Genomic DNA, 144,179 nt, shown 5'->3' with positions numbered 1-144,179 from the left:
TGATTCTTGCTTCAGTGAACCCTCTCCTTGTCATGCATTTACAGAGAAGAGTACAATGGTCTTCAAACAATCTTCAGAGACAAAATATTCTGCAGTCAACAGTAATATCCAAGATTTCATTGTTGACCTATCAATTGGTAATGTTGTTGGATCTCTTGAGGCAGTGGGGCAAGGTTTACCTGATGATAATGCTCAAAATGACTCCAATGCTGTGAATAAACATTACCTAGGTAACTTAGAGGTATCTTCCCTGCAACGAGATGTAAACCTTAATGAAGAATTAGTTTCTTCAAAAGAAGAGTTTCCTCCTTCACCTAATAATCATCAGAGCATTTTGGTTTCATTATCATCCCGGTGTGTGTGGAAGGGATCAGTCTGTGAAAGATCACATCTCTTTCGTATCAAATACTACGGTAACTTTGATAAGCCTTTAGGCCGCTTCTTACGGGACCATCTGTTTGATCAGGTATCTCTCTCTTACCTATACACAAATCCATACTATGATGTTTTCATATTCTTTTTCAGAAACATCAGGCATATATTTATATATTAAAAGTTTGACATCATGTCAGAGTTACCGATGCCCGACTTGTGATATGCCATCAGAAGCTCACGTTCATTGTTACACTCATCGACAAGGTACCCTTACAATTTCTGTGAAGAAGTTGCCAGAATTGCTCTTACCAGGTGAAAAGGAAGGAAAGATCTGGATGTGGCACAGGTGCCTGAGGTGTCCGAGGATTAAAGGTTTCCCACCAGCAACACGAAGAGTTGTGATGTCTGATGCTGCTTGGGGCTTGTCTTTTGGGAAGTTTCTGGAACTCAGTTTTTCAAACCATGTAGCTGCTAGCAGGGTGGCAACCTGTGGCCATTCACTACACAGAGATTGTCTTCGGTTTTATGGGTAATCTCCCTTGGTCACATACTTTTATGTTGTAAATATATTCTTGTTAGCATTATAACAACATTAATCCTATGAGGCTGGCAATATGGATTCTAACCGCTAATCATTTTTATCCATGACTATATTTTCTATTAGGCCATTGTGTCCCATGTTGTACTTAGACTTCGCCATCAAGTTTTATTTGTTTTCCCCTACCTCTTTTTCTATAAACTTCTAGTCTTTCTTCTACTTTCCTCACAAGTATGTCAATTGGTCTTCTTCTCACATGTTCCAACCATTTTTAAAGTGCTTGGGCAGATCTTGTCTTCAATAGAGACCACTCCAACTTTTTTTTGGGGGGGCAAGGATGCGCATCAAATTTAACATCTTCAATTCAGTTATGCTCATATATTGCACTTGTGGTGCTTAACTACCTAACATTTCATGTTGTACCACGTAGCTAACATTATAGCTGTTTGTTGATATTCTTTTATCTTTAAAGGGATTTTTCAATCATGTAAACTGTTGGAAGCACTTATCAACTTTAACTATTCTACCTTGATTTTATGAGTAATTCCCTAATCTCCCCAACTTTTGAATGATTGATTTGAATTATCTGAACTAATCCTTTCTTGGAATAACTTGATCTTCATGTCTTACCATAACATCATCCACACTTCTATTTTACTAAACTTACATTCTATATTTGGTTTTCAAGTTGCTCAGCCTTTTGATTATAAGGTGTCCCATCATTACTCAAGCTTGCACAGTTTTTTGTTTCATCCACAAAGAGAATGTCGTTTGTAATGAGCATTATGAACATTTTATTTAATGAACCCAACAACATTAAGTGGGCTCAATCTGGTCTACTGCCAAATAAAAAATATTTTTGCTTGAGTGGGGAAAAAAGACATTTTGCTTGAATTGAAGTGAATCTGTTGCTTTTATGGCACATGGCCATCCAATGGGTAAGAATTTTATAGCTGATGCCTTGAGTGGGCTTATGAGCAATAAGAATGAATGTGCCATTGCTTTTTGTATATTCTTTATTTTTACTCCAAATTCGTGTGCCTAGGAAGCTTGTGAAGGTCTTCATTCGGATCTCTCTCTCTCCCTCCCCCCTCTCTCTCTCTCACACACACACACTTTTAACATTGACTTGTGCAGATTTGGAAAAATGGTTGCTTGCTTTCGCTATGCGTCAATTGACGTTCACTCTGTTTACCTTCCGCCCCCCAAACTGGATTTCAACTATGAGAATCAAGATTGGATAGAAAAAGAAATGAAACAGGTGTGACAATAAGAGTTTTGTTACCCATGTAAAGCTCTTCAACAACTCATGTATATTTGTAAATTTACCATCTAAACTAAACAGGTAGTTGACGGGGCTGAGCTATTGTTTGCTGAAGTACTCAATGCTCTCAGTAAGATGGCAGAGCAAAGACCTGGCACAGGACTGCTTAATGGTAGCATGAAAGTGCCTGAATCAAGACGCCAAATAGCAGAACTGGAAGTCATGCTCCAAAAAGAGAAAGCAGAATTTGAGGTGAGGTTTGTTTTAATAAGGAGAATATGAGGTGAAGCCTTTGTGTTTAACATTTTCTCCCCCGTCCTAGTTTCTCTAAAGCTGTGTCCAGGAAGCTATAATTTTCTAAACTCTTGGTTTGTTATATATGTAGTTTTTGGACAGAAATAACTTCTTTCACTTTATTATCTAGATTGGACAAATTTATACACAAAATTGTAACTGCTCATATGGTGGCAGGTACATAGAAAAAAAAAAACTGCCTATTGAATCTTGGACCGATTATCACACAAGAAACCCCACTCTCTCACAATCGGCTCTCACCCGATAGGGACAGAAATAGGATAACACAAGTTAGAGAAAAAACAAAGCAATAACAGAAAGGTAAATGAGACAGGAAACTTATCCTGGCTCAGGCATGAAAATGCCCTACATCCAGACTGCCAAAGCCTTTGACAAATCCACTAGAAAGCAATCAAGATTACAACACTTCCTCTCACACACTTCTGGCTATGAATCAGTAGCCTTACCTCTTGAAAATACAAGGACCGAGCCTTTGCTCACTCTCAATTCTCTAGAACCCATGCAAGATAAAAAACAAAAGAATGAATGCTGAATCAAGACCTCTTGAGAGCTATCCGCCTCTATTTATAAGAGATAGAGGCGGTTACAAACCAAGGACTTAAATGCAAATAGAAGAAATAAAGGACTATCGAAAATAGCTTACAACAATTATTTCCATTATATTCTAAACACATAAAATATAAACATACACAATTATTTCCCAGCTATATACAAAGCCCTCTACTGAGACTTAACAACTTAACTAATGTAAATCCTAACACCACCACTTAGAAAATAAATAATTGTGCACCTAAATACAAAATTATAATAATTTTCTACACACCCCCTCAAGTGGGGCTGTAAATATTAGGAAAGCCCAGCTTGGATCTTCGCATCTTCAAACTAGGTCTTCGGTAGATTCTTGTCCACCTTCAATTTTTCTTTATAAAGTACTTGTCTATTTAGGTCACTTTGAACATGTTGAGTTGCTGCCAGTATCTAGTTAGACAACTAAAATATTGGGTAATTGAGAGGTCTCTTTGATAATGCCTCTACTATGTCCTCAATGTCAGAATACATCTCCTTTGAGACATCCTAGACTTCAATGTAGTTTTTGGACAGAAATAACTTCTTTCACTTTATTATTTAGATTGGACAAATTTATGCACTAAATGGTAATTGTTTATATGGTGGCAGTTACACAGAAAAAAAAAAAAACTCGCTTAGAAAATAAATAGTTGTATACCTACATACAAGATTGTGATGATTTTCTACAATATATTATGGTGATATTATTTTTTTAATTTACTTTATTTGTGGATGAAATGGAGAGTAGATGGAGTAATATATCCTGGTATTTGAGTTATTCTTGATGGAACTTGATCAACCGATATGTGTTTTTTGTTGAGTTGGATAAATAATGCAATCCTGATATTTTTATAGTTTACCAGATCACCCACAAGTGTGTTGTCAGAATTCACACACAAGTTCTTGCAATTATCTTGTCTTTTTTTTTTTTTTAAAAAAAAGCAACTGTCTTTGTGAATTTGGATCTGTACTTCCAACTATTGGTCATTAAAATCCTTGTCAAACAAACAGGATGATAAAATTTCAGAGACTGGGATTCTAAAATTTTCAAGAAAAAAGACAGTAATTGTTATGTGCTCACTGCTGGTGCCATCTGAGTTCTGATGGTTTCTTGATCTCATTCCAGGAATCACTTCAGAAAATTCTGAGCAGGGAAGTGAAGAAAGGTCAACCTGTTACTGATATTTTTGAGATTAATCGATTACGAAGACAATTACTCTTCCAGTCTTATATGTGGGACCACCGTTTGATCTATGCTGTCAGTTTAAATAACAGGACCCTCCAGAATGAGATATGTAACTCCAATTCAGAAATTTTGGAGAAGCCACTTAATGATACTGAGCTGCTCGTAGATACAAATGTTCCTGTTAAGCCAGGAAATGAACCATGTAGTTCTGACTCAGTTCTTGCGGATATAAGGCTTAAGGTAGGTCATGATCATGGAGGAGAAGTTGGTAGTCATCCTAAACAGGCAGATGTAATTCATCAAGGAAATGCTCTCAAAATGGATTCAAACCATGAAAAAGAAAATCCAAGTGATCTTTCTGTTTGTATGAACAGCTGTGCTGAATCTGAGCCTCCAGAATCCAAATTAGTTGTTCATAGGACTCTATCTGATGGGCAGTTCCCAATTGTGCCAAGTCTGACAGACACCCTTGATGCTGCATGGACTGGTGAAAATCATCCAGCAATTAGAATAGCAAAGGCTGATTCTTGTCCACTTCTTGAATCAAATGGAGGTGACTCTTTAACTGTAGCATCGGTTGTTGAAAAGTTGGAGTTTGAAGACCATGGAGGTAACCAGAGTGGGCCCACAGTATCCAATTCACTCCCTGTATTGTCCATTAAAGGCTCTGATAATATGGAGGATTATGTAAGCTGGCTGGGAATGCCCTTCATAAATTTCTATAAGTCTTTGAACAAGAACCTTTTAGGGACCAGTCAGAAGCTTGATATGCTTGGAGAGTATAATCCTGTTTATGTTTCATCATTTCGAGATTTTGAACTTCAATGCGGTGCTAGGTTGCTTTTGCCTGTGGGCGCTAATGACACTGTTGTTCCAGTGTATGATGATGAACCAACAAGCATTATATCTTATGCACTGGTATCACCAGATTATCTTGTTCAGTTGTCTGATGAATATGAAAAGCCAAAAGACAGTGGGGAAACTACTGTTTCTTTCCAGTCTCATGATTCAGGGAATATTCAATCACTTAATGCCTTTGATGAAATGGCCTTGGAATCTTATAGAAGTATTGGATCTACTGATGATAGCATCCTAACCATGTCTGGACATCGCAGCTCCTTGGCTTTGGACCCACTCTCATGCACAAAGACTTTGCATGCAAGAATTTCTTTTATTGATGATGGGCCTTTAGGTAAGGTGAAATATAATGTGACTTGTTACTTTGCAAAGCGGTTTGAAGCCTTAAGGAGGATATGTTGCCCTTCTGAGATGGATTTCGTTAGGTCTCTCAGTCGTTGCAAGAAATGGGGTGCTCAGGGTGGCAAAAGCAATGTCTTTTTTGCAAAAACCTTGGATGACCGCTTTATTATCAAACAGGTTACAAAGACAGAGCTGGAATCCTTCATAAAATTTGCTCCAGGATACTTCAAGTATCTATCTGAATCAATTGTCACAGGGGGCCCAACTTGCCTGGCAAAGATTCTTGGGATATATCAGGTAATTTCTGAGGTCTTGATATGCTTATTGCACCAAATTAACATAGTGATAGATGTTACTGGATCCTAAATATGGTAAGTTGAATAGTTTTAATATTATTATTGTAAAAATATGGATAAAACTCTCTTTTTATGCATTTAACTCTATGCTATTACGTGAGCACTGTATTAGGTTGGACAAATAAAATATACAAAATTTAGCCATATCCTCCTGCCACTGGACATGAAAATTAGATGACTCCTGTAAGGCATATATTTGCACCTGGCACCATGCCTTAGTCTGTTGCACCATGCAACATAGGCTAAAAGAGAATATGGAGAAGGCTTATTTATATCCATCTAACATAGTAGATGGATGGCATGAGCATGATCCATGTGAGAGGAAATTCTTGAAGGAGTAAACATTACCAATAGAAAAAAAAGAATCCTCTCTCTTTGGCTGGATTATTTGTAAACACATTTCAACTGAAATTGTTTAGGCTGACATTAATATGTGGTGGCCAAAATTAGATATGAACTGAAAAACTTTTCTAATGTTGACACAATATAATTTGAAGAAAGATAATGTCTACTCTCTGCTTCGTTGTTGTATTTATGATGAGGAAATTGTTTGTTTGTTTCTTTGTATTATGCATTATGGTTTTTATTGCAAGGAGATTAGAATGGTTAAAAACATGGGATTTGGGACTTGGTGAGAAAGAGGAGCTCTGACTGGAAAAAACAATAGTAGCAGCATTTGTATAGACATTATTGGCTACCATAAGTAGGAAATTTAGTTATGTTATGCATGGAATTGGTGTACCCAGGTCGTTTGGTTGTATTTGCATTGTCACATTTCATATTTTAGAAATAGTTCAGTTTTGTTATTTTGTTACACTTGCAACTAAATTCAGCATTACCCTATCTATTAAATAGTTGTGCTGTGCAAATATTAAATAGTTGTGAGTCTTGAGAACTAAATGAGTGGAATTCATTAGTATTTTACTAGAAAGGATAAGGATGTGTGACACAAATATGGTTGGCACTGTAATTTTCAACAAATTAGGACAGGAAATGTTGGGGAAGTGACCACAAATGGATGTCTTTTCATATTTACACATGAAACATGAACTATATCTTCATTTTTGCATTACTAATAAATTTTTATTATGTAAAATTTGAAGTCAATGCGATTTCCTTAAACTTTTCCATATGAAGATGTTGGAATCTTATCTCATCATTCCCTCCCTAGTTTCCTCAGAAGGGCATCCTACTTAAAATTTTTCTACATTGTTCTTTTACATAGATTTGTATTATCAATGTGATTTTTAGAAGTCAATTGACCCTAATTTGGTTAGAGATAAGGTGCAGTTGATGATAAAATTTTGAAGTCATTTTTTTGCAGTCAACTCAAAAAAGAGCTTTGAAGAATCATTGCCCCCTTATTAGTGATTTCCATATGCGTACTTATTTATCAAAACATAAAGTGTAAAAAAAAAGTCTTGTTACTACTTCAGAGGTTTTTTTTTTTTTCGAAAATCTAAACTTTTGCTTTTAGAAGTCTCAAAATAAAAAATAAAAAAAAAACAGAAACAGAAACTCTGAAAGAATTATACTTCTGACTCTTTGCGTCTGTTAATATTTGAGATGATATACTATTTTATCTTGTTGAAATCACAAACCATATACTTAGAGCTGTATACACACCACAAACTTGAGCAGCTTTTTTTTTTTTTTTTTTATGCTTTAGAATTAGATAAGAATTTTGGTGGACATTTTGCTTTTTCTACTTTCCAAAGTGCATAGGTCCTTGTCTAGCTTAGCATAGGCTCTGAAACTTTGTTATTTTGTTGGCTTAAGGTTTCTTCAAAGCATCTGAAAGGTGGAAAGGAAACAAAAATGGATGTTCTGGTAATGGAGAATCTTCTATTTCAAAGGAATCTAACACGGCTTTATGATCTCAAAGGATCTTCCCGATCACGATATAATCCAGATTCCAGTGGAAGTAATAAGGTTCTGCTAGATCAGAATTTGATTGAAGCAATGCCAACTTCTCCAATATTTGTTGGAAACAAGGCAAAGCGGTTGTTGGAAAGAGCTGTTTGGAATGATACTTCTTTTCTTGCTGTAAGTTTTCATACTGATATTTTCATGAATCTAGTTATTTCACAGGATCTTATAATTGTTTATAGTGCTTGATCTGGAAGTAGTTTCTATGGGCACAGAATAAGCATTTTCTAAACTAATGGTCCTAGCAGAGACGCCTATATAAATCATCTTTCATTGGCTGATAACCTAGAACAGACATGTAGGCTATGTTTGGAATAAAGATTTTTAGACTGAAAGGAAAATAAATAGTGTTGTTGGTATTGTATGATACACAAAACGTATCGGTTCAATATTCAGTCCAACTGGTAGAAACAGAAGAGTGAACTGGATTTTTCTTTGAATGGCTACCTGAATCGCATGTATCATACGATACGAGACATTCTGGGTGAATGGCATGATCCAAGCTATTCAAAATATTACTGGAGCAGTGGAATTCTGCAATCAGGTTGCAACAGGCCCAGTTGGAACTGCACAACCCGAATGTGAAACAGCTTAGTTTTCTTCTTCTTTTTTTTCCTTAACCTGATGCAAAGAGTCCTATTGGGATCTTAGGGTTAAAAAACTCAGGTCAAATAAGGCCCTTTTGGTCAAAAAACTAAAAAAATATGCGGCATACCAACAGTCTTTCCCTCTTTGAAATCCTTGGTAGCCTGTTTTAGTGCCATACATGGTATCAGTATCGTTAAACTTGGGTTAGAATTACTATTTTGAGTATTTTCTTCATGTTATAGGTATGAACATTTTGTAGATTATAATCTTTAAGCTATTTAGCAAATTATTATTGTATCTTACAATATAATTCACGGTTCAGAAATTAGACCTTCCAATTCACTATTCTAATCTTATGAATAAAATAACTTTTAGTGTTAGACTTCTCCACTACCTTCATTGAAATCAACTATTAATGGAATTAAAATTAAAAACAAAAAAACAGGAAAAAGGAAAATAAAAACTTTAAACTTGATAAGGTCTATTCTTGCAAGTGCTTTCCACTATGTGAAATCTCAGTGTCTGTCACTTTCCTTTGGGCCTCACCACGGAATGAGTATTAGGTTTCCAGCATTCCATTGTTGATCCTTTAGGCTCTTCCATGATCTGGAAGTTTACATGCTTTCCATTTATCTTAATTCCTTAAATTTCATGCTGATGCAGTCAATTGACGTCATGGATTATTCCTTGCTGGTTGGGGTGGATGAAGAGAAACAGGAGTTGGTTATTGGTATCATTGATTTTATGAGACAATACACTTGGGACAAGCACCTTGAGAGTTGGGTGAAGGCTTCTGGCTTCCTTGGTGGGCTGAGGAATTCATCTCCTACAGTCATTTCCCCTAAGCAGTACAAGAAAAGGTTCAGGAAGGCCATGACAACATATTTTCTGATGGTCCCCGATCAGTGGTCTCCTGCTACCATCATACCGAGCAAGTCCCAGACTGACCTTTGTGACGAGTACTCCCAAGGTGGCGGGACACAAGTCGAGTAAAGCCATACATCAGTGATCATCACTGGTCTCCCCGGGAACTCTTCACTCCAAGCAAGTCCCAGGACTGATCTTTGTGAAAAGAAGTCTCTCAAGATGGTTATGGGACACAACACAAGTCGAGTAAAGCTGTAAATCAGTGTGCCTCTGTACATTTGCAAGTGTAAGTTTTGGAAATCATTCCTGGCATAATCCACGTTAGTTTTGCTTCATTAGTCATTATATTTAATGATTCGTTTTTTTTTTTTCTTTTGCCTTCTTCCGGCCGTCTTCTGATAACTCTTTCAGATTGTAGTTCCCTCTTGTCGTCGTCTTGTTAAAATGAGAAGTGCAGGACAAAGGTTATGGCAACCATTAAACCTTCTCTGGGGGGACTAATATTGGATGGCCTCCCAGTGAAACTTTTGTATATCATCACCCTTGTATTTACCATTCAATATGTATACGAATATCAATGTTGTTGATTCTGCTGTTGCGAAAGCTGGTCAGGGGTTACATTGTTAGTGGTTCTACAGGAAGGGATTGAATAATGAAAGGTTTAGCCAGCCATAAGAGGCAGTAGCTCAACTATCTTCAACAATTTAAACCAAACTCCTCCCTCTTTTTTGGTACTTTAAAGCAAATGAAAGGAATAAATTATTATATCAAGTGCTACTGCCATATGTATGGTTAGGGTGCAGTTGACGGATTTTTCAAGTTTTTGTTTTTTTAGTTTTTAATTTTATATTTTTTATTAAAAAGCTTTTATTTTTTGTTTAAAAAATATTCAACTAGAAGTTTTATTATTTTATGATAAATATAAAATTATGGTTCCTAACATAGATGATACTTGCTGAATTTCTAAAAGATCAAAATACAAAGTTACAGATGTTACAATTTTGTGTTATTATTAGGGATGGCAATTGCAATCGAAATTGTGAAGAATCGAACCGAAATTGAACAAATTAATGCGGTTAAAAATTATTTGTCTAGATAATGGTTTGGTTTGAAAAAAAAAACAAACACTATTTCAATAAGTTTGGTTTGATTATAATTTTTATTAAATTTAAATTAAAATTTGAATCAAAATCGAATCGAATATGTGAATAATCGAAATCGAATCTAATGTATTTTTTTACAAGTATTTTAATTAATGCATTACAAATATATAAAATATTTAATATTTATAAAGTAATTAATAAATAAAAATAAAATCTAATCTTAAATTATTTTATTTTTATCAATCAAATAATTATTAATAAAAATAACTAATTAAATATTAAAAAAATAAAACTTGGTGGAAAATTATGGATCAAACTGAAAAAATTATTATTACAAGTGAAATTGAACCAAAACTAAATGATTTAGTTATGATTTTTAATTTTTTAAAACAATAGGTAAAAATTTAATTTTAGTTTTAATAATTTAAATTTGATTTGATTATAATTTTGACAAAAACCAAAACAAAACTAGTTTGGTTATGATTTTTAATTTTTTAAGATAATAGGTAATAATTTAATTTTAGTTTTAGTAATTTAAATTTAATTTGATTATAATTTTGACAAAAACCAAAACGAAACTAGACCTGCCAACACTAGTTATTATCAAGTTAAATTATATCATGTTAAAAAAATATAATTTCTAAGAGTTCAATAATTTGTTCTTATGAGATTAAATTCATATTACTCATTTAATCAATTTATACTTCTACACTTAAAAATGCTATTATAAGCACAATTTTTCATTATTAATTTATTTAATTTGATGCCTATGCTTAATTGTATACGTAAAATTAACAACACTAGTTTAACTGTTTCCATTTTAATGATATTTTAAACTTTAATATGTTATTATAAATATAATTTTCTTGTGTTAATTTATTTAGTTCGATAGTTATAATTAATTGTATTTGTAAAATGAATTCTAGTTTAACACTAAATATTTTGCACCTTACCGTATGGACTGCATTGGCCTCGAATAGCTTCACTATATTGATATTGAGATAGTAGATAGAGAAGGTATGTATAATTTATTTTTATTAAGAAAATATTCGACATATATAGTTATAATAATAACACGTCATTATTCTGAAATGGTGACAAAAGAACCAGCAATTGCCCAATATAAATCGAACAGCTCAGCTCATAGCTGGATGGTTTGTTTTGAATTAGCAAAAGAAAATCCAAAAGAGATTACTCTCCAAAGCCTGTAAACTCTACCAACTTAAGAGGTCGCAATTATCCAACTACCAGCAAAACTGTAAGGTGAAAAGGAAAAAGGAGAAACACGCATCCACACACAAAAAAATGAACGAGATGTGAAGGCGTTTACCGACCCACCCACCCCTCTAGAGTGGAGGTTGAAGGCAGTAGTGGTAGAGCATGTATGATAGATCAGTCTCGGAATTCATCCATAAATCCTTCATGGAACTCTGTCAGGTGGGAGACTATCGCTGGAATCTTATCCTCTTGCGGGAGTATAGTGCACCTAAGATGCCAGGTTCCAGGGACCTTTCCACCAACATACATAGATAGCATCACAAACAAATCAGCTTCAGTTGAGAGCATTGTAAACTAATGGAACATGAAGTGCAGCAGCTGCAGTTACATTCAATTATATCCTATTTTTTCATGAGTTACAATGCATCCTGCTAAATAATTATTTTATGAACACATAGTTCAGCCAGATTATTAGAATTGGTTATTAACAGTAAAGCCAAAAGTGGAAATCAAATATTATCAACGCTCACCTGACCAAAGCCAGATCCTGGGACAACAACAATTCCGGTGGCATTGAGGAGGCGGCGACAATAAAATGCATCTGGAGCTGCTTTTGCTGCTTCTGCTGCCTCTATTGCTTTCTGAGGCAGGTGAAGACGAGGAAAAAGATACATAGCTCCTTCTGCTTTGTTGCATGATATACCCTCTAAACTATTCAGTGCATCTTCTAATGTCTGTCCATAAAGCAATGGTAAAGGAAATATAGCCACAACTAAAAGAATGCAAACAAACACACATTTCTGGTAAGAAGAACAATTTGAATTATACACGGGCAAATTATTTGGGAATTATAATCCTATCACTCACATAAGAGAGATAATTTACTTAAGTTGTTTTAAAAGCTGTTACTTATGCCAATATTACTAAATTCCAAAATTCAGTAAATTATTTATGGTTTTGTTAAAAAAGTTTCTTCAATTTGTTTCTTACGAAAAAAGAAGGGAACATATTTCTGTTGTTATTAACTGATTTCTTTTTTAACATTAAGAATGAACTTTATTTAGTTAGTTGCTTATTTTGGAAAGTATAAGAATGAGATTATTGAATTTAACATACCTTTGCACGCCTTGCTAGGGATGAAAGGATGTCATTTTTTTCTGCAGAATAGGATTCATAGGACTCATCTCCAATCTACATCATTCATAGAAAGTGCATTTCAATAATGGAAGACATAAGAGGCACGGCATCTAAGAAGCATTGATATGGCTATGGATACATAATTTGGGCACAGAATATGAACATGAGATACAATAATTTTGCAGAAGGTAAGGATACTGATACAGCCAAAAAAAAAGGAACTTCTATTAGTAATATATGCTCTATTTACTATTCTTTTGTACTTTCTTCTTTATGAGCCTTACAAGAGATAAGGTCATACATAAAAGTTACTAGCAAGCTAGAATTCATGTAGTTGACCCTACATAAGTTAAGACTTGATATGTTGTCTTCAATTTTTAGTAATGTTATGAGCTGACTCCGCCAAGTGGGATTAAGGCTTGATATATTATTATATTAGTAATGGTATGAACATAATAATTAAAAACAGTAAAATATCAAAAAAGTATCATTAATCCATACCATTCAATATATAACAACTAATATATGAAAATATTGAAAAAAAATACCATTAAATCAATAATAATAACAACATAAACAAAATTCAAAATGTAAATGAAAATTTAACTATTCTTGATAGAGTTATAATTAGGCTTAACTAGTGTTTTCTATTCTTTATCCAAAAACTTATTGTATTTCTAGATTTTAACATGGAACAAGTTTTAAAAACTCTATAAAAAAACTCCACCTCCTTAGACATGTCCTTTGTGTGTCAACCAGTGGGCCCGCGTGTTCATCACGTGTCTTGAGATTGCCCAAAAATAAAAGTACTAATAGAAAATTAGGACGCACCATTTGGTGTGTTTTAAGAGTATCCAAGTCTGATACTTGTTGGAACTTGGAAGCGGGTACGGCACCCAAAATAAAGTATGCATGCATCCTAAGTGAGCAGGAATAACTATTTGTACATATGCTGTTGGAGAGTCCTAGGATTCTAAGGAGTCTTTCCGTGGGAAAGAGTATGAAACAAAAGAGGAGACTAATGAAGACATGGGCCTTGGTTATGGGCTGCTCCATCAAGATAGAGAAGAAGAACTGATGGGATAGACTTCCTAAAAATCAGGAGAAATTGTAGGAATAGGATTTTGTACATTATCTTGTAAATAACTTCAAATAATGGTGTATTCTATCTGCTAGGTGTTAGGAAGAGATAACATTATCAGCTAGAATTTAGGAGAAGATAGTATAGAAATTCTGCATATATTATTCCTTTCTCAGAAATTCAAGACAGGAGTTTGATTTCCACAAACTCAGTTGTTAGTTTCAGGTTCCATTCCATAGGAATCAATTCTGTTCGTATGCATTTAGTAAAATATATTCACACTGTCGCTCAATATAACCACACCATCAATGAAACATTATGGCTTAAATATGCTCAATTAAATCTTGTTTCTGTAACCCCCAAGGTCACAAATCTAGAATTCACAATTTATTAATGTACCTACAAGTTATCAATTATACTTGATAACAAAAGAGTTGTGGATCATCCAACAAAACAGATGATCATGGGGATCGCTTAGCAGCACTTGACAGTTGACAGAATGTTGAGACAGAATGTTGAGATTGGACTGGTCTTAAATCAGAAATCTTACTTTTGTCTTCTGGTTTTTTTTCCTTTTTTCCTCTTTGTTCCTTGTATTAAAATGTAACTGAATTTAACCAAATTTGATCTAGTTTAGGCCAGCTACCACACTCTTATCTAACCAAATCAAAGAGGAAAAGACAAACCTTGGGAGGGCTCATTACTAGGCTGGCAAGAATTTGACCGGAGATATTTGAACAAAGATTCACAGATGCCACTTTGTAGATTTGTTCCCTTATCTCAGGAGAAAAGCCAGTGACCTCCATGTAACCTCCTCTTTTCCCACATTCCCCATAATAACCTGAAGCCAACAAGAAAAATAAGCCCTTGAACTTCAAACTCAATATACTTCACCAATCATATAACTATTTGGATAATGAATTCAGCATACCCTTAGAGACCGACTGAAAAGATACCAATGATATGTCCTTCTCACCATACCCCATAGACCTGGAAATTTTCTTGAAGGAGTGAAACTTTTTGTCAGGAACATAAATGTTTTCCTGGTATACCTGTAAAAGTTCATTGGACATAGTTGGAGACATCAAGCTATATTTCACTCAGTTGAATGCATTTAAGGCAAGGAACCAAAGGCAACTTTTCATTTTTCCCAATCAATGACCAAGCCAAGAGAATCATAAGCCCAATTTGAATGATAAGGAATTACTCAAATCTCCAATCATGTGTCCCTACTCACTTCATCTGCCAGAAGAACAAGTCCTTCCTTCTTGCAAAATTCAACGAGTGCTCGCTGGTTATCCTCAGCCAGAACCTGTATGGACAGATAACTAAGACTATAAGATAACAAGGTCATGACCAGAAATGAAACAATGACTTCCACCCAAGAAGTCTAGATGACCAAACGATCATTTTCCAGAACCTGATTACTACTCACCTGCCCTGTTGGGTTGCCAGGATTTATTACAACCAAGGCTCTGACAGTAATGCCTTTGGACTTGGCAGCTTCTAATTGCTTCTTCACGTCGGAAATATTCAAGCCCCACCCTGTTGCTTCGTCAAGATAATAGGGAACCTGCAAGAAGTTCCAGTTTATTTGACATTAAAATCTATCATTCAATGGTGAAAACCGATATGACAAAATCAAGCCCTTCGCTTCCGGAGATAAACAAGATCAAATCAAGTTTTCATGATAAAGTAATGTTTTCGTGTGAACTTTTGTAACTACTCTATATTGAAAGCCTTTCATATTAGGTTATCTAGGCATGCTGTATATGATCATATGGCATCCTTGGGTTGGAGAGGATTATCAGGTGATTTATTCAGGAATTCTCAATAACATGTTTGATCAGCTAGAATATTTGCTCCCAGAACTTGGTTTGCAACAAGATCAACAAGGTCAGGTCAAGGTACTTACTATCTAGAGAATTTCTAATAAGTTGATCTTCTGTTTAGTTTAACTCATTACCATGACACTAACTTACTATCTAGAAAATTTCTAATAAGTTGATCTTTTGTTTTTTTAACTCGTTAACATGATATCATAACATCTGACCAACCAGTCTTAGTTCTAAAATGCTAAAATTCATATTATGGTTGCATAAACATACAAGTGTGCCACCATGAAGTGCAATTGAAGCTGAGTACAGAGGATACTGAGGAATGGGACATAGAATTCCATCCTTCTCTGATCTTATCAATAACTGCATCATCATATGGACCTGACATAAGGAAAGCAAAAATCTGTTACCAATTCTTAGGGTTTCAGCGCTGCTAGTTTCCGCAGATTTCTTTTATATAGTCAGACAGGACAGATATTAATGTTTTACCGCTGGACTGGCACCATCCGTCAAGAAAATATCATTTGGATCAGCAGGAAAACCATCTCTTTCTTCGATGCTAGCAGCAATAGTGTCACGCAACCCTTTGATTCCCTGATAAAAAATATATATAGGACATGCAACATATTTACATGAACAATGTAATTACAGACTTCCATATTATAGTCCCAGGAAAGGATACGGTTTACCTGGCTGTGACTATATGCACCAGTTGCTCTCCCTGGAATTTGATCCAGGATGTTCCAAGCTCGTTCTATGGCATCCGTACTAGCAAAAGCAAGAAATACGGCATTGAGTAATTATTGACAGACACTACATGCAGTTAATTAACCAAATTATAGGTTTCTAAAGGAGTAGGTGGAATACTTATGACTTAACATGGTTTTCTCTAAAATTCCCCACCCCCCACAACCACTGCATTTTAGTTTCCCTCTGACCATGATTGCGGCTCCATACAAGTGAAAGTTTTATGTAAATTTGATTGGAGAGAACCAGAAAGAGAGGACTGCTCTAATCTATCTGCTCAAAAGAGAAACTGTGAGCTTTTATTTTTTGTTTATAGTAGGGAGGAACCGCAAAGTGAACAACTACAATTGAAACACTATCTCCAACTTTCCATAAGAAAGTTAAATTAACAGTTCTAATTTCTGTTTATTTCAGAGTTTGAACTTAAATAACAAGAAGTTACCACCTAAAAAAGTAAGGGCAAAATAAAAGTTCATCAATCCCATTCGGTATTTCATGGTTCACTGTGAATGAACACAGTTTAAGGAAAGGCAAGAGCAAGCCAAATCAGCTAAATAATAAGAGATTTATGAAAAAAATCATATAGAAGTCAATAGGAACAGAAATATGCTTGACTAATTTCTCATAAATTGACATATAAAATTGGTGTAATTTCATTGTACAGAATAATTCATATGATTGCTAACCCTCCCACCACTCCACTGACCAAACTCTGAATCAATTCATTATTTTGTATTACAGATTGATGAGCTGCTCAATGCATACAACAAAATAGTCAGTGGGTGTCATTCAAAATGGGGTTTCATTTGTAAAGCAAAGTAAAAACTCCATCATGCTTTAGAAATTAATTTTAATCATATCTTTTTCTTCTTCTTGACAAGTGTCAAGTCTCGGGAGTGAGACTTGAGCTCGTAGGCATTTAAGAAGATAGAGAGAGAGAGAGAGAGAGAGAGAATTTGGAGGGAAAGAGAGAAAGAATTTGAGAGGGAAAGAATTCAATTCTCATTCATCAATGAACTCCAATCCTCCTGACTGAGCCTTTTATAGGCTTATTATCCCTGTGGTTACAACTTACTGAGGGAAACAGTAATGCTAACATTCGGTTGGCTCCAGCCTTACATTTGAAATTTTAAAAGAAATTACAAGTAGACCCTTGGGTCGTGACAACAGGTCAAGGAGGATAATATAGACACTTACATAGGAAGTAATGTATAAAAATAAGAGAAGCAGCTTATTGATCAAAGCCAAGGAAGGTAAGAAGAATGCACAAAAGGACAGTTGCTGCATTAAACTGTGGTGGTTGGTTTTTTTTTCAAGTGAAATGCACCAGAGGACATTAAATGTTCAGTTTTTTTTTTTTTTTTTTTTTTGGGGGGGGGGGGGAGGAATTGGGGATACTGAATCAGAAAGCACCTTAAGCAAGAAAAAATAGCCAAAGTAAAGGAGATGGATCTGGTTGAATGGCCAAAGGGCAAAGGTTAAGGGAACTGCCAGGATAAAGGGCAAGATGCTTCAGTTAGCACTTAACATAAAAAATACATAGATGGATCAATAATTATAAAAGAAAATAAAGAAGCCCCAGTTCATAATCAGATTGCACAGGTGTTTAACTAAGCAACCTTTTAAGCTGCCAATGCGGCAAACAGTTCAGGCAGTGTGATATAATATCAAGTATCAACAATTTAGAAAGCACCCAACCTAGTATATCTTTTCCATACCTAAATAAGCCTTGTGTTTCACTACTGTCCAAAATGGCTGGATGGTCACATAGTGCAAGAACCTAACACAAGGACAGTAATAATTTAGGTACCGATTAGGCTGAAACATAGATATCTCATTTTCAGGAAAAACTTAAAAATGCATACCTCTCGGAAGAAAGTAATTGGCTGCTGACCTAGAGATTGAGGATTTCCAATGTTGCAGTAAATTATCTGATCCAACAGGGAAAAGATTAGTAAAGAAGCAGAAAACCCGTAGGCAAATAATGCTCTGAAGGTATATGGTTTTTTCCATGCAAAAGGATTACTAAATGAATGGAGAAAAACTATTCGTGAATATGAATAAGCTTTTCTATGAAACAAATTCATTATTTGAATTTTCACAAAAAAAATAGTCAAAGAATTGAGTAGTAAAAACCAGGAAGCAGAACTTTCCATATTAGTCAAAATGTGGCTGATTGAATCTTCAGGTCATTCATGGTAAATACGTGACACAAACAGATTTAAGTTCAACTAACATGATAAAAAGGGTCACAGAAAAAAAATCATTCATAAATGATAACTAAATAGTTAGTGAACCAAGTCAAGAAGCCAAAAGCACCAAGGTTAAACCAAAATGCACTCTGCCATGCTAATCGCATTTTTCCAGTGCAAAACATATGTACACAGAATAATGCATCAAGAAAATAAACAACAAAAGTACCTCATCAAAAGGATGAGAACTTGGGTTTTCTTGTATCTCCTGCTGCAATTTCTGTGACCAAAGCATTGGCAGACTGCTCTCAGAGAGACAAGTAAATTGTGCAAATTTCAAGGACCATATCCATAACAAAATTCATAAACATATTTTGCCAACCAAATGACCATCAATCATCAATTATATTTAGCCTTGGTATAAGAATGCATCTATCCTCAAGTGGGAATTGCTGCAGAATAACTGCGATCAGGCATTATTCCAATGGAATTGACTAAGAATTTCATGATGTTCTACAAATCCACAACTAGAATTAGAACCTTCTGTTTTTCATCATATTACTCCATTCTTCTTGATAAACAACATTTTTCCTCAAGTTATCAAGAACAATCTGAGGGCAAGCATTTGCAACAATAAGGTTTGCTCATTTCGGACTTGAAGGTCAAGAGTTTGAGCTGTGGAAACAGTCTCCTCACAGAGAAGGATGAATTTCTGTGAGGAAGAAGGCCGCATAGAAACGCGGCCATCCCCAATCGTCACAGAAACAGCGAGCCTTGCGCACTGGGGACACCCTTAAGGGACGACTTAGGCCTTTCTCGTGCAGCTGTTCTACAAATGTGAGGATGTGTATTCTCCATCAAAAATTCAAAAGATGCCGTACTTAATTATCTTATCATAGAGGGTAGCAAGTAATCTGATATTACCTGGGCAAGGGTGACAATTTCACCACGGACGGCATACTCACATTTCAAAACCTGTAAAAAACAAAAAATTCAAGATGAAAGTGCACGCCCATTGAAAAGAAAATCAACAAGGTAAGGTGCAAAATTGCAAGAAGTTGATTAATTTACATATCAAGCTTCACAAGATACTGTGGGATACTGTATTGACTTGATTGATTCATTGATTGATTCAGAACATCACTATGGTAAAAAAAAGTTCAAAGGGGAAAAAGGAAGGAATCCGATGGCGTGGTTGGGGATTCTTTTTTAAAAAAAATGAAAAATAAAAAGAGCAATGACAATATAAGCCCCAGTAGAGAGATAAAGTAAACAAGAGCAGCAACAAAGAATCAGATGAAAGAAACACGAAGAAACGCACAAGAAGGGTAACCGGGAACAGAGAGTCAAACTATGATTTAATCAGAATAAAAGGTCAAACCTTGGGATTGATGGTGTCAAGAGTGAGAGGGATGGGCGAATCCGAAGCCGCCATTGAATCCGCAGAAGAAGAAAAAGGAGATCGCAGGGACGCCAAGTAACTAATATCATATTGAGACGGCAACAAAGAAGAAGAAGAAGAAGAGAATCCAATTGCAGGAAGAAGAGGATAAGGAGGAGGAGTAGAAGAAGCAGCTGTTCTGAGGAGGAGGCTTCTGGCCTTGTGGGTCAAGAATCTCCGCATTGTAGGAATCTGTACTCGGTGGCTGAAATCGTGGCTTTGGAGCTTTCAGCTTTAACAGATCATCAATCTCAAAGCCCTAGCGAGCTTCTCGCAAAGCTCCAAAGGGCGTGACGATTGACGAGCAACCACTTTGCTTACGCAGAAGGCAATGCCACACCGATAATTAGTACTCGCAGTCGCAGGTCCGAATCGCCGTTGTGATGTACCAAAGAATCATCAACTGAGAAACTTCATGTATATTGAGGAAATAAGGTTACGTCTGGAACCAATTCAAATAGAAAGTAGAATTCTACTTTTTATAATTTTAATTATGTTAATAAAATTAAAACATTTTTATTATTTCATCTGAAATAAAATATTGAAATTTATAATTGAATTTTAATTCTTGTATTTAGAATATGATGGGGTGAAGTTAAATAGGATAAATTTCACAAAATAACTCTTGAGATTTGTTTAAATTACACTAATAATTCTTCCATTTTTAAAAAATGACACAAATCTCCCTAACTATAATAAATTCTTATAAATTGACCATTTTATTCTTATATTTAATCTGTTTTTTATCATTCCATTCCTTTTTCCAAATATTTCTCTCGACTCTCGTCAACAATGACAATTAACAATCATAATCATCATCAAACTATTGTTATTGTCTATTTTTCTCTTATTACTTTCATCTTTCGTTCTTATTTCTTCTTCACTATTTTTCTTCTCTTTTTGTCTAATCAAAAATTGGTTTTCCAATTGAAAACCATTTGGAATTCATTTCAAACAATTTGGATTCAAACGAAATCAAACTCAAATTGCTCGATCCAACTAAATGATTTGGGTTTGATTTCATGTAAACTCGTTTTATTTTCATCCAAGATGAATAGTTCAACAACATAAAAATAAACAATTCAATAATGATTTGAATTCTAATTCATGTTATAATTAATCAAAATATATAAAAAAAAAAAAAATGAGCTTCTCAGCCAACAAGGATCCAATTGCCAACCTTGGCCAATGGGTGCTAAATCTAGAAGTCAACGAGAAAGAGGAAATGAAAGAGGAAGGAAAAAAAAAAAGGAAAAAGAAAGATTGAGGTTAATTGTGACATAAGAAAATTCATTAATAATTGTGCACGATGCATCGATGGACTACAATACTGAACAACTTTACTATATCCATTGAAATCTTACCATATTTTCCTTCGTTAACCTCACATTTTCTATTTCTCGATTGAACTCTAACTTTAACTCACTATATTCTCCAAGTGAAGCTAAAAAGACCGAGGTGAACTAATTGATTTTGACCTTGACTAAGGTAAACTCATCGGAGGATCTCAATTGTGACCTTGATATAATTGAACTCAACTAGTCATCACAAATATCAATAGAGGTCAGAGGATGAAAAGACGATAAATAAATGATTGGTGTGTTAGTGATTTTTCCTATCTTCAATTCAATTGAAACGCGATCAAAGCATTTTTCACAGTGGTCAAAACATTTTCTCTCTCTCTTTTATTCTATCTATCCCTTGCAGTGTTGTTAACAATGGCCTTTCTCACTACTCACAATATTACATTTTCTTTCTTTTATTTTTTTATTTTAATTAGATATGAATTAACAAAAAAATATAATAAAATATAACTAATTAATGTCATTATCTCTACTTTAAAACTAATAGAAGAGGTTTAATCAACAAACCCAAATCCCACGTGACGTGGCATAACCTCTTGGGGGAAAGTTCTTCTAGAAAAGTCCTTTTGCTCGAAAAAAAAATTCTTATGCAAAAGTAAGTTCTTTCGAGAGATTATCTTATGCAGTAAAATACACTTCGTCGAGCAATTCTCTCAAGAAAATCACAAGGAGACCTGTCTCTCACACAATCCAAACCCACGCCATACAACGTGGCTCATTTTCTTTAGGCTATCCTTTATTCGAAGAACCATTCTTCTAGGGGTTTCTTAACAAAGTCCTTCAAAGTTTAATCTCGGGACAACCATGTGCAACTAGGATAATCGGGTGTCTTGCTGTTAGATGAGCCACATGTCCCAATCACAGACTAATGCTTATAAATACCCTTTGATAGTTCATATTTAGAGGATCATTTCCCCCCTCCCCCAAAATTTTCAACTCCTAGCATTTTACACTAACTTTTTCTCCAAAGAATCCCTCAATTCTTTGGGACTTTACTGCATACTTCTTCCAAACATTTAAATATTCACTTGGCTACGAAAGCATCTGACTTAAGAATTGAGGCTTGTGCGAAACCCCCATGTGTCTTCTGCCTTGCAAACACTTCTTAGGAGTATCCCATGACTCTTCGAGGCAATTTTTGTTGCGCAATTCTTCAAGGCACCTAGTTATTCTACCCCACGCAACAAATGTTGGTTATTTCCAATCAAGCATTTTACTCTTTGCTGGCCTTACTGATTATTTACTAAGTTTCATAAAAATAAATGCTAATTATTGTATTCACGCAACAACAACAACAATAACAAGAAAGACTTTTAGAATTATTTTGAATCCACGGAGAATTTTCGTGCAAATAACTAAAATTATAAAAGGTTTAGGTGCAATTTACCTCAATGCATATATATGTGTGCGTTTGTAACTATATGTGTATATATGTAATATATATGCGTATATATATATAATGTGTACATATGTGTGTATGTATTTTAGAAAATATTTTAATTTTTTGTAAAAATAAAAAGTGGAAATGGCAAAAAGTAACCACTATTCAAATATAAAATTCCTTTTTATCCCCTTTTTAAAAAAAAAACGTTTATGTACTTTCAAACAAACTAATTACATAATATAGCCACTTTGTTAGATTCAACCATTAGTTTATTTAAAAAGTTAGAAAGAAATAAAAATTAAACACAATAATAGTCAAATACTAAAATACCCCTCACCCCCTCATTACCCATTTCACCCACCCACTTCATCTCTCTCACTAAGCAACTGCCCGCCGCCGTCGTGACAGCCACTCGCTGCCGCCGCCGTGACAGCCACTTGACCGCCGACATCAATCTCATCTTGGCTAAACAAGGTTAGAGTTTCTTTGTTGATTTTAATGAAGAAGATGCTGGAAATGGTCGCCGACGACAAAGCTTCATCGGCGACCATGGAGATCGACCGGGCTTCGTCGCGAACGAAGACCCACGGTCGGGCTTCGTTCGCGACGAAGCCCGCTGTGCCCGACGGGCTTCGTCTTCGGGGCTTCGTTGCAGACGAAGCCCGATCGGGCTTCGTCTGCAACGAGCCCCTTGCATCTCGACAAAGCTCGATCGAGCTTCGTCTGCAGACGAAGCCCGGGGCTTCGTCTCACTGCAACGAAGCCGAAGCTCGATCGGGCTTCGTTGCAGGAAGCCCGATCGGGCTTCGTCTGAAACGAAGCTCAAGCGAGCTTCGGCTTCGTTGCAGTGAGACGAAGCCCGATCGGGCTTCGTTTGCAGGCCAAGCCCGATGGGCCGCGACCAAGCCCACAACCCAATCAGGCTTTCTCGACCGTTGGGCCCCAGCTCGATTATCTCTGCCCAACGAAGCTCGATTAGGTTTGGGTTGCGATGATCTGGCTGCGACAATTGGGCTTCTTCTTCTTTTACTTGTGTTTTTACATGGTCACTATCTAAGACAATTGTTGTTTTTTTTTTTTTTCCTTACAGATGGCTGAACAACAAACTATAAAATTTACTTATGTTCATACTCATCGAATATTACCGCCCGGAATGCGAGTTACTACTCATTGTGGGATCAAACACCTTGAGGAGATGCGTCGTGCTCTAGACCGATACAAGTTATTAGATAGATTCCTACAGGGCCCATTAGGACATTTCTTAAAGATACCTTTGTCTCTCCATTTGACTGCACCACAATTGATATATCATATTCTACTTAGGGAGGTGACATTTCCAGGTGCCCACCACGATGAGATGTGGTTCGAGATTGGTGGCACACCATATAGGTACGAGAGGCAAGAGTTCATACTTATTAGTGGACTCCGATTTGGGGCTATTGATAGGGAAAGCCTTGAACCGAAACCTATTGAGCCGGAGAGTTTACGTGCTCGACTATTTCCACAACATAAGAAGGGGGTGACTGGAGACGACCTTGAATTACTTATTAGTACCAGAGAGGACATGGTTTCAGAGGATGCCCTGAAACTGATTTACATTGCTGTGGTCGATATGTTTTTGTTGGGCCAGGATGAGCGCGGGCATGTGGATGATTTCTTGTGGACTATGGCTGAGGATTTACAAGCATTTGAGATGTTCCCTTGGGGTACGTATGTCTACAATAAGAGTCAACATTACATCCAATTGGCCACGAAAGAAAGAAAATTGACTGGTGAAGGTGGGAAGAAAATCAACCTTTATGGTTTTGTATGGGCGTTTCAGGTACTCTTTCCTTATTGTATATGATTTGTCTATAATAACTAAATGTTTGTTTTGTTTTTTAATTTTTATTTTGCTATCTACAGTGGTGGTTGATCGAAACGTTCCCATGGATTCAGAATAAATGGGCCGTTAGACTGTCTGATGCAGACATTCCAAGATGCAGAAAATGGCTATAAAAAAAAAGGCCGCAGATAAAAAATTACGACGATTGTCTTAGGAAGGAAGTAAGTGTGCAACTTACCTCTAAATTTTGTTTATTTTTAAATCATATCTATCTAAATAATACAATTTTGCAGGCACGAGGATCGAGTCAGACTCTTGAGCCCACTGATGATGAGCGGGAAACGAATTTTTGGAGATCTTTTAACCCTCAACACTCGGTTGGGGTCGATGTCTATAAATTTGGGGGCGGAGGGGGTGAAGATGAGGAAAAGAATGGCGGGGATGAGGACGAGGACGGGGATGAGGATAAGGCGAGTAGGATACATTTAGATGAGAAGGGAAAGGAAGAGAATGGGAGGAGAAGGATAAGGAGAAGGCAAGATTCCCTGATAGTTCGCACCACGGACAATACGAGGTAGGGGTATGATTTTTATTTAATAATGGTTTTAATTTATATTTTTTGTAATTGTTTATATATTTTTTATAGGAGGGAAAGGAGGAGAAGGATAAGGAGAAGGCAAGATTCTTTGATAGTTCGCACCACGGACAATACAAGGTAGGGGTATGATTTTTATTTAATAATGGTTTTAATTTATATTTTTTGTAATTATTTATATATTTTTTATAGGAGGGAAAGGGGGAGAAGAATAAGGAGGAGGTAAGATTCGTTGATAGTTCGCACCACGGACAATACGAGGTAGGGGTATGATTTTTATTATCATAATGGTTTTATATTTTTTTTAATTATTTATATTTTTTTTGTTTGCCTTTTGTAGATCACCGAGATGTTGAAACAAACTCTAGATATGTTGCGGAGAATAGATGGGGAAATGAGTCAGGTGAGGACACAATTGTTGAGACTAGAGAGGGCGCAGGAATCACTAGAGAGGGGGCAAGCAGCACTAGAAAGGGGGCAGGCAGCACTATGTGCTCATCTACGCATCCCGCATATTTCCCCAGATCACAGCGATAATGTTCATGAGCAGTCCCAGGGTGGTGATCAGGTAGATCTTGATCATCACGATGAGGAGCAGGCATCTACATCTAGAGTAAATTCCAAATTTACTTTTATACGTTTTACTTCATTCTAAAATACTATTTTGTAACGGTTAGGTTTTGTTCAGTTACAGGAGGAGGAAGTGGTTAGGGTCGACAGGCGACCTATGCGAGATAGATTGCCATCGTAGTTTCGTCGTCCACCCTTCACCGATCCAACAAAATATAAAAGGAGAAAGAAGGATGCTATTTTGGAGGGGTCGGACGTGGACCCGATGCCGCCGGACATAGAGACAGAGCCCCCTGAGGGTTATATTGAGTTCATAGGTTCTAATGAAAATATTAGGTAAGTAACAATATTTACATTTTTTCTATTTGCATAAAAAATATATTCTTACTCTTATTTTTCTTGGTTGTTGTAGTCTTCACACCGGTTTCATTCTTAACCTAACACCGGATGACCTCCGAAACATAGAGAATGAGGCCAACTGGTTGGAGGGTTACCATATCGATATTTACATGTGTTGCCTGAGACGTATACAGTCTCGGCGTCAATATGACACAAACTACGCTATCATGTCAACTTTGTTTTTTGTGAGTTTGCACTACTTTTTTTTTTTTTGCATATTAATTTAATCTATGACCAATATTTTTATTTTATTTTATTTTATTTTATTTTTCAGGCATCCATGGTAAGATTTTGGGAACAGGAGTACGGGGGCAATAGGAGGGTTTTTGTGCCTTCTATCGCATCTGTTCCAGAAGAGTGGACCGGTTTCGTTGACGGGCGCACTGACGGAAGTCTCCCTTGGTGGACAGTCAATTATGTAAGTCTTAATTCATTCTATTTAATTATTTACTTATTTATTTCCGTACGATTGACATATTAAAATAAAATACAGGTGTTGCTCCCTTGTAATGTAGCAAATTCTCATTGGTTTCTCTTAAAGATTTGCTTAAAAGATAGGAGAATTATCATATATGACTCCAATTCCATAAATGAAGATAGTCGTAGGAGCAGGGTCGAAGCTATACAACCACTTGTGAGTTTGTTACCCATTCTACTAAAGAAAGCTGCATATTATGAACATGTAACTGCAACTGCGACGCTAGACAGAGATTGGGAAGTGGAGAATACTGATCCTCAGAAGTTGCCTCAACAACCGGATGGGTAAATTAATTTAAATTATATTACAGGGTCAATTTTCATGAAAATATGGTTATGCTACCAATGTGTGTTATGTCTAATACAGGGCCAGCTGCGGGTGCTACGTTATCAAATATGTCGAGGATATACTGAGGCATAATGAGGATCACTGGCAGATGCACCCAACTGTGGATGTCCGTACCCTCCGAAGACAGATTGGAATATTTTTGTATAGACATAGCACGATAGTATACTTGTAGATCAATAGATTAGAAGATTCTTTGTTTTATGTTTTTATTTTCATCTAGTTCAAATGTTGTATATTTTTGTATAAGTATAGCAAATAGCAAATTGTATATTGCTCACTTGATGAAATGTGGTTTGCGGTGTTGTTGATGGTAAGGGATAAGTGGTTGTGGTGGCAGTATGTTGTTGGGAAGAGAGACTGAGTCTCTAATGTTGTGATGGTAAATATTGTCATGTTATTATGTTGTTGAACATAGAGACTGAGTCTCTAATGCAGGTTCAATGTCCAAGAAACAAGGGAGACTCTGTCGAAATTTTTAAATTACACTTATGGGGTAATTTGAAGATCATTACATCATGTTGATCCAATGTTAGTAGTTAAAACAATTCATCATGTATTTGTTGTGCATTCTACCTTTAACTAACTTGAACAACGTAACAAGAGATCATTTTAGTGTTAGTGGAACCCATATATTGAGAGGAAAAATGAAAAACTTGGAAATGACTAATGAATTTTTTGTAGTTGTTCCTCACAAAAAGTGAAAAATAATGACTTTGTTGTGATATATACATTTGGGTTTACCCAAATAACATTAAAAGACATTATTTTAGTGGTAATGGAATATATTAATTTGAAGAAAAATCAAGAAAAATAAAAAAAAATCATTTTCGGGCTTCGTGGGCCACAAAACCCGATGGCCGGGTTTTGGTGGCCCACAAAGCACGATTTTTTTTTTTTTTTTTGCAATTGAATTTTTTTTGAAGTTTCCCACTAGTATAGTCTCAAATAACAGTGATTGTTAAGAAATTACACTCTAATTTTTGAGCAAGTTTATTATCATAGCGTTATTATCTTGCTTTGTCCAATATTATTAGAAGTAATTGATCATGTGTTGGTTGTGTTGATGGTGGATAGACATCCTCACACAAAGTGAAAAATAATGACTTTGTTGTGATATATACATTTGGGTTTACCCAAATAACATTAAAAGACATCATTTTAGTGGTAATGGAATATATTAATTTGAAGAAAAATCAAGAAAAATAAAAAAAAATCATTTTCGGGCTTCGTGGGCCACAAAGCCCGATGGCTGGGTTTCGTGGGCCACAAAACCCGATGGCCGGGTTTTGGTGGCCCACAAAGCCCGATTTTTTTTTTTTTTTTTTTTTTTTTGCAATTGAATTTTTTTTGAAGTTTCCCACTAGTATAGTCTCAAATAACAGTGATTGTTAAGAAATTACACTCTAATTTTTGAACAAGTTTATTATCATAGCGTTATTATCTTGCTTTGTCCAATATTATTAGAAGCAATTGATCATGTGTTGGTTGTGTTGATGGTGGATGGACATCCTCACACAAAGTGAAAAATAATGACTTTGTTGTGATATATACATTTGGGTTTACCCAAATAACATTAAAAGACATCATTTTAGTGGTAATGGAATATATTAATTTGAAGAAAAATCAAGAAAAATAAAAAAAAATCATTTTCGGGCTTCGTGGGCCACAAAACCCGATGGCCGGGTTTCGTGGGCCACAAAACCTGATGGCCGGGTTTCGTGGGCCACAAAACCCGATGGCCGGGTTTTGGTGGCCCACAAAGCCCGATTTTTTTTTTTTTTTTTACAATTGAATTTTTTTTGAAGTTTCCCACTAATATAGTCTCAAATAACAGTGATTGTTAAGAAATTACACTCTAATTTTTGAGCAAGTTTATTATCATAGCGTTATTATCTTGTTTTGTCCAATATTATTAGAAGCAATTGATCATGTGTTGGTTGTGTTGATGGTGGATGGACATCCTCACACAAAGTGAAAAATAATGACTTTGTTGTGATATATACATTTGGGTTTACCCAAATAACATTAAAAGACATTATTTTAGTGGTAATGGAATATATTAATTTGAAGAAAAATCAAGAAAAATAAAAAAAAATCATTTTCGGGCTTCGTGGGCCACAAAGCCTGATGGCCGGGTTTTGTGGGCCATAAAGCCCGATGGCCGGGTTTTGGTGGCCCACAAAGCCCGATTTTTTTTTTTTTTGCAATTAAATCTTTTTTGAAGTTTCCCACTAGTATAGTCTCAAATAATAGTGATTGTTAAGAAATTACACTCTAATTTTTTAGCAAGTTTATCATTGCATCATTTTGGTGCTATTGAAACTGCATTATATACTCAGTTCTTTGCTCAACAACATACTACAACACAAGCTGTCAATTAAATTAATTATTATGAGTTTAGATGAAGGAAATTGAAAGATTACAAATATGAATAAATCTCAATTTCAAATATTAATGTAAAAAATAATATTCATTTCTGAACCCCCGACAAAAAGATATTTGATTGATGTTGTCATCCTTTTTGTATCGTGCCAGTGATTTTTGAGCATTGCTGAAACACAAAGGATATATATGGTCAGTAAAAATTCCATTAATACTTTGCGAGTAAAAAATATTTTTTTTTTCACAAACGATCTAACAACTATTGATAACATATGTGATAACATTATATCATACCTGAATGAGTTAATGTCTATTGATTGTTTTCATCATTGATAATATTATCATCACCTGGAATTGACAACTGTATAGGGCACCGACGACGAGTGTGTCCAGTCTCTTTGTAAATGCTGCATTTTCGGCTTGCCTTTGCAGAGGCCCTAGCAGCGTCCCTGGATTCTGAAGTAGTGGCTGTGCTCGACTCTCCAATGGAGGAAGTCCATTCATTAGGGCAACCAAGACTGTTGTGTCCTAGTTCACCGCATTTTCCACATTTTTTTCTTCGACGAGCTTCCCCCATGGAAGGAATCCGACCATTTCTCGGTCTACCCGGTTGTCGTCTTTGCACAGTTGGGAGTATAACTATCTGTCTGACGTACGCTGGAAGAACCCAAGCGGCCTTGTTAGGGAGAGGATTGATGGGAAGTGCATATGCGCGTCTGACCCAATCTGCAGTGTAATATGAATGGCAAAGCATATGGTAGTGCACCCTCATGAAACTGTCGCATAAGGCAAAGAAACACATAGTGTTAACATATCACACTAAATTACGAACATAATACGCAAATAAAAGTCAAACCATGATACCTGCTAGCAGCAATTGCATGAAGACATGGCATTTGATCAATGTCCCACTTGCGACAACTGCATGTACTCGCAACAATGTCAACTATCCCATCGCCTTCCTTTGCATGTTGCACGAGGTATTTGTTCCCTTGTATTATAGGAACTACACGACATCCTCGGTCTAATGTTTTGGCATGCGCCAAGTTAACATGTGCCACTGCAGCAGAGGTCACAATGGTTTCGAGTCTGGCAGCTGCCGCACGTCTATCACTAAACCATTTCTGAAGCATATGTCTCAAAAATTCATGTGCACTTGTTATAGGCAACCGACGTGCTTTCATCATGCATTTATTGAGAGACTCGGCAATGTTGGTGGTCATCATGGAATATCTTCTTCTTAGACAATATGTACGTGACCACTTTTCCGGTCTTGCTTCCATCAATGTCAGATGAGTCTGAGGATGCATCGATTGTATTTCTGCCAAGTATGTATCACACTCTATTGTGGTGTAACTGTATGCTGCAAGGTAGAATGCAGTCATCACATCTTTTCGCTGTCTATAACGTTTCTTCAAGTTTTGCTTAAGGTGGAAGAAACAAAAGACATGTGGGACAGAAGGGAAGACATGACTCATCGCATTCGCAATGCTTTGGTGACGATCAGAAATAATGACTAAATCTTCTCGCACTCCGATAGCCTCTCTCAATTTCGTCAAAAACCATATCCATGATCTGTCAGACTCACCATCTCCAAATCCAAAAGCGATGGGATAAATCATTTCCTCCCCATCTTTGCAAGTTGCAACGAATATCACCCCTTTGTGTTCACCTTTCAAATGTGTGGCATCAACGGCAACAACCGGTCTTATGTAAGACCGAAAACCATGAAGGCAAGCTCCAAGTGCAAAAAATGAATATAAAAAATAATTATTTTCATCTGTCTCTATTGCCGTGATACTGCCAGGATTTGTTTCTTTTAACATGTGAAAATATGAGGGTAGTTGCTGATATGATTCATCTGGATTACCATAAGTAAGTCTCTTTGCATGTTGTAAAGACCTCCAAGCTTTAGTGTACATAATCTGCACACCATGTTGTTCCAGCAACTCCCCCATTAGCATTCTAGGTGTATATTCACTACTCGCCACTCTTTCAGAAAACAAACTTCCGATGACAATAGCCTTCACACTTCGAAAATGTGAATCGTATACGTCCGGAGTACACGTGTGACTCGGCATAAATTTCACCACATGCCAAAACGAACAACCAGGTCTACATCTTGCACGAAGCATAAATTTGCAGTTCACATCCTTGCAACCAGCCTCAAATCGAATTGTGCACGAACGTCTGACTCGATAGTCCATCTTCACATCAACACAATATTGTCCAAATGCCAAAATTAGTTCCTGTTTACTTTTAAAGAGTGCACCCATGTGTAAAAGATCACCTTGGTATGGAATAGACACTTCAGGTCTTGTTTCCTCAATTGCATAATTTTCTACACCAGGAACGATCCAGTTTCTTTGTAAATGGTTGTCCTCAAATTGTGAACCTGAAAATCTTACTTCTGGGTACTCCGGACTCACTTCTCTTTCATCACCACCATCATCACTACTATCACCATCGCTATCGTCACTATTATTATCAGTTTCATTATCACAATCATCATCCGTATGTGGAGCGTCATCTGACAAACCACCCATACCATATGTACCAAAATCATCATTTTGCAGTGGACTACGTGCGGATGTAAATGGAACGACACCTGAATCTTGATTACCACCACTACGTAGGTTACAAACTCCAATATCTTTACAAATCATATCTTTACAAATCATATCAACATACATCACTTTATATTTTCTGTCATCGCACATAATAAACCTGACACCGTAGTCGTTCTTGATAGGGAACTTGGTAGCTGGAAGTTCGCTTGAGTGTTCCGTTACAAAATGAATGGTGATGTCGTACCTTGTTTTATCAATTCCCGTTACTGTGTACACAATCTCAACCAATTGAGTAAAAGTCGTATTTTTGTAGATTCCCGCACACATCCTATTACCCCCAATATACTTATTATCATTCCATTCCCCGTTCCACACGATGACCAACTGCACTAAATCCATTGCTGCAAGATTGAAATGAGTAAAAAATTAGTCTCACCATTACCATGGATGCAACGGACCCACACACACCCAAATCAGGTTCATTTCCTTATTAAACCAAGTCATAACTATAAGTAAGTTTATTTGCTTTTTGAGATTTGTATTTTATTTTCTTTTTCTAAAGAGATGATTTGTACAATTAAACATGATTTTTGACTTATAAACTAACAACCAAGTTATGATAATTTTTCATATGTAATTTAAGAAAAATATTTAAAAAATTTATGAAAAACATTGGAGGATTTTAACATAACACATTTAGGCACAAATGCTTAAAAAGTTAAATTTTGTTAAATAATATGATAAAATTAAATATATTATATTAAATTATATTATTTTACTCATATATAATATTAAATTATTTAACAAAATACTCATATTATTTTAAAAAATAATATATATAAAAACCATATCAGGTTTGTAGGCAACAAAAATCATAATCGGGCTTAGTGGGGGAACAAAGCCCGATCGGGCTTCGTTCCCCCACAAAGCCCTATCGGGCTTCGTTCCAAAACTAAGCCCGATCAACTGTTATCGCCCACAAAACCCATAAACGATGTGCAGTTTTGAAATTTTTTTTTTTCACCCGAATTAGAGCAGATTTGGAATGATATCTATCAAAATATGTTCTGCTCACAACTACAATCATTCTACACAACCTTAATAAGCAATGTGAACACAAAAATTATTTTAAAAAAATAAAACAAATACAAATCGAATAGATACCTTGAGATTGGGTGAAATTATTTGTTAGAGAGAAAGAAACTTATTGAATGGGACTTCAGTGAGGTCGCTGCAATTGATAAAGCAGATTGAATGACCCAACAAGCAAAAAGATTGAATGTATGAAGAATGACTGAGTTTGGATAGTTTGACAATGGAGAGAAAGAGAGTAACGTGAATGTGGGAAGAGGAGAGAGAAGGAAGGTTATATGAAAGAGATAAGGATATTTTGGTAAATGAGGCTAAGGACAGTAGGGTTTTTTATTTTAAAATCTCATTAAGGGTATTTTTGGTATTTTACATAAAAGTGGCTATAGAGTGTAATTAATTTGTTTGAATAGTTAAAAACGTTTTTTTTCTGTGAAAAGTACAAAATTTTTTTTATACATTTGACTTTGGTCAAATATGAATTCATCCCAAATAAAAATATCAAAATCTGCCATTGACAACGTTTATCCGTAGAGGGAGTTAATGAATCAAACGGGTCCTGAAAGTCGTGACAACTTTGACCAGTGGCAAAAGCAAGGGCCAGGCAGGCAGGCAGCGCCATGGTCCCTTTTTTTCAAGTTCTAAGAAACCATCTTTATTATTAGAATATTAATGTTAATATGTGCCAAACGAAACCTAGGAAGGAGATTTTTTGAAGGTGCAAAAATGATTTACTTTTACTTATTAAAGGTTTGAATAAATTAGTGGTAAACTCACACGTTTAATTTAAAAATAAAAGATTACATTTATTATTTTAAATAGTTCTAATATAATTGATAATTATAATTTTTTTCTTTTAATATTTAGTCTTTTATCAAAATTTAAGTTTAATTAATTATTCGCTATTTAATATGTTAATGGAGAGCGCTCTTAATTCAATGTCTTGTCATTTAATGTGCTAAAGAATAATTAACACATTAAATTGGTCACTTAACAAAATACTTATAAATTTATTTATTTATTTATTATATTATATTTATTTATAAATAAATATTATAAAATTTATAATATATCCACTCAACGATGTTCGTTATTTTTTATTTATTATATTATAAATATAAATTAAAACTCTTAAATGTGAGTAAAAATAAGTTTTTCAATAATAACAAAACTTTAAAAATATGAATTTTGATTTCTTTCATAGTCTTAAAAATGTGATACCTTAAATATTAATTAGTATTGAAAAATCCAAGCATTTGACAACCTTAAATATTTTTTTATGAATTTGTTAAGATATCACATTTTCAAGAGTATAATATAATTATTAAAGTAAAATTAATAATTAATTAATCACTACATTTGATTTAATGCAAGTTTTTTAGGAAAAAAATTCACCCTTGATTGACACTTGACAAAATATTTTGCGTGACTATCTTATTTTAATATTATATATATATGTATAGAGAATAAAGATATAAAGATAAGATTTTAAATAAATAGACAATTTCTATGACTTAATTAATAGTTCAAGTTGTCTATTAATATTTCTTAGAAAATTCATATAAATTTAATATAAATTTTAGAGATAAAAAACAGCTTGACAAATTTTTGGAGGGAAAAAAATTTGCAAACTATTTTACTTTAATATAATATATTATATATTATTATATTATATAAAGATAATATTTTATTTAATGAACAATTTTCTGTGATTTAATTAATACTTTAAGTGTCTATTCATATTCCTCATAAATAGTATTTATTTTTTATTGATTGACGGATTAATTAAATATTTAATATTTACATAATAATATATTAGAAAACCATGATTAGTATTGAAAAACTAATGTATTTAAAATTCATTATTAATTTTACAGTAATTAGTACTTATTATTTCAAAGCAATTGAAAAATTTAAATTATTAATGCAAATTACTAATAAAATAAGTACTAAATGCAAATTATTATGCAAGTTTTGAGGGAAATTTTTTTTTTCAGACTATCTTACTTTTATATATATAAAGATTATATTATATAAAAATAAGATTTTATTTAATGAACAATTTTATTAGACTTAATTAATACTTTAAGTGTCTATCCATATTCTTCATAAATAATATTTATTTTTGATTGATTGATGGATTAATTAAATATTTAATATTTACATAATAATGTATTGGAAAATCCATTATTAGCATTGAAAAACTCATGTATTTAAATTTTATTATTAATTTTACAGCAATTAGTACTTATTATTTGAAAGCAATTGGAAAATGCAAATTACTAAATATAAATTATTAATACAATAAGTACTAAATGCAAATTATTAATGCAAGTTTTGAGGGAAAATTTTGTTCTCCTTCAGACTATCCTACTTTTATAAATATAAAGATTCTTTCGAGTTTTACATATTTTTACTTCAATATCAAAGAATTTTATTAACTTAGTAACAATCTATGAAATTTTATTTACAAGGATTGACTAAATTATCCAATTCACTATGGAGTGATTAACTAAGTATTCTAAAGTTATTGTTTTGATATATATATATATAATATATATATATTAATCTTGTAAATTAAGGAGACCATGTTTAGCGGCGCCTTTGACACGAGTGTTACTCTCTCCCTATAAATCAATGATCCCCACCCAAATAGGAAAATCAAGCAAGCTAAGATAAGTTTGGGTTGAAGATATGTGTCCGTGGCCTCTCGTGTAACATAATGATATAGTGTTGCATTGGCTGGGAATCGAACAAGCAACCTGACAATACCCAACACCTAGATCTCATGTGAACGATCGCTTGAGCTGCCCTAGAGGTTTGATATTTGCTTAAGTGCCCTTTACCTATGAACTCTTAATTAGTTTTTTGTCATTTTGCTAATTAAGTAAAAAAAACTCTTAAACTAATCTTCACAAGAAGTGAAGCAATGTAATTTACTCTAAATTTCAAATCTAAAAAAGAAAAGCAAAGAACAACCACATTTATGAAAATTCAATGGTTGGTCTATTTTAAAGTTTAGTAACAAATTTAACCGGTCAAAGTATAGTGGCAAATTTGATTTTTTTACCTTTTCTAAAAATGATTTTACCTTTTGAAAAGATAAAAAAAAAAGTTTCTAAAAGAGCAAGTGCCAAATTAATCATAATATTTTAGTTTGGGAGACAAATTAGTTATTAAGCTTTAAAATGGTCAAATAAACTACAAATTTTTTTTTATAAATGAAACCACATTAGCCAACTATCAATTTAACCATTTTAAATTTTAATAATCAATTTTACCTGACACCTCTATAGTGGTTAATTTAATACTTTAATCTTTTATTATTTGTTAACTATTAATCTAGTAAAAAATGCCAAATGAAACCTTAGATAAGTGATAAGGCAAATATCTATTTATTTAGTATGAAAAATACTATATCCATAAACAAATTTGATAAATAATTTTTATAAACTAACATGATACATATAAATTTATAATAGTGTTCTTCAAAATTAATAATAACGAGTAAATTTATTGTTAATTTTAAATAAAATCATTATAAATTTCAGTAAATATATTATAAATTTATATGGGTGATGTTAATTTATAAATATTATTTATCAAATATATATCCCATTTAGTGTATCATAAAACAAGTCCACCTTGCAAACTAGGCTAGCCAAGTGTCCCTACCGGTGCAACCATTTCCCGCTCAAATGCAACTGGTTGTTAAATTGCCACGTGGCAAAGCTTCCAGCTGTTGAAATATTATGTGAAAACAATTTTAAAATTCTTGTTTAATAATAATAGAAATATAGAGTAAATAATAATATTATTTATTTAGATTGAAGCAATTTTTTTTATGACGTTTCGTATCTGACCTCATCTCTTAATTTTGGATGAAACTCGCTCTACTCTAATTTTTTTTTTTTTGGATTACGCTCTATTATTGGCGTCCTCAGTCATCCCGCCTCTAGAACTATATTGAGGAAGTAAATCGAGGGATGTGCCTGAGTGACCAGGGTAGTAGGTCTTGGCACGGCTCTATTCTATGTTTTTTTTTTTTAGGTTTCTTTATCTTTTTAATTTTCTTTCAATTTGATAGAGAAAGAGGTTGACCGCGACGCTGGTGCCCTTCTCTACTTCGTCGGCAATTCAAGAACAAGGAAGGGTTTGAAGCAATGTTAGTGCTGATGCTGCTGCCATTGTCGTTCTCTGCTGCTGCTTCGTTTGGCTGTTGGCCGGACATTGCAGTTCTCTGTTACTTCGTCTGGCTGTTGGACTTCACTGGCCATTTTTGCTTCTCAAGCGCTGAAGGCACGGGCTTACATTGTAAATGCTTAAAAAGTGTTTAGGGATATATATATTTAAAATCTACAAGAATTTAAAGTTTCACAACAAAAAAGAAATGTAAGAGTTTATGGGCATAAATATGCAGTTGCCCATAGAATATATGTTAAATGTTACTGGAAGAAGAAGAGATTGTTTGAATTTTTAATGGTTGTAATTGATTGCTTTATTAATTACAAGTGAAGTAATGGTTGCTCATATTATTTCGGTTTAATAAAAATTTGCAGCTTTTGACATTCAACACGTTAATTAAATGGCCAAACAAAATATATTAGTCGATCGTCCGTCTTCCATCTCCATTCCTTCTTCCATCTCAATTTGATAACTTTGTAAATTAAAGAGTCACGGAAGGAGCTGCTAGAAATTATATATAAAGAAGCAAAAGGAAGAAGATAATTCTGGTGCCAGCAAGCAAGAAGGCTTTGGAGAAGAATTGCCAACTTTGACAATTTGACAAAGTGGAAGAAGGAAAGGGAAGACTTTGGAGAAAGAGTTGCAACTATATTATATATATAAAATAATAATATAAATATATTTAAAAAATTTATTATTTTTGTAACAAATTTATGTTACTTTCTTGCCTCTTTGGTTCTTATTTGTTGGCTGTTCTTCTATTTCTTTTGCCTTTTGTTTTCTGTAGTATATTTTATTTGGATTTTTCCGTTTCCTTAGGTTATAGTCTCTATTTTTTTTTCATTATTATATTGTGTGCCCATATTGCTTGTGAGTTGTTCGTTGAAATAGCTATGATTGACATAAGAATGATGCCTACACTGTGATTACTATACCCATGTTCGTCTTTGTTGTGGTGTACTCCTCACTTCATTAGATATAAGACATTATATACAGTTGATTGCGTTCCTGTTAGATATAAGCCTTAAAAGATCAATTTTAATGACACAATAGGCCTTGATCTTATAATTTTTTAAACTTTATTTAATGACAAATTTTATGTTTAATTTAAATTATAATATGATTTGAATTGAACATACAAATATCCTTTAGTATAATAAGGAGTGGATACCATTCTTAATTGTTAAGAATAATCGAGACGGATAATCCACAATACGTTATACTATAAATATGTTCCTAACCATAGAGTTCATAACCTGGATAATTAGTAACTCGCAAAGGCCGGCATATCGTATTCCTCCTTATTCGATATAAGATACCAAAAGACAAGATTGGTGGGTCTCGTACCACTCTGTATAAGATATAGAAAGAAGACGAGTAGGTGCTCGTTATAGGAACGGGTTCATTGAACGAGACTGTTAATATTGAATTACATGGGTTTTATCTCACGGGTCAATGATTCAATATTAACTACGGATTTGCATTAGTCCTTAAACCTGAGATGACATGGATATCTGTGTGTTAGTGGATTAGGATATCAGCAATATTATATGGTTGTCTTAATCAGGGATAGTCGTACGTATCTATGTGCCTAATTTAGTGACACATGAGGTATGTGTGCATCAGACATGGAATCTATCACCTCAAGATATACGAGGAGGATATCTTATGCGATCCAGTAGTCACTTGACGATAAATTCTTGGCTGAGGTAATATGACGACGGAATTTGGATTCCGTAGAGGTTGTGTCATATTAGTCAAATGTGATTGTTGGATTTGGTCATATGACGAGATTGAGAAATTTGACTTGCTAAGTGTGATCTCATATCTCGTCGGGATATAGCATGATAGAGGGACTGTATTGCAGGGCACCGTAGTGTAAGGTTCACATTCTCGCTTCACATTAAATTGGGTAATCATGACATATTGGTAGATGTCACTCATGATTTACGAGAATTAATAATTGATTAATTCTCGTTGCCAATTTAATTGTGAACCTAGAAAGTCCCACCTAATAGAAATCGTTTTAAAAGAAAAATAGATCAAATTTAGTAATTATGGAATTACTAAATTATAAGTGTAATTATTTATTAAAGAAATAAGAATAATTAAATAAGTAATATGATTATTTATTTAATTATTAAATTGGATTGGGCTTTTTGCTAGCACCTAAAGCCCGATCCAATAGCACTTAGGGTTTTAGGGTTTTTTGTCTATAAATATAACATTAAACCTAGAATCCAAAGATCAATCCGTTGAATCAAAAACGGAGATTTTAGAGAAAATTTATGTGTCCATTTTTCTCTCAAGTCTATTGAAGTCTTGACAATTTCGGGTGGACCGACTCGGTATCTCATGCGTGGGAGATATCAGGCAGGTTATCGGCTCCGAAATTAGATTTCATTTCGAGGTAACTTTTCGTTTTGTGTCTTTGATTTAATCGTAAGATTTGAAAAATGTGATACCAATAAAATCAGATTTTATTTTCCGCTGCGTATGATCAGATCATGTTTTCTAACAGTTCCTACCTCCTAAGTACCTAAAGATTTAGTTGAATTAATCGAGGGTTTTAGAGTGATTGGATATTAAAATATTTGGGATTATCGTTCTCGTGCGGTCTTTTGCCGCTCGTACTCTAGAGTTCGGTAGAAAAGAAAAATTGTAAGTGGAGATTTTGTCTTACTACGCAATTAAGGAATCAAACCCATGACTTACTGATGTAAATCCTAATTTATTGTGAGCCAACTATTTGACCTGTGCTCTGGCTGCTCGGATACTAAAATCCTTGGTTAGTAATGATGCACTCCAACCAAATTTAAACATATACACAAGATGGTCTTTTTTTGACAATTTATAAATGTGACCATCACATAAAGAGTATAGGCAACTTCATAGGCATGTAACCGTTACTTCTTTGATTTACATGGTATAAAAACCAATTATGGTCTTCCAAAAGAAGGTTTGTTCTAAATGTTATTTTGAAAGGGTATCAATGAGAGGGAAGAAATAGTTATTTCAATCCAAATATTTTGGAGAACTAGTTTAGGCTCAACAAGCTGTAACAATTTAGAGAAAATCTGTAATTTGCTTGAGAACATATATCTGTTCTGATCTGCCCAAATTTTTAGTTTTTCCAAATAAGATCATTCCTTGTTTCAAAAGATTTTTCATTCATAAGCTTGGCAGTGGAGAGCAAATGAGGAAATTTCAAGAGGAGTGAAGCATTAGAAGAAGTGGAAACACATAAAGGTATGGTAACAGTATAGGCTTTCTACTTGAATTTAACTTGAAGTTTATAAAGAACTAATATATAGATCAAATGAACCTCAACTTGAACTCAGTTTATAAGGAACTAATATATAGATCAAATGAACCTGAACTTGAACTCAGCTATTTAATTTTTTTTTATCCAGTCTTTTTTCATCGATATTAGCTAAAATTTTATCTTCTTGTTTATTTCTCATTATTATTTTGCTTTACCCTTGATCTAAGAATGAAAGTCTGTTTCATACCACAGGTATCATTATTCATTAGTTTGCTTTCATTTTGCTTGGTGTCCATCTGTACCTTATCATTGTTTTAGGATTTCCTGACATCACTTTGATCAATTGGATTGCCTCAATAAAATGTGAGTTTTTATATTCAACCTTGAAGTATTGTAGTCCATTAACAAAAAAAAAAAAAAACTTAAAGTCCTGTCATCGGGGATTGGATAGTTGGATGATCACTTTTCTGATTAGGATACAAGTTTCTGTTGAATTCTACTTGGATGGTTGAAATAATGGAGCTTATCTGTTGTCACAATCTTCCTTGTCGAGTATGGTTGATTGAAGGCTCCCAGGCTCTTGAAACTTGGAAGTTGAAATTATAATACTTTGTTTTCTAAAAGTAAACAGTCTTTCATAGTTAAACATCTAAAAAACAGAGGTTGCTAAAAGTAATTGTTTTAGCAACTCCTCCTTTGAAGTCCCTAATGACATTTTGTTAGCTTAGTTATTGGTCATTTGAGTTCCATTGTACCATAGCTCAAAAGCTCACACTTGGCCATTGTTTTAGCGTTAGGCTTTATCATTTTAGTGAAATAAACAACTTAAATGGGCTCGGATATAGCTAGCAAGACAGCCTTTGGTATTACACCTCTTGTTTTGTTTCTTTTTTGAAGATAATCCGTTAGCAAAATTGAGATGAAAATCTAGTGAGCCTTTGTAACTTCAATTCTGTATGCTGCGAAGGCTAACCTATACTTGAATATCAACCAAAATATGTGTTTAACTTTTTTCATTTCTTTATGCGCATCGTTGGATTAATATTGAATAGCAATCAAGTACCTTCATTATGTGTTGTTAGTCAGCTTTTGCCAATTTATGGAGGGTCAATGTAGTGAACTAGAAATATTTATGTAGTTGTATCTAATGAAGTCATTTTAAACCATATTTCTGATCATATTATAAGTCCATGTAGTTGTGAATAAAAAGCAGGCATATTTGTTTTTGTCATCTACAGAAGAATTTTCCCTTCATAGAAGGATCAGGCTTGGCCAAAACTAATTGAACTAGATTGGCAATTTTTTTTCCCCTAGTAAAGTGGATGACAGTATTTTGATTGTGTATTTTGAATATGGTGATGCTGGAATCAATCACTACAGGGTAGCCTCAGGCTGAGTACTTGCAATAGGAGGTGGGACTGGATCATTTGATTTAGCTTTAGAGGCTTAAGCCAATCAACCAAGAAGGTGAGTATGTAAAATACTTAGATGAGCTGAATGCCCTTTGTTTTAGAGGGACTAAGTCCTTTATATAGGCTGGGTTAAGGCTTTGTTAAGCAGTATATATATCTAGAGTTAGTCAATGAGATTTTCTTCTCTGAGATTCTCGGAGTTCAGCCTGTTATACGGATAGAGGCAAATCTTCTTAGGTTGATCCCGAATATTCTGTAATCTGGATTCATCAGTTTTCTCCAATATGGACTAGGCAGGGGACATGTGTTGGGCAATGAATGGGCTATCCCTATTGGGAAGTTGGTAATCGTCCTTCCCTTGAGTGTTCCTTCCTTAGAATATGATTGGATTGGAAAATGAGAAAGGGAAATCAAATATTATATTCCCAAATTTTGTGTGTTACTTCTGACTCTGTGGGTTAGTTTTAGGTAAAGTATTTTTGTAATTTATTTTTAAACAAATTAATTCTTATACTTTCTTTAAATTTGCAAGATACTTGCAATATTAATGACACCATTAATTAATGGCCTATTAGCAGAAAAAAAATCAAATCTTATCGTCTATTTACAATTTTATCCAAAGCTTTTAATTTTGACAAAACGAACCTGATTAGACAAATTTGGTGCAATTTTAGCCCATGATCGAAATCGAATAGAGGGGTGTGTGGCCTTGCCCAGGTGACAAGCTACATGGCAATTTTAGTGGGCCCCATGTTGATTAGCATTTAAAAAAAATAAAAATAAATTAAAAATAAATGGGATAATCGCAATTAACCCATTTGAGTTATAAAAGATTGGTTTAGCTTAATTGGGCCATAAGTGAATCAGACCAAATTGAAATCCTAATTAGAGTTATGGAAGAGGCGATGTGAAGAGGAAGACGCCTAGGGGGAAAACATGAAGAGGAAGACATGAAGAAGAATAGCAGGCCGAGAATGATGTCGAAGAGGAAGCAATCGAACGATGAATCGAGCAATTGATGGACAAAGAGGACGTGGTGGAGGAAAAAATCAAGGGTTTTGAGGTTCTCATCATACCAGAGCTCCCAAACAACACAATGACGAAAGGGAGTTGGAAAAGAAGCAAAGTTCGATTTCCTAGCAAGACAAAAAGGTAAGTGGTCCATCTACCTTGGTATGACATGGATTTCTTTATTTCCTTTATAGTCATGACTTTGATATAATTGATCAATGTTCGATTGAAAGCATCTTTCAATCTCTATAGAAATAGTATTGCTCATGTTTGTTTACTTCCTGTCGAAACAATACTTCCGAATAGCTTTTGTTTACTTCCTGTCGAAACAATACTTCCGAATAGCTCTTGTATGTTTTCACTGATATGTATTAGGGTTTTAAAGTTGTGGAAATAGTTATTAGGGTTTAACTGATTGAGGAATATGGCCACAATAATTAGGGTTTCATTGAAATGTATTAGGTGGTTATTTAAACTAAATTGAATTTAATTAGGTTTTTTGATTAAGTTACGTTGAATTTAATTATAATGCTCTTGTATGTTTTCATCATTATGCATAAGGGTTTCATTGATTAAGGATTATGGCTAAAATATTTGGAGAAACAATAATTAGGGTTTAAATGATATGCATTAGGGGGTTATTAAAATTAGGAGGCTCATTTAATTAGAATATTTTCTTTAAGTAAAATTGAATTAAATTAGAGTTTCATTTGATCTGTTAACAGTTGCCCTGTGGAAATATGGATTGGTAGGCTAAAGGTCTACAACGTATGTATGTATGTTGGTGGTACTTATTTATTGGGTGGGTGGAAGAATTGTACTCAAATGTCTTATAAGAATATTGTAGCGAAGTCTGAGGAGAAAGGTTATGGTGAATTGTATAAGTTAGGGTACTATAAATCAAGGAAAGAGTAGCATTATCAAACCTTAGTCTATGCTGATGATGAAGTCTTTAGGATATGGGAAGAGGGAATATAGTTTGGTTTCCTAAAGATTTACATTGAATGTAAAGAATGTGAGTCAATCAAGTGGAAAAGAGGTGGGTGAGGTTAGTGTGAATGAGAGAATAAATGAGGTGCGTGATGATGGGGCATGGGAGGTAGGTGTGGACCACGTACGAAGGATACGATATTCATGTTGACAAGGTAGATTTGGATTATGAGGTTGGTGTTAATTACAAATCACTAATTGAGGTAGTAACAAAAGGATGCACTTAATGCTCAAGACACAAGTGATGAGGACATCAAAGAGGATGAGGATTTCAATATTGATATAGTTAGTGGGGATGAGCCTGAAAGTGACGACAACTGAGTTGAGGAGTGTGAGATACATGATGAGGAGTTTGTGATAACAAGACAAAATAAGTATGCCTTTAAATTAATCATTGTTGACAATGGTCAAGGGTTAGCCCTAGATTCTGAATTGAGAAATAGTGATGGACACCTTAGTGAATATATGGAGTTTGATGACAATGGTTTTGACACTCCATGTAGCAGTGATGAAAGTGATTTGTACGGTATGAAGAAAAATAATAAAAGGTATTTGGTTTATATCTCACGATGTGACCACACTATTATTAAATTTGAAATTGGTATGCCTTTTGAGAATGCCCAAGAATTTAAGGAATGTGTCCAATAATATGGGATTTGTAATAGGTTTAATATTGGATGGAAGAGGTTATGTCAACAACATGTGGAAGTAGTGTACGAGTGGTTGTCCATAGAACATATATGCTGTCACGGAGTAAGGAGAGATGACAATTGTTATGAGAAGGTACAATGGGGAACATCGTTGTTTTAGGAGTCTAACCAACATGTAGGCCAATTCAAACTGGTTAGCAAAAGAATTCTTCCAAACATTTAGAAGAAATCCGTCCTATGGTGTACAAGACATAGCCCTAGATATGAATGACTATGCAATAATTATGTTAAAGTGGGATGCTATAGAGCTAGGAATAAGGCATTATGCATACTAAGGGGTAGTTTGGAAGCTTATTATTCAAAACTCCATGCATACAAGGCTGAATTACAAAGAATTGACCTTGAAGGCAAGTTTGAATTTGAGACATAGTGTATTGGACCTACTGGGCAACCTGTGTTCATAACAGTATAAGTAGGATTTTTAGGCTTGAGGAAGGGATATATGACAACTTGCAGGCCTTGTATTTGTGTTGATGGGTGTTTTCTAAAGACCTTAATAAGGGGTGCATTACTAAGTGCAATTGGAAGATATGAGAATAATCAGATGTTTCTTATATCTTGGGCCATGGTTAAGGGGAAAAATGAGAACAATTGGAGATGGTTTTTGGAGCATTTGTTTAGGGACATTAACATTGTTGGTGGACATGGTCTAACACTTATTAGTGATCAACAAAAGGGTCTTTCCAAAGCAATCAAGAATCTTGTACCTCATGTAGAGCACAAAAATTGTGCAAGACATATTTATGCTAATTGAGAGAGGTTACACAAAGGGCAAGAATTCCAGTCATTGTTTTGGAAAGCAGTTAATACAACTCATGAGGCAAGTTTTTTTAGTTTCATGCAAGACTTGCAAGTGTTGAATGTCACTGCACATGATGATTTTATGAAGCAGAATCCAAATAGTTTTTGCAGGGTATTCATCAGTACTTGGCCTAAATGTGATGTTATCACTTTTAACTTGGCTGAAAACTTCAACGGTCATATATGCAAGGCCAGATGCTTGTCGATTATAGACATGTTAGAAGGGATCCAAACATTTTTAATGGAAAGAATGTATGAAAAAAAAGGAGATGATGAATAAGTGTTCGAATTAAATTTTTCCACGAATTAGGGATATGTTGGAAAAGGCAAAGTTGGGAACAAGGTATTGCATTGTGAAACCTGCTGTGGGAAATAAGTTCCAAGTTGACATAAGGGACGAAGGCTATGTGGTATCAATAGATTTGCTCTTGTAGACAGTGCGATTTGAGTGACCTTGCATATATAACCGTTAAAGGTTTTAGCTAAGTTGGAAGTGATAACATCACATTTGAGCCAAGTACTGATGAATCCCTTACAAAAACTATTTGGATTATGATTCATGAAATCATTATGTGCAGTGACATCCAACACTTGTAAGTCTTGCATGTAGCTAAAAAACCCGCCTTATGGGTTGCATTAACTGCTTTCCAAAATAATGACTTAAATTCTTACCCCATGTGTAACCTTTTCCAGTTGGCATAAATATGCCTTGCACAATTTTTGTTATCTACATGAGGTACAAGATCCTTGATTGCTTTGCCAAGACCCTTCTATTGATCACTAATAAATGTTAGGCCAAGTCCATCAACAATGTTAATGTCCCCAAACAAATGCTCCAAAAACCATCTCCAACTGTTCTCATTTCCCCCCTTAACCACAGCCCAAGATATAAGAAACATCTGATTATTCCCATCTTTTCCAATTGCACTTAGTAATGCACCCCCTATTAAGGTCTTTAGAAAGCACCCATCAACATAAATACAAGGCTTGCAAGTTGTCATATATCCCTTCCACAAGCCTAAAAATTCTACATACATTCTTCTGAACACAGGTTTCCCAGTAGATCCAGTACACCATGTCTCAAATTCAAACTTATTTTCAGGGTCAACTCTTTGTAATTTAGCATTGTATGCATGGAGTTTTGAATAGTGAGCTTCCAAACTACCCCTCAATATGCATAGTGCCTTTGTCCTAGCTCTATAGCATGCCTATTTTGACACAGTTATTTCATATTTGTCATTCATATCTAGGGCTATGTCTTGTACACCATAGGAAGGATTTCTTCTAAATGTTTAGAGGAATTTTTTTGCTAACTAGTTCATATTGGCTTGCCTATTTATTAGACTCCTAAAACAATGTTCCCCATTGTACCTTCTCACAACAATTGTCATCTCTCCTTGCTTCGTGGCAGCATATATGTTCCTTGGACAACCACTCGTACACACTGCTTCCACATGTTGTTAACATGACCTCTTCCATCCAATATTAAACCCATTACAAATTCCATATTGTTGGACACATTCCTTAAATTTTTGAGCATTCTCAAAAAGCATACCAATTTCAAATTTAATAATAGTGTGGTCACATCGTGGGTTATAAACCAAACACCTTTTATTATATTTCTTTGTGTCGAACAAATCACTTTCGTCATTGCTACATGAAATGTCAAAACCATCGTCATTAGACTCCATATATTCACTAAAGTGTCCATCATCATTTCTCAATTCAGAATATAGGGCTAACCCTTGACCATTGTCAACAATGGTTGATTTAAAGGCACACTTGTTTTGCCTTGCAATCACAAACCCCTCATCATCTGTCTCACACTTCTCAACCCAACTGTCATCATTTTCAGGCTCATCCCCATTAACTGTATCAATATTGAAATCCTCATCCTCTTCGATGTCCTCATCACTTGTGTCTTGAGGATTAGGTGTATCCTTTGTTACTACCTCAATTGGTGATTCGTAATTAACACCAACCTCAGAATTTGAATCTATCTTATCAACATGAATATCGTATCCTTGGTGGTCCACACCTACCTCCCCTACCCCATCGTCGCGTATCTCATTTATTCCCTCATTCACACTGACCTCACCCACATTCTTTTCACTTGACTCATATTCTTCACATTCATTGTAAATCTTCAGGAAACCAAACTTTATTCCCTCTTCCCACATCATAAATACTTCATCATTAGTGTAGATTAAAATTTGATAATCCCACTCTCTCCTCAGTTTGTAGTACCCTAACTTATACAATTCATCATAACCTTCCTAGCTCCTTACACTTTGCCACAATATCCTTATAAGACATTTGAGTACAATTCTTTCACCCATCCAATAAATAGGTACCACCAATAAACATACGCCATTGGCCTTCAGTGAATTTCCCACCAACCCATATTTCAATAGGGCAACTGTTAACAAATCAAATAAAGCCCTAATTTAATTCAATTTTACTTAAAGAAAATACCCTAATTAAATGAGCCTCCTAATTTCAATACCCCTTAATGCATATCATTTAAACCCTAATTACTGTTTCCCCAAATATTATGGCTAGAATCCTCGATCAATGAAATCTTTTTGCATAATGATGAAAACATACAAGAGCATTATAATTAAATTCAATGTAACTTAATAAAAAAACCCTAATTAAATTCAATTTTATTAAAATAACTGCATTTCAATGAAACCCTAATTACTGTTTTCCCAATTGGTGTGGCCATATTCCTCAATCAGTTAAACCCTAATAATTGTTTTTCCAACTTTAAAACCCTAATGCACATAAGTAAAAACATACAAGAGCTATAAGGAAATATTGGCTTAACATGAAGTAAATAAACAAGAGCAATACTATTTCTACAGAGATTGAAAGATGCTTTCAATCGAACATTAATCAATTATATCGAAGTCATGATTATAAAAGAAATAAAGAAATTCATGCCATACCAAGGTAGAATGACCACTTACCTTTTTGTCTTGCTGGGAAATTGAACGCTGCTTCCTTTTCAACGCCCTTTCGTCATTATGTTGTCTGGGAGCTTTGGTATGATGAGGACCTCAAAACCCTCAATTTTTTCCTCCGCCATGTCTTTTTTGTCCTTTGATTGCTTCTTTTGTCATTTGATTGCTTCTTCTTTGATGTCGTCCTCAGCCTCTTATTTCTTTCCGCGTCTTCCTCTTTTCGTTTTCCCCCTAAGTGTCTTCCTTTTCGCATCACTTCTTCCACAACTCCAATTAGGGTTTCAATTTGGTTTGGTTCACTTAGGGTCCGATTGAGCTAAACCAATTTTTTATAATTCAAATGGGTTAACCTTAACCCATTTATTTTTAATTCATTTTTGTTTTTTTAAATGCTAGTAAATATGGGGCCCACTAAAATTGCCACGTGGCTTGCCACTTGGGCAAGGCCACACGCTTTTCCATTGGGTTTTGGTCGAGGGCTAAAATTGCACCTAATTTGTCCAATCGCGCTCTTCTTGTCAAAATTGAAAGCTTCGGATAAAGTCGCAAATGCACGATAAAGTTTGGTTTTTTCCTGCTAATAGGCCTTAATTAATTATTGTACTTGTTTATGCCGTCATATCATAAAAAACCTATAGTCAATTAAATGTTACTAGAAGGGCCAGGGATGTCTATGGGGAGGAACACTTAACACTTTGATTCAGACTATTGACAATGTTGGATTTTTATTTCCATAAGAAAATTAAGATTATTCTACCGTTTGGACTCTTTCTTGGTAGCTTGTTTGTTTATGATCTTTCTTGGAAGGGTAGAGTAGTGGAGAAGATATCTTTTAAGATTGGTGGGTAGTACGTTTAGAAACACTAAGTCATGTGTGAAGAAAAGCATTAAGTGAAATGCATGTGTTGTTTATCAACCCTGGACGGAAAAGGCTACTTAATGTCTAATGTAAAGTGTAGAGATGTGAAGATGCTTTTTAGGAATCCACTATTATTTATTGGTCAGTCTCCATCTTCTCGAAAGCAAGCTTGTAGAGCTGGCTAGATCTCAAAGCTTTGGAGTTCATGGAGATAGGGGTGTCGGTTCAATAAATTAAATCGAAATTTAATAATGAAAAATAGAACCACGGTATAAAACCTAAAAACTGAACTAACTGAAAATTGAACTAACCAAACAAAATTTGTAAAAATTAAACTGAACCAAAAACTGAACAAATCCATAAAATAATCGAACAGACCGAACTAATGTTCGACCTTACTGTTGTCGATCACCTAGCCGGTCGGCAAGCGACCATTCCAATGATCTAAGCGATAATCGAATTCCCCTAATTAGGGTGGTTCATATATTCAAAAATGAATTTCATCCAACGGATGAGTTTTTGAAGATCTTAAAATTAATTTTATGGTTAAAAAACTCAAAACACGTTTTTGGAAAAATGTTTTTGGCCACCATCCACGGTGGATTCCGACGATCTAAATCAACCATCAAGTTCGCCTTGGCTATGTGACCCACATACCCAAAAATTAAAAAGATCCAATGGTTAGATTTTAGTACATCTAGATTTTAATGTAGAATACCTACTCTCAAGAAGTTGTCGAAAAACTTACCGAATGAGCCATTGGCGTTGACGGACGAGCATGGTGGTGTGCAAATTAGAGGGAGAGAGAGATATTGGGTCAACGTTGGCATCTAAGGGAGACAAAGGACTAGAGTGAAGGGCAAAGCGAATCAGAGACAAAGATGAAGACGAAGGGTTAGCCCTTTGACTTTAGCCCTTCGCTCGGCCAATCGGCCCTTCGTCTTTGACTTTCCAGCCCTTTATCTCCTCGTTTTCATCTCCAGTTGTCGCAAAAGTAATTGGAAATTGAAAATGCAATTGAAATCTTTTCTTGGAGAAGTGAAATTGAAAAAGGAGATTGAAGGGACAATTGAGAGGAGCAAGGTTTCAGGCTTCTTGGAGAAGCCAAATTGAAAAAGGAGATGAAAGGGACAATTGAGGGCAGCAAAGTTGCAGACATAATCATGGGACTGTAAGGAGAGAAATTAAATTGGGAGAATGGTTCTCCCATGTAAGGGTGGGTAAAAGGAAAGATTGAACAGGCAAGCATTGATTCGTTCATTCCACATTTGTTTGCTGATTTTCTTTTATACTACACTCAAAACGATGTTGTTTTGAAATTTCAGTCAGTTCGGTTAGTTGGATTAAACTGACAACGAAAATCAAACCAATACCCGATAACTGAACTTTCTCCAAAAAATAACTGAATAGCTAACTAACTATTAAATAACCGAATTGATGGTTCTATTAGTTCCATCTAATTGAACTTTTGCTCAGTCCTAGATAGAGGTAAATAATTAATTTGTTGGTACTCTCAAAGTGTCATATGGTTTAACTAGAAGAAGACACTTAATTAGTGAGGAATAAACGTAGAGTGCGATCTGAATGAATTGACTTGAACGTCACTTGAAAGGTAGTTAGATTCAATACGTAGCAAGATTTGGTGTCTCACCTAGGACTGAGCAAAAGTTTGGTTAGACCGATATTGGTTAGTTTTTGTAAAAAGTTCGGTTATCGGGTATTGGTTCGATTTTCATTGTCCGTTTAATTGAACTAACCGAATCTACAAAAATTTCAAAATGACATCGTTTTGAGTGCAGTATAAAAGGAAATCAACAAACAAATGTGGAAGGACCGAACTGGTGCTCGCATGTTCAATCCTTCTTTTTGCTCTCCCTTACATGGGAGAACCATTCTCCCAATTTAATTTCTCTCTTTGCAGATACAATCATGTGCCCGTATCTCTCCTCCTCGCAATTGTCCCTTCCATCTCTTTTTTCAATTTGGCTTCTCTAAGAAGCTTGCATCCCTACTCCCTTTAATTGTCATTTTAATTTTTTTTTTTCAATTTGGCTTCTTTAAGAAGCCTACAGCCCTACTTCCCTCAATTGTCCCTTCAATCTCATTTTTCAATTTAGCTTCTCCAAGAAACTATTTCAATTGCATTTTCAATTTCCAATTGCTTCTGTGGCGATTGGAGACGAAGACTTAGGGACAAAGGGCTAGAGAGTCGGAGACTAAGGGCTAATTGGTCGAGCAAAGGGCTGGCCCTTTCTCTCCGATTCACTCGACCCTTCATCTCCCTCTGATGTCGACTCAACATCTCTCTCTCCCTTTGATTTGCACACCACCATGCTAGCCTGTCGACGTTGATGGCCTATTTGATAAGTTTTCCAACAATTTCTTATGGGTGTGTATTCTACATTAAAACTTATATCTACTAAAATTCAACCATTAGATCCTTTTGATTTTTGGGTATGTGGGTCATTGAGCCAATGCGAATTTGATGGTCAATTTCAATCGTTGAAATCCGTCATAGATGGTGGCTGACAACGTTTTTTCAAAAAGGAGTTTTGGGTTTTTTAACCAGAAAATTAATTTTTAGATTTACAAAAAATCAACCGTTGGATCAAACTCATTTTTTTGAATATATGAACCACCACGATTGGGGGAATCTAATGATCGGTTTCAATATTTGGAATCGCCAACTGGCTAGGTGGTTGGCGGTAACAGTAAGGATGAACATTACTTCAGTTTGTTAGGTTATTTTGTGGGTTTGTTTGGTCTTTGGTTTGGTTCGATTCTTATGAATTTTGTTCAATTAGTTCGATTTTCGGTTAGTTTGATTTTTGGGTTTCTTCGGTCAGTTCAATTTCATTTTGTACAATAATTTGATTTTTTTGATTATTGAATTTCGATTAGTTCGGTAACACCAACCATTTGCACACCCTAGTCTCACCTATTAATGAGTATGGCTCATCAGACATGGCTCAAACCCCTAACACCATATCCTGATGGAGTCGTCCCAAATGAAGTTACTAGCGAAAATCGTCCCTATGTTGGCTATAAAAATCATCAATTCTTAGACGGAGGGGTTCCATCAGTGTGAGAATACAATGTGTTCACCACCTCCTGCCATCATTTTTTTAGCTCGCCACCACCTCCTTCCATCCCTTCACCCTCTCTCCTGTTGTTGATTAGGGTTTCAGGGAGAAACTCCAATCACAATTGTAACAGTGGGTACCAATAGAGATGTTACATAGATGCAAATAAAGAACGAAGGGAAGAGAGTATTGGCAGCGATGTAGGAAAATGGGAAACAACGAATCTACATCATCATCTCTCTCTGCTGGTTCTTTATCAGTCCTTCATCGTCGTTGATTGGGGATCGGAGTTCCTGTCCGGAACCCTAATAAACAAAAAACCTTTGCCATTGGAGGGAAGGAAAGAGTAGGGAAAGGAGGAAGCAGGTGGTTGCAAGGTGAATAAAAGAAATTAAAGGGAAGAATCGTCAGACATGGTGGACGCCAATGAGTGATGGTGAGTGCAACAATATCCCTCCTCTCTCTTGATGATGCTTTAGAGGCAACCACATGTGGTTATGTCACAATTATATTAACAATCAAACTTATTTCATTTATTAACAATTAATTAAAAGTTGGGCATTTGTTAGTCATTTATCCTTGAATTAAATATAAAAAATTTAAATTTAAAATTATATTTTTTTATAAATCAAAATTCAAGTGAGTCCCTGAGCCCCAGGCTGGGGCAAGTTGAGTTATGGGCTTAAAAATATTTTTTTTAAAATAATTATTTATATTCTAATAAATTTTGTGCATCATATCAGCGGAAAGAATTATTTATTAAATTTATTTATAGACATTGTATTTTATGATATAAGGGCAGCTATTAGTGAGAGTAATCTCTAACCTTTTACAAGTGGATTTATAGGTAATTTAAAAAGATTATTTTACCACTTTTTATCTTATTTTAATGATCATTTTATCTTTTTTTTTATTCTCATAAATTTATTACAATAAGTCGTCAATTTATCTCATCATAACTATAAGAGTGTTTGATTACACATATTTATTATAAAAAATATATAATTATTATATATTTTTTATAGAAAATAATTAAATATTCTTAATTTTTTTATAAAAAATATATATGATATAAATATTTAAAGTTTATTTTTATAAAATTTATTTTTTAAGAAAATAGAGTGATTTTTATTTTTTTAAATAATATTATTTAAAATTAAATTCTAAATAATACAAGGAAACAGGCTTTTAACCGTAAAAGAACTCATCACCATAAAAGAACTCCTGGACAAATAGCATTATCCAATCTCTCTCTAATCGCCATCCACTAGTCAATTTCTCATTCTGGAATAATCCACTTATTTGTCTCACACTTAATCCACTGACTACCCTACAATTTTATTTCAGCAGCTGCTGCCTGCTGGTCCTGCTGCAACTGCGCCCACCATACATTTAATAAGTAGAAGCCGACAATGACCCGACACTACGAACTCGCGATATCTCACAACCCAAGTTGGTACGGAAACCCGGTGGAACCCAGCCAGCTTCCGCCGGCAATGAACTCCCCGGCGGTGTACGGCTTCGCCTCCGCCGCACTCGTAATCACCTTGTAACCCTTCCACGTCACCCTCCGGGAGGTGTCGGCCCCTTGCCCACTGTTCTGATACTCTCTGTACTCCAACGTGTCCAGCGCAAAGCTGCCGTCCCACTCGTGCCACCCCGCCGGGTCAACCAAGGCCCCTATCGCCGTCTGCATGACCATCGTCCTCGAATACAACTTCCACGGCCTCCCCAGAAACGTCGGGAAGCTGCTAATCACCGGTTTAAGATCGGAGGTGGCGTCGATCCTGCATTTCTGTATGACGATGCCCGTGTTCTGGTTGGGGTCGGTCCGGCCTTGGGCAGTGACCATGTTCTTCTGCCCGGAGTTGGGGCGGCGGGCGTGGATGTCGCAGTCCTGGAGCACCGCTGCGGCGTTGCCGAAGATGAAGTCGACGGTGCCGGCGACGTAGCAGCCGACGAAGAACTGGCGGTTGGAGTGGACGTACAGCGTGTCTTGATAGGCGATCATGTCGCAGCGATAGAACGCCGACAAGTCAGCGCCGACGCGGAGAGCAACGGCTTGGTGCTTGGAGGGGCCGGCCGTGTTTTGAAACGTTATATCCCGCGCCAAGAAGCGTTCGCCCACCACGGCTGCCAAACACAAACACAACCACAAGAAGGATTTAATGTGAGTTAGACGACGACGTCACTGCCTGCTGGCTAACGTTAGATTGCTAATTACTACGTACGCATGGTTTTGAATTGGACGTAATTTGATGTTAAAGTGTGATGAACCGACAATTTGGAAAGTTACGCCGCTGTCGGCAAATCCAATCGAACAATTCAAAGGGTGGGAGAAGAGAAGATAAGAGAGGAGAGGAGAAAATCAAAGGCGACACAAATCACTTTGAATGAGACCGCGCAACGCTCGTCTTTTACTAAAATTATCAAACTGGGCCGTCCAGCAGGTGACCTTTAATTTCAAGAATCAAAGTGAGTGATTATCAACAACAGTACGTGTAGAGAGAGAGAGAGAGAGAGAGAGAGAGTACTCTACCCTTAATCCATTTTCAAACTCTGGGCATAACTTCTCGCACCACCATATATAGATATTGTGATTTAGAGATTTGTATAATAATAATTACTTAATGAGTCAATATTAATATGAACTCTAATTCTATCTATCAACATCAGGTGGGTGGTATTTTTTATGAGTTTCGTAAATTTTTTTACGCCAATTATTATTATTATTATATACATTACAATAAAAGCAGCATTCAATCCGTGACCCAACTAGTACATGGGGTAGGTTTGATCTGTGTGGTACGTAGCCATAACAATTCTGTTGGGTTTTGATTACGATTTCAAAAATTTATATTATCTTCTGTTTGAAAACAACACAAAGCCTTAGCTTATACGTGAGGAATTGGTTCTAGCTAGTAAAGCACGTGGACAATTGAGCTTTGGGGATCAAAGGAGGCAATCCAACAAATCAATGAGATTCCCCACCACCCCCTTTGTCTATTACGCCAGCATTTTATTCTTATTGCACGTTTAGTAGGACAATTCTTCTAATTAAATGGATTGTGATTGGTCAATAACTTTTATACAAAAATCAACTTTACAATTACAGGAAATAGGACAAAATAAAATCAAATACTTACTCTTGAGAGAGAGATTTGATTTGATGTCAATACAAAAATTATCTTACATGTTTTAAAAATTACACTAATATATATATATATAACATCTATTATTATTATTCCAAAATTATATCAAGATACGTACAAAAACAATTCAGTGAGATCTTCTTAGGAAAACCCAAATCTAATTTAATTATTCTGAGAATAATAATAATAATAATGTAATATTAACATTTTCATATTTATGTTATATATATATATATTAATTAGTGTTATCTATAATTGAAGGTACGTATTATTGTAAACATTATTTGTTTGTTTGTACAAAAACATTCATAGATGCGTCGTTTTCACAAAATTAAATGTAATTAATAATTGAAGGAACGAAGGTACGGAGAGAGAGAGAGAGAGAGAGAGGGAACAACTGACCGACAGTGGCGGAGTTGAAGGTTGTACTGCCGTCGACGACGTTTCTACTTCCAGTGATGATCGTTGTGGTTCTGCCGTCGCCCATGAACATCAGGTTCGTCTTCGTCTTCGGCACATCCACATTCTCCTTATAAACTCCCGCCTTAATCCTTATTATGTATCTCGTGCTACTCTTCTCCGGCGCCGCCGCCACCGCCTCCGACACCGTCTTGTAATCTCCGCTGCCGTCCGCCGCCACCACCACGTTCGGAGTCACCGTGCTCGACTGCAGCAGCCGCCTGTCTCCGGCAGACAGCCAGTCCGGCCACCCTCCCCCCTCCTCTTTCAGCTTCCTTCCCGCCGGCTTCATCTTCAGCTCGTTCACCATGTCCGTGTCCGTCATGTTCTTGATCATCGCCAACGCGTTGCTGCACATCTTCTCCACGTTCGTTTCCCCACCGATCAAGCCTTTCCGCACTCGCCGGTCGGCCTTACCGTGCGAGAAGCCGTCGAGGCAGGACTCCTGGTTCGTGATCGCCGCGCTCACTAGGGTCTTCAGGTCGTCGGCGTAGTTCCGGAGAGATTTCTTGCTCGGATATTCGTTGAGCTTCTCCTCTGCCTTGCGGAGCTCGTCGAGCGTCTCGTCAACCATCTCGAGACAGTCGTTGATAGCCGCCTTCTCTCGCTTCGTCAGGTTCGCCGCCTTCGCGAGCTTCTTCACGATGACGTAATTGTGCTCCACGGTGGCGATGGTGAGGTTCAGAACCAGCATGATCACGTCCTTCTGGCTGGACACTTTGCCGCTCATTCCTGGGACGCTGGCGACGGCGGAGAAGCACAAATCCGGATAGAGCGTGTTGCTGCAAGAGGATTTGAGAATGGCGTGGCTTGTTGCAATCGAAGCTCCACCAATGTCGTGAGACCTTCGGTTGCTAGAGTTGACTCCGGCGACGATGCCGATTACAGCAGCTATAAGTAGGAAAGAAGCAAGGAGAGACAAGAAGAGCTTCTTGTTTCTCTTATAGGTATAGGTGGAATCAGACATTCCGGCGAGGAATTGTCGGAAATTGGCCATCTGCAGAGAGGAAGGGGGGAGAGTAAAGGGCTCTGCTCAGCATCCGACTCACCGGCTTTTATCTTCCTCTTATTATTTTTTCTTTCTTTTTTTTTTTTAATCCCTTAAATATGACGGAGCATCACAGCGAGAAAATATCTATCAGAATTCGAAAACATTAATAAAATATAAAATATAAAATTAAACAATTAATATTATATTTGTATTATTATTATTATGGCGACTGAAGAGATTTAGGGCTGGGTGGAGTAGCTGACTTCAGCTGTCCCATCAATCCATCCATCCCTCGTTTGATGAATGATTTTAGTGTCAAATTATTTCGTTCGTTTCAAATGATTTTAGTGTTCCTCTCCGATTTTAGTTTAGTTGATATATTTTTTATTAAAAAATAAAGAAAATAATTAAACTAAAAATTTATCACAAATCTAAATAAATAGCATTATTTCACTATATTAGAAATTAATTTATAATTTATTTAATATTTTTTATTAAAAAATAAAAAAATACGTCTGTCTAAATATAGTTAATATTTTGTGTTCTTTTTCTAAATTTAGGCTCTACTTGCTAAAAAGATTTCCACCCATAGCTTTAAATTTCCCATGGCTTCATCCAAAAATACAATCCTTTAGAATTTGAAACATTTTCTTTAATTAAAGGAGTGTCAATTTATATTGGGGACCATTTGTCACTTCTCATGAGATTTGACAAAAAAAAGGCAACCGTTACTTAAATTTTTTTTTGATTGTAACGGATTTTAAAATTTAACTATTTTATATCTTTATATTTAAATTACTTTCTTCCATCATGCTTTCTCATCTCATTCCTCCGTCCCTTAACCTTCCTTTTTCCCTTTTGTCTCCCATATAGAAATGTCAATGATCCCACAACAAACCGACAATTCTCTTCGTTTCCTTTCTTTATTTGTGTCATGCATCAATCAAACCCATTTGGGTTTCACTCAAGACTAAGATGGTTCGATTTATCATTGGATTTGTGAGTTTTGATCCGTGATGACGTAATTTTGTCAAGAGACAATAAAGGCGTTGGTGAGAGAGAATTACAAAATAAAGTCTCTCTCTCTCTCTCCCTTTCTATCTCTCAATTGGAGGTTTTTTTTGTGTTTGTTTTGAGCCATAAATGGGATTTTACCAAAAATCATTGAAAACCCAAATGATGAGGTGAGGTTTTCTAGTGACCATTGGGAACGAATCCAAAAATTTGAGTCGCTGGAATCCTCATATTTTTGGGATCATATATACCTAGATTCTAACTATAACAAAAGTATTCTTTTGAGTAAAGTATTTTAAAATAATTACATCAAATGCTAAATCATTTTTTAAGTGATTATAGCGAAAGCCCTTTTTTCACACATCAAATTAGTCACTATTATTATTGTTATTTTCCTTGTTTGAAAGAAAAAGAAAAGGAGAAACCTCACAAGTATATATGGTTAACTTAGTGATTTTTTGGTCAATTGGAACATTAATTACTTGGCCGGGGGGGGGGGGGGGGGGGAATTCTCTCGGAATAGAATTCATGGGGTCATATGTACAATGCAATGACTATAGATCAATAATAATAAAATGAAAATGTAGGAATTATGGTTTTCATTTTGGTTTACGTATCATGGTGATGCCTTTTGATTCAATTTTCAAGTGATGATGCAACTCAATATGGTATGGGGCACTGCTAGTACTCGATTGCAGTGACATAACGAAGACATGGAGTTGTTGACTTGCACCATCGGGGGGCAGACTCACACTCTCATCTTTTTATTTATTTATTTTTTAATAAATTACGTACCCTCATAAGATTAATTTAAGAAATTATAGATATTTTTTTTATTATTAAAAATCAAGATAAAGAGAAGGATAGAAGGAGAACTGGGGAAAGAGACAGGCAACCAACTATTCTCGTTGCTGGTTACATCAAGAGAGATATGAGAGATTCAGTGTGATAGAGATATAGGGGAGGAAGAATGAAAGAGCATGCAGGATGAAGTATGATATTTTCTGTTTTTGTATTTAAAGAAGTTGAATAGTAATTTATTAACTATAGGGGTTACGCTATGATAATTGGTTCATACATAGACTCGTGATTGTGTATATAGAAATGATGATTCTGTTTTTGATCAACATTTTGGATGGTCTTATCATTACAATATTTTTTTAAATTAAGAATTTTACGTTTAGCATATAATTAATTTTTAACGTATGACTTTTTTCATAAAAATAAATGTAATACTTTCTAAATTCCAAGATTTTATAATTTTTCAAAATTCATAAAAGAGTTCCAAGTTTGTCTAACTTCGCAGATGTCAATGTAATTTTATCCTTTACAAAATATATACTAAACAGAACATATCTTTTCCAGACCTACGGACTCAATTACCAAGTGACATTGAGTTTGAATAGTTAGAGGAGTAATATGTTTGTATCAATTTAGTAGGTTGTAAGTTCAAATCTCGCCTTATGTAATAGTTAAAGGCCTAATCTGTGATTTATCTCCTTTGACGTAATCAAGAGCACAAGCACTGAAAATTGTGCAAGAGCCAAAGACTCAATCTATAAATTACTTCTCTTGACGTAATTAAGAACACAAACACTGAAAACTGCGTAAGAGCAGTCATCTTAAGTGACATTGATCCACAACCAATATTTGTAATAAAATTTTTATTATAAAATTATAGAGTTTATTATTCATCATATATTTAGGATTTCTTGTGTAAAAGCTGATGTAAAAATGTAACCAAAAAAAAAAAAAAAAACTCATAAAAGGTTTTCATATAGAACCCTTTGATAGTTAGGAAAGGACTCTGTCAATTTTTGGTTGATTTATTTGATATGCGGGATTTGTAAGTTAATATGTGGATTTAGAGTTTATTCACTTTGCAACTAAAAAGTAGTGGTTGAGGGTTTTTCATCATAAAAAAAAAAAAAAAGTTTTTTTAGTTAGATGTTAGTCCTTTTATGGTAAATTAATCTGAAAATCAGTTATATAGAAATGGAATATATTTCATAAAAAATATTTAGATAAAAACATGAAAATGTAAAACATAGTATAGTTTACTATATATATTCCACAAAGAGAGAGAGAAAATTATTGCAGTGCCATACTCATCATCCTAATGGTATTTGACTATTTGATATATATAAAAAAAAAAAAAGTTTACAAAGATACAATTTATTGCTAATTTGGATGCTACCCTTCATCTCCTTTCAAATTTTTTTGAGCCCTGTATTAGAAGCATGGGTTAAATGGAAGGAAAGTACTGTTCTTTAGTTTTCTCGAAGCTTCAACAGACCGTGGGACACGAGGAAAGCAAAGCTTGCTTTATGCACATGCTAAAGGGAAAGAAAAATGCTGATCAGTACTCATCTTGGACTCCCTTTTGGTTTTTCAAATGCTTTTGCCCGGGCTTGTTCCATAGGAACCTTCACTGTTCTACGGATCAAGAAATTAACACGAAGGCAAACATCAAGAAAATTCACAGTTGAAAGCACAACTGCAATTAAAATCAAAGGCGCGTAATTTATAAGCTTATGCTGTTCAATTTCGAGCTGGATTAGAAACAAAAGTCGTGTTCATGTATTTACACGATCAGAAAAGCTACAAAACAATCAACATCCAGAAGTTCTCCTGCTCCTAAGCAACGCAAACAGACAAACTATAGGTGATCAAATAAATTTAGATAGAAATAACTGTAATCGCTATCGGTATCGTCCCCTGCAAGGCTTCTTAGTTGCCCTGGAATTAATTGCTCGATGGGAAGATTAATATAAAGAGAGATAGAACTAGAAGAAGAAGAGTTACTTGTTCTGAATCGGATTCCATCTGCTCGGAGGAATCTGCCGGAAGCTCGGGTCCACCTTCTTGAACGGATGTTTCCCGGCGGCCTGCAAATCCTTGAGAGCTCGCGAAGCCGCCACGGTCGAGGCCTTGGCGCAGCAATGCAGGATCAGGACAAGCGCGAGAACCAGAGCCGCTAGTGATCTGGACATGATGACGGTGATGAATCTGATGATGAGATGAGATTTGGTAGGGCTTGATTAAGCGCTGATTTATACGGGAGTGATTCTTCTGGATCTGGTGGTGCAAGTGGGATCATGTGATTTTGGTTTGACTGTTCCTGGATTTGGGTCGTCATTGCAGCAGATTAATTAGTAGTAGTTAACAGTTGCAGCGTGGCCAACTGGCCATGTGACCGGTCACGTGATAATATTGTATGCAAATGTAATCCCTTGAATGGAACTGATGATAGTTATAGCTAATGTTTAGTTATTAATTTAGGATTTAGTAAAAATCTGGTCTTATAATTTAGTGATTAATCAAAGTCTTAGTAAATTTGGAATAAACTTTTCATCCTAAATCTTAAGAGTATAGTATGCGAGGATAATCTTGACCTCCTCGATTGGTTTAAGATAACGATTCCTAGATGTGGTTGGACTAGAAGAGCTCATCTTGAGCTAAGGATGGTCTCCATATGATTAATTATAAAAGAAAGACCCCTTCTTTATGGTAAGCACTCAATTAACTCCTAGTTTTAGTTCTTAGTTATCTCTTGCTCTCAAGCCCTCTTTTCATCATTCCATATCTTATTTAAGTATCGAAGTAGTTTATTTGACTAGTCTTGAGGTATTCTCATTGCTTTTTTTTGGCAGCCCTAAAGCATCCTTGAAGGTGGATTGAATTTTTGTCTTCTAGTATGTTCTTATTTTGAACATCTTAACGGACTTCTTTGTAATCAGTTAGTGTTTTTGACTTCTTTTTTCCTTGGACAATGGTTCTTGAATCATGTGCGTGCATCCTTTTACTTTTTGAGGTCGAGTTTGCCTTAGATTGTTTTTGCAATTTTGCATTCAACTTTCTATGTTGCTCTCACCCTTTATGCGCTTCTGATTCTAGGTTTGTGTTTGTTTGTCTATTTAACATGTTAGTAGCTCACACAGTATATAAGATTTTGCAGTTCAACTTTTGAATCATTAATCGCTCAAAGCTTTTAGCAGTTACACTTTGCCTTTGCTAGGAGAGGAGTGTCGCGCCTACTCCCCAGTCCTTTATGAATGAGGGACAGGTGTTATGCTTGCTCCCTAGTTCTTTAGTTCTTTGTTAACAATGCACTCATACTTTTGCATTTTTGGTTTTGATCTAGTCTAATGCATTTTGCACTTTTTGGCTTTAGGTTATGCTTGATCTTTTTGCACATCTATTACCTTTGATTTTGGGTTATCCCGGATCATTTTTGTGCTTTAGCATTTTCGATTCGTAATCCGATGTCACGTGTTCTACTTCCTTGATGCTAGGTTTCTCCTTATGATTTTGGCAATTCTTGCATTTTCTTTGATTTCTTGAATCATACTCGTGCTTTTGCGCTTCGATTCTTGGATCGTTTTGCACCTTCGCACTTTGGTTTTTGGATTGTTCTAGTGCCTTGGTGCTTTGGTTTTTGGATTATTCTTGCTCCTTCGCACTTTAGTTTTTAGAGCATTCTCGTGCCTTCACATTTTAGTCTTTGGATCGTTCGGTGCCTTCGTGCTTCAATTTTTAGACTGTTCTCACGTCTTCACACTTTGGTTTTTGGATTATTTTTATGCATTCATGCTTTGATTTTTGGATTGTTCTCGTGCTTTTGCATTTCGATTTTTGGATCATTCTTATGCCTTCGCTCTTCGATTTTTAGATCATTTCGCACTTTCACACTTTGGTTCTTGGATCGTTTTAGTGCCTACGTGCTTCACTTTTTAGATAATGAGCCTGTTACGGGTATTTCCCACTTTATTCCTTATGAGTTGGGCTCAACCTAGCAGGCCGACCCAATCGCATAAAGCCCAGTAGACCCCACATTAAGTTCGTCGAAGCAACCGTGCACATCACTGGAGCCCGAGCTTAGACCGCAGGACCAAGCGGGCTTTATACGAGCGAGCTCCCAACGACTCTTGCAGTTTGCCGACCTAACTGATTAGCTCGCATAACAAGAATGTCACATGCCAGAGAATATTAATGGGTTAGGGGTCGTCCTAGCTGGGTCATTCAGGCCCAACCTAGCCTCGTCCTCTCGGCCCATTTGATCTGCCTAGGTCGGTCCCATCCTGGCCCCTTGCAACAATATCATTACAACCACTTCTGAATTTTCGCGCACCCACCTTAGATCTCATCCTCATTAATGACGGATCCTATCTACATTAATGAGAGTCCCGTCGGCACCTGGCCACTACATGGGTGCCTTCGCCGACGCCGGATATTCTGTCCCATCACATGTAGAAGTACAACACATGCAAGAGGACATCTCCTCCTCCTATATATTAGCCAGCTCTTCCAAGAGCCATGGTAGGTTTTTTTACTGCCAACTTGTTGATACTCTGCATTTCCTTACTCGCTTACTTACTTGAACATCAGAGTATTTTGCAGGGCCTGACCGGCCGACGGATCAACAAACCAAACTAGATAACCTCTTTCTCCCTTCCTGATTCATTACATCAGTGCGAGCTAACGAATCACGGTCAACCAATTCCGAACGTCAATAGAGCCCTAGATCATTTCCACATATTCCACACTTTGATACTAGGCTTTGATTGACAAGCCTTAAATCGTTCTCACATATTCTACGTTTCGATACTAGGCTTCATTTGTCTATTGGAGTTTCGATGCCTGTTTAATGCATTCATTATCCTGAAAAACAAAATACACAAAAAGGAACTGCCACAAAATGGATTCTGAATTCTTTTGCTAGCTTTTGGCCTTCGAGAGATGAAGCATGTTTCTTGAATCTGCCAAAAGAACATTATGTTCCTTAATTACTCTCCTCGCCTTGAATTATGCGGCCTCCATGGTGATTAGTATGTTCTTCTTCCTAGGCTCCCACATCCACAAATTTTGTCAATTCCTCATTCCTAATTTGTGTCTTTATCTGATTCTTCAAGTCTTGGCATTTGTCAATATAGTGAAATTGGCAGAAGACGACCCTTTTCCTCCCTATAGACTTATCAACCTTCTTAGGGAATTTTATGAGACCCATTCCTTTGATGGCTATTAGGATATTGAAGCATGATTGTGTGAGCGGAGTATACTTTGTAAATTAGAGTCAAAGAGTATAATCGTGTCTTTTAGTCTTCTCTTCCTTCTAACATATCTCTCTATCAGTCTTTTTTTTTTCCTATCTTTATCTTCGTTTCTTTCGACTATTTACATTACTTTGACTTGTAAAATGTACTTGTTTTCTAGCCCAAGCAAACAAGTCTACCAAGGTAGTTGGTTGGTTTAAGGCCAAAAATTCTAGTAGAGAGGTGGGTCTAGTTCCTTGAAGCATGACTGTCATTTCTATTTTGACTTGCAAGTCTTGTATTTCTAAAGTAGCATTGCAAAACTTGTCCATGTACTGTCAAAGGGTCTTTTTGTTGCTTTGTTTGATGTTGAGAAGATAAGTTGCATCTTTTTTTCTTTGACAGTTGATGATGAAAGCTTTAATGAATGTAGACCTTAGTTGTTTGAAAGTGGATATAGAGCCCTGAGACAAACCATTATACCATGCTTGAGCGTTATCAATCAATGTCAAAGGGAAAACCCAACGCATAATTTAATTTTCCCGTCTATGTAATACCACGAGGGATTTGTAGTTCTGAATGTAATCGTGAGGGTCACCCTTACCTGAATATGTTGATATTTGGGGCATTTAGAACTTCCTTGGCAGAGATTTCTCCATTATTGTTGGGGCAAAAGGGATTCTCTTTCGCAGTTGGTCTTCTGACGTAAGCAACAACTTTTTCTGCTTGAAGACTTCCTCGATTATCCTTTTCATATCCACTATGCTAAAGGTCAATAGGTCTTCAACTTCATTGATCTTTTTCACAAAAACCCTTAGTGGAACCCATTCTTCATCAGTAGACGTGCTTCCCACAGTCTCGAGATACTTCTCTTTTCAAGGATCCCTTTGGGTGTCTTTACGCTTTTTCGGTGCCTCTTCCTTTTCTTTATCTCGAATTTCGAGAGAAAAAGGGTCTCGAGCACGATTTTTTCAAGGAGAAGTGGGCTACAACCAAGTTCTTTGTGGTTTCAGTGTAATCTTAGAACTTTCCTCTTGTACTCCTTAAAAAAAGATTAAGTTGGACACAAAATTCCTCGAGTCTAACAACAATTCTTCATGTGGGGTAATATTTTGCAATAACCCAGTAATTTATCGAAGTGCCCGCATTCATTTTTCTTGTTGGCATCTTGAGCATAAGTTCTTCAAGGAGGAAGAGGCTGCGGCCGAGTTCTTTGTGGTTCTAGTGTAGTCTTAGAACTTACTTCTTGTACTTTTTGGAGAGAGATCAAGCTAAACACAAACTTTATTAGGGTTGACGGCAATGCCACATGTGGGGTAATATTTTGCAATAACTCAGTAACTTCTCGAGGTACCCCACATTCCTTTTTCATGTTGGTGTTACAAGGCTTCGTGCTTTACCCGTGGCACCATTGGAAGAGCTTGCTCGATTGGGTCTGTGAGTCCAGTGGGATGAGTTTTCTCCTGGCCCAGAGGATGAATTCCTAGCTGCTCTTAAGAGTGAACTCCCAGCTAGTTTGGTGGTAAATTCACATTTTCCCTTATGGATGAATTCCCAATTGGTCTTGAGAGTGAACTCCTAACTTGTTTTGGGGGTGAATTCCTAATTAGTCTTGAGAGTGAACTCCCAATTGGGCCTAGGAGTAAATTCCTAGTTGACCTGGGGATTAATTCCCAAATGGTCTTGAAAGTGAACTCCCAGTTGGCCCCAAGGGTGAATTCTCAGCTAGCTCTGGGGATGAATTTCTAGCTGGTCTTGAGAATGAACTCCTAGTTGGCCTTGGGGGTGAATTTCCAACTGATCTTAAGTGTAAACTCCCAATTGGACCTAAGGGTGAATTCCCAATTGGTCTTGAGAATGAACTTTTGAGATGGCCTTAGGGGTGAATCCCCAGCTGGTCTTAAGAGTAAACTCCTAGCTGGCCCTAAAAATGAATTCCCAATTGGTCTTAAGAATGAACTCCTAGGTAGCATTGGGGGTGAATTCCTAGTTTGCCATATGGATGAATTCTCAACTAGTCTTGAAAGTGAGTTCTCAACTGGCCTTGGGGGTGAATTCCTAGCTAACTTTGGGGATGAATTTCCAAATGTTCTTAAGAGTGAACTCTTAGTTGGCCTTGGGAATGAATTCCTAACTGGTATTGAGAGTGAACTCCAGCCTTGGGCATGAATTCCTAGTTGGTTTTGGGGGTGAGACTCAGATTGGGCCTAAGGTTAAGAATCTCAAGGGGTATAAAATAAGCTATATTGTGGTAGTCCCATGGGGTATTAGGAACGCCTTGCACCTTGAGTGGACACCACAAAGATTGAGCCTCCACTCTTTCTTTGACTTTGTTGGTTGGTGGAGTTCCTTATTCGAGTCATTGCAGATTGATTTGTAGAATTTTTATATGTTTTCCATAGATGACATCAATTGTTGTTGTCAAGATACAACAATAAATTTATTTGATTAGGAATGTCGTCGTTTGGCTACCTGAGTTTGCAAGGAAGAAAACAATCAGAGGGCACGGGGAGGTCATCATGCAATCACTTTGATGTTTAAGTCAGACACTGAGAATGCTGAAAATTGTAGAAAAAAAATTTACATAAGTATCAAAAACATACTTTTTTGAAATGAGTGTCTACTTATTTATAGATGAGTATGGAGTAATTCTAAGTAATCCAGGATTTGAGTTCTTATAAATAATGTTAATCTTTTATAGATATATTTATATGGTCAACCTACTACTGCGGCTCTGGTGGGGCAGGGGGCTGCGCCCTTGGTAGGCCCGTGGGGGTTGCCCTCCGCGGGAGCTTCCCGTGACCACCATGTGTTAGCTTGGGAGAGGGGTGCTTTCCCACCGCACGGCCCATGTAGTTTTCATGGTTGGCTCACAGGGACAGCCCACGATTGTCTTTGTCGGCCTGCGACTGTCTGCGTCATTGGTTAACTCGATTAATCTAAGTTTACCCACTTATTATTTTTTATTTTTTAACCTTTTTTCTCATCACACACCCGCCAGTATGGATGGGCAAATGGGCTTGAGTGAGTTGTAAAGAAATCTTCTAGAACCCATTTTGAGAACTGGTTGCAGCAACCGGTTCCAGCCGGCGCTGTTTTCTATATTTGTATTTAATTAAAACATTTTAAGTATTAATATTTAATTGAAAATAATTTAAGGAAGTTTGGAGGGGGCAGAGACGGTAGGGGTGCCCGTGCATTTAACCAAAACACTAAAAACAGAAACGTATTAAGCAGAAATCCGACGCCGTTTGGGATCTTCACGCGATAAAAAACGAGGAGAAGTGGGCGTCAATAGGACGAGGAAGTTGGGAGTTCAGTCCGACGAGACCAGTTGCTGAAATTTAGGGTCCAAGACGAGAGAACAAACTCCGAAACCTTGATCGCGTTAATTATCTCTCGATCGGCTTTCCGGTAACTCCTTCCTCTCTTTCTCTCTCTCTCTCTCTCTCTCTCTACTTTCTCCGTACTGCCTCTATTTCTTCTCATTCATGGATCTTCTGTTTTCGTTTTCGTTGTTGACGAACTTCGCGGTGTCAATTTACATGTTGGACAATGTTCTTACAACCATTTGCCTGATTCAGTTAAGATTTTGTGTGGAAATTCGGGTATGGACACGAGGTAGGGGAAAATCAAGGAAGGGGCGGTGATGAAATTTAAATGCAGCTGGAGAAATCACGTTCCACTTTTTCTTTCTTTTACGGTTGTTCAAGGTTGTAGTTCTGTCACGGAAATTTTGACTGCAAACCGCTAATTAGATTTGTCAATCGACCGGGTTAGGGCCGGTGTATCGGTATGTGTTTTCATTACATTCTGGTGTTCGGCTTATATGGTTTCTGGCAGATTCAATTATGAATTTCGCGTTTAGAGAGTATGTGAATCTATTGTTTTTGGGATAGCAATATTCAATAGGCTTGGTATGTTGTTGTTGTTGTATCCACTCCTTCCCTTTCAATTTCACAAATTCCTTGTCGGCAGTACATAAGGTTTTCAATTTGTTCAAGGATGGGTTCTATTTTTAATCTGGTAATCATGTGGCAGCAATCTCACATGATCCCCATGTCGAAGTGACCTCCTATCTTGGGCTAATTTGGTTGCTCTCAATTGGATTTGGCCATAATTACCTGCATATATGCCACTGAGAAAGAAATGGAGCTTTGTGCAAGAAAATATGTGGTGAATATTTCTTGCATATAGTCTCTATGTATGATGATTCTTTGTATTGAATTCATTAGTAGGTCATACTTTTGATGTGGCTTCCATAAGATTATCCGTTCTTACCTTACCCGCTAATTAATTTACACTGTATTCTTATATAAATTATATAAATTTTCTTTATTTTTACCCCAAAAGTACCCCCATATGATTCCCATCACTGCAAGTTGCTGAGTATTGTTAGTGCTGTTTTTATTTCTCTTAAAATTTGGCCTGTGTCTTGCTTGTGCTGCTGTAAAAGTTGTCTTCCACAAATTCCATCAGGTCATATTTTATCGTGTTTCTTGTTGAATGACTCTTATGTTTTTCAGTTAGATAAATTTCAACTTAAAGGGAAAGCTACCAAATTCAAGCCAGGAAAGTTACTTGCTTCTTTTATCATTGAAGCTACTTGATGGCAGAGAAAGCATGTGTGAAACGCCTCCAGAAGGAATATAGAGCACTTTGTAAAGTATGTTCTACTCTTATGTTTTTTGGATTATAATGATAGTGGCATATGATTGAAGCACGTGCTCTATCTGTCAACTGAATTTCCTTTATCTTATCCTGTCTGTCCTAAGTTTTATCAGATCCATTATTTAACCTCCCACATCTATTTTGCTAGGTACCCATCATTCTTAGTTAGCAAAAAAGTATAGCTTTCTCTCATTGCTTCACTTGCACAAACGCTTGTTTATACATTAATTTTGTTTCAAGTTTAAAATATGCAGAAATTTGTGACTTTTTACATCAAGTTCCAAACATTTAGTATATGGAAGATATAATTTGTGTGCAACTTCTTCAAATTCTTTCTCCCACGTGTTGCAACTCAATAGTATACACTATCATGTGTTCTCTCAATTTCTTTTCTTGTAACTTGCAATTCATCAATAACAACAACATATCCAGCCTTTATCCTACTATGTGGGGTCGGCTATATGAATTCTAGATTTCCATATATTTCTGTCTTTTGTCATATCTTCATTGAGGTCCATACACTTCATATCAAACTTTAATATCTCTCCCAAAGGTGTGCATAACAACTCACGTGATTACTTTTCATTCTAATAACATCAAGCTTCTAAAATTTTTTTCCATTACAATATTCACCAGGGTTTCATTAAGAGGTAGTATTATCCATAATAATAGTGGATATGTTTCTATTAATGTTTCAGTCCAACAAGACATGTATATGTGCATGAGAAAAGACCTTTTAGTATGAGGGATAGGAACATTGGCGAATCTTAAAATGCTATTTTGCGAAAGTCACATGTCATCAATGGAATTGTTGTAAATAGCCATAAAACCTCTCTTGATTGGCTTAGTGGTCCACATCTGTAGTGATAATAATCATACTCCCAATTTTCTCTTAACTTGTATGTTTTTTGCTTCTCTACATCATAAATTTTTAATGAATCTGTTGATCATGTCTCTTGAAACCATTTTAAACATGGGTTGAGAGCCGTTAACGAATTTTTTGAACTGAACACAATCAACCATAGGAAAAGGATACTCACGTAAAAAAGATCATGGAAGCTAAATCATATGAGGAATCTTTATCAAATACCTGAGTACCACCGTTACTCTTCCATTTCTCCCATCATTGTATTCTTATTATTTTTCAAACACCTATTCAAACGTTCATGCAAATGTTTTGCTCAACTTATAATCTTTCCAGTTGTTTGTCTATTACAGACTTATAGTGGTTACAGGCCCAATCTACTTCTATTGTCACCTTTTAAAAATCCTTCCAAACAATATATGTTAAGCTCCTTTTCCTAGATGAAGCAAGGCTTGAATTTGACTCAAGTGATGGGGATAGAGGACAGATTTGGGTTGCAATCTGTTGACTGCTACAGAGATGTTCACTACTTACCTGGCTTTCCTCTTGTTTAGTCTCAAAACATTTTTGTGAAATTTGAAAAATATGACCTAAAAAGAAGGATAATAATGCATCATCAGAAGAACATGTATCAAAATAGCTTGGATGCAACACATATCAAAGTTACCCAACAATATACCAAGCCTTTATCTTACTATGTGGGTTGGCTATATGAATCCCAGATCTGCAGTCACTCCTATATATGGCCTTATCTTCTGTAATTATAAATGCTTTATTTATATGTTTCATTAAGCTTGTTTAGGTTTTCTTGGCTTGCTTGAAAACTTTGTTTTCTTTCTTTAGATATCTTTTGATTGATTTGAACTTGAGCCTAAATCATTCTCTCTTACTGTAATATAAGATCGTGCATAAGTATTTTGTTTGGTAAGTAAGATTTTAAATTCCCAAAAATTAGGTGTGTGCAAAGATACTCAAAGACCATACAGCTGTACCTGTGCAACGGCCTGATCAATTGGATTGAATGGCATGGGTCTGGTTAAACCATCCCTCATTTTCCGTTATTAGCTGTTGGCTATCCATAGTTTAGGTGGCTGTAGTATTTAGCATGGAAATGTGTTCAGCAGTCTAATGCTAAATTTGTTTAATGATATTTTTAAAAAGAGTGTTGATTCTAAGAATTATAAATCAGACAAGGGTGCACTTCTTTTTTTAATTAGAACATAGAACTTAGTTTTCTTCCTCACACTTTTTCTTGTAGCTATAATTACTTGACACTTTTTGGTGGCATCCTGACTGGGTAGCTTCATTTTCTGGATGACCACAAGAACTATCTGGAATTTGAAACAAATACCACAATTCATGATTAGTTACTAGAATTTTCTAGGAACTCCTGTATTGGCACTCCATTTTATGAGGTTGGTACCACCTGTGTCCTTTATTGCATGACTAATGAAATGGGTTTAAACAAGAATCAGCATTGAATTTTTTGGTATAAGAATTCTGGGGAGAGAGAGAGAGAGAGAGAGAGAGGATTACGTTGTTGGATAAACCAGCAAGATCTCTAAGTACAGATTGAAAAAGTTTATGGGTCAAATGCAAATGACACCACCCCACAAAAAGAGGGGGAAAAAAAAGAGAGACACAAAATATGTTGCTGTTTCGTCCTCATATCTTTAAAATGAATTTTGTGGAAGAGGAAAGATCAGGGTGCAAGTCAGTGGTGCATTTGCATGAAAAACTTTTTTCGTGGTGATGAAATAGAAAAATGGTGCTAGGAAGTTACCTGGAATCAAAATAGAACTTGGTACAGGTGTGTGCAGCAGAATTGGAAGAGGGAAGCACTCATGCTGCCTAGTTATGGCTGTATCAGGGATGAGGTCAGGAAGACAGATACTTTGCTTGTCCTATCATTTAATTTTATATGTACTCTAAGCACCATCTTTTCCATAAACTTACATTTATTTGGGTTTTATAATGAATGAGACTTGGATACTGAGGTTGAACTGGTAGGTTGGACTCACTCTGCAGAGAACAGCTTATGACTTTGCTTGGTTCTCTTTTACATTTGTGAGTTGTAATGCTTAGCATTACACCTGCAACTAGATACTCTGGAAATTCCTCTTGGCTACCCTGTGCATTTTAATCAAAGTTGATTTCCATTTCTACATAGCATAGCAAACATAATTCTGAAGTACAAAGTTAGAAAGTTGGATTTCTTACTTTTGTTAATTCTTTTGCCATTGTATTCTGATTGAGAAATAGGGTAGCCCATCTATTTGTTCTTCTGATAGCATGATGTATCATTCTTAAATTATAAGATCTGCTCTCTTTTTGTTTGTTCAGTTGAACTTTATATTTGTGTTTAGTATATATGGATTTTGCTTTTGCCTTGATATTACAACTAATATTGTATGTTCAACTGATATGCAGCTCAGTTGTTTGCATACTCCACATTGAGATAAAATTTCAATTTGTGATCCAAACGTGATATTTGTGCTCTGTGAATTTGCAGGAACCTGTTTCCAATGTCACAGCTAGGCCTTCCCCAAATGATATTCTTGAATGGCGTAAGTTTCCTTCTCATATTTGTGTTCTACTGGACAAAATTTTCTACAAGAATTATCAGTTTGAGCATCTCTTTCCTTCTATCATCACGTGGGCGATTTTTTATTTTTTATTGCTTTTATGTTATCTTATGTTTAGCTTGATGTCAAATAAGGTATGGTTGTTCAAAATTAGCTTGCAGAGTTATTGCTCAGGAGTATTTGATAATTGTTACTAGAAGTAGTTTATAGGAGAATTGCCCAGGACATTAAGATGCATTAATTTGCCGATTCCCTAATGTTATCCTCTCCTCTATGCTGAGCTTTGTTCCTTTAAGGTTCTTTGATAGTGATTCCTTGCTCAGAAATTTTTGTCGTCTTCAAAATATTTGTTACATCTATTGATTCCTGGATGACAATGACCTAATTTTTTTTCTTGAAGTTATATTTCAACTTGTACAATAGAAGAATGGAAAATGTATAATTAACTAGGCACCTTGGTGAATGTGATCAAGCTTTTAGGGTTTTTGAACAATTGTTGCTTTTGCAAAACAAGGAAGACATCTCCCCCCGCGTCCCCCACAACAAAAAAAGTTTATTCTATAGTTCAGTAGCCAAGGAAACACATGAAATTTAAGCACTACGCAAGCCAAATGCCCAATATAGTAAAGTATTAAGTTGCTATATTGATTTGCAACTATAAATAAACTGACCAACCTTATGATTCATTCTTTTTATTTTATTAATAATTTGGTTAATTTTTTCATAGTTCTTGGTTTTTCAGTTTCATCTCATGATTGAGGCTGTGAAAGCTTTTCCAGATTTTTATCTCTGAATTTTTTATACAACGCTGGAACTAGCTCTAATGATTTATTTTGCTATATGCTTTCTTATTCACCTATTGTTTACTAAATGCATAACATATATTTTATTCAATGTTTATATATCTCAGATTATGTACTAGAGGGAAGTGAAGGAACACCTTTTGCAGGTTTGATCAGTAATATTGAGCACCTCATTCTGAACAGATACATTTATTTCATACCATATTTTTTTTTTTCATTTTTTAGTAAATTTTAATTGGTTTTGATGATTCATGAATTTCTCTCACTTATTTATGGTAAGGTGGTTATTACTATGGGAAGATCATGTTTCCTCCAGAGTATCCATTTAAACCTCCTGGGATCAGGTAGTGTGGGTTCTGTCTGCTTAATTAAGTTTCTCTGTAAGAAAAACACTTTAACAGCTTATCTTATACTTTTTTAAATTTTGGCATGCTCGTGTGGTTGCTTGACCAAAAATAATGTTTTCCTTCCTGTAGCATGATTACTCCAAATGGACGTTTTATGACACAAAAGAAAATCTGCCTGTCTATGAGTGATTGTAAGTGTTGCTCAATTTGCTGGATAAAGGAGTCAAATTTTCACTTGGATAACTGCTTTAATTTCCTATGTCTCCATCATTTTTCCAGTTCACCCAGAAAGTTGGAACCCGATGTGGTCTGTAGCAAGGTAACAAATTTCCATTGATGGGAAACAGATGTACTGTTTGTGACAATTTTGTCTAGCCTCCAATGCTCACTTGCATTTCTGTCTTACCTACAGCATACTTACAGGACTTCTCTCATTCATGGTGAGTTATGTGCTTTAGTATCTTAATTACTCATTTACATGTAGTTTGATTCCTTATTTCCTGTTTGCTTCAGAGGGAGGAGAGGGCATTGAGATTTTGGGCAGAATAAGGCCCTGTGTTTGTTATAATTAGGAAGGTTTTTGCACTTCATTGTATGTTGTTTGGACCCAAGGCCTACCTGTTAATGAATCTGGTGAATTTGTGTCCTAAATTGCTATGAACCTGTTCAATAAGCTTGTAATTGTAATTATTGATCAGGAACTACTTGCAGCATAGCTTGTGTGAGCATTTTCCAGATTTACGACATAGATTTCCTAAATACATCATGTGTCCAAGCCTGTAGTGCTTACAAACTTTACCTTGGCTGAGGATGCATTTCTTTATCGTGCAGATGGACAACAGTCCCACAACTGGCAGTGTTACTACTACTGTGGCTGAGAAGCAACGGTTAGCAAATTCTAGTCTTGCTTTCAATTGTAAGAAGTAAGTCCCTTGCAACACTTGTGTGGTTTTTTTTTTTTTTTTTTTATCATTTTCTTTCCTGCCTATGGATTCTCGTTTTCGTCTGTGTGCATGTTGAGTTCTCAAAATTTTGTTATTCCCTGATTGCCCCTCCCTTTTATGGATCATTGCTAGGATTTGTCTGAGGTACTATCTCCTTTAAGGCTTTCGGCTCTTTTTTTCTTTTTTTTTTCCCTTTTATCTTTTGGGCCCGGCGGGCTGTGTTTCAGTGGTTGACTATCAATCTTAACATGCATATGTATTCTATATATCTTGAGGGCCAGATTGAGCTCTTGTGATGTATTGGTTAACCAGATTTTGCGAGTTGGGGCTGTCCATCCGAGCAGCATTACTTTAATACTCTAAAAAGTTGTAGGGAGTTTTTTATTAATGAAATGCACGTGAAATTCCTCCATCATCTGTATCATTCCTTGAAACTCCAATTGCATTTATCACTTCACAGTGGTGCTAATTGATTCTGCCACTTTCCTCCCCTCAGCCCGACATTCAGGAAAATTTTCCCAGAGTATGTGCAGAAGTATGAACAGAAGCAGCTTGCAGATCAGCGTGTGGAGGAGCACGAGTCTACTGCGCATAATTTGAAATCTAATTCCAGACCTTTGTTGGAGAAAATGGGCAATTCTAAGCAAGAGGAGAACCCTAAGAGGGTAGAAGGCCCAAGGGATCTGAAAAATGCCAGGAAACAATCTATCCCAACCTGGGTGCTGTTGGTACTGTTTTCCATCTTCGGTGTCGTAATGGCCCTGCCCCTGCTTCAACTGTGACAGTAAGTAGAGAATGGAGGAGGGACACCATATTTAGGGTGGTTAGCAGACAAACAGGCCTCTGCAATTCAATGGAACCCTGCTGAGTGCTTGACGTCTGTCTGAGGTTTGTGATTATATCTAACTGAACTTGTATAGGCTGGTGATGCAAATGGGGGGAGAGGGTCGATTGCGATTGGACTCTAGGCCGAGACGATGGTTCTCTTTCCATATATTCTACTGTTGTCGTTTGGTTTTGTGAACTTAGGTTTGACCAGTACAAGCTTGTGATCACACCACCTCCACGACCACGTTCTATTTAGAGGTTTTTGTTATTATCTTTTTTTTAGGATGACTACCCTTTATGCGGTCTCCAGCTTTCGTGCCCTCAATTCTAGTAGAAGAGGTAAATTACAGGTGTGAAGTTTTGTTTCACTGCGTAGGGCGAGAATTGAATTTACGATTTACTGGTGCAAATTTGATATATCGTTTGCCCAATCACTCGTCTATGCTCCGGAAGTTTATTGAGGGCTGTTTTTCCACCCTGTTCATTTTAAGAAGTTAAAACCTTTTTGCTCTGAAATATATATGACTCGTCCACGTCCACCCAAAGCTGGGAAAGAATTTTGTACGCTGAGAAGCTCACGTTTAAATATAGTTTCATCAAAGTGATTACAAAGAATCAAATCCGGGCACTGACAAGAAAACAAAAACAAAAAAATAAAGTTTTTACCGTTGAATGAACTGATGATTACAAAGGAAGATGAAGATGTTTACCGGTTAATTCTTGCCAAGATCGAGCCGTTTTGGCTCGAGATTTCAAAGCGAAAACCGATTGCTTTGAAACGTCAAATATCCATTTGACAGAAGCATCAACCAGCTTTTTATCTTTGTTTTTTTCTTTGGCTGACTGTACAGAAGCATTAACTTGGATGGCTGAATCTTCACAGTTCAAGGGCGAAACTAAGGCCGGCCGGGATCCATCTGTTCCTCATCGCCTCCGGCGGAACTGCATTGATTGACTCGTGTGTTCCGGCTCAAAAGCCTTTTCAACGATCTTAGCCGCCTAACCACCGGAGATTTCGTTTCTTCATCTTCGGCAATCTGGCTTGGTATATCAATCACCAACGCCCCATTTTGTGGTTCAGAAGATGAAGAAGAACAAGATGAAGATGATGCAGACGTCGGAGCTTGTTCGGAACCGGATTCCAGAGTGTTAACCTGAGAATGGTTCCCCCAAATCAACACATTAGTCGGAAAATCCGAATTATCCGATCTGGGTATACCGAGCATGGCCTCCAGTGTCACGTCTGGCGACTGGGGGGAAACTGGTTGGCGGCAAATCGGGCAAGTGGAATGAGAGTGGAACCACATGTCAATGCAATCCACATGAAACCCATGTTTGCATTTGGGAAGCAGCCGGGCTTTCTCGCCCCCGGCGACCTCCGAGAGACAGACGGAGCATTCCAGCCCATCTTTGAAGTCTTTGGGGTCGAATATCACGACGGGTAGAGACTTGAGCACCGACGGGTCCAGGCCGGCGGTGGCGCCTGACTCGCGGCGTCGGGGGACGGTAGGGGCGGCTGGCTGGCGGCCTCCTCGCCGGCGTTGCCAGAGATATCTGGCGTAGAGGTGGAGGCACAGAACGAAGACCACCACCATGAAGAGGGCTAGTATGGCGCCGACCATGAGCTTTCCGGTTAAAGCAACTGCCGGCGAGTCGTTAAGTTTCCCGTTCCAGTCCGGCGAGTCTCCCATTTTGGGGGAAAATCTCGAGATTCCAAGAGAGAGAGAGAGAGAGAGATGGATGATGAAAATGGAATTGCAGTATTCGGAAGAGACAATGGAGAGGGGTTTTAAGAACGTTGCGAGGGGGGAACGTGAAGAGAAAGAAAATTCTTGTGTTTGGTTTCTAAGAAAGCGAGACGACTAGACATTCAAAGAGAGGAGGAGAAGCATGCACGAAAGTGTTCGGAAAAGGCGGCGGCGTTTTGGAGTCATCTCGTTGGCTGCTACTTTGACGTTGACGGGGTCTGAGAATTCAAGTTTGAAAAGCAAAATTAAATTACGTTCGAATTTCCTCATTGATTTTGAGGCCAAAACTATAAAACAACAGTAGAAAATGTAATTTAGTAGTAGCAAAGTGTCACTGTCTTGGTTTAATTTTCTAACTAATAAATTAGCTTCTTTCTCCTCCTCCTCCTACAAAAGCCATGTTCCATTTGAGACCCCCCGGGAAATCTCCATCCCTATTGGAGTATGTAATTGGGAGAAGAAAGAGACAGAGAAGCAAAAAGGAGGGCAATGATACGTTGTTCTTAGACCTTGGTTGCGTTGCGTACGCAATTGGTCGTGTTTTTTTGCAACTTTGATGGTTCCAACGCACGCCCGACGTCCTCCTTTTAACTTTGGTTTTCTTCCAATTATAGTATTATTTTCTCTATCAACTAATCATAGTTTCATTAACTATTACTAAAATATATTGAATTTAGTTGTTTTGGTCTAAAATATGTTATTTTTATTTTAAAAAAATTTCACGCAATATCCCCCGACCTTTAGGACTGTAGAAAGTGTCGTTGACTGTCGAGTCCTACAAGGCACCATGTAACCACCCATTGCAACCCACAAGTGCACAGTTAGTTTTTCAGCAAGGTATAGTGGCATAGACGAAGAATTATTTTGTTGGTGTTGTGGTGTAGCCCCTAGGAGAGTCCTTCCAAAGTAACTCGTAAATTAGAAATCCAAAGAAAGCCACTCCTTTAGTGAAAGACCTTGTAAGGGTTAGAGTATATTTTCCTGTGAAAGCTCTTGATTGCCCATCATTCGTGCGGGATCAGCTTCTTAGACTTGCATGGTTCTCCCTAGTTAAGCCATGCTCTTGGGAGGAATTCAAAGAGACGCGTTCCTGCTTGCATTAACTCGCATTGTCCTGTGGCAATGAGATTCACTGTTTTTTGGATACACTTCCTTCCAGGGGTCTTTCCCCACTAGGAAGGTTTCTTTCGAAGGCCTTTCTAAGCTTAAACCTTCCTTCGAAGGCCTTTCTAAGCTTAGACTCGAGACAACACTATGGATGGGGGAGATGCACCTCCCTTTCTCGAGAAAGAGTATCATACCCTCGCACGTGCATCACGTGTCTTTGTCCCTCTTGATGCCTATAAATAGTCTCCAACTCTTTAGTTTCGAGGACAAGACAAAACGATGATAGAGAAGCAAAAAATAAAAGCCACACACATTATAAACCTAACACATCTCTGTCAATATTCATCTCGCACGACATCTATGCATATTTCTTGCTACATGGAGACCTCATTTAACTTAAGTATCGGAGGACTCACGTAGGAGAAATCCCTTGTGCCCTAATTGCTTTCTATCTTGTAGATCTGCTAGTAAGGTGAAAAATCTCTCGACGCTTGTCAACAACCCTAGTTTTTCTAGTGCCTCAGTTTTTCGAGGCCAATAGATCAAGCTTTTTTTGGGCCAAGTGGACTGGGTCGACCCTAGACGACTTCCTCCTCCCTCGGGTCTTGTGCTCAGGGCAAGAAGGCCAAGGGATGCCTCCAATTCCTTTAGTTGCTTGTTGAGTTTCATTATAACAAATAAATTTTAATTGTTGTATTCTTATAACAATAATTGAATTTGTTTTTAGTTTCATATTTGAGTGGTTGATTATTTGTAGAGTGGTGGTGTTGAAGTTATGGATTTGTGGATGTTGGATTTTCTTTTAAATTGATTTGTTGTAATATATGCTAAGTTTTGCTTTATTCTTTTGTTTGAATGAAGTTTTACTTTGATTTATATTTGTCACTACAAAAATTTAGGTTTCTTGTGATAAATTAATTTGTCATAATAATTATGAAAATTATCACAATATATTTATTATGACGAAGTTAGTTTGTCATCACATTAGTCAAGCTTGTCTCAATAGAAATATTGTGACAAAATCAATATCATCGGTTTTATTGTGACAAAGAGTATTTTATCACTTAAACTATCTTATTATAACAAATTATTTTGTTAAACAAAAAATATTTTTGTCACAATATATACTATTTAATCACAATAAATCCAAATGTTATATACAAATTATATGTTTTATCCATGACGTGTATTTTGTGACAAAATATTTTTGTCACAATGTGAATAGTGACAACTTATTTAACATAATTTTTAATATGATAAAATAAAATTTGTCACTTATTAACTAATTTGAAAATAAATTTTGGTCACATATTTTATAATGACAAATAATTTTGTCAATCATTTAATATTGTGATAAATATTTTTTTGACAAAATAGAAACAGTGACAACAAAATTTTCAAAATTATTCAATAATGAAAATATTTTTGTTAATGTCTCAAATAGTGACAAAAATATTTGTGTAAATAATTTGTACAAGTGACCAATTTTTTTAGTAAAAAATATTAACAATGATAAAATTATTTTTTTACAAAATCGTAAAAAGTAACAAAAATATTTTTGCCAAAATTCTCAAAGGGTGACAAATATTTTTGTCATATTTTCAATTGTGACAAAAATATTTATATCAATAATTCTAAAAAGTGATAATTTTTTTTTATCAAAAAATAGTAAATGTAACAAAAAAAATTGAAAAGAGTGGCAAATTTTTATTTTGTCCTAAATATATTTTTTAATAATTTAATATTACCTAATATTTTTAGGAATTGAGCCCCTATAATAATTGATAGCAGAGTAATCCAAAGGAAGGAAGAGGAAATGTGTTCTCATACCCCTAAAGAGAAGTAGGTGCAAATATAGAGTCTAATACGAGATCACATAGGAAATTAAATATTTATAATCATGTTACTTTTTTAAAAAATAATTATTTAATTTCCTAAAATTTATTTTAATTTATTTTACACATCTATATAACATAATAACAAAATATTAACCTAATTATTTGAAATTAATAAATAAAATTTCACACACTTAAGTATTAAATATTATTTTATCAACATTAGTTTAGCAACATAACACAACAAAAACTAATACAAAGTACAAACACAACAACACTTAAAAGGATCGTGTTATATGTATAGACAAAATATACAAGTTCCATGACTAAATTGGATTTCATCCGATGATGAAATTCGATCAGACTTCATCATCAATCATTGGATTTCATCCAAAGGCGACAGCGATAAATTAGGTAAAAATATTTTTTAAAATTTTGATATATTTAATTATTTTTTTAATAATCTAATTATTTATACAAATTACAATTTTATACTTAAAAAAGGGCTCCAAATCGTTCATACAATACCAGCAACCTGGTCTTGGTCTTGGTCTTGGTCAATGAGAGGGAGAGAGAGAGAGAGAGAGAGAGAGAGAGAGAGAGCCCGTTGGTAATAATAATATGAAAATAACAATGATTATAACGTGTTCGATTCAAAGCAACCATTCCAATACCAACAGCACCCGTCAAATATATCAAATTACAAGTGCCTAACCCCCGACCCCACAAACACGTCAAGGGGGTCCCCGGCCGGCCCCTTATCATACGGTCAATCATTCAAACTTTGTTTTAAAATTAGACTTTGTCATTGGATTCATAAGTGTCTGATTTTATTGATTGCGTTTCAAACAATTTAATATATAGTTATTTACACCAAAAAAAGAAAATTTTGAAGGACAATCAAATGTGAATTTGGTGGGAGGGAGAGAGACACATGCCGTTGGCTTTCGTGTATTTTGGGTTTTAATTAATTTTATCGTGTTTATAGAACAAAGTTAAATAAAATATACTATTAGGTATCGTAACTGATGTGATATTTTTTTATTAGAGAAAGTGATAGATAGATGATGTAATTATTTATTATCGGGTCTAAAATATTTTATTATTATTTTATGTGTGTATAATGTGTTATTATTTGAGTAAAATATTAGTAATATTTTATGTTGTAAAAAAAATTAAAAACAAAATTTTAATAATGGTAGTATTATGTTGAAAAGTCAAAGAAATTGGGATATGTGGAAAAGTCAAAATTATTTTAAAAAAATAGAATGTATAAATATGTGTATATTGTTTCAGATTTTATTTAAGTGATAAATGTAAAATTACATAAAGGTATAGTATATATATATGTCTCCGTGCATAAGTGAGAGGTAAAATGGGAAAAGGCCAAGTGGGGGGTGAGGTGGCACATTCCCTAATTTTATGATTTTGGAATATTTGTTCGTAGAACTCTTATTTTTGACAAATTTGTGCATGCTGTACATTTTGGAGTATAATTTTCTATGTTTATATCTGATTTAAGATTCATTTATTTTTTTATAAACTAGACTTCATGAACTTCGATTTGATATATGACTTGAATTTTTTGGGTTTAATCTGAGCCCCCAATGGCTTTGTTAATTTTTGCCCTAAAAAAATTCATAATTTTACCACTTCATGTAATTCGACATTGTTTGGGTTTTTGCAATATAACTTTCTTTAGTTATATCCGATTTACAATCCATTTATTGGTCTGTAAACTAGACATCATAGGTTTCATTTCGGTATATTACTGAATTTATTTGGTTATGATTTGAATCTGTTACAGCCTTGTTAAATTCTATCCAAAAATCTGAAATTTTATTGTACCGCGTAATCTACCTTGTTTCGATTTTTGGGCAATAAATCATTGTGATTATTTCCGATTCTGAATCCATTTGTTGTTTTAGAAACTAGAGATCCAAGATTTTGATTCGAATATATTATTCATAATATTTAACTAAGTTATGAGCGCAAAATAGGTTCCCGAAGTTATAGCTAAAATCTAAAAATTTTGAAAATTTGTTGATTCAAATTCTTTCTTGTGTTGCTATACTTCCTATGTTAATATCATAGTTCTTACCTATGCAAAACCCTTATTTTGATAAATGGGTTGTGTCTCCCTTGTTTTGCTAAGTTTTGCGATTTTTTTGTATTTTTGTGGAGTTTTGTTGGAAGCCTCGATAAGGTTTTGTGTCACCCTATATTTCTTAAAGAATAATGTTTTTCTTAATTAAAGACTTAGTTTCATGCAAGTTTTGGTGTTTCTTGTATAACTGGTTGCATGATAGATATTTGCGCACCTATTATTTTGCGCGGCGATTATGTTCTGAGTGAGAAAAAAAAAAAGATATCAAAAAATATTATGGAAGAGCGCTTGACACAGCAAGTTATGGCTATGAGCTCTGTCTCAATCCATGACTTAATGGATGCATTGAGATTATGTATGTACATGTATTTGTCATATGTGGCCATATATGAATAGTGAAGTGGGTGCATGATTTATATATATATATATACTTATAAGGCATGTCATTAATTATTGTAATTGTTGTGTGTTGTTCTAATTTATTCCGATTTTGATTATTCATACCTCAATTCAAATGCTCTCACTTGCTTCATATATTATTTTTGTTGAGTCTTGTGACTCATTTTGGTTATTTACATGATTCTAGGTAAGGGGAAAGAGATAATTGGGAGCGAGTCCAGTGGGACCAATCAATCATAAGTAGAGTATGTGTATAGAAATGTCCCAACCAAAAAGGTCATTAGACAGTTCTGGAGTAATTTTATTTTGTGTTTAAATTTATGATTTTTTCTTTGAGTTATATAGGCCTTTAAGCCAAAGAGAACGTTAACTTAAAGATATTGTAATATCTATTTTGGACTGTTTTTAATAAGTAAATTAGAGTTGTAACTATGTTGAGTTATATCTGTATCAATTTTATAGAGAGCTCATTTCAAATTTCTATGCTAGCGGAATATTCGAAAGTAAATCCTTATAAATAAGATAATGACACATAATTTTTTTAATCCCCTCTAATAAAAAGTCATAATGATGAGTTCTAATATTACTCTACAAATAAATATGGAAAAGTGGCTAGCCAGGGGCAGTTAGTGATCACGTGTAGGAGAGTTGGAGCCGAAGCGAATAGTGTGGGCTTGGACGCTTCTTTCTTCCTGGCCCCGGCAGGTTGATTTGTGAGTCTTCCTCCATCTCCTTCCTTTTCTTCTCTTTCTTTTCCTTCCCCTTCTCAATCTCCCTTTCCTCTTCTTCCTTTTACAAAATCACCACTACCACTTAATTAATAGAGAGACAGACAGTAAAAGACGATCAATGTAACAAGAAATTGACGATGAGATCAGCTCTACGCACGTCAATGAAGACCGGCATCTTGGTTCCATGCACGGCGGCGCGGTTCTGTCCCTTGGCCGTCGCCATTCGGCGGCGCTCTGGTTGCCTCCACAATGATAAGGAGGCCTCACTCTCGCTGGTGCTATACGTTCATCATCATCCCTATAGCTATTGATTATTGTCACTCGATTTGGATCACTAGTTTATATATATAAATCTTCGTCACAAGTTCTGATAATGATGACGACGACCATATTCGTCACCGTGTCCAACGTGCACATCGTAAACGTGCTGGATTCCCTTTTTCCCATTTTGGCATTTGTGCCCAGCGGCCACCGCCTAAGAAAATTCATAGCTGGACTCCTATTTTTTTGCATAAATTTTACATAAAACCTCTAAATTTCACATCTCTATTTTTAAAAATAATACGTCTCTTTCAATTTTTATATTCGTCATTCACTTTTCTCGTATTGTTAATTAATGGCAGTTAAATTTTTTAAAATTTTGAAATTACCCTTTATTTTTTTCTTACATTGTAATTATATAAACAAAAAAAATACATGTAATAGTGAACGAGAAAACCATCCACTATTATTATCATCTCACCAGGGTTCATAAACAATGAACTTTTCACCAAATCTCAATTTATCTTAAATCTAAATTTTTTATTAAATCTAATAAGATTTCATCAATAAACCAATCAATCATAATGAAAATTTTCTAATGTGCGTGCACGCGCACACATGTAGAGAACGAGACTTATTATCTTTATAATTGTCATTGTTGTCAATTCCTATTGATTGTCGGCATCATTATAGTTGAACTCCTCATCTTTCTCTCTCTCTATGTGGCTAAATCTCATTGCAATGGTCTCAAACACCACTATAATGAGATTTTTTTTTCCGTAATGGTGTAAGATCTATAATTTTATTTTGTTACGAACGATAATAGGCCTTTGTTGAAAGGAACCAATAATGAACCATCGATATGAGATGGAGAGAAGATAGAAAGAAAGACTAAATAGGAATTAGAAATGGTTTAAAAATAGGGCCAAAAATAGTCAACTTTTGTGTTCTACTAAATTAAAGACTAGGGAGATTTATTTATGCTATTTTTAAAAACATAAGAGTAGTCAATATTGTTTTATCAAATTTCAAGGGTGTCACATGAAACTTGCCCTAATTCATCTTATAACATATCAGATTAATAATGAATATCATAATATATTATAGAGTGAAGTTCCAAATTGGCTATCCAGTTTGGCTTGGGAGTTAAATTGACTATTTTACTTTTGAAAGGGTCAAATAAGTGTTTATGACTATTAGATGTCAAATTGACTTTCATACTTTCAAAAAGATGAGTAAACTCTTGTATTTTAAAACTTGAGCCCAAGAGCAATTGATGTAAAAAAATAATGGACCTAGCAACCCAAATAGAATCCAAACTTAAGCCCAAATTCGACCTCATATCACAATTGCATCTCATATTTACATTTACAAGCCATTTGCAGTTAAAAATTTTACCTAGTCTAAATTGAATGTAAGAGCCTTAATAGCATCGTTATTGTAATTGTAATAAAATTATGAATTTTGATTTGGATTTAATTTTAAGGAGTAAGAGCTTGATTGGGAGTAAATTTAAATCCCATAAATAGAATATAAACGTTGTTGAATAACATAAACTTTTAAAAAATATCTATTTTAAAGGTCAATGTGGGCCTAAATTAAAAAAATAGAGAGTTTATTTAACCTATTAAAGCTAATTTGGGTTAAAGCGAAAATATGAAAACTAAGTTTAACCCAATGAGGGGGCAAAATGGTCTTTCTAAGTTTAACCCAATTGTGATGGGTTGGAATGCGGGGCGGGTCAAGATGGCCAAGTGGCGGAGGTCGGAGTTCATTTCCAGCGCAGTCGGTGGCTGAAATGAGAGACCAACCGTTGGCCTGTGCCCCGTCACTTTCCTGCACCGACGCCCCCCTTCTCCACCCAATGTTACATTAACGGCCTTCGTATCTATTCTTCTGCTCCCGTTTTCTACCCTGTTGCATCGCATAACACAGAAGAAAGAGAGGCAGCGTACTCACTGCTCAATGTGATCCGCTTGATTATCCCTCTCTCCAAATCGATGGACCGAGAACCATCGTTTTCTTCAGACGACGAAGACGATCGCCTGAATCTGATCGATCAGAACGAAAGAGCACCACCGGACAAGTCCCCCAAGCGCTCCACCTTCCAAATTGACGATGATGATCGTGGCGAGTTCAAGGACGGTTTTGTCAATGCTCGCCGACACGGTCACCACGTCTTCACCTTCAATAAGAGGTATCTCTTCGCCATTTTCCTCCCGCTTCTCATCCTTGTCCTGTATTACACCACCGATTTCCGGAATCTATTCCAAACTGGTGTTTCCAGCCTCAAATTTGACTCTCCTGTCAATCGTATGGGCGAGTCCGAATTGAAAGCTTTGTATTTGTTGAGACAGCAGCAACTGGGGCTTTTCCAGCTGTGGAACCGTACTTTTGTTACTGAATCGATCGCCGCTTCCAATTCCACAGTAGTAAACCCAGGTCCTGTCAATTCTACTTCTAATACCTCGAAACCTAGTTCACGGTCACACGATTCTGTTTCGCCATTGTCATGGTCTGAGTTGTTTGAGGATTTCAAGTCGGCAATGATTAGTCAGATTTCGTTGAATAAACAAATACAAGAAGTGCTTTTGTCTTCTCATCAATCAGGGGAGTTGTTGGATTTGGCTGATAATGTTACAGACCCTGGCCTTGGTGGATATGCCGGCCTTGATAGGTGTCGAAAGGTTGATCAGAAGTTGTCTGAAAGGAAAACAATTGTGTGGAAGCCGAGGAAGAATAAATACTTGTTTGCAGTGTGTGTGTCGGGGCAAATGTCCAATCATTTGATTTGTTTAGAGAAGCACATGTTCTTTGCAGCTCTGCTCAACCGCGTTCTAGTTATTCCCAGCTCCAAAGTTGATTATGAGTTCAGTCGTGTGCTAGATATTGATCATATAAATAAGTGTGTGGGAAGAAAAGTAGTTGTAACATTTGAAGAGTTTGCAGAAGCTAAAAGGCACCACTTGCACATAGACAAGTTCGAGTGCTACTTCTCATTGCCACAACTGTGTTACATGGACAATGATCGGGTTAAGAAGTTGAAGTCATTGGGGATTTCAATGAATAAGCTTGAGCCAGCTTGGACTGAGGATGTCAAGAAACCAACAAAAAGAACTATGCAAGACGTCATTGAAAAGTTTTCTTCCACCGATGATGTTCTTGCAATAGGAGATGTCTTTTTTGCTGATGTTGAGCATGATTTGGTGATGCAATCTGGTGGTCCTCTCACTCACAAATGCAAGACCCTGATTGAGCCTAGTCGTCTTATCATGCTTACAGCACAGCGTTTTATTCAGACATTCTTAGGGCAGAGATTCGTTGCTCTTCATTTCCGCCGTCATGGCTTCTTGAAGTTTTGGTATACTTTCCTTTCCCTTCAGTCTGACCTTGATATTTGAACGTGCATTTGTCTAGAATCTTAGGTTACTAGGTTTAAGAGAGATTTGCCCATGCATTTAATATTAATCCTTTTATTGGAAAAAATTCTGCCTCAAACATAGTATTAGCTTTTAGTTTATTTTGCAGAAAAAAGCTGCCAAATTAGTATGTTGCATTACCAGACGTTTGGAATTGTGGAACTACTTAAGTTAGGAACTTGATATCCGTTACCCATACTCCTTTTGTATTGGCTTTTGTCCAGTGCATATGTCTTGCTAGAATTGCTTTCTCAAGGTGCTTCACTTGACATATTTTCAGGAAAAAAAAAAAAAAGAAAGACAGAAAGAAAGTGCTTCGCTGGACATAAATGCATCCTACCATGAGGTCCACAATGATATGCATTGGCACAGCATATTCATGACCCAATAATTTTGAAATATTAATGCTGAAATCTTTGTGGTGATCTGTTACCAATGCTTTGCTTATCTTTTTGTTTCCCAGTAAATACGTCATATGTGCTGTGACTGCATGTGGTCATGCATGCATCTCCTCACATGTGTTCACGTGGAAAAATATTTGATCCAACCTTTCATCCTTTGTGCGATATAACTTTTACACATCTAACAGTCTTTTCTTATGTTGTCAGCAATGCTAAAAACCCAAGTTGCTTTTTCCCTGTTCCACAAGCTGCAGACTGTATTAACCATGTGGTTGGAAAAACAAATATACCTGTTATATATCTCTCCACAGATGCTGCCGGAAGTGAAACCAGTTTATTACAATCGCTAATTGTATTAAATGGAAAAGTGGTACCACTTGTTAAGCGGCCCTCTCGTAATTCAGCCGAAAAGTGGGATGCATTGTTGTATAGACATGGCCTCGAGCAAGATCCTCAGGTCAGTTTTTAATTTCTGAAAAATTTAAGTTTGCTGATTGTTGTTAAATCTGACTCTGGTCCATTGTAGTATCATAGATCCATTTTCATAGACATGTTCTCCTCTAGGAGGTGGTATTGTAATTTCCTGTTAGTTAAGTTTAGCTGGGATGCATGGATTTCTTGCTTGGTAAATGGTATGAACCGTAGCCCTGGATCTGGTTATAGGTCTGGAAACAGAATAATCAGAAAAAGAAGTTGCTGAATGCTTCTGCGATCTTCTCCCTTTCCTGACCTATCTTGACTAGAAAATTTGGGCTCGTTAAGAAAGAACCCAATGATCTCCTTGAGTAAGAAAGTACTCAAAAACTTTTCTGAAAAATAGTGCATATAAATCTTACAGGAAAGTAGAGGAATAACTGCCATCTTAAAACCAGGAACTGCTTCCTAGAGAATTGCAGATCTAGACAAATTCAAATACTAATAACTGACATAACTGACAGAAAAATAAAAAATAAACTGACAAAAGAAAATAGAACATAAAAGAATATTTTAAAACATAATATTAGGACACTTAGCCTGTCCTTAAAGCCTTCTTCTTTCCATGAGTAAACTGCTTGTGGACTCTGTCTCTAAATGGATCCAATTTGACCAAATCTAACTGATCTACTTGCTGTCCCATGACAGTCAACCCTTCAAAGGCCTAGAAGTGCTTTTGTTATGTAGTTTTTTTTTTGTAGAATTGCAACAAATAATTAGGTATTTCCTTCAAAGTGAGATTCTGTGTTTGAAGATAAAATTTCTATCCGCTGTGTGCTGATGGGACCCAGATAGCCTTCAGAAAATAATTTTCTTGCTTTTTCTCTTTTGTTTTCCCCAAGGATTGAGTTCCCTAGTCTTCCTATTAATAATCAGTCTCAAGCTCCTGATGGAGGAGGAGGGTTGCATTAGGTAGCCACCAACTAATGTAAAACTTGCAGGTCAAACATCATGAATTCAAATTACAACATCTGTCCCTAGATGTAGTGTTAAATCTGTAGGGTCCTTGCATTTTTATAGACGATGTGAGTAAAGAAGTTAGTCCAAGATCATGAATTGAGGATTGGATCATGGAATATCGAGACTTTGATAAGAAAATCTATGGAAGTGGTAGAAGTGATGTCTTGGAGAAAATTAATATTGTGTGCCTCCAAAAAACGAGATGGGTTGAAAATTAATATAGGGTTCTTGTTTTTTTGTCATATTGTGAAAGGGGGTTAGAAGAAGAATATTTTAGGGCTTGCTCAGTTATAGAAAACATTTTTCAATTTTTCAACTTCAATTTTCTATTGAATGGTTGAATCTCCCATTAGAAAATAGAAAACTCAATTTTCTAATTTTTCAAATTTATACTATAAATTGGAAAACATAAAAAAAGTGTTTTCTAAATTCTCTAAAAATGAATGCTATTGCCTTTTGGAACATAAGAGCTTGTGTAGTTGTAAAATTGTAGTTGAAAATCAAAAAATGTTTTCTACAAGTTAACAGCCCCTTATATTTTATATATATTAGATGAGAAATTTTAATATTTAAAACTCTTTAAAAAAATTTATCAACTTAAAACTCTAACCAAACTATTTCCCCTTCTAAAACTCACCTGCCAAGTCTGACACAGTTAAATTTTATGATTTAAACATGCTGATCTCCTTCACAACTAGGGAAAAACCGAAAATCAGTTTTCTAAGATAAAGAATAAACTGCACCGGTTTCTTCTTTATTTTTGAAAACCAAATTCTAGGTTTATTCTTTAGTTTTGGAAATCGTAAACTGGTTTTTCACATATATCCCTTTGCAAGAAAGAAAGAATAAAAACTGCTGAACGGTTTTCAGAAACAAAGAAGAAACTGCAATGGTTCCTTCTTTATTTTTAAAAACTGAATTCATGGTTTATTCTTTAGTTTTGAAAACCATAACTGCTTAAAGGTTTTCAGAAAGAATGAAAACCACTAAAAGGTTTTAAGAAATAAAGAGGAAACCACAGCGGTTTCTTCTTTATTTTTGAAAACCATACTATTGATTTATTTTTTTTGTTTTTGAAAACTGTAAATTGGTTTTTCATTCAGCTCACTTGTGGTGACCATGAGATCAAGTTCAAAATGTAAAACTGTGTTACTAATTATCATTTTATTGAAGAAAACAGGTTCACAATTTATTCTAGTTTGAAGATTGGTTTTTTCTTCAAGTGTAAAACTGGTTTGCGGTTTTGAAAAGAAAAAAAAAAAACAGTAACAAGGTTTTCAAAAATAAACAAGAAATTGATGTGCCTTTTAGTTACAGTTGACAAGGGATGACCGGTTCTCAATTTTCAAAAATAAATAATAAAATGGTAACACAGTTTTTAAAAATAATGAAGAAACCACAGCAGTTTCTTCTTTAACTTTGAAAAATGTATAGCGGTTTTCCGTGTTTCCACCACAAGTGAGCTGAGTGAAAAACCAATTTATGTTTTTCAAAAATAAAGAAGAAACTGCTATTGTTTCTTCTTTATTTCTGAAAACCTTTTAGCTGTTTTCATTCTTTCTCTTGTGGGTAGGATACTATGTTAAAAGCCAGTTTACGGTTTTCAAAACTAAAGAATACTCCTTGAATTCAATTTTCAAAAATAAAGAAGAAACTGCAATGGTTTCTTCTTTATTCCTGAAAACCATTTAGTGGTTTTTATTCTTTCTTTCTTGCAAAGGGATATATGTGAAAAACCGGTTTACAATTTTCAAAACCAATGAATAAACCGAGAATTTGGTTTTAAAAAATAAGGAAAAAACTGGTGCTGTTTTTCTTAGAAAACTGGTTGTCAGTTTTTCTGTAGTTGTGAAAGAGATCAGTGTGTCCAATCAAAAAAATTTAACTGTCAGAGTTGGCAGGTGAGTTTTTGAATGGGAAATATTTTGGTTAGAGTTTTAAATTGATAATTTTTTTCTAAAAAGAGTTTTACATATTAAAATTTCTCTATGTTGGATGAAATAGAAAAAATTGAGGATATAAATGGTTTAATGATCATTTGCAATTGCTCTAGAGAAAGAAACAGTTTTGAGTCTTTTGACATGGAGTTATCATTGGTGAAGCTCCTGGAGACTGGGTTTACATTGGCATGTCTAATTGTATTTGTTGAGATATGGCAGTGATGCAATGTGGAAAGTGTCTTGATGAAATAATGGGCCTTTTATTTAGGGACTGAAGCAAGAATGCCGAGGAGTGAACAGTATCTGACGTGTTGTTCTCCGGTTTTTAATTTGCATGTGCTTGCAATCACTGTTGTCTTCTGAGTTTTTGGTCAAAAGGGCTAGGCTTCACTAGTTTTTCTATATTGGTAGTGGTAGGTTTGACCATTAAAGTAATGTAATCCAACTGATTGCAAATATCAAAATTCAAATGGTTTTCCCTTAGTAGAAGAAACCTCTTAAATTCATAATATATGCACCATGTATACCATTATCCTTGTAAGCAAGATGATGATTACCTCTAACCTATATATTGGTAGATCAGTTCAGCTTATGGTAGACTTGCAGAACATGAGATCAATGCTAGCAATTTGATTTTTCTGAAGAGTTATATATTATGTTGGGTTTCTAAACAAGTATAATAAATCCCTTCGCTAGATTTTTTTTGTTGTTGTTGACATTTATTTTGTGGGGCATGTTTAGAAAGATATTTTGGTAAAGTAGCGTTTCGTGTTCTTGCTTGTTTGAAATTATAATTTTTATGTTGAAGGTGGAAGCTATGCTGGATAAAACAATCTGTGCAATGTCTACGGTGTTTATTGGATCCTCCGGGTCCACTTTCACAGAGGACATACTGAGGCTCCGGAAGGGCTGGGGATCTGCATCACTTTGCGATGAATACCTCTGCCAGGGTGAACCGCCTAATTTTATTGCAGAGGATGAGTAAACTGATGCCAGATGATGCAGAGGCCCTTTGGTGTTCAATCAAATATTGTTCATAGCAGCTGTGATTTTGATTTTGGCTCATCTTTTTTCAGCCTTTTAACACATGGATGGTCCGACTTCTGACGATGATTTTCAACCTGGTCTACAGTTAAGCCAAGTTTCTCTAAATGTGCACGATAGTTGTAGCAGCATTTACATTGGTTGATGGTGCTGGTGTTGTGTATATATATTATTATTAGCGTAGTCCTACTTACTTGAGGAGTCGAGTCGTGCAGCTTTGTCTTGGATTGTAAAGCAAGTGATAGCTATTTAGCAGTTTTTAGATTCCTATCTATCTTTGTGGAAACTTTCTACTGCATAAATAAGGTATTATTAGCAGCCCCATTGGCAGACTGGCGGCTTTTTGGCACTTGAGAGTTCAGACTCATTTGAGCTATAGCTTGATTTGTACAATACAGTCGTTTTGAATTAACAAAGCCAAAGCCTAAGTGATGGTAGCAAATATGAACCGTGCTCGAGGATGCATAACGATTGGTACAAAAATCATATAAAACATAATATTATAGGAAGTTTAAAATCTTGTTAGCGACAAAATATGTACACTGCACATTTCTTCTGTAATTCCGAAAGTTCGATTACGAATATGTACTAACTCAAAGGTGATGTCCATATCCTGTGATATTTTCTCTCTCAGTCACAGATCCGTTTTCTGCTTCTTCGATAAATTTTATTCAAACCTATTGTAATTTAAGAAGCTATTTTCACACTTTACCACATAATGTTTACTTTTACCAGTTTAAAGTCTTTGTAGTTTTTTCGTTTTCTAAGACTCCCCTCAATTGACTCTAAGAATAACCTTTAACTGAGTTCCCGCGGTTTTAATTTAAGTATTTTAACTTATTTTAATTTTTATAATTTAAATTAAACATAAACAACTCGTCTTTTTGATCATAAGAGAGTTTTTTTCAAATATGAATTAGAGTAATATTAAATGATAAAAGTAAGTGTTCTAAGAATTAGATCCAACTAATCCGTTAAATTAATTAAATTGAGAATCAAACAGAAAATTAGTTTTTTTTATAACAAAAAATAACTTTTCAAAAATAGCACGAACCCTATTAGACTAGTAAATTGGTGGGATTAGTTGATCTGATTAAGATTTTCTTAAAATTTTATTTTTGTTTTTTATTTTTAAATATTAAAAATAACATAATTATAATTTAAGATATTTGAGAGGAGTTGATCTTTTTTTATTTGAACATCTTCTATAATTCTAATAATATATAAATATTTTCTTTTAAATTTTGAATTGTAATTTAATTATTTTGTTATGAGTTTTATTTTATTTTCATCATAAATTTATTTATATTGTTATAATTTTTTAATTATAAGATAATTAAGGCTAATTAATATATTTTTAGATCTATGAAATAATAAATTTTATTGTTATATTATATTTTTATATAATATATATTTATTTTATTTTAAAAAAATTGGAGACTCTAATTTGGTCACTGCCCCGTGACTCTCTCCACTTTGTAGTTTGATATAACACAAAAATAAACTCCAGACATCTGCGTGAAAATAATCAAAATTACATTTTTAGTGAGTGTAATTTACTTATTTACATTTTCCACCTCGAGAGACCTCCCCTCCGACCTCTGTGACATGACAGCCAAAAGGGGTCGCCAATTCGGCTTTCGGCTTCAGCGGGTGGTTTGTTTCTCAAGAAAAGGACTCTTTTTTCTTTTCAAGGGTTGAAGTTCAGGTTGAAGTCCCCCGTTGTGCAGTGAGACAGAGCGAGCGAAATCCACCAATGGCTCCTGAACCCGAAGACGATGTCAAGGACGAGAAGAACCCTCGACCTCTCGACGAGGACGACATCGCCCTTCTCAAAACTTATGTAGGCCCTCTCTCTCTTCCTCTTCTAAAACCCCAATTTGGTACTTTATTCATTCGCCTTCTCAATATTGGATTCCATCTGATTAATTTTGATCTCTTTACCATTGATACTTTACAAGAGTGAAAATGATAATCCATTTTTGGATCTCATGCTTTATTTTGTGGTTTTAAGCTAGCGCTTATTAGCATGCCTGATAGTCGATAAGATGATGGGATAAACAAATTTTACGGCGAAATCTCCCTGCTTTAATTTTTCTTAGTTCAGTTCCTCCCAGAGTTATTAAAGGCAGGTATTTGTGTGGTTCTTTGTAATGAAGGCTTCCGGATCTTTGCCTTCGGCAGTAAGGCTCTTGTGCTTACCAGTGCTTCAAAAGATATTCCCTTTCTTCTCTGAATTGCCCTTTTTTTTGGGGGGGGGGGGGGGGGGGTGTTGTTTTGTGGTGTTGATGACATTTGCTTAGGAAACTCCTGCTGGCTGATATTCTAAATTGACGAGGCTTTTATGTTTTAGAAGTAGATATGCAAGATAAAATTACTGAAATTTTGTTTCTTTTTTCCACAATCCATTCTGTGAAAGATGTTTTCAAACGTGAGTCTCTTTTTCAACTGTTTTCCAAACCTAATCTGTTTTTGAACTCAGGTTTGTCCTGGATGCACTATTTCACAAACTTCAAGATATTAAAAAAAAGTGAGTTAACAAAAAATTAAGTCCCCCCAACTTCATTGTAAAAAAAAGAAGAAGAAAGAAATCAATCTAAAAATAATGTTCTTGACATGAAATAATATGTAATAGAATTATCAAAGATATAATTATGCATTGAGATGATTGGGGTTATTATAACTTATGTAGTTGACCCTACTAGTGGGATTCGTGCTAGTGTTGCTGTAACATAAAAAAGATGTGCCTACTTGTTGGCTTTTATGAATTTATGCCGTTGGCTTCATAATATTTTTAATTTTCTTGTTATGAAAATGAGAAAATGGCACATATAATATACAACTTGACATTTGAAGCTGTTTTGGTAAGCATGCTTCAGAAAACAGAAGAAAAGAGTTCAAATTGGTCTGCCTTTGGCGAATAGAGGATTTCATGGACTGTGATTGGTAAAAACTCGATAAATTAAGTACTCATGAAAATGAATCATGACTGAACCCATTTTTGGGAATGATTTGTGCAGGGTCTGGGACCTTACTCTTCCAGCATAAAGAAAACGGAGAAGGAAATTAAAGATATGGCTAAGAAGATTAATGATCTATGTGGTATTTTTCCTTCTACCGACTATATGAATCAGCAAAGTGTAGAGTCTTGATTCATATAAGCTTGTAGGAAAGTTCCGGAATGGTATTTTATACATGTAATTTATGATTTCTGTCCTGTTTACTTTACCTGTTTTTGCCCTGATTTTGAACTAGAAAATGGGTTGGCTTGTGATTTAAATTTTAGTACTGTAGAATGACATCAATCTTAAAAAAGCAATAATAAAGTTAGATTTTCTGTATCCTTATTTACCTTTTCTTTTTATCTCTTTAATCATCTTTTTTAGTTAATTTATAAGGGCCCCTAAACTTCTAGATGATTCTGCCACCATTGAAATGTCCCAGTCAACAATTTTCTGTAGGTATAAAGGAGTCAGACACAGGCTTAGCTGCACCCAGCCAATGGGATCTTGTTTCTGACAAGCAAATGATGCAGGAAGAACAGCCTCTCCAGGTGTGATTTTCTGGCCATTGTTGAACTGGTTTCATGTGTTTGACAACTTTTTCACTTGTTTAAGCATTGATGGTTTTGGTAACCAGGTGGCAAGGTGCACAAAGATCATTAATCCAAACACTGAAGATGCAAAATATGTTATAAATGTTAAGCAAATTGCAAAGGTATGTTTCTGGTTGAGCCTACTAGCTTATCAATTTACTTATACAAACACACATGCGCATACTCTTCCAAAAAGTTTTTGATAACTTAATTTATTGAAGTATTCCGAGCCATTTCTATTCTCTTTGTTTAAAGTTGAGGAGCATAACTGATCAATGGATGATTTCAATTGGTCAATTGAATCTAATTATTATTGAAAAAAGAGGAAGTATTCATGGAATCAGGTCTATTGCAATTGCATCAATATGTAGCCAATGCAACTGGTCCACAAATTCCTGAAAGATTGCTTCTTGGGTTGGTGACTTGTATTCCAATCTTTGTATTGCTGCTAAGTTGCAGCAATTGACTTGTTTTGGTAGAGGAGGTGCATTAGATAATATATTTTCCATTTTCACCAAAGACAAGATAGTCTTTTTTTAGTTTGAAAATATTTCTTTATAAGTGTTTCACCACAGAGTCCAATCATTTGGAGGTGTAATAAATACAAGATGTTAATGTGACTATTTTTCCCCCCAAAAAAGTGCAGTTTGTTGTTGGGCTGGGTGATAAAGTTTCTCCGACTGATATTGAAGAAGGCATGCGTGTCGGGTAGGTTTCCTCTTTGCATGCTTGGAGTTTTGAGAAAATGACCATCTTAAGGTGGTCCTTTTTGACTTGTTGCCTCCTTTGATGTTCCTTTTTTCTTTCATAAATGGCACGAGTAATGATTGATGATATGTTCTCTCATATGAACTCTTGTTATCAGTAAATGTGTGCCCTAAGCTGTAAAGAAATCCACAATAAGTGTGCTTTAGCATTGGCAATGGCAATCTCATGATTTGACATTGACTGGACTAGGGAATTCAGACTGAAAATTTCAAAACTATTAGGCTATGTTTGGTACGGCCAAACGGAGGGAAAGGGAAGGGAAGGGAAAGAAATTTAGCCATTCCTTCCTTTGGTTGGTATGAAGGAATGGAATAGCCCATTCCTTAGGGAATAGCCATTCCATCAAAATGATGAAAATCTTTCCATCAGAAAATGGATGGAAAGCTCATCCATTCCTCAATTACTTTTTTATCCTCATAGTATTTTTCTAATTACAAAATGACACATATATAAACCTTTTTCATCAACCCATCTTTGTGAAAAGTCTCTCCCAGCTGCTGCCCTCCATTGCCTCCGCTGCCTGCTTCTTCTTCTTCTTCTTCTTTGCCACTTACTGTTGCCCACCATTGTCTTCTGCCTCTGCCGCCTGCCACTTTTTCCTCTTCTTCTTTGCCGCTTGCTGCTGCTCGCCTTCTGCTGTCTGGCTCCGGCCGCTGCTTCTTCTTCTTTTTCTTCTTCCGCTGCCTGCCACTTCTTCTTCTTCTCCATCTTCTGCTACTGCTTCTTCTTCTTCTTCTAAAAATATTATTTTATTCTGAAAATTGAATTTTATTGTTCTCAAATTTTTAAATACTTTTAGTTTGAAAGACAAATTAATTTTTGAAGATAAATTTGATAATTAAATATTTTTTGGGAATTATAAATAAGAATTTTCAATTTTATAATGTAAAAGGGTATTTTTGTCAATTGTTTATTTTTCTTTTCAATTCCATAAAAATCAAGGCGCACCAAACATGAGAATGGGATGGAATGGCCATTCCATTCCTGTTTATACTAACCATGGCGATGGAATGCAATAGTCGTTCCATTCTCATTCCCGTTCCCATTTCCTTTCCCTTTCCTTTTCCCTTTCCCTTCGTCTTGTCATACCAAACGTAACCTTAATCCCTTGTTTAGATGGGGGTAAGTAGGGGGGGGGAAAGAGGAGGGTAAAACTATACCCTTGTTTGGGAGATTGTTTTGTAATGGAAGGAGGGGGAAGGAGAATCAATAATAGAAAATGTTATTTCTTTAACTATTTTGTTTTTATTATTTTTTGTAAAAACTAGATATTATCCATAACTCAAATAAAATCCTATAATTTCTCTTTTATAATTTGATATGACATATCTTGTGTAAATACTAAAAAAATAATAATAATAGATAAACAAAGATATACGGTAATGCAATCCAATACCCATCCAAATTTGGATTGCTTCCTTCACTCCAATGCAAAAGGAGTAAAGTGGTGTTATGTACCTAGGGTTTGGATTGGAAATTGGAAGAATTGAGGGGAAATTTAGAAGAAGAATAGGGAGAATCAGAAGAATAGAAAGTGAGAGAGAGAGAGAGAGAGAGAGAAGGGAAATTAGAAATATTTCAATTGTATTCATTCATACCCATGGATTATGCTGGATCAGTTTTATATACTTGTTAGGATACATTTGTTCTAGATTAAGGCTTGTTATGTGGGGGAAATGTCATGTTGTAATTTTTGTATCTGTTCTTCTAGAAAGGGTTTGTTGTAATTTTTTAGGCTGACCGAGATTGATGTAATTGCCATTTTTGGGCAATCAATCAGGAGGGTTACTCCCACCCCCCATAGCTTATAAATAGGGGCTGAGAGATAGGCTTTTGTAGAGCTTTTTAGTTGAGAGTTTCAATCTGTCTTGGGCGAGTATGTGCAGTGAGAAGGAGGTTATATCTTTTTTGTTTTCAACTCTATATAGCTTTTAGGTTTATGGGCTAGGTGAGAGTTGGGTTTTGTGGCACATGTAATCATGTATTGGTATTCAAGATAGTGGAAAAAGCAAGGGCAAAACCAATTTGGATGTAGGTCTCTTTTGAGACTAAATCAGGATAAACTTCTTGTGTGTTGTGTGCAGTTCTTGATTGGTTTCTTGATTAATTCTGTTTCTCAGTTTTGTTTTGGATTAGAGAGGTCGTTGGGTGTGAATTGAGTGATCATAGATAAGGGTGAGATCTAGGTTAACAATACTGATTCAGATAGGAGTGATTTGACGCCAATAGGACTGTCAAATATTCAAACCAATTATAGCTAAAGGTTGCTGCCTTCTAGGTACAACTGCTAGCTACTTTTAAGTACAACTGATTCAATCCAAACTAATAGCAAATACAACAAAGGAATACATCTATTATCTATTATTACTATACCCTTGGGTCCTGACATTCCCTCCTGCCTTGAAACATTTTTTGCCCCCAAGAAATGCCACCCCTCCACAGCTTCCAATATGGTTTTTCCTTCTATTCCACAGCTTGGATGATGCAATCTTGAAAAACTTCTGTAAGCCTAACACATTACCCATAGCCCTGTTGTACTCATTGGTTGAAACAAAACCCGAAGCAACCACTCCCTGGTTGTCGTAGTGAGCAGTTGAAACTTGTTGATTGTTGTTCACACCAATTCTCCCCATCATCGCTCTTTCGATGTTGGTTGTTTTGAACCCAAAGGATGGTCTAACTAATTCTTCAACCACAGTAGAAAAATGTTGAACTGACAAACTATCTTTTTTTAGTCTTAGGACCTTATCATTTGTATGAACAGTTTCCTTATAGCCATTAGAAGACCGTTCTGATCTAGATTACCTGATTAGAACTTCTTTGACTGCATGTGGAGTGTCAAAGACTTGATCCAACCTAGAATTACTGTCATAGGCATCACCACTCACAGCTCCGACTTGCTTTATAATCAACTTATCTAATAAATCAATGTTTCGTTCCAAATCTAATTGTTCCTCAGATTTTAGCAAATCAAGTTTGGGCACCAGAAAACTAGAATGGGATGGAAGAGTTGGAATCTCCTGCCTTCTTTCCAACACATTCTCTCCCCCACTGTAGCCAGATCTACTTTGAACTCCGTTGATCCAGCATTCTGGTTGCTTGTTCCAATTCCTAGTAGAATTGGTTCCAATCGATCCTTAGGAGGGAAGTCAGGTGAAATTCTTACCTGATGTCGACCAGAGAACATAAGCATAAATTGCTGTAGTTGATCACGCAGCAAATTGCCTTGCTCCATCTCCTCCCTGATCTGATCGCACATTTTCCCTCAGAGCTTTTGTGCAACCACCTCAAACTTCTGATACACCATTGATCCAATATTCTCCTCCATTGTCTCCACGCGATTCTGAATTTCCACCATGGATGTTGTCACTTGCTGCAACTGCGATTCCATTTGCTTCATTCGAGTGCCGTCGGCCATGGTTGATTGATTGCTTGGAAGAGTCTTCGGCGGGAAACTTGCTCTGAATTTATTATTATTATTATTTTCACTGCAGTTGTTCGCAACTGATTGCGGCCACGACAGCTCAACTATCCTCTAGTTCTGAGACCTTACTTTGCTGAATCTGCCTAGCCTTCTTGAGCAACTACAACAAACTTAGAAAACAACAGTGAATCACCTTCTTGTTTCGCCTTCAACAGTCGAACCTCCCACTTCTTTTCCACAATTCGAACGGGAAGCTCAGAGTACTTGCTGTGAGTTTGATCAATTCTCTTGTAGCTTCCAGAAAATCGATTGATTCTGAAATAGCTGCTATTATCCACCGGAATTGAGAATTTATCTCCTCTTAATTCAACACCCTTGGATCCGTTTCACTGAATCACTAGGTTTTGCCTAAATCACCTTGCAGTAGCTGATAACCATTGGCTCTGAACTACCTTCAATTTTGACTTATCGTTCGTTGAATTCCACCCCAGGGAAGTCGGATTTACACAAGCAGAAGAAATTGAAGGCTAAGGAACTGATCTAGAATTCATGACTATTCACCTTCGTAAATCACCATTGTTCACCATTGCTTCAAAAGTCGAACAACCTTCCAGGTCACTGGAATTTTGCCAGATTGTTGGAATCTACCACTGGAATCATCTGGGTTGCTTGCCTTCCTTGAGCGATTGTGATGCAACTAACCAAATTCTCCAGAATATAGAATTGATGGCTGCAATAGCTCATGACTTGGCTTCCCAAATTCGCCTTGTTGGTTCTAATGATGGCAAATATATCCCGAGAGGGGGGGGGGGGGGGAGTAAATTGGGATTCGTATAAATTTTTCGATAATTAAAACAATGGTTGATGGCAAAATATTATGTTTCGAAATATAGGGTATATGTTTCAAAATAAACATTTCTGTTAAGTAGGTTTCGAAATCTATTATATATGTTTCGAAATATATCTCACTGTTTTGCTAGTTTCAAAATATAGATTGTATGTTTCGAAATATACTTTTATGTTTTGCTTGATTCGAAATCTTTTGGTTTGTATTTCAAAATAATGATCTTTGGCAAAGATGATTTACATAAGTAAAAGTATACCAAAGGAGTTTGGGATCAAAGATAGATACTTATGTATATGTATAAGCTTTTGCTCAAGGAAACTTTGTTTTAGTCCTTGAAGATAATTCTTTTGAAAGCATGAGCAATAGGAAATAATGATAAGCAAAAATGAAAGATCAACTGCAGACAAGATATATAGTGGTTCGGCACCCCGTCTAGTCCACTACCTTCAAGCTTACTCACTTGAAGGATTTTTCAATCCCAATTACTTTTACTAGTGATCAACCACAACAAAGGTTTTATCACAGTTCACCCCAAAATCTTGTACAATGAGTTTTTATGGCTCAACTCAAATATTTCACCGTAGTGAGTTTTAAGCTCAAGTCAAACCTTTGACACAATGAGTTTTAGGCTCAAGTCAAACCTTACAACAATCAACAAGATAAATAAAACTTATCTTTACAGCCCAATGAATTTATAGCAATGAATATCTTACCAATGGCTGGACAAACCTCTTATCTTGAGGTGAGGAGAGCTGGACAAGATGAGACTTCAGTTTTCACTTGCTTCTCCTTTTCACTCACAATGCACAAGAATAGGATTTGTAGAGAATCTTCTTTGAGAGCTTGAATAAATGATTTGATCAACACTTGTGCTTGTGCATGTGTCTCTAGTGTGTGCTCTTTGTTCTTACTTGTTCTTGTCTTCAAACACCTGCTATTTGTATCAAGAGATGAAAATCTAGTCGTTTATAGCCGTTAGAGACAAGACAGAAAATAAGGTTTTGAAACATAGCATACAGGTTTCGAAACATCACAAATTTACTAAAAGTTTCAAAACATACTCCTCATGTTTCGAAACATACAGCCTTTTCAGCTAGACTAGCATTTGGAGGCAACAATGAGTGGGAGACATAATCTATTCCCCACTATGATTATACACATGATCTCCAATTCAAATTTGAATTTGAATATAAGAGGATGGAAAACACATTTAAAAATACTTTGAGAAGCTTTTAGATAAATATTAAAATGCAAAACAAAAGCATCTCGAATCTTTTAAATCTCTGCTGATAGAAATGTCAGAGGTTTCGAAACATAGAATGGAGGTTTTGAAATATAGTCCAAAACCTAATTTCAAAACATATGCATTACATAGATGTTTCGAAATAGCATTCACACTTAGAAAGCATTGAAAACCTTTTCAAAAGGGGTTTCGAAACATGCACAAAAACATGACAGATTTTCAGGAAGATTTGCTTGACAACACAATCCATAGCATGTATACATCATAACATATTTATATTTATTTAGTTTAAGTAAATGTCCACATTTTCTTTTATTTATATTTTACCTTCCATTTACTTTAATACATAAATGTAAATAAGCAAGTATCCCTTATTTGGATTCAATAAAAATATCAAAAATATCAAAATTCATAACAATAAGAAAGTAGAATTTTGGTTTTAGTACAAACTCATAATTTAGCAATTTTGCCACCTTCAAAATATATACTTTCTTTTTAATGAAAAATTCATTAAAAATCATTTTAATACCAATGGATATTAGATATCAAAATACCGGGAGATTGTTTTCCAAAAAGAAAATATTTTCAAAAACATGTTCTAGTTGGCCTTTTGCCTTAGAACAATTTTAACTTTATGTTGACAAACGATTTCAAGACTAATTTTGAAAATCACTTTAGGAGATTCTTTTAAATCATAATACTTGTTTTTTTGCAAATCTCCATATGTATAAGAATGAACTTAACTTGGTTTTCATTTGAACAAAATAATACTTGATATTGAAATTGATATATGTTGAAAACTATAACCTTGATTCATGATTTAGGGATTAAGTCAATAGATGTTTTTCATCATCAAAACTAATATACAAAAAGGTGCAACATCACGCCTAAGTTGCTTCGCCCTTCCACTTTGAGCAAACTTACTGCAATTCACAGCCGAGTGTCAACCTCTTGCTCGCCTCCAAGAAAATTAAACAACTCTTCCAGATCACAAGTCGTGATCGCCTGTAACTCAGCTTACCTAATTGCTCCCTGCGACTCGACTGGCTTCGAGAACCACTCACTTCGTGTTGCCCGCAAGTTGAACGAGATGTGATCGTCAGGACTCACGTCACCTTTGATTGGCTCCATTACTGTCCTTCAAAGTCGCCTTTATCAGTTCCGAGGAGCACCTCGCTTGGTGACAATCTATCCTTGATTCCTTAGGACTCAGATTGGAATTGTTGGCCGATCGGTTCTATTGAAGCTCCTTGACAATTCACTCATATCGCTAGAATTTCACAACTGAGGATTGATTGGTTTTGTTCACCAAATCTATGGAAATCGCCCAACTCTACTTCAGCGTACAGACAAGTTGAATCGGAACGACTAAAATTATCTCCTCGTTTGATTGACGCTAATCTGGCTCGCCAAAAATCACTTGAGGCTCTGCTTCGATTGCGCCTTCCTTCTCGCTATCTACTCAATGATCAAAGTGAATTCAAGATTGCTAGTGGAGTCCCCACCCAATTACCAACCACTGGTTGGAATTCACTTGAATTCTTGAATTGATCTTGATTCCTTTCGGATACTTGCACTCGCCTATCACACCGTAACCAATGGAACTCGTCAGAGTCCTTGTATTCATTGGAATCACCCAAAGTGTCTGCTCTATTGATTCCGCTGAGAGTCGTCGGAATCAACTACTACCAATTGTAGGAATTACAGACAAGGAACATTGGCTCTAATACCAAATTGTTATGTGCCTAGGGTTTACTTAGGGTTTGGATTGGAAATTGGAAGAATTGAGGGGAAATTTAGAAGAAGAATATGAGAATCAGAAGAACAGAAAGTGAGGGAGAGAGAGAGATTTTGGAGGAGGGAAATTAGAAATATTTCAATTGTATTCATTTATACCCATGGATTATGTTGGATCAGTCTTATATACTGATCTAGATAGCAGTGATTTGGCGCCAATAGAGTTGCCAAATATTCAAACCGATTATAGCTAAAGGCTGCTGCCTTCTAGGTACAACTGCTAGCTACTTCTAAGTACATCTGATTCAATCCAAACTAATAGCAAATACAACAAATGAATACATCTATTATCTATTACTGCTATACCCTTGGGTCTTGACAAGTGGATGAGAAGATGTTTTCTTTCTAAATCATTGCTATCATTTTTATTATTAAATTATATAGATGATGCATTTTGGAATGTTATTTAATGTGGTTTCTTGTGGACTAATGTTTGTGTATTAAATCTGAATATTTTCCTTTGACTCTTGTGCAAATATTTAACTATTTATTAATAGAGGCAAACATTATTCACTTAAAACCAAAATTTTGAACTGAACTGATTAGTTTCACTTAATTTTGAGTAGTACGGGGGTTACAGCATGGTTTATTTGTTGGTGAGACAACTTTATTGAATGGAAATACTTGGGGGCTGTTTAGTTGTGGAAAACAGCCCTAATTGTTTTAGAAAATTACTCAACAGAAAAATGAAAAATTTGAAGACTTATTCAAATATAAAATTTTTCTAAATGGAAAATGGAGATTTGGAAAATATGGTTCTCTAAAATCGAACTGAACTTGGAAAATTCTTAAAATGAGTTTTTCTAAAATTTCCTACTAATTTGGAAATTTTAAGAATGCAGTTCCTTAACAAAATTTTCTCCAAATCATCTTCATTTCTTTCACTAGCACAAGTTAAATAAAAGATAAATCCCCCCCGTTCATTGGAAATTAGTTCTTAACACTAGATATCTTATGAGAACTGGAGATATAAAACTAGAAGACTTTTCCCACAACTAAATTTCCCTTTCTCTTAATATTATATGTGGTATTTCCAGTAACGCTACTTCAGTGACCAAGTTTTTGAAATAAATGCTTTTATATTTTCACAGATTTGTTTTTCTATTTATTTGTTTAAAATTTAGTTCTACATTGTTGCTGCCACTACTAGCTGCACTTCCTTCTTGTCTTTGTGCTATGAGATCCTTGTTTGGTTTTTTCATGGTCCCTTGTTAGTTTGATAATTTTGTTGTTGATGCAGAGTTGATAGGAACAAGTATCAAATTCAGATTCCATTGCCCCCTAAAATTGACCCCAGTGTAACCATGATGACAGTGGAGGAGAAGCCAGATGTTACATACAATGATGTTGGTGGATGTAAGGAGCAAATTGAGAAGATGCGAGAGGTTTGTATTATATATTTTCTTTTATGTTATACTAACATTTTTTTTTCCGTTTTCTTGTTAACTACCCTAGATTTATGTTTTGCACGCATAGATGACATAGCTACAAGTTCTCACTGAAACCTAGTTTTGTTGCTTGTCTCCTATTTAAAACCTCTATGTTATACTTGCAAACGATTCTTGCTGTAGGTGGTTGAGTTGCCAATGCTTCATCCTGAAAAGTTTGTGAAGCTTGGAATTGACCCGCCCAAGGGTGTTCTTTGCTATGGTCCACCTGGTACTGGTAAAACACTACTAGCTAGAGCAGTTGCTAACAGAACTGATGCATGTTTTATTCGTGTTATTGGAAGTGAGCTAGTTCAGAAATATGTTGGGGAGGGAGCACGCATGGTTCGTGAACTATTTCAGGTACTGCCTGTCTTTTTATTTGATGGATAATGAGACTACAGCTTTAGAAAAATCTTCATATTTAGTTGTTATTTCTTCTTGTTACAGATGGCACGTTCCAAAAAGGCTTGTATCGTGTTTTTTGATGAAGTTGATGCCATAGGAGGTGCACGCTTTGATGATGGTGTGGGCGGAGATAATGAGGTGCAGAGGACAATGCTTGAAATTGTGAATCAGCTTGATGGATTTGATGCTCGAGGAAACATTAAAGTTTTGATGGCTACAAATAGGTTAGTCAGCTGCCCATAACACAACTGCTTCTTCTTCTTTTTATTTTTTTGGGCAGTAGTTTTGTTTATGCATATACAATCCATTATCTGTCTGTTTTCATCATCCCTTCTTATTCTCCTTTTTCCCTTTATTTGCTCATTCATTTCTTACTTCAAAATAAAACCAAGCAATGTATAGTTTTTAAATCGCAAGGCATTTCATATAAAGTTTTTAAATTCTTTATGATGGTTTGGATGTGGATTTTCTTCATGACCTTGTGGATGTTGATGCCTGGGAAATGCAGTTTGAAAATGGTTGCATATTATTAGAGTTTCATCCTAATCCACCCATTTAATGAGTTGATGAAACATGGGTGAGTTGGGCCTAACCAAAACCCTAGCAATTGATAACCATTGAAAATGTGAAGGCCACTAAATTTAGAATCTTCCTAATAACCAAAAGAACACAATAGGAGGCTGCTTGCCATGGAAAGGCGAAGAGAAAGGAGAGCTCAAATCTCAAAGTCAAAATGATGAGGGACAAGATATGAAGTATTTTAGAAGATATTATTAATTTATTTTAGAATATTTTTTATTTATTTCCAAATTATTTTTAAGAAGATTATATTTCCAATATGTAGGATGCTAGTTAGGATAGGATTTGATCTTTGGTACATTCCCTAATTAGTGGGGGGGTGGGGGTGGTCTCCAGTCTATATAAACCCTTTAGTGATGTATCATTAATCAGACTCTGATCACTGCATTTGAATATTGAGAATTTTGTTTGAGTAATCTGAGATTTGGAATTACTATTGTTCTTTTGTTTCAGGTTCTGCATCGCAAAATTTAGCCAGTACAATAAAATGTTTTCATTTGCCAGTTTTTCTATTTAGGTTAAATGATGAGTTCCCGCCAAACCATCTCCTTTGGGCTTTTCTTTATCCTTAACACCATGCCTCCAATTCTAGGCCTGCAACTTCCATTTGTCTTGTTCTGCTCTTAGCTGCCATGTTGGTATGGATCATTGTAGTTGCTTATCCAAACCTTATCTATATGTGGTAAGTTACCTCTTCAGTGGTGTCAAAGGTGCCCAACCAATAAGGGGTCTCCTTCCAAGGGTCCAGGACTGCTATGCCAACTCATGGCCAATATGTTTGGGTGTAATTTTGGTTGGATGTTTCTGATTTTAGGGTAAATCTTAACTTGGCTGTGCAACTGGTTTGTAGCGTAAACTATCTTTTAGAGAAACCACCTAAAATAATTAAGCGAGGGCAGGTTTGTAGGTTTGGGTTTAGTTTGCCTCCCCTACTGTACCCCTTTTTCTGTTCATCGCTTTTCTTTTACCTTTTCAGTTTCTTTGCTATTTGGAGGAGGGAGTTAGGATTTGAATATTTAGTTTTCTTTTGAGGTTAATTTAGTTTTGTGTACTTTTGAGTTGCCCCCTACTGAAACTACAAGACACATTTATGGCAAATGATTTCTTTTAGGCATTTGTTACTTTTCCAAATTGGTTATTGTATCCCTTGGTTTACATTTTGGTCTTTTTTGTTTCCCAGACCTGACACATTGGACCCAGCACTGTTACGTCCTGGAAGGTTGGATCGCAAAGTTGAATTTGGCCTACCAGACTTGGAGAGTAGGACGCAGATATTCAAGATCCATACACGAACAATGAACTGTGAGAGGGATATCCGTTTTGAACTTTTGGCTCGCCTCTGCCCAAACTCCACTGGTATGTTTCCTTTACACAAAGGGCAGATAATCTTTTATTTTATGTTTTATTATAAGCACATTACTGGCTTTGTTTGTTTTTATGCTAATGCTGAATATGGCATGATAAGTAGTTGTCTAGTTCAAGTTGTTACACAGTCTATTTACAATGATTGGTGGTCTAAGAGGTAAACTGTTACCTTTGCCCATTATTAATATTGTCAACTTTATAATACTATTATTTGACAATGAATCATTTATTGTCTTATTGTCTAAGAGGTATGAAATGAGTTATAAGGGTTTTATAGTTTATAGAAGATATAGCCATAGAAATAGTTGGCAAGTTAAAATTTATGTAGCTAATCCACCTAGTTGGATTAAGGCTTGGCATGTTGTTGAATCAGTAGAGTTGTTGAAGAGAAACCTATGTTCTGAAAACCAGACTGGGTCTTGACTTGTAAAGGGGAGAGGTTTACGATTTAGTAGTCAGACTGGGATGTATTTTTATAAAATAAATAAATATTAATTAAAATTTGGATATAAAATTTTTTAAAAAAATTCATCACATAGTACTTACCAGATTTGAAAATGTTTTAAGTAACATTGTCTTACAATTAGAAAAAGTTTATACAACAATATTAACATAAATTTATGATGAAAATAAAATAAAACTCAAGATCAAAAAATAAAATAGAAAGACCAAAAAATGAAAAAATACCTCTAGTTCAAATAGTTGAATCATCTTGGTTTGGCTGCTTCACTAGTTCAATCTAGGTTCAACTAAAAAATCAGCTGGTTTTTTACTTTGAACTGGACCAGTTTTTGGACCTGTTCCTAGTTCACCAGGTCAGACCCCGCAGGTCTAGTCTGGTCCAATTTTCAAAAGAATGAGAGAAATAATAGTTGCAACTCTTTTTTTTGTATAAGTTCTGCTAAAGAAATTGCGGACTTTTTGTTTTGATTAATTTAGCTCTATTGCATTGGCATGGTAACATGCAGATTTTGAATAAAACAGACATAAATGTAGCTCAAGTTCTCCATAATAGGAAATGAGTGTGATAGTAAATTCTATATATTTCTGAAAACGCCAAATCTTGAAAAGTTTTGCTACTCAAAATTCTTAATTAGTAAGCTTAACAGGGGTGATGTATAGTAAATATAATCTAAATTCAGGATGCATTTGACAATTTCCTTTTGAGTAAGAATATCCAAGACAATATGACACCTTTAGTGGAGTGTCCGTGCTTCTTAGCTCTTATATGTGTGCGCTTTCAAAAAGCTTGAAATTCCCTTACAACATTCGTGTTACATGGTTTACCTGGCTTGTTATAAATATTACCATAAAGAAATGATAATGCTTTCCTTTTCCATAACTCAACTTTCATCTCAATGCCCCAAGGACAGAAATTAAGAAGAAAAAAAAAGAGGGGGGGGGGGGGGGGTGTTAAGGAGGAAAATGAAAGAAAACTAAGTAGTAGCTGGAAACAAAGCATTAAGGTGCATGGTTTTGGAGTATTCTACTGTCATGTTAATCGGGATGTTCTTTTTGTAACTTGTGGGTCAACTATTGAATCTTGCGCAGGAGCCGACATAAGGAGTGTATGCACGGAGGCTGGGATGTTTGCCATTCGAGCACGGAGGAAAACAGTCACGGAGAAAGACTTCCTTGATGCTGTGAACAAAGTGATCAAGGGGTACCAGAAGTTCAGTGCCACACCCAAGTATATGGTCTACAATTGATTGAATTGCTGTTCCTTCTTGGGCCGTGTTTAGCAAAAATTAAAAGAGAGAGAGATTGAGAAATTTGGCCGTGCTTGTGATTGCATCATGGAGTCTAATTTGTTTACGTACTGGCCCTTGGCTGGAACTTCTGTCTTGTAACTTCCTGTTGGATGAGTATAGACTGCAATGAATGAATGCCCTTTAAATTCTTTTCATCTTCAGAAATATGTCTTGTATAAGGAGAGGAGTGGCGGCTGGGAATTGGAATGAATATGGATCTGAGATTCCATTTGCTTTCTGACTCCTGAATTAATTTCTCACTCCTATTATTTGATCCTCAAATCTGCCTCTCCTTGGAGGAGATGATGATCTCGGGTGGCTGCCTGCACTAAGCGGTTTTATATGGTTCTTACTTATCATTTACCACTTTCTCGGAGGTGATGATTAACAATTTAATATGTATGAGAGTGAGTAAAAAAGAGTTTGAAGTTTTATTTTATTAACATAAAATATAAAAAGAAAAAAAATAGCATAATATATGTTTACAATGATAAGAGTAAAAGTAGTGTCATATTTTTTTGAAAATCTTATTTTGTTTTTAATTTAAATGAATAAAATTATAATATTCATTAAGACTTAAAATACCCAAACTCAATAGTTAAAATTCACAAATATTACCGCCTATTGCACTAAACTCGGACTTAATAGTTCAAATTAATCAATATTACCACTTATTATTCAATTATAATTGGGATGATTTTTAGAAACTTATAACCTAACAACTTTTGGATAATTTTGACCTTAAAGTAAGGAATTAGTTTGACATGGGAGACAACACTAAATCTGATGTAGATGTCCAACTAATCATAACGATCTTTACTCTTTAAGTTAGATAGCACGGCAAACTTCCGACGGGCGACGGGCCAGTCACGAAAATGGAAGAGTGCAGTTTGGTTGGGTGACTGAGCAATGCTTGGTTTGGATTGGAAATAGAATATGCCAAGCCATGGCGAAACCTCTCCTAATTGCGAAAGCGGCCAAAACAAAAAAAAGAATAAAGCTTGGATTTGAGTGAATGAATATTCCATCCCACGGCAAGACGCAAAAGCTTGTCCTAATTGCGGATGTGGCCGAAACCCACAAACAACACGCAGTTCATTATATCACCCACCATTTGCTAATGGGTAACTGCCAAAAACCACCACACAAAAAAAAAAAAAAGGCTCCACAATACCCGGTGCTATCGTTCCTTGTCCCAAACTCAATTCTTCCTTCTGCCCTGTTTTGAATCTCTTCTTTTTCTACAGTCCTTCAGTTTGAGGGCATCGGAACCCGGCTTTCTCAAGCTCGCTCTTGTTTTGCCCCAAAGGTAATCTAGCTTTCAGATTTCAAAACCCAATTGTTCTTGAGTTGATTTTCCTGAGGGACTTTTCCCTTTTTTCCTTTTTTAGATCAAACCTTCTTTAGTTAAGGTTTTCATTTTAACCAAGCTTCTTGGGACTCCACTTACTCATTCCCTGGTGTTTTACTGTTGTCTGAAGAAGTTGGGATATATGGGTTCTTTTGTTTTTCAACTTTCCCTTCTTTTATGAATAATTTCGGGTTTTTGTGTGGGTTCTTGTTTAATTTTTCAAAACCCGTTACTGAATTTTGGTGGGAACAGTTGAAGTTAAAAAAAGAGGTATGCTTGAGCAAATTATGAGGCTCAATCAATTGGTGGAAGAATCATTATGGTATAATAACAATCTCTGGGTTTAACAAATTGAAGTTTCCGATTGTTTCGCTGCTTTTACTTTCTTAATATTATATCTGGCAAAGGTCGGTTTTGATGTAGAAATTTCGACTGCTTTCTTTCTGTGTAAATATATTGTGATGGCAGGGGTGGTATATTCTTGCAGGTATTGAGTTCTATCTCTAAAAGTTCGCCCAGAATCTGAGTTTGTGTGTTGGTTGGTAAAAATGTCTCAATTCGGACATGTTTCTGCCCTCAACCTGAGTGGGCAAAGCAATCTAATAAACTTTTGGAACCCACAATCTACTTGGATATGTGGTTCAAGGCAAACCAATGTACTATCATTTGGAGGGACTGATTCCGTGGGTTATGGGTTGAGAATTCCTAATGCAAATGCTATTAGAACCAGACCGAAGAAGGGCGTGTGCCCCTTGCAGGTATGCTTTACAAACTTAATAGGGTTGGTTGGTTGTTTTGTTGATTTACTTAACAATTAATTAATTATTTATATTGAAGGTGGTCTGCATTGACTATCCAAGACCAGATCTTGAGAGCACTTCCAATTTTTTGGAAGCAGCTTATTTATCTTCATTCTTCCGTACGGCTCCCCGACCAGATAAGCAGCTGAAGGTTGTAATTGCGGGTGCAGGTAAAATAACCTCAATTTTTCCTTAGCAAGAGTTTCCAGTTGTACGTTTTAAATCTCTCTCTCTCTCTCTCTCTCTCTCTTTCTCTCTTTTTCTCGTTTACAAAATCCAGTAGTTAACTTGACGAAGAAAGTTGCCTAATCTGGTTGACTTATTCAAGTGATAAATTAAGAAAAAAAGAAGTGTATCTTTTATTCATCAGTCCCTCTGTGTTGCTGGTGGCGCCTTTCTTTCATTTAGATTGGGATATATATAGTCATTAGGAACTTCTTTCTGCTTACTGGCTGAATTAGAATGGTACTGAACCTAGTATGTTCTCAAATACAGTTGTTAGCATATAATCTCTATCATGCTATATAATAGTGCAACATATAAAACTGTGGTTCAATGAGATAACATGTAATGTGTGCATGCAATAACCGTGTTCATGCATTATCTTATTGAGCTTCACAGCTCACATAGTTCTTATTACCACACACATACTGGTGGAGCATTGAGGGGCTTAGACTGAAGAATGGAAGGTTATTGTCATATTGTAGATTCTAGTCGTCGGATTGTATATAATTGATGACATGAGACTGGTGTATATGGCTTCTTGTGTTTTTAGTTATATTTACATAATTACATTGATTGTATTGGTTTTTTGATGGAATTTAATTTGATGATATGTCTAGAATTCAAGTTTATGTCATTATGCTTAGAATATGCATGCTATATGACTAGAAATGTACAAGTATGATTTTCTACAAGAAGAGGAAAGAATGTTAATTAATTACACAGGTTGAAGTAAATGGGGCCCATAAGACATTTATATTGAATGAGGATCATGAATGACTAACCCAATAAGTAGGGAACTAAGGAAACAATATGAAGGCCAAGTCAGTTTTGTGTGATGGACCTTGCAAGGTGGGTCTGTCTTGACTAATTTTCTTTAACACGGCTAAATTCTGCAAACATCTGGAGAAACAAAATTAATAAATAATAAATATCTAGTTAGAGTTTGAGTTCTCTTGTGACATCTCTTAGTAGGGTTGCAGGATTGGGCCCCTAGAGGGCTGGGTTTATTTGTCCTTATGTGCAACTCCTTATTGTTATATTGAGGCATCAGATGTAATAGAAATCCCTCCCAATTTGTTATTTTATTGTGGTCTGAATTACTGGTGTTGAATTACTGGTGTGGATTCCTGTTTTGCTGAACTAACCGATTGAATTTAAACATGCAGAGCTCTTTTATGTTTGTATTGCTTTAACAATGTATATAAATGCAGGAGTGTGTTGTTTTATTTCCAGCTGCTACGTTGAGATTCATGTTTGTCTAAACATAGACCGGTGGAATTTCAATTCAATATAGCTCTTCTAGCTGCAGTTTTTTAAAAATATACATGAAGGTGTAAATGCCACAAAGATTCAAAATAGCCTCGCATTTAGCTACCTACTGAAAATTATATGAGTGAATGCCTAATGGTGTGCTCACCCTGTCAGATTTTATACTTGTATTTGGAAAATAATTATGTTTTATGTCTTGTTCCATCATGATGGTAGTTTATGGCCTTTGATTTTCTTCCAGGTTTGGCTGGATTATCAACTGCAAAATATTTGGCAGATGCAGGTCATAAACCTTTATTATTGGAAGCGAGGAATCTTTTAGGTGGAAAGGTTAGTGATATGGTCTATTTCCTCCCTCTTATTGCAGATATGACATAGCTGCATTCTCTCTTGTTGCTATTCTCTTTTTCTTGTTATGCCGTATAGATTTGGGCTCGTTTATTGTTTTTGATCTCGTACTGATTGGAAAAGATAAATTATTGTCTGCCCTCTGTGTGAATAGGTGACTGCCCTCATTTTATTTGCTGGCTGAAGTTTTAGGTCCTGCTCTTTTTGTGTGTGTTTGTAGAAAGACTCAAGAGGTGTGTGTTTGATGGTGGTGATAATCTTTTGGCTATTCCTCTCTGTGGGAAAAAGCTTTAATTTGATTATTGAGAAAAGATAAAATTCAAATTTTAAATAGATATTTTCTCAAAGATAGCTCAAAAGAAACTATTTTTTTTAATGTAAAAGAAACTTCAATTACATGTTTGGATATGTTTGTGTGCATGTTCTTGTATGTTTGCTGGCGGGGCTTTAAGTGGGAAGTTACATGTGCCAAAGTTGCATGATAGTATAGTAATTTTGATTTTGGATCATATTTTTGGGAAGTGTAGTTACACACTGAAAATAAAATATCAAGGTTGACTATAAAACAAATTAGCTTCATACTTAAATGTTCACTTAAAGTAATTCGGTAACACTATCACTCTATACTTGTACAGGTGGCTGCTTGGAAAGATGAGGATGGAGACTGGTATGAGACTGGATTACATATATTTTGTAAGTTTTACTAATGTTTTGAGGTTTGTCATTTTAACTGTTATTCCTTTTAGCATCTTACTTCAGGATGGATTAGACCCACCACCTATTTAGTCTTCCTTGTCCATGTTCCGTCATTCACATCTTTTTTGTATTCTGTCCTGGTAAATGAACTTTTGTCGTGTCTTGAATGTTTGTCGTTTTGCATTTGTGGCTTGATAAATCTGGTTGTTTCTTTCTTCAAGTTGGGGCTTACCCAAATGTACAGAACCTGTTTGGAGAGCTTGGTATAACTGATAGGTTGCAGTGGAAAGAACATTCTATGATATTTGCAATGCCAAATAAGCCAGGGGAGTTCAGCCGATTTGACTTCGCTGAAGTTCTACCAGCACCATTAAATGGTAAGATAATCACTGCTTTGAATATAAAGCAAATCATTTTCACCTTTCTTTTCATCACCTAATTTCCTTTTGTTTTTTGACTAAGAGATTAAAAGAGAATAATGAAATTCAATTTCTGAACTTTCTCAATACTATTTAATTTGCATTGTCTATGCTGCTAATCTACTAGGCTAAACTTTCACAAACGCTCCTTGCAAACCAATGTTGGAGGGGTATTGGTTCCTTTTTCAGTATGAGAATTGCAGGTCATTGTCATTCCCAGAATAAGATACAGAACTGTAGCCTGATAATTTGAATGATTTTAAGGTGAATGCTTGGGTTGTCATTTATTTGATTAAATGTGGGAAGAGAATCTTGGAGATTCACATGTTGGAATCACGATCTTCAAGAGTTTTCCTTTCATTTGTTTAGAGGTCTTCTTTTTTCATTTTTTTCTTAATTCCTTTTTCTAGATGAGAATTAGGCTTGTCAAATGATCTGATTTGATCCAGACTTGACCTGATAGCTCTATATCCTTCTACTCAGATATGAAGTCTGAGAGATCGGATCCAGCTGATCCAATTGTTAATCAGGTCCAATCTAAGACCTAATCTGGGGAAAAAAATTATTTTTAGAATATGATAATGTTATTAAAGCAGCAATGCAAGGAACAAAAATGTTCGATTCATTTCCCCCCTATATCCACCCTACAGTTTGTACAGAAATGAACTGAAGTTAAACTGATGCTTTCAATTCCTTTCTCTCAGAAAATATTGACTTTATTCTTTTATCGTTACATTCAATATTCTGAACTATTAGTTCTTTTATGTTTATTTGGATATTTTATTTTGCCTATTATTCCTTGTTCTTCTTTGTTAGGATAAATTTGATATAGACCCCATATAATTTAGGTCATTTTCAAGAACACCCCTTATTCTAGTTCCCTATGGTTGGTTTGTTTTTTTTAATTAGAACCTGTTGCTGCACGGCTACAACAATAAATTTATGTATGGGAGACCATTTTAAGATGGCACAAGGATGGCTTGTTTTGACAATGGATGACTCACACGAGGGAGAGTGACAACGATGGGTGACTCACTCGGGGGAGTGTGACAGTGATGGATGACCCCTGATGACCCCTCCAAGCGATGGATGACTCACTCAAGGGAGAGTGACAGTGATGGATGACTCACTCGGGGGAGAGTTACAACGATGGATGACCCTTCCAAGCGATGGGTGACCTGTTTGGAAAGAGAATAGGTTAGGGGTGCGGGTGTGAATTCCCGTGTAGACCCTTCGATGCCTAAGTTAGCCTCTCAAAAGGATAGTTGAATGCATGAAGTGTGAGTGTCAGAGATTGCATACTGAATGGGGGGGAGGACTCCCCTATTTATAGCGATGGAAGAGGTAACCAGGTGTCGGGTGACCCGATTTCTTAGGCGAGTAACTCGAGGTGGTTTTGAGCTGGTCTAGCGAGAGTGATGGCATGCTGATCGTGGGCGTGCCCATGGCACCCGTGAGTGAGGGTCACTCGGGGTTACTGGCGTGAGCACGCGCGAGCAAGAGGGCCAATAGCACGCAGGGCCACATGGGCTCGGGGCACCCCAGATGGGGGTCACTCGGGGGTGCTGGTAGCGTGGGAGAGCTAGGTCACCCGTGGCTGCACAGGTGGGTGCGCAGGGCTGGGCAGTGGTGTGGCGACGCGGGTGCGGGCGCGTATGGGGTTGCTGCAGTGCCTACGTGGTGGGTTGCGGCCATGCACACGGGGTTCCCCACCTAGCCATGTGGCGCTGTCTCCTTTCTCCGACTCTTTCATTTATTTTCGCTAATCCACTTTATCCACTTGTTTTGCAGGGCATATCAAAACCTTTTGTAAGTTGTAACACCTTTGGTAGACCCGTTCCAAACTACATCGTTCTTGCACCTATATGGCATATGGATGTGGATGTGCAAGCCAAAATAACATAATTTTGAATAATTCAGTAACAACATTAACTTACAACATGAAAGAAATTGCCAATTGAAACAAAAAGAAATCATAGGAAGCCATAATTCCAAATTCAAACAAGGGGTTCTATAACATGACCCAAACCATAAGGGGTTTGTGTGTAATTTACCCTTTTTGTTATTACTTATTATTTTCCAAATTTTGTCAATATTCTTGATATTTTATCCTTGTATTTTAGTTTGTTATTGTTGAGCATTCAGAATTAAGAATGGAAAGAAAAAGAGAAAAATGGACAAAAGGAATGAGGCTAATACTAATTCCTTTCTAATAGTCATAATTTAGCTTCATAACTACCAAATTGAATATTTGTTTGAAGATAAAGCTACCAGAAAGGAGTACTAATTTGATATTAGTTTTCAAGGGTCTTAAGAAAATAAGATGTCTATTTGAACAACAACTCTTGTACCAAAATTTCTATAGGGTTAAAAAAATTTGAAAAATCTTCAAAGAAATTATTTCTGGTTCTATTTTAAAGAGATCAAGGAGAAAAAAAAATACTAAAAAATATTCCAAATTTTGTTGGAGTAGGAAGATTCTTCAAAATATAGTTTGAGTGTTGGATAGGGCCATACTATCTATTCTGCAATTATGATTTCTACCATTTGTGGGGTCTACTTTTCAATATGTATTGAATACCCTAACATGAGTTCATACTAAGATCCAATCATGGGATGCAAGAAGCGGAAGGGGGCTGGGAGATCTGGGTCAGATTCTATTTATTAGCAAATCAGATCTGACACTGCTACATTGAAACTAGTTATCATTGTATACAGATTATCTGTTGCATTCAATCGAGTCTGGTTAGATCTACTCCAGGCCCTGGACTATTGACAGGCTTGGTTTTGTGACCACACAAAAATCATTGTCTATAATGATTAAAAGAGCCATGATTTTACTTGTTGCCTGGTAGATTAAATTTTATCTACCAATAGTAAATGCATTAACAGGTGTAGCTAGAAAAAAATATCCTCTTGTGAACTATGTACATGGTTCTGGAGTACTCATCTCATTGTGTAGCCTCCATAGTCTATATGTTTAGATTACCTTAAACTTAGTTCTGATGTATTGGTAACAATATAACTTCTATATTTCTTTGTTTTACTGAGGATTTCTTTTTTCTTTTCTTTTTTTGTTTGTGTGTGTGGGGGGGATTGACTCCTTAGTTTATCCTTTTCACTATTGGTTTTCATGGTTAAGTTCAGTGTTATATAATTGTTTAGTAATTATTCATGATATTTTTTGATAAATAAATATAACTGTTTAACATTTCCCATGTTGTAACCCTATATATGGTTAAGAGTTAGAACTTCTGTTCATGGTCTCCTGATGAATCACTTAATGCATAATCTATTGCATGCACACTGCTGGTGCATATGCCATTTGTTTCCTTGGATATGCTTGATTTTACCATGTAATTTTCTTGTATATTAATGTGCTACACAGGGATTTGGGCCATCTTAAAGAATAATGAAATGCTTACTTGGCCTGAGAAAGTCAAGTTTGCAATTGGACTGTTGCCAGCAATGATAGGTGGGCAGCCCTATGTCGAAGCTCAAGATGGTTTAACTGTTAAAGACTGGATGAGGAAACAAGTATGATAGTCATTTCAATTGCAGTCGCCAATGCATTTCTTGTTTCATAGATAATAAGGCTTCACATAATGAAGTTAGTTTGACTGGATCATTTATGCCTTAGGTTAGCTTGGAAGGCTGTACTTCTTTACGCTTGATTGTCTTCTTTAACTGCCTCAAAACTTTGCAAGTAACTAACTATTTTCTCTGGTTTTTTTCTTTCTTTCTTTTAGGGTGTACCAGATCGAGTGACCACTGAGGTGTTCATTGCCATGTCTAAAGCATTAAACTTCATAAACCCTGATGAACTTTCAATGCAGTGTATTTTGATTGCTTTGAACCGGTTTCTTCAGGTTTGATAATATTTGTAACATGAAAATTTAGTTAAATATTATTTCTGTCATGTGATACAGGATTAGCAAGATTATCGTTAAAAGAACTTTTGGAATATTCATTACAACATATGTGATTCTGAAACCAAGCTACATGTTACTATAATCTTCTAGATTGTCATTTCTAGTTTTCATTCTATATGATTGTAATACCCTGTTCATTTCTTAATTCTTCCACCGAGTATTTCCCTGTAAACATAAGATAGAGTACTTTGTTCAAGGAAATTCTTTTCAAGCTCAATATTGGTGCCCATGTTATTTGAACTACAGGACAAATGTAAGCAGCTATTAGATGTTGAACTAAGATGTCATTTTTAGATATTAGGAATCTGCTCAACTCAAAGTGAGAGCAAAAATTTAATTTTTCCCTTTCATTGAAATGCAAGAGGCCAAACAGTGTTTGGAATTTTCTTTATGTACTTCAGTATTTTTTTAAATGTTTTTATAGATTCTCCTGGTATTGTGTACTCTAATTGATTTAGGTCCGCATGTATATTAAGAATATGACTCCACCTTACTTGCATTATTCAAACATAAACAGGAGAAGCATGGTTCAAAGATGGCATTCTTGGATGGTAATCCCCCGGAGAGACTTTGCCAGCCAATTGTTGATCACATTCAATCACTGGGAGGTGAAGTCCAACTTAATGCTCGAATTCAAAAAATTGAGTTGAATGAAGATGGAACTGTGAAGAGCTTTTTACTAAATAATGGTAATGTTATCAGTGGAGATGCTTATGTGTTTGCAACTCCAGGTATAGTGTTTACTTCTCCAGTAACTATATGATTTAACCCCATTTCCCCCACCATATAGTCCAATATTACTGACAACATTTCGTCCTACTAGTTGATATCTTGAAGCTTCTTTTGCCGGATGACTGGAAAGAGGTTCCATACTTCAAAAAATTAGATAAACTAGTTGGAGTTCCTGTTATAAACGTTCACATATGGTTAGTATCATTCTTTTTGTTTCCATCCTACTGAGCATGCTTACTAGAAACTTGGTTAACGAATAGGGCTATGCAGCCACTTCTTAAAGACAATGTTCAGATTTCCATTGGTATGGCCTAGAAATTTCTAGATATGAAGGAAAAGAAGTTAACAGACACACACAATTGATTTTTCATTTGTGGAAATCATGATTTAGCAAGCAACATATCAATGTTCTATACTTTGTATATGATTGGTAACATAGACGGCATCTCTGTTTTCTCCTGTGGAATCTCTAGGATCACTTCTTGTTTTCAGTTCACTTAATCACACTCTTCATGCATGTTGTAAGATAGAAGAACTTAAAGAGGCTAAAAAAATTGATCTTATACTCTCTTATTCATTTATCAGGTATTTATAGTAAAATAACTTCAACAAATAACCCAGATTTGCATCCTAAAAATCTGGATAAATCAAAACTTTAAATTCAAATAAAAACAGATTCTCTTCCTAAAATCTTGCATGAATCAAAAACTAAAAAATTCAAAAAAAGAAAAAGAAAAAGAAAATCATAACAACTCAGAAATATCAACAAAAAGGACAACTTTCAACACTCCTCCTTGTGTCTTTTGCTGCAAGAACTATGTTTCTTCTCAGTTGCTCAAACATTTGACTTTGGTAGAGCTTTTGTCTGAATGCCAATTGGTTATCAGTTTTGCAGTGCACAAGAATGACCTCCTTGTTCTCCTGGACTTCTTTAACAAAATAATATTTTATCTTGAAATGCTTATTCCTACCATGAAAAACAGGATCATTTGAAATTGCTATTGCAGCTTGATTATCAACACAAATATTAGTTGCTTCACTTTGAATGAAATTCAAATCGGTCAGCACCTTTCTTTGCCAAATAGCTTGATTAACAACAGTAGCAACAACAATGTATTCTGCACTGCTGTTGATTGAGCAACAACTTCCTGCTTTTTTGAACTCCATGAGAAAATTCCTGAACCAAGGCTAAATAAATAACCTGAGGTGCCCTTCATGTCATCACACAATCCTGTCCAATCACTTTCTGCATATCCAAGCAACCTCAGCTTTTCAGAATTCTGAAACCAGACTTCATAATCAATCGCGCTTTGAACAGGGCCAGTGCTGTAAGTTCATGGGGACAAGAATTCTCTAAAAGAGCGGGGAATTGTCACGACCCTAAAGGTAGATTAGACATAGCATATTACATGTAATAGCTAGTCGTTGTACCTTACTGCTTTCCTTGTTTGTACTGTTTAGTTCTCCTAATAACTGAAAGAGAGAATAGCCTACAAATAGGCTATATTAGTTAGAGAATGGCATTAGTGTGGAATGATAATCTGAATTCAGTCATTTCTTCCTACAATTCTTACAGCGTGAGCATGGAGGATATTTGTCTTTCTTTCCTTCATCTCTACTGCTTGCAGCTTCCTTCTTGCGTTTCCCATCTCCAGATTGCTTTCTACCCTTGCCACCTGATTGAGCCTTCTCCTTTTCTCTTGCCTGAAAAGCTCCTTCAGTCACTTCTTTCCTGATAGCTCTCCTTTGTTCCTGAGCTTGCAAAGCATTTATCAACTCTGCAAAAGTTATATGTGAAAGATATTTAAGAGTCCTCAAGTGAGGAAATCTTTGACTTAAACCTCTCAAGTAGGCGTACAAAAATCTTCTCTACAATTTTTCTTTTAGTAAGTTCTTCCCCAAGCAATCTGATTTTGCTTACAATGGCAATGAGCTTGTCAGCAAATTCCATGATGCTTTCACATTCCTTCATTTTCTGAATTTCAAATTCCCTTCAGAGATCCAAAACCTGCATTTGCCTCGTTGCCTTGGAACTCCTCCTTAGCCAATCCCATATTTGTTTTGCAGTTTCGCAAGCCATGATTTTTGTGAAAATTGCCTCAGAGACTGAAATTAAATACAACTTTTTGCCCTGAACTTCTTTGCTTTTTCTTCATTATGATGCCTAATTTTGAGCCATAGTGGATTATCTGACAATGGAGGTGGATCTATGCCAGTTTCCACCACTTCCTTCAAATCAAAGGTTTGAAGATAGGACTTCATTTTGATAGCCCACAACTGATAATTTTAACCAGAGAATATAGGAGGTGAAGACAAAAAACTGCTTGAGGCCATTTGAAGAATCTCAGGTTTGAAGGTTTATATTTAAGGTTTTTTGGAAAGGGTTCCTCACAGCTTTTCTCTCAAAGAAACTTTATTTCTTTTTCTTACAGACCCTCTTAAGATCCATGAGTGCTTTGATACCAATTGGAAGGTAGAAGAACTTAAAGAGGATAAATAATTGATCTTATACCTATCATTTAGCAGGTATTTATAGACAAATAACTGCAACAAGTAATCCAGATTTGCGTCCTAAAAATCTGGATAAATCAAGACTTTAAATTCAAAGGTAAAAATAGATTCTCTTCCTGAAATCTTGCATGAATCAAAAACTGAAAAATTCAAAAATAACAGAAAATTTTAACAAAGAAATATCAGCAAAACGGACAACTTTCAACACATTTTCTTCAGTGTTCACTTCTTTTTTGCCTAGATAGAAGGTGCAGTAAATACCTTCAATATTGCATTAATTTTAGTTTGGAGGCCCAATCCCAAGTAAATCTTGCACTCCTGTGTGATGAAACTTCTCAACTTACAGCTAGAATTTACATCCTGCTTATTCTGACATTATTATTCCATGAAAATTCTGTCTGACTCTGTACACAGTTTTTCTTAGGGTTGGGGCAGCATTTACCTTCGCATGTTAAAACTCTTATTGCTTCTGACATGTGATGGATTGAATTGCAGGTTTGACAGGAAGCTGAGGAACACATATGATCATTTACTTTTTAGCAGGTCATTTTCATACATATAATATTAATCTCTTATTCTATTAATCAGGTTAAGAGAAATACATAGCTTGCATCTTTCTTTTTCTTTCTGTTTTTTCCCCCTCCCCATTACCTATCCATTTTATGGTTGTGTGCTTAGTACTCGACTGTTGTTAGACCTCCCACTGATTCTGCATTTTGCACAGCTGATATTTGAGTTCACCAAAGCTCATTCTTATAACATACTAAGAACAGCCTGTTGAATGAATGTAATGTTGATAAAACCACCTCTCATAGTATTTGATTCAACCCTAAACATTATACAGTCTTCTCTGCCCAGTTCCTTTTTCTTTTGGGTGATGGTGGTGGTGCAGCCAGGGGAGGAGGAAATTGTTTGGTATTGTGAGGGATTTCCATGTAAATTGCAGAAAAAGATTTTATCCGAAGGATTAGAGAACTAGGGCATTGAGTACCAATGATTGAATAGACCATTCATGCCTCCAATCTTATGATTTCTATCTTGATTGTCCCAGGATGAGGGGAGTTCTTATTCCACTGCCACTTTCCATTTCATTCGATCCGATGCAATTGTGCTAACTGTTGCTTGTCTTAGTATCAGTTTTAATTGATTAAGTTTTCTTCATGCAGAAGTCCCCTTCTCAGTGTATATGCTGACATGTCTGTAACATGTAAGGTAATTATTGTTAATCAAGCTTTCGATATACTTGCAATTGCTGTAGTTTCGGTCATAATAATGCTGAAATCAGCTTGTACTGTGGCTCCTGTAACGAATTTTTCTTCTTTATTTGTTTTACTCTTTTATTCTTTCCATTTTATTATTGGTAGGGAAGACCACTTCACACTAAGGTATATGAAATTTTATCATGAGTCCATGATCTTATTGTATGATTTTGGTTTATTTTCCTTCACTAGCAAGTGAAAGAACTTTTGGGATATGGCAAGGTCAATGGCTCACTTCCTCTTAACACTGGTGGATGCAAAGGGGCAGTGGTCCCCCTAGCTCTCCAAATTTTTTTTACTACCTTCACTTAGCCATTTGTTTCAGTTTAGTCCCCCAATTTTTCTTTATGTACAGCCCCCCAAAAGAATTTGTTTTGGCTAATACAATTATTAAGGTTAGATATTTTAGAACTTTAACGTTATTTAGGCTTATATTGCAAATCATAAATTATAAGTGTAGGTGTCATTTGCATATGAAAAATATTTGGCATGTGTTAGTTTATAATCATAGTTGGGAAATTGGTAAAATGACAATTTCATATTAGAATAAAAGCATATACATCTCCCCCCCCCCCCCCCCCCCCCCAACACACACACACACACATAGTTGGGAAATTGGTAGAATCAAAAATTCATATTAGAATAAAAGCATATATATCACCCCCCCCCCCCCCCCCCCCCCCGCGCGGGGTCTAGCTCCTGGATCTGCCACTGTCATCAACATTTTGCTTACCCATTATATATGTATATATATATGGGGAGTTGAATATGCTACCATATACCTAAAGAAGGTGCCACATACTTAAAGTTCTACCACATGAAAAAGTATAATTTTCAACATATTTATGGTTAGATTGAGTACTTGTGCTCCATTTGATCTGGCTGGATTGCAAATATTTCCCCTGTTTCCTTATCAATAATCTATTTGGTGAAGACCTTCAGTCCTTGCCATCGTGTTTGCCGCAAAATGTAATATTTGCCTTTTTCTATTGTGTAGGAATATTACAATCCAAATCAGTCTATGCTAGAATTGGTTTTTGCACCAGCTGAGGAATGGATTTCGCGGAGTGACACAGAAATTATTGATGCTACTATGAAGGAACTTGCAAAACTCTTCCCTGATGAAATTTGTGCAGATCAGAGCAAAGCAAAAATTTTGAAGTATCATGTTGTTAAAACACCGAGGTTAGACTTTTAAATCCACTTCTTTACCATCTTCACGTTTAACGGGAGTATGTTACCCCTGACTAAACAAAGACCACAAAGAGTAAAAACATCCTTATCAAGGATCCAGTTCCTGAAAGTTAATAGACTGATATTTCCCTTCATGTTATAATAGCTGGATTACTGCTTGCAACATGAGCTGCATTGGACTTCTACTCTCACAAACATTGCATGCGTTTTTGTAATATTACTTCCATTTTTCACTATAGGAGAATAAGTATATCCATGCTGCCTTAGGCACTTTATTCAGATTTAGATATAAACTATGTTGCATGGACTTGGTGAGGAGTGTTGGGTGCGGGTATGTGTCCAAGCATCAAACTTTTAAAAAAATTTAATCATAGGAAACTTAGGTATTTTGTGCCCACAAATTGGGTATAGGTATGTGGACATGTCATGGACAGTTAAATATTCACATGTACAATATTCTAAAATAAATTATGTCACAAGCTCTGCACATATTCAAAATTAAAGGGAACATAGACGGACAATGACAGTTATAGCTCATATCCTCATTAAAATCTTAAAAATCACCTTTAGTATCAAATTATAAGCTTATTTTTCTTCAAAAATTATTAAAAAAAAAATCTAGAATTCAAGTGTCTAATTTTGATATGGGTGTCAGATACATATCTAATACCCGTACCCTTGTCATATCCTATTTGTTGAATTGTTAAACACTATCTCATCTAAAAGTTTCAACTAATAGATAGAGGGTTAACTTTATTTTTTTATGTTATTATTTTTACTTTCAACATGTCACCTAGGTGTGCCCTGACTTCACTGCATACCTACTTGGAATTAGTCCAAACATGTGCAACTATTTAAATATTGGGTTAGCAATGAGGTTTTAACTCATCAAGATCTTTAGCTGTTTTGATACCATATTGAATTGTTTAACACCATCTCATTTAAGAGTTCAACCTGGTAGATAGAGGGTTAATTTTTTTTTATATTATTGTTTTGTACTCTCAATGCTATTGACACGGATATGCAAAGGAATGGAAGAGTCCATGTAACATGGGATTAAATGACCTGTACCAGCATGGTTTTCTTGTTCTTTTTCTCCCTTTTACATGGGGGATTGGGTTACAACAATTCAATACCCAATATGTGCTTGGTGCTGCACTTTATTTTCTTTTAAATCCCCATCATTTCTGCTGTTCAGATCTGTGTATAAAACTGTCCCAAACTGTGAACCATGCCGTCCCTTGCAAAGGTCCCCTATAGAAGGATTCTATTTAGCCGGTGACTACACAAAACAAAAATATTTGGCTTCAATGGAAGGTGCTGTCCTATCAGGAAAGCTTTGTGCCCAAGCTGTTGTACAGGTAATTTCTTAAGTACCCAATTCCCAAGTTATAATTGGATGTAGGATGTGTAATCTCTTTCAGTGCCTAGATATTACTGAGGTTATGTTTTCCTTATTATGTTTATGGACCTAGTTGTCAATGAAGGCATTTTTGTCCAGTTTGACTTGCATTCTTCGAGCTGAATTCCATTTGGAACTTTGATAACATTACATCTTTACATATAATTCTCATTTATGCAAAGAAACAATTCTTGAACCAGGAAAAATAAATATTTTTTTTAAGGTGGCTGAAAATAGTTGTCTGAATTAGTTCAATTAATGTATTGATTGAGTTTGTTCGGTTCAGAAAAAAGTTTTGAAACATAACCAAACCAACCCTAGGGTTCTGAAATTTTTATCAGCTTGCTTCTTGGTGAGATAAATGCATCGCCACCTTACATGTCATGGTATCTTTATGTGCTAGGTGTCCTTTGAATGTTTCGCATATTGAAGGATACAAATGAGTAGGTAGTCTTGGGTTGCATTTATGGTGTTTCTGGCTTGCTTAGTCAGCAGCATTAAGGGTTGCAGCATAATTCTTGGCTCTTGTTTCCAGAGCCCGATCTAACACTGCCAGTTGAAACAAGAATGACAAACCAAAATAGAGCAAACAAATAAAAAGAAAAATAATATAGAAAATCAGCAGAAAGGAAAGAGAGGCGGGACTGTTTTTGTGCATTAATTTACCTGTTGCTTGCTGAACTATGCAGGATTACGAGTTTCTTGCAGCCCAGGGGCAGAGAAAGCTGGTGGAAGCAAGTATGGTGTAACAAAATCATTGAGGCAAAATTGAGAGGGGGACTGGAGAGACGGTATATTTGCAGTTAAAATGTTGCTCAACCGAGAAAATTTTAATCTTTGCAACAGCTATGTACTAGTGGAAGAATATCCACTCGTCATTGTTGTATCTAATGTGAAATTTGTACACTCAAAAGAAATTAGTAGTATATTTACAAAGAACTAGTGACATTTCTTACCAAAATTATGAACTAAGAGAAGTGTTTGTAATGATTTGGAGCGTACCAATAGCATTGCTATTTGGGGGGAAGTAGAACTTACAAATGGGGGAACGACTTGCTGGGGTAGAAGGGTCTGATCTGTGCTTCAAGATTCTTGGAATCTCATGAAAATGCGAGATGCAGCCTCACCATTTTTGCTTGAAATTTTCTTTTTACTGTCTGCCCTCTAACAGAGAGAGCCTCTTAAGGATAATATTGCAAATAAAAATGATCATTTTCTAGTTCTTACAAAATAGAGAGCTACCTCGAGATCGAGGACGCAATATAATTGTAAGCGCATTGTTTTGTCATTTGTGCAATTAGTGCTTTGGATCAGTGCTCAAAGTAGTAGTTTCGGTACGCTACACTCGTGTTATTTGGCTGAATCCCACATTAATCAAACTCAACTAAACTAGAATTAGATACATGAAACGAAAGGAATGCCAGTTCAAGGAAAGCCACAACTTTTCCTTTCTCAATCTTATCCAACCAGAACCAGTATATGCATCAGAACAAATTAAAGTAAAAAGCTTATATATAAGGCTGAAGTTGAAGACGCAGAAGCAGTCACTTTGGTTGTACGATTCAATCAAAGGAAACGCGGCAGCTTATGAAGGCAGCAGGCAGAAAGCAACCTCAGCAACATCGTTCTAAGATGGCTGGCTGGCTGGCAAGCTCATATTTGTTTTTATATGTGCACATTAAACATAATAATCTTATCTTCTTAGCAATAAGATTCTCTATGGGTAACATTAATTCTTACTAGCAACTAAAGTCACGTTGGAAGAGTCAGAAGTAGGAAGAAGACGCCTACCAAATAAATGCAAACTTGTTAAGCATGGAGATTGAGGTTTGTCTGCCGGAAACAAGAGATCAAAGGAAATCTCGGCCTCCACATGGCTTAATTTTGCAGGAAATCTTGTCATCAACGACTTCCAAGTCAGTCAATCTTCATGACCAAGGGATTGCGAGAATATATATCACTTGCACCCCACAATTCGTTAAGTGCTGAAGCAACAAGATAAAAAAAGAGGGACACCTTGACCTTCGTATTCATTAGCTGCTGCATATTATTAGCTGTACTTTAATCACTTACAGCTCATTGTTATATCTCTCATTTATAATTCAAACCAGGGGCTTAACTTTAACAGCAACAAGATAAATTATAATTGTTGGCATCTAAGCTTTATATTATATAATAAATTAGTCATTATACTTTAATTAATTTTTTTTTTTCAATAATCATTAAACTTCGATTTTTGTTAAATTCAGTCCCTGTTTTTTGTCAAATTTTATTATTAAAGACGAATGTGGTATACATTAATATAAATTTTAAAATTATTTAATACAAAAATTACAATGCCTCAACATATTTTATATGATTGCACATGCCTCAAAAGTGTATTAGTATGTATGTATAGTAGTAAACCTTAGTTGTGCATTCAATTCAAGTTCAAAGATGAAATATACATACATACATACATACATACATACATACATACATAGTATTAATTATTGTTGGCATTATCACAGGGGGAATCGTCTTAGACAGTTTTAATTAGTTTATTTTTAATAACCAACTATATATAGGCTGTGGGTTTGAATTTCAATTCCAAGGGGTACAGGATTCAAAATGTTGCTAATATTAATAATTTGTGTTGCTTGTATGCTTGTTAATCGCATTAGCGTGTAATGTAATGTGTTAGCATATCTTTGTTATAATTAATATTTTTGTATAACAGCTCTTTTCAAGACAAGTAATCTCAAGGCAAGTAAAATTAAATCCTCTTTTTTGGAACAAATAAGGGTTTCTCAACATTGTATCAACTTTGATTTTAATGAAGATCTTAGATTAGAAATTCATGCTTGTTTGAATAAATAGAGAAGTTTAAAGTTTTTGAGACAAGGAATACCTGTAGGGTCATAAAAATAAATATATAAATATTAAATAATCTAATTTATATATCGACTGTTGACTTTTGAAGAGCTTTTGAAACCCTAAATGAAATTTGTCTAATCAATTATTGCAGCTTTCCCCCTCCTCCTCTTCCTTCATAATTTCTCATTTAATTGAATTCGGTTTGGAGCTAAGAGTGCACACAAATCTATAGTTAAGAAGAAACATTAGCATTATAATTAACAAATGGTGACTCTAGCTACCATATTAATTAATTATAATGAAGTTTAGGACCACCTCATCTATCCTCATGCATAATGATTGTTCACTTATTTAGTAACAAAAAATCTATATTATCAAAAAACCATTATTACATTACTAGTTTAAGATGTATTATATAAGAACTTATGTAATAAACTAATAGTTATTTTTGAAACAAAAATTGAGTCCCACTGATTGTGCAGATGTGTACGAGAGGGAGGAGAAAGCCACAACAGAAACAATCGAGGCTGCCCCTTATCCACCTCACTATGTTAGATGTGTTAGCCGACAACATGTTCCCCTTTGCTCCTTCCCATGCTTTGTCCTCTTTCTACAGCCCTCCTTTTCCTGTGGATATTAATTAAGATGCACAATATTTTATAAATATTATTATTAAAATAATGTGCCAATCCTATTTCTGTCATTATGATCTGTTCACACGATAACCCACCATTAGCATATGATAAAATTAGGTTGAATTACTCACAAAGTTTACATTTAAATTTTGTGAAAGTAACTTCACTCTCTTTTACGTGAGTTAGTGATTACTTATCAAAAAAATATATGAATGAATGATGCAAGAGTGATGTTATTAAAAAAAGGTCCAAGAGATATTTTATTAAAGAACAATAGTAATCATAGAGTGCAAAAATTCTTTTTATGGAAGATTGTGTTATTATGAATATAATTCCATAAAAATCAATGCAAGCCCACGTTCCCTTGTTACTGAAACAATGCCATGGACATGGACATGGACTTGGAGCCACGCCTTTCCATGCAAATCCCTCAGTTTTCGAAGCTGGCCATGTTCACTCCCCCCCTCTCCCATCTACCTCACGAAAACCTAGTCAACTCGTGACTTCCATGGTTGTATAAATACAAAGCTTTCCCTGTACTTCCCCTTCTCAGGGTCCAGCTCAATTTCTGAGCTTTTTTCCCATCCACCCTTCTTTAATTTTCTCTCCAAAGCTTACATTGACAACCACCGCATATGGCCGAGATAAAGCTGCAGTTCAAGAGCAGCACCGCCGCCTACGGCGGTTCAAAGAGAAAGGGGAATGGATTCACAAGGAAGTGCACTTCCTTGGTTAGGGAGCAGAGAGCCCGGATTTACATCCTCCGCCGCTGCGCCACTATGCTTCTCTGCTGGTACATTCATGGAGATGACTAGTTGATGAATTAAACCTCTCTCAAAACCCTCTTTTTCTTTTCTCTTTTCCTTCCCAACCCATCATCTCTACTCATCAAGAACTACTACTGTGACCCTAAATATAATACATCGACCTTGGAAACAAATCTATCGGTTGTTTCCACCAATTCGATCCCCTCTTCTTTCTCCTCCGGTTGGTCTGGTTTGGTTGTGCCGAGCGAGGGAACTCGATTAGTACTCTCCTCTTTTTTGACCTAATTGGGCAGTGAACAATTGGGTTTTCTGATGGCTGCAGTCCGCTGCTTTTTCACAAATCAGGCATCAGATCATATTCATATGCACGAACAAGAGGGCCAGGCTGACATGGGTTTCAAACGCTCCTTCGATATCCATCCGGAGATGGCTTCTGTCACACTAATAAGGGTTTGAACAGCAATTAGAAAGAGCATGAAAAAGTTAACTATATTTCTTTATCTTTCTAGTTGTTCGGGTGAATGTATAAAGGGTTCCTATATGTTTTCCTCTTCCAAGCCTCCTTGAAGAAGATGCTATATATATATATATATATAGTTCAAATAAATAAAACCCTGAACAAGAACACCTGCAAATTAAGGTTTGTTGTGAGAGTTGTAACGTTACAATAGAATAAAAGGTCATGTACGTCCAACTAGAAGAGGGTTATATATATCCATATATATAACATTTGTTAAAACCTTTTATGGGATAAAAAATAATAATGAGATTAACTTTGGAGATACTTAAAGGTGGAAAGGCTTTTGAATAGTTGAAGCATCTCCCCTGAGTAAATGGAGGAAACAATACATTATCTTTGGGATTTAACTAATCTACAACGAGCGTGCACTACGAAGAAAGTTGTCTTGTTTGGTTAAAATTTACATCAAGGCCATGGCTAAGCAAAACTAAAGAAGAATTCACCAAAACTTAAAGGTCTCCATACAGATAACCAATGAAACAATACAAGTAAGACCACAAGCCAAAGAAAAAGGAATGTGAAATCCCTAGAAGCACACCGCAACTTGGGAGGATCAGGTATAAGCAGACAACAGTAATGACCAAAGCACCGAGTGAAGGCCTAATTGAATTAGCTTTGAGAACCCAATGAAGCATAGAGCAACGACTCGAAGGGGCCACAGATAGCGCATAAAGGAAGAGCACCAATCTTTGCACTACAAGAATCTTTCGGCACCATGGGAGGAAGGCCAAACTTAATTAACAGTCAAGGAAAAAACAAAAGATGCATAACCAAAGGCAAAAGAGCCAACCGAATTAACTTCAATTTTGCCATCTTTAAAATGGAGACCATAATCGTACAAGGTTTGATATTGCTCTCTATCCTTAGATAGGAAGAATAGAGGGTTAGGTCCTATATCTGCTTACTAGGTTCCCATGGCCAAATCGACATTTGAAGTCCCATGCAAAGATCAAAATCGCATGCGTCTATATATTGTTGAGAGATTGTAGAGAAGCCTTCAAGCAAAAGTAATGCACCCAACACAATGATAAGCATGGATTTAGCGAGAATTAATTAGTGGGGATATGCACTCGATTGGGTACTAGGGTCAAGCTTGGTTAACAAAGAAATGAAAGAACAATATTGAGGCAATAGAAATTGTTATAATTGTGAATCGAAATTTAAATTTAATTGAGATTGGGACTTTTAATTTGATTGTGATTATGATTTTGAATTTGACTATGATTAGAATATTATCAAATTCGATTTTGACTAAAATTTATTTCATGTGGAGAAAATATTCTCATAAATCATCTTCTAAACATGATAAAATTTTGTTTACATCTATATATAGATGATTTAGATCTATAAATAGATATTCAATGCTTTGCATTTAGTTGCAACTATATCATTATTATTATATCAATATCATCATAGTGAAATTTTATTTTTTTCTACTAGCGGTTTTTCTCTATTTGAATTTTTCACGTTAAATTCTGTGTTTGTGTGTGGGTTGATGACTTGATTGTGATTTGTTTTTGATAAAATTTCATAACAAAAACAATGTGAAAGGAGAAAGGGGAGGTGAAGGATAGATGAGGTTGAGGAGATCTGAAGGGGAGGACACACTTACCTAGAGTTTGTATCGGAGGACATCCACAAAGGAAGAGAGAGCTCACTACCTAGAGATAGAAAGGGTTAAGGTGCTTTTTCTTTACTTGAACCAATGTAATCATTCTTATTGTTGTTTCAAAGTAGCAAAAAAAAGACAAAAATGTCTAGCAAGAAAAAGGAGGAAAATGCTATAAGAAAGTTTAAGGATTACATTTTATGTCCATGAGAGGTAACATATATACACACCTATAGGTTTTTCCAACTGTAAACCCAAGAGCCGGGTTCTTCTTAAAATTAATTAAGATACATGCATGAATTTAAATGTTCAAGACACATATATAATATGGTTATCTGCTACTATTCTTTGTATTTGTATTCATCGTTTGGGGGCTACAAAGATGTGCCCCTTAGAGGCACCTCATGATTGGTCTGCTAAGAGACACCTCAATAATAAAAGGAGTACAATTCATGCATAATCTATATAAGTTGCTCATTATATCTTTCTGTCTTTTTTATTAACTAGAGGTTATTGTTGTCGTTTTTCCTTACATATATACTATAAACTCTCTCTCTCTCTCTCTCTCTCTCTCTCTCTCTCTTTATTATGTTAATTTAAATATTGAAGGGACATTCTCGGCAAGCCCTTGAATTTGACCTTTTTGCAGATCCATCAGCAACAAAAATCCTTCTATAGTCCATGACTTCTTGATGATGCACATGTCATATATATAAGTGTAGCAAACTACATAATACCAGGAAATGAATATAATATGTGTGTGAGTAAATCCATTTTAGAAACATGAATTCATTTCATTAATTTCTTGAAAACGAGCACTATATATGAACTTAAATTGATGGAAATTGAAAAACCATTTTTAATCCTTGGAATTTGGAACACATTCCAGCGACATTTTGCTTTCTAAATTTCCCAGGATAATTAGTTCACATATATATATGTATTGTTCAACACTTGGACCTATTGGCTATTGGTGATGGTAAAATAGAGATGACGCTGAACAGCTGTAAGTTGATTCCTTGAGCTTGAGACCATGCCATTAAGCATCAAAAAATGGAATCATTGGGTACAGCACTGGGTAGCATATATTTATCACTTAAGTTGGCAAATAGACATGCGAATATACACCATCTAGCTAGCTAGCTAGACCATTAAATTTTTGCATGTTGGAAAGCCTTGAATAATTAACAGTTGAATCTTGTTGTTTAATAATCCAGTTTCATGGCAGGTATAAGCTAAGAAATGGAATCATTAGATCTTTCGTCAGATTAAGTTGGATTCTGCTGCCACCTGTTAACAAGGCTCAAGAGATCGATGCGCAAACCAGCCTCAGAGTCAAGAAGTTTGTTCATATATAAAAAGTATTAATTAATATTAATGCTGCATGTGGCAGACTCATAATCTCAAATTAGCAGCTCAAGCAATATTTGATGCAGTAATCAAATCCAACCCACTTGGGATGCGCGCCAACTATATCTCTGATTTCTGGCTGTTCTCGTGAGAGCTTATGGTAACTTTTTTTTTTTTGGAAGATTTACAATAATAATATTTAACATAATTGTAAGAATTATTTGTTGTGCTTTAAAAATTATCTCCATTATTTTTAAATATAAAAGGATAAAATGATTATTTTATTTTTCATTCTCTCTTCTCAATTTTAGGAAAAAAAAAATTGTTGCCAACAATCAATGTTGTTGATAAATTCCATGTATGATTTACAATGAACCTAGAGTTCATTGTAGAAAATGAATCTAAATCTGAAGTTATCCTACAATGAACTCTTTTGGGGTTACTATGACTTACTCTCATAATCACTCATTTTCTCTATTTTATCTCTCTCTCCTTGGTCCATTTCATATAATTCTCTAAGATTGAAACCATCACTTCTTTTCAAAAACTCATCAACACTTACAATGTCTTCCGACGTTCATGAACATACTTGGTATGACTCCACCACTCCCAAATCTTTTCTCTAGTTCCAACCCCTCAAATTCCTTCCATCTTCATCTTTAATTTTTTTTTTTCTTTTTCTCCAATTCTCTCTTCTGTGCTACCCTTGAAGTGCTTGTTCTGATAAACCTGCTATATGGGTTCAATCTAGGTTTATTGCTATGAAATCTGCATAACAAATCTTCATCATCCATATTTCATTTGGGTTCAAGAAAAACAATTAGGGAGAAGGAGAAAGCAAGAGAAAGAGGGAGGAAAAAGATGGATAGCAGAGAAGATGTTAACTTCATCACCAAAGAAAATGGACCGATGCTACAACTTTGAAGATCCATAGCACCCTGAGAGAGAGAGAAAAAGAAAGGAGAAAAATAAGAAAATTTAAGAAGTGTAAGAAAGAAATATGAGAAATAAGGAAAAAATTTTACAATATGAGAGTGTTTAGTCATTTTCAAATATTTAATGGGGTTAACTAACCATAAGAGAAAATTTATAATATAATATTGAATTTTAGAGGTACTCGCTTGTTTAAAATATTTTTAGTAGTTCTTGTAATTATCTTAAATTTCAAGAGTATTAAGTGTCATTTTTTTTTACTAAAGTTCAATTCTTTTAAAATAATAATATTTTAAAAAAAGAAATATATATATTTTACCACGGGTGGTGCAATGTGGTCAAAAACAATAGGGGCAAAAAGGTCCATTGCTCAATCAGAAAAAGAATCCATTTATGTAAAGATCGAGTTCATGCACAAATATTTATGTAGTTAACTCCATTGGGCTGGCTCTTGCAAAGCAATTTAAACCATCTCTTGAAATTATATTTAGCTTTTAAGGTATATCACTTGTTCGTTACAAAGTTATAACAAACTTAAAAATTTAATTAGTAAATTGTAAAAATTAAAAGTTGGTTCTAAAATTATAATATATATATATATATATATATTTTTGTAACTGACCCCTTTTGATAATTTTATAAAAAATATATTAATTCTCATGAACTTGCAATTTTGCAAATGTCACGGTATCAAAACACACACTTGGAGTTGGAATAGCACTAGCTAGTGTTAATTAAATATATTAATGTGGCTTAAGCAGATCACAGATGATGGCCAAAAACTAGTAACAAAAGCTATTAAGTTTTCTTGGGTATGCTTAATTTGAGTTTTCAATACTAATAAGTGATTAATCGGGTAAATGCATACTCGAAAAGAAGATGCTTTAACATGCTTAGATAGATAATGCATCTTCATCTTCTTGAGTTGAGTGGCAATAAATAGAATTTCCACAACATTAGTAAAGCCTCTCATCATGCATTGAATAAATACGAGAGCTGGTAGCTGGTATATCTTGAATTGGAGAAAACAATATCAGCTCAGACTTAGAGCAGCAACTGCATATACATATGGAAATTTAGCAAAATTACGGCTAAAACGGGCCTTCCAGGAACTCGGTTGAACTAGACAGACAAGCGAGGAAAATCTTGAATGAATAGGGAAAGAAGCGGACCAATAGATACATTGGCTCATCAGTCATCAGTAGCAAATATGTCTCGTATAAGGTTTGTTTCCACTTTCCACCCCATCAACTAAACGTTGGATCATCGGAAGGAAATGGTATGGTTTCAACTCAACTGTGCTTGTAACTCGACGAACAAGCGATGAACCTAGGCTTGATATTCCATCTAAAACGACCATGCGCTCAATCTGACCTTATTTATCAATCCAGTCCTTGAAGAGCAGCATCATATACAGCGGGACGTTCACTGCAGCAATGACAGTAAGCGACCTAAATGCTCGTAGCAATCTCCGGATGACCACTCTTGTCTTTGATTTGTGCGTTCTAGATTGTAGTTTTACTGAAGCATCCAATCCCAATCCCAATCCCCCGGGCACGTTCACATCCAAAGAGACAGCACCATCCGGTTCCTGGGAGGTCTGTTTTTTAGCTGTTGGTCGAATCACGGCTTTTCCCCTGAAAAAGACAAAGTGGGGCGGGGCGGGGCGGGGGTTCATATGAACTACATAAAACTGACTACAGCACTAGAGGAACTTCATAAAAATAACACATGAAGCCTTTCTCATATTATGTGGGACCAATTATATGAATTCTAGCTTTTCAGTCTTTCCTACCCATAGCCCCATCTTCTGTAAGGCTGTTATAACTAAAATCATATCTAGATATCTCTCACAAAGTCTATTTTGGTTTTCCTCAACCTCTTTTGCAAAATACTTGTTCAATTTTATCCACTCTCCTCAGAGGACTCTACTGATCTTCTTTTCACATGATTACACCATCTAGAGAAGGAACTTGATAAGTAGAGGAATATTCTAAACATACCTTTCCACCTGGCTCCTCTCGCTTGATGGTTTAGTGGGGGCCTTCAAAGCTCTCTTAACAAGATGCATTGTTCCTTCTGCATCCCATATCATCTCATATTCGCAGTCCTCATCTTCATTTTTCTCTTTCATTGTAACTCTAGAAAAGAGGCCAGTAATTAGGCTTCTGATGTGCCCAATGATACCATCAAAATAACGTGAGCCATTTGTCGGCCAAAGGAGGAGGAGAAGAAGAGTAAGAACAAATAGAGACAGATACCTGCAATTTTCAGCAAAGCTCAGAACTAGCCAACCAAAAATAACTAGACAAAGAAAGTACATTAAAATTTTTTCATTGCTCGCCATGTTAGAGATTACCATAAATAGATATAAAGTTGTGAAGGAAGAAAGCACAGATGAGTCTTTACTGCCTCGTCTGAGCTTGATAGATTGTGCACCACAAGATTACTTGCAGACAGTAGCATGAAAGACGGGTGCAGGTTGCCCTGCTGCCAGCTTATAGTCCCAACAGTATGCTGCACAAATTTACCAACCAAATGTTAAACAACCAACAAGATCAGTATCATTCTCAAAACTCAGGTGCTCACCTCTCTCACTTTCCCATTTTTTGACATGTGGGTCACTGTACATTGATCGTGATCATGACCAGACAAGACGAGTACCTAAAACAATTAAATGTTATATCACCCCATAAATATATGTATATATATATACATATATATAATTTTTCTCAAGATCATGAAGGAAAGAAGGGAAAACCCACAGGTTTGACCATATCCAGCAAGAGGTTCGATGATTGTTCAGTGATATAATTCTGGTACCTGCACCAGTGAATCAGAAATCAACCTGAATGTACAATTACCAAATTAGAATTCTACAATGTCATTCCATGAGGCAACCAAATAGAAATAGAGAAGAACTTTACTGTATTTCTTGATTCCGATCAGAATGCACAACCCTCTGAGCAAACCAAAAAAAAAGAAATGAGCATATGTGATGAAGCTACTTAATGGACTATGTTTCCGGTTTAGAATGTAAAAAGACTAAAAAAAGAGTGAGATTCATCAAAGAGAAATGCCCAAAACCATAAAATTAAACCAATTTCCAACCCAAAATAAAACACATACCTGATTGATAATTGGAGAAGATCGATATGGACCGCAGGAAGACCCATCCGGTCGATATAATGGGATGTGAGTCAATAAGACCCTTGGAGTTGAATTAACATCTAGACCAAAAAAAAAAGGGACATTTTATTATTCCTCAAGTGAAAAACTGACAATAAATGAAATGATAAGTCAATAATCAGTATCACATACCTCTTGAGACATTTTTGACAAAATCCCAGGTTGCAGTAGTCAAGTTTCCTTGTGAACTCCCTGTAGATTAAAATTCCTCATATTTTAGTATTTCCATATAGTTGTAGCAATATGTGTCAACAGTCAACCAGAGGTTCAATACACCTGGAACTGTTAAGGAAATCACATGTATATCTGAAATTAAAAAGAATTACCTACTGATGGCATAAACTTCAGGTGAGGAGCCAGAAATGATAAAGAGGAGTACTTCCATTAGACAACGACATTGATGTCAAAAGAACACTGACCATCAATTTGACTTGCACCAACAATGGCTCAGCTAAACATTGATTTTCCAGAGCATTGACATCAAATGCCTCAAGTTTTTACTTAGCAAAGGATTTTAGACTCCTCTCTATGAGAAATCAATTCCAAGTATATGTATGTGGTTCATGGACATTAAGTGGAAGGAGGAAAATATAAGTGACGAAACAAGGCTCGACACATTGCATGGTTATTCTTTCATTTTGCCAATCACAAATAACTAGAACCCTTGGACATGCCAAGCAAATCACTCCTCAAAAATCAATCATCAGCAAAATACACCAAGCAAAATAAAACTCACTTATCAGGGAGAAAATTTAACACTTATGTCCCCTCCTGGGATTTGGTGACCTAATTGGGATGGACTATTCCCTAAAATTCAGGCCAAAAAATATTTCAAGTACAGACAGATAAGAAAAGTTGGGTTTGAGTGGAAAAATTATTTACTATCCTTTTCTGCTCGACTAGTTATTTATTTTTTTCAAACTCTCATCTAGCTCCAAGAAGAAACACTCCAAACTAGTTCTTGGCAGGGTTCATGTGATGAGGCCAGCTATTTCTATGTTATTGTGAATTGTGAAAACAAGAATAAGAGAATTGCTGGCCCCGCCAACTTATAAGGAAAGTTTCAGTCTATATATTGTACAGTACATCGAATATTAAATGGTAAGGTTTCATCAATGGGCCGAAATCACAGGTCTGCAAGTGAAGACTGTCGTCAAGATATCATTAATCAGTGAAAAAGTAATCCACAAACTAAGTCTATTACCAATCAAAGAACTTCAATACCATAAGTAAAATCTTCCCAGTTCTAGTGGAAACTAAAGATTTCATCCTAGATGCTACCCTGAACAATTAAAAAAATAAAACTTCTTCAGTCCTAATTGCTAACATATGCAGCTCCAACAGGCTACGGCTATCAAATTCCCAAGAAATTCTGCATAGTTGTGGGCGAAAATAGCATACTATCATAGATATTGAAGGGGTCACCATATCAGATGGAGTTACTTACCATCCAGAGTTTGGGCATCAACTGCAATGAAATCCACCTTTCCAACCCTAAATTGGTAGTTCCTTGGACCAAATTCTTTCTCATAGCGTTTAACAACCTTTACAAAGATAAAGCAAAAGCCAAGAAATTAACTTAGGAAAAGTCACATGCAAAAGCCAACAAATGTTACTCTAAAGAGTGTATAAACAGTTGTGACTGTAAGCATAGGTGTATTATTTTGCACGCAGTGATAACTTGAATTGTACAATGCCATCACAATATATTACCACAAAGCACATGTAATTGTACACTTAAGTGCACAATATTATATAGGTATGTGAACATAAGAGCAGCACATAGTGAGTTACATATTATATTAATCATGAATCATAGCTAGTCCCAGTTCAAATGGTTCATTAATTTTGGTGTGTGAACATAACAGCAGCACATAGCGAGTTACATATAATATTAATCATGAATCATCGCTAGACCCAGTTCAAAAGGTTCACTAATTTTGGTTGAGCAAGGGTATTGATCCAACTAAATTAGATGGCCCAAGTAAATCAGGTTCAAGGTTTATAAAGCTATTAGGTAGGGCAAGGTACCTCTCCCCAGATAATGCCCAACTGTTTTTCTTTCAATATTGAAATGATTGAAGGAAGTCAAGTTGGACAGACAACATGTAAACGTACCTCAGGCATATGAAAGCAAACAGCTGCATAGCCAATGTCATGATTTCCGGGAAGGTAGTATACTCGGGTGCTTGAACTTCCAATCATATTCAAGTTAAACATATGCTTAAAACGATTCCAGGATTCCTGCCATCTGTTAAACAATATCAATAGCTCCAATGGTAGAATGCCCATAAATTACCAATGATATCCATTAGCCAAATAGAATCATATCCAAAACAGAGAAATGGACTGTAACATACCGAAGTTGGCACAAGTAAATACTGGCACGCACACACATACACATACATGCACACTCACCCACCCACCCGTGTGTTAAATAAAGTAACTCAAGCACCAAACTCAAATTTTACAGTATGGAGGAAGACTCTTGACATCCTGTGTGGAAAATATTTTTCAGTCAATGACACTCACAACAACAACAACAATCACAAGCTTTAATCCCACCTTGATTCTCTTCAGGTGTCAGGCATATGGGACAAATAGTTAAAGTAGCTTCTTAATTCAAATATGCCATTAATATTTGAAAATGGAAAAGAGGAGGAAACTCAATTGATTGGCATTCTGACAAACACTTGTTTAACTCTTAAGAAGAATATATGGATTCTGAGCCTTACTCTTCATCAGTTAAAATAGGCCCTCCATCAAAATAATCACCCAAAAACAAAATCACATCAGGTTGGAGAGGCAATACAGATGCCAAGGTTGCTCTGCGCATAAACAAATCTGTGTAGAACTGCACAATCTCCAGAGCCAGTGATTTTGGAGCAAGATGAAGTGAGGTTCTATCCATGACCTGTTAAAAATAAACCAGTAATGTACCTTGCAGGCATACATGACTAATACAGTGGCAATCAATGAAAAGTAAACTTTAAAATTAACCTGTGGATCAGTAAGAACAGCAACCTTAACATAATCACTGGGATATTCTTGTCCACTCATCTGAACCAGCAAGCAGAAACATTAGCACATTTACAAGCCTGTACCCATGCAAATTTCTGTGCAATTATATTGCAATTATATGTGGATATATAAGTATATGACTATAAGTGCTGCAAGGGGATATACTTTCATAGCGAACTACTACGTGAACTATTTGTTAGGTGCATGCAAATTAGACAGTCAGACATATTCTGAACTGTGTCAAGAGTCCAACATGGGTACTCCAAGGATTTTTTAAAAGCCCATGTAATGTAGAAAATAAGAAAAATAAAAAGAAGAAAGAAAATAAGAGCTAAAAGTTGAAATGAGCCTAGTCTAGAAACTAGAACACTTCTTAATGACAGTTATGCTACAAAACAAGGAACCGGCTTTACTCTTATTTGAATCAACATTTGATTGTGACAGTGGAAATTAATAAAAAAAAAATTCTGGGAGAAGACGTCAATTTCAGAAACTAAAAGATAATCCATGGTCTATCCTTATTATCTGGAAAACATATTACATGAGAGTATATAGTACTATGCCTGTGTAACATGAGTCTAAAACTCTCTTTCTCCACTTCTTAACAAGTCACATACCAGTGTCTGCAACAATACCATAGATTTCATGCTTCAAAATTTATGCCAAAATCTAGCATTGCTTTTCTTTTTGAGAATGTTCAGTTCAAAAAATGATTATATGATTCTCTAAGTCTAAAAGATCTAACTGATGTACCAGCTAGTTCATGTCATAAAGTTTCCCAAACGTTGCACCATGTCTTGGTGCCAGAAGTTATTAGAGTCCAGCTAACTGGCTGCATATGATCCTTATAAACTAAATGAGTGAACCCTGATTTGGTGGACTATGGTAACTCAGGGAAAAAGCCAAGCAAAAATTTTGCAAAATATTGGAATAGATACCAGAGCTTCGGGATTACTGCAGAATAAAATTGTGTAAAGCATTTTTTCTTTTGGTATGTATATTCTAAGATAATTCATCTATTCAACTACTTTAAATCAATATAGAAGGAAACCCAAGAACAGTGGTGGAGTGGAAAGAACTTTGAGGTGATCCACGGTTCAAATCATGGAAGCACCAAGTGAAGGCTATTTATTGGGGCCACGACTGCCACCCTTTGTGTGGAGTCTTACCCTGCCCATGTGTAGGGGTTGGGGGATTAGTCGGGTGAAGTCTGGAACACTTGTGTTACCCAAAATACATACATACATACATATATATATATATAGCACCTTTACGAATAGACAGAAACATTGTGCCATGAACACTTTGACTATTTCTCCAGACCAACCACAACCGCATACCATTCAGTCAAGTAGCAGCCAGAAAAGTTTGCAATGCACCTTCAATTTTACATTCAGGATCTTTATGGCTTTTCAAGCCAATAATCATCCACAAGACTGTACTTAGCTGTATATATTTCCATAACACCATCTCCATCATTGCTTTTGTAAACATCATATCTGTTGGTTATATTAATTATCCACTCTCATTGCGTTACTGACTCATGAACACCTCACTGCTATCATGAACTTCAATTAAACACCATCTTCCACTTAAACAACAAGCCAATTTATTTTGGGGTACAATGGGGTTATGAGAACAGAAGGAGAAAAGGAAAACCCCTTTTGAATTAACCTATCCATCCAACCATTGTTTCATCAACATTTTTCTAGACGATCAAACCAACAATTGATTCTTAGCTCGTTCATTACAAATATCACCGCATGTTCTTCCCATGTTTAATCAAAACCGAGCAAGAAATGCAAAAGGAGGGCCATTTCCCTTTCCCATCCACAAATTCTTGGTAAGAACACAAGCCATACTAAACAACATATAAAAGCCATATGCTAAATTTGTTCATCAGATCCAGCTAAAACAGAGTGAGGGTCATCAAGCTACTAACACCAATCAACATAAAATAGCAAATTAAAATCTTGGGCAAAGAATAAAAAAAGAAAAGAAAAGAAAGAAAGAAAAGAAAGAAAGAGAACAGTTGCCGGCATGTTAATAGAGATATTCATCGTAATATGTTACCCGTGAAGAAGAAGGAGAAGAAGAGCGGTGCCGGAGATGAGGCCAAGAACAAGACCAAAAGGAAGGCACCCAGAATGCGAACATCTCGCCGTAGAGAAGCGTCGCCGCCCAAACCAGGCACAGGACCGCCGTCAGATTCCACATCCTCTCTCCTCCGGCCTAGATTCCACAAATCCGCCGTGAATTTCCACTCCTTAATTTTACCGAAACGAGGAAACAGCCCAAATTAACGTGAACTCGAAAGCCCAAATTAAGTTACTTCGATATATAGGGTAATGCCAAATTGCCAATACATAGAAACAAGTAACAGATCAAAGTTTTGACAGGTAAACATCACTTGGGTTCGGCGACTGCGACTTGAATTGAATTCTACTTGTCACCAGTGATGTAAGTTCTAAATTTTAACTCGTAATAAGTAGCAATTAAATTTATATTTGTATTAGGATATAAAATTCACTATATTTCCTTAAACTTTAATATGAATTTGCCAAAGTGAAAAAAAGGAGAGAAACCAAAAACATACAAAGGCTAACAAGAAAATGAACAGCCAAAAATTAATTTCAGCATTAACCACCCTTTAATTCACGTTGAAGCAATAATAAATCAAAATAAATGAAATCTTAAAAACCTCACAGATGTTATTATTTGTTTATTCAAGTAATGTGAGCATAATATAAGATTTTATTTGTTTTCTTATTTTTTATTATTATCTTAAAATATTCGAGTTTTCGATTGATTAATTTTCAAGTGTAGGTAAATTTACATGCGGACACAATTTATGAACATTTAAATTGAATATTTGACTGACCGCTTTAAATAACATGAAAACTTTAAAAACTGATCTCTCAATATTCTATAAAGAAGCATCTTATTTACCCTCCTGCTTTATTATTGTGCCATGGCCGTGGAGGCTTGTTTTTCTCTATTATTGTGGGACAAGCAGTCCTTTGTACTTTTCAACTCATTCCTGTTTATTCTCTTTCATAGTATCCTACAAATCAATTTAGTTTTTCCCTGGCATTTCAAGTAATTAATGTGAGTATTGGTTGATCCCTTGCCTCTTGAATGGAATGATTAAGAACCTCACAGATACACACTTGCTTCTGGGATCAAACTTACACTATATGACACCTAGAAGCTGCCCACATCAAATCTTTTTAGCTTCTTATCAGGAAACTTAAAGCTGAAAATTAGCATACATATGCCTCACACAAAACCTGTCATCAGTATTAGGTATTAATGCCTTGAAACTTTCAAAATCCATTACTTGTATCTATTAGACATGAAGATCCAATCTTTTTCCTCTACATTACCTATTTGATCCATTAGAGAGTCCAACAACCAACTCCAACTTTCTTTGTATTCTGATTCCACAATAGCAATAGATAAGGTAAACATTTGATTTTTTTTCGTCTCTAGCCACAACAACCATTAGTTGACCACCTAAAGGGCCCTTGAGAAAATAGGCATTTAAACCTATCACAAGTCAACAACTAGACATTAAGCCATTTTTTAAGTGCTGTGAGCATAATAATTACCTTTTTAAAGGTTGGGGAATGAATAAGTTGAGACTAGATAACATTAAAAATGTTGTGTTAGAAAAAAAAAAATCTCAAATCAATAATTTAATATAAGGATGTCTAAGTGTTTTCTTCTCTTCTTTCTTGTGTAAATTTAATAGGAGTTCAATCAACCAAATATAAAGTAATATGAAATAAGTGCAACAATCAATCAATCACAAGAACAATAAAAAATTTATATAAAAAACCCCTTCAATACGAGGGATAAAAACCACTGGATTGGGATCCACCCAAATCTTCCACTATCAAATAATAATGAAAATACACGAAAATCTTCTTTAGTTATCAATAACTAACGGCACATAACAATATCTCTTCAAAAATAATTATTATTGAAACTAAACAAGTGCAATAAGAAATAGGAGAGATCTTACCAAGTAGAAACTCGATAACTACTGCAACAACCTAAATAGCTCCAAAATTGATCTCCACCGTTTAGATTGTAGAGTCATGTATTGTAAATAAGTTGATCAATTTCAACGGGTCGAACCCCAAACACCTCTTGATCAAAATTGGATTGCACATCTTTTTCAAAATTTTGCACTTTTCTTCTCACTTTTTCTTTTGGTGTGTGCTGCAGTAACATTAGAAAGGGTTAAAACCCTTTAATACTTGATACTCTTTAAGACAAAAATACCCCTAAGTCTTCCATATAAGTCTAACTTACATGGGCTTGGCTTTACTTTATTAATTAGTGATTAAGTAGTAACTAATGGGCCATCTCCACAAGGGAGGAAACCCAACCCAACAGGTTGTCAATCCAAGATTATGTTTCAAAACTTCTTCACAATATTCTCTGATTATTCCATATTGTTGTTTGTAATTACTTTTAATATTTCACTCGCTTTTGTTCATACCCTATAGCATTGTTTCTTGGACATTATAAGCTTGCACTCTCTCCCCACAATTCTTTTGAAACCAAATAGATCCCATTTAATTTCTTATTCAAATACTTGTCA

General features: G+C 35.6%; 9 protein-coding genes and 1 long non-coding RNA gene across 15 annotated transcripts in view; 5 read left to right on the top strand and 5 right to left on the bottom strand.

Moving 5' to 3' along the window:
• LOC127790855 (1-phosphatidylinositol-3-phosphate 5-kinase FAB1B-like) overlaps positions 1–9,772 on the top strand; it is an 18,522-nt gene extending 8,750 nt beyond the window's left edge. For 2 of the 3 annotated variants that reach the window (XM_052320579.1, XM_052320578.1), the window contains 7 exons: positions 1–466; positions 573–904; positions 2,051–2,174; positions 2,259–2,429; positions 4,186–5,742; positions 7,581–7,847; positions 8,982–9,772. The exon at positions 1–466 is cut by the window's left edge and continues 455 nt beyond it. In XM_052320579.1, coding sequence (XP_052176539.1) covers positions 1–466; positions 573–904; positions 2,051–2,174; positions 2,259–2,429; positions 4,186–5,742; positions 7,581–7,847; positions 8,982–9,311 — 3,247 coding nt within the window. In that variant the 3' untranslated portion in view covers positions 9,312–9,772. The remainder of the gene's footprint in view (positions 467–572; positions 905–2,050; positions 2,175–2,258; positions 2,430–4,185; positions 5,743–7,580; positions 7,848–8,981) is intronic. The other variant, XR_008020837.1, reaches the window with a different exon arrangement.
• Positions 9,773–11,411: 1,639 nt separating this feature from the next.
• LOC127790856 (alanine aminotransferase 2-like) lies at positions 11,412–20,377 on the bottom strand. Its single transcript, XM_052320580.1, has 15 exons — positions 19,883–20,377; positions 19,426–19,476; positions 18,731–18,781; positions 18,175–18,240; positions 18,028–18,089; positions 16,252–16,330; positions 16,052–16,156; positions 15,833–15,943; positions 15,160–15,297; positions 14,962–15,036; positions 14,656–14,776; positions 14,411–14,565; positions 12,623–12,697; positions 12,037–12,240; positions 11,412–11,797 (listed from the first exon to the last, which is right to left on the bottom strand). Exons 1-15 carry the CDS (start codon positions 20,123–20,125, stop codon positions 11,681–11,683), a joined length of 1,653 nt encoding a protein of 550 aa, XP_052176540.1. The 5' UTR covers positions 20,126–20,377; the 3' UTR covers positions 11,412–11,680.
• Positions 20,378–53,414: 33,037 nt separating this feature from the next.
• On the bottom strand, positions 53,415–56,888 carry LOC127790555 (pectinesterase-like). Its single transcript, XM_052320115.1, has 2 exons — positions 55,783–56,888; positions 53,415–54,361 (listed from the first exon to the last, which is right to left on the bottom strand). Exons 1-2 carry the CDS (start codon positions 56,834–56,836, stop codon positions 53,670–53,672), a joined length of 1,746 nt encoding a protein of 581 aa, XP_052176075.1. The 5' UTR covers positions 56,837–56,888; the 3' UTR covers positions 53,415–53,669.
• Positions 56,889–67,107: 10,219 nt separating this feature from the next.
• LOC127790240 (ubiquitin-conjugating enzyme E2 34-like) lies at positions 67,108–75,287 on the top strand. 4 transcript variants are annotated; one of them, XM_052319579.1, is made up of 11 exons: positions 67,110–67,290; positions 67,461–67,589; positions 68,403–68,542; positions 71,925–71,979; positions 72,908–72,946; positions 73,081–73,144; positions 73,277–73,338; positions 73,427–73,466; positions 73,560–73,587; positions 73,979–74,070; positions 74,588–75,287. In XM_052319579.1, the coding sequence occupies exons 3-11, from the start codon at positions 68,486–68,488 to the stop codon at positions 74,871–74,873; spliced, it is 723 nt and encodes a 240-aa protein (XP_052175539.1). In that variant the 5' UTR covers positions 67,110–67,290; positions 67,461–67,589; positions 68,403–68,485; the 3' UTR covers positions 74,874–75,287. The 4 variants fall into 4 exon arrangements, with proteins under 4 accessions (XP_052175540.1, XP_052175539.1, XP_052175538.1 ...); XM_052319578.1 differs by having other exon boundaries at positions 67,461–67,669; XM_052319580.1 differs by lacking the exon at positions 67,461–67,589 and having other exon boundaries at positions 67,108–67,290; positions 73,979–74,034.
• Positions 74,052–76,979, bottom strand: LOC127790239 (RING-H2 finger protein ATL60-like). Its single transcript, XM_052319576.1, has one exon. It carries the CDS (start codon positions 76,608–76,610, stop codon positions 75,816–75,818), a length of 795 nt encoding a protein of 264 aa, XP_052175536.1. The 5' UTR covers positions 76,611–76,979; the 3' UTR covers positions 74,052–75,815.
• A 5,640-nt stretch (positions 76,980–82,619) lies between these two features.
• Positions 82,620–83,147, bottom strand: LOC127790774 (uncharacterized). Its single transcript, XR_008020824.1, has 2 exons — positions 83,004–83,147; positions 82,620–82,921 (listed from the first exon to the last, which is right to left on the bottom strand). It is a non-coding gene; the product is annotated as an uncharacterized LOC127790774 (long non-coding RNA).
• Positions 83,148–84,883: 1,736 nt separating this feature from the next.
• On the top strand, positions 84,884–91,694 carry LOC127790768 (O-fucosyltransferase 36-like). Its single transcript, XM_052320431.1, has 3 exons — positions 84,884–86,468; positions 87,135–87,384; positions 91,110–91,694. Exons 1-3 carry the CDS (start codon positions 85,108–85,110, stop codon positions 91,284–91,286), a joined length of 1,788 nt encoding a protein of 595 aa, XP_052176391.1. The 5' UTR covers positions 84,884–85,107; the 3' UTR covers positions 91,287–91,694.
• A 1,277-nt stretch (positions 91,695–92,971) lies between these two features.
• On the top strand, positions 92,972–108,794 carry LOC127790457 (26S proteasome regulatory subunit 7-like). Its single transcript, XM_052319984.1, has 10 exons — positions 92,972–93,188; positions 94,366–94,447; positions 94,807–94,898; positions 94,985–95,062; positions 95,587–95,648; positions 104,260–104,404; positions 104,591–104,809; positions 104,897–105,078; positions 106,614–106,789; positions 108,350–108,794. The coding sequence occupies exons 1-10, from the start codon at positions 93,102–93,104 to the stop codon at positions 108,505–108,507; spliced, it is 1,281 nt and encodes a 426-aa protein (XP_052175944.1). The 5' UTR covers positions 92,972–93,101; the 3' UTR covers positions 108,508–108,794.
• Positions 108,795–109,601: 807 nt separating this feature from the next.
• LOC127790337 (15-cis-phytoene desaturase, chloroplastic/chromoplastic) lies at positions 109,602–125,829 on the top strand. Its single transcript, XM_052319795.1, has 15 exons — positions 109,602–109,858; positions 110,388–110,658; positions 110,738–110,870; positions 112,436–112,524; positions 113,178–113,235; positions 113,460–113,615; positions 117,046–117,194; positions 117,407–117,526; positions 118,107–118,320; positions 118,413–118,515; positions 121,328–121,375; positions 121,999–122,044; positions 123,089–123,276; positions 124,484–124,646; positions 125,377–125,829. Exons 2-15 carry the CDS (start codon positions 110,449–110,451, stop codon positions 125,434–125,436), a joined length of 1,737 nt encoding a protein of 578 aa, XP_052175755.1. The 5' UTR covers positions 109,602–109,858; positions 110,388–110,448; the 3' UTR covers positions 125,437–125,829.
• An 8,484-nt stretch (positions 125,830–134,313) lies between these two features.
• LOC127791123 (uncharacterized protein C630.12) lies at positions 134,314–142,017 on the bottom strand. The gene is made up of 13 exons (XM_052320908.1): positions 141,641–142,017; positions 139,547–139,606; positions 139,282–139,460; positions 138,665–138,797; positions 137,994–138,090; positions 136,679–136,738; positions 136,487–136,587; positions 136,285–136,319; positions 136,123–136,180; positions 135,947–136,021; positions 135,717–135,874; positions 135,361–135,618; positions 134,314–134,994 (listed from the first exon to the last, which is right to left on the bottom strand). Exons 1-13 carry the CDS (start codon positions 141,782–141,784, stop codon positions 134,733–134,735), a joined length of 1,620 nt encoding a protein of 539 aa, XP_052176868.1. The 5' UTR covers positions 141,785–142,017; the 3' UTR covers positions 134,314–134,732.
• Positions 142,018–144,179: the final 2,162 nt, after the last annotated feature.

The sequence above is a fragment of the Diospyros lotus genome, chromosome 14, assembly GCF_014633365.1.
Source record: "Diospyros lotus cultivar Yz01 chromosome 14, ASM1463336v1, whole genome shotgun sequence".
Classification (NCBI taxonomy): Eukaryota; Viridiplantae; Streptophyta; class Magnoliopsida; order Ericales; family Ebenaceae; genus Diospyros; species Diospyros lotus.
The sequence above is the reverse complement of the archived record's forward strand: the minus strand, read 5'-3'. Positions and strand labels throughout refer to the sequence as shown.

Excerpts from the sequence above, each read along its gene's own strand:
- LOC127790856 (XM_052320580.1), bottom strand. The coding sequence starts at position 20,125 with ATGCGGAGATTCTTGACCCACAAGGCCAGAAGCCTCCTCCTCAGAACA. Across the intron at positions 18,782-19,425 it reads AAATTGTCACCCTTGCCCAG|AAATTGCAGCAGGAGATACA; the intron begins GTAATATCAGAT and ends CTTTGGTCACAG. Across the intron at positions 12,698-14,410 it reads TAGTAATGAGCCCTCCCAAG|ATTGGAGATGAGTCCTATGA; the intron begins GTTTGTCTTTTC and ends TGAATGATGTAG.
- LOC127790555 (XM_052320115.1), bottom strand. The coding sequence starts at position 56,836 with ATGGCCAATTTCCGACAATTCCTCGCCGGAATGTCTGATTCCACCTAT. Across the intron at positions 54,362-55,782 it reads CTTCAACTCCGCCACTGTCG|CCGTGGTGGGCGAACGCTTC; the intron begins GTCAGTTGTTCC and ends TGTGTTTGGCAG.
- LOC127790240 (XM_052319579.1), top strand. The coding sequence starts at position 68,486 with ATGGCAGAGAAAGCATGTGTGAAACGCCTCCAGAAGGAATATAGAGCA. Across the intron at positions 71,980-72,907 it reads AAATGATATTCTTGAATGGC|ATTATGTACTAGAGGGAAGT; the intron begins GTAAGTTTCCTT and ends TATATATCTCAG. Across the intron at positions 74,071-74,587 it reads CTTGCTTTCAATTGTAAGAA|CCCGACATTCAGGAAAATTT; the intron begins GTAAGTCCCTTG and ends TCCTCCCCTCAG.
- LOC127790239 (XM_052319576.1), bottom strand. The coding sequence starts at position 76,610 with ATGGGAGACTCGCCGGACTGGAACGGGAAACTTAACGACTCGCCGGCA.
- LOC127790768 (XM_052320431.1), top strand. The coding sequence starts at position 85,108 with ATGGACCGAGAACCATCGTTTTCTTCAGACGACGAAGACGATCGCCTG. Across the intron at positions 86,469-87,134 it reads CATGGCTTCTTGAAGTTTTG|CAATGCTAAAAACCCAAGTT; the intron begins GTATACTTTCCT and ends TTATGTTGTCAG. Across the intron at positions 87,385-91,109 it reads GCCTCGAGCAAGATCCTCAG|GTGGAAGCTATGCTGGATAA; the intron begins GTCAGTTTTTAA and ends TTTATGTTGAAG.
- LOC127790457 (XM_052319984.1), top strand. The coding sequence starts at position 93,102 with ATGGCTCCTGAACCCGAAGACGATGTCAAGGACGAGAAGAACCCTCGA. Across the intron at positions 95,063-95,586 it reads ATGTTAAGCAAATTGCAAAG|TTTGTTGTTGGGCTGGGTGA; the intron begins GTATGTTTCTGG and ends AAAAAAGTGCAG. Across the intron at positions 95,649-104,259 it reads GAAGAAGGCATGCGTGTCGG|AGTTGATAGGAACAAGTATC; the intron begins GTAGGTTTCCTC and ends TTGTTGATGCAG.
- LOC127790337 (XM_052319795.1), top strand. The coding sequence starts at position 110,449 with ATGTCTCAATTCGGACATGTTTCTGCCCTCAACCTGAGTGGGCAAAGC. Across the intron at positions 117,527-118,106 it reads CTTTGAACCGGTTTCTTCAG|GAGAAGCATGGTTCAAAGAT; the intron begins GTTTGATAATAT and ends AAACATAAACAG. Across the intron at positions 123,277-124,483 it reads CATGTTGTTAAAACACCGAG|ATCTGTGTATAAAACTGTCC; the intron begins GTTAGACTTTTA and ends TCTGCTGTTCAG.
- LOC127791123 (XM_052320908.1), bottom strand. The coding sequence starts at position 141,784 with ATGTGGAATCTGACGGCGGTCCTGTGCCTGGTTTGGGCGGCGACGCTT. Across the intron at positions 139,607-141,640 it reads CTTCTCCTTCTTCTTCACGG|ATGAGTGGACAAGAATATCC; the intron begins GTAACATATTAC and ends TTGCTGGTTCAG. Across the intron at positions 136,320-136,486 it reads CTTCTCCAATTATCAATCAG|AGGGTTGTGCATTCTGATCG; the intron begins GTATGTGTTTTA and ends TGGTTTGCTCAG.